Source organism: Bos grunniens, chromosome 12 (assembly GCF_055505025.1).
Source record: "Bos grunniens cultivar Pamir isolate PY7600 chromosome 12, Bosgru_T2T1.0, whole genome shotgun sequence".
NCBI classification, from domain to species: domain Eukaryota; kingdom Metazoa; phylum Chordata; class Mammalia; order Artiodactyla; family Bovidae; genus Bos; species Bos grunniens.
The window spans coordinates 54090071-54234249 of NC_141176.1; the positions used below are offsets into that span (position 1 = coordinate 54090071).

Genomic DNA, 144179 nt, shown 5'->3' on the forward strand with positions numbered 1-144179 from the left:
CTGATTAAATTTATTCTTTGACTGAAGTTTTCCACAGATAAAAGGCAGGCAAAGGATATGGTGGGGTGGAGGTGGGGGGTGGGGCAAGGACTATAGGGTCCTGCTCTGTTTCACTTGCACTGCAGGGGGCACGGATTCCATCCCTGGTCAGGGAACTAAGATCCCACACCGCCATATGGTATGGCCGAAAAATAAATACTTTTAAAAGAGAAATTTAAAAAAATACTTAAAAAAAAACTATTAAAAAAAGATGCCTGACAGATAACAATCCTGTTCTTCTTGCCCTTAGTTTAGATGTGAGCAGTCTTTCCAAGATGAGAGTCTCCCATAGGAACTCAAAGCTAGGACGCTGTTCATCCTGTTTACTGAAGCCCTACAATTAACTGCATTCCACCTCTGAGTACCTCTCTAACAAATGCACCCTGCACTTGGCCATAGAGCCCTCAGCAGCTGGCTGGTGTCTTGCTGAGTGGCTTTACCTCTTTTAGGTAAACCCTCTTTACACACTCAACATTCCCAGTCATTGGATTTAGCATTTGAATTTATTTAGCAGTTGAATCATTACAAATGTTATTTAAAATATAGCTTCATTTCCCCACATTGCCACCCTCAATTCTTTGATCTATGACTTCTCTTTCTTTTCCCCCTCACTCCATTCATGGAGCTGACCAACTCCATGACCAAGTCTTAAGTCTCACCTCTTTCATGATGCTTCTTCTGTCTGTTTCAGCCTCCTTATAATCCTCTTGCCTTTCACATGCTTGATCACTTGTGATCTATATCCACCAGTTTTTGTACTGCATGCATTTATTCTGCCAACTATTATTTCACACCTATAGTCGATCACTTGGAGGGGGACATGGCAACCCACTCCAGTATTATTGCCTGGAGAATCCCCATGAACAGAAGAGCCTGCCAGGCTACTGTCCATGGGGTTGCAAAGCGTTGGACATGACTGAGTGACTAAGCACACAGCACAGTGGATCAGGCACCACCGTGACAGATGCTAAAGCTAAAAAGCTGAAAGACAAGACCAGCCCCATCCTGGTGAAAGTTACTTTCTAAATGCAGGAAGTTGTCAATTATACACTGAGTTAATTCCTACAGGAGATGAGAGGGAGAGCACCCAGCTGAGCCCTGTGCAGAGGCAGATACACCTCTGTGGGGCTCTACATGTTTGGAAAAACCTCTTTATAACTAAACTGGAGGCCCCTAAGCAAGAGGAATCCTGCATTATCCATATGTGACACAACGCGCAGTGGGTCTCAGCAAATAATGGTTTAGTGACTGGCTGTCTATCCCCTTTTATGCTCTGTGTTTCTCTATATATTTATATATCACCATTTTTAAAATGTGTATTAATTTATTTGAGCTGTTGTTCTCAGGATTAGAAAGAACAATTGTATGTGTGTGTTTGTGTGTGTATGTATTCTTACTCAAGAAGGGTGTTTTCAAATCGTCATTCAAATTAAACAGCGAGATCTGTCTGGAAAGGCAAGTCTCTAGGCAGGATAGCTGTGCAGTAAAGTAGTCCAACAGCCTCTTCTGTTACCCAGCATGTAAATTCAATTTAGAGGAAAAGGTGCAGCCACATCACAGAATGGGCTTCCCAGGTGGCTCAGTGGGTGAAGAATCTGCCGACAATGCGGGAGATGCAAGTAGCTGTGAATTCGATCCCCTGGAGGAGGAAATGGCAACCCACTTCAGTGTTCTTGCCTGGAGAATCCCATGGACAGAAGGGCTACGATCCATAGTGTCAGAAAGAGTTGGACATGACTGAAGTGACTGAGCACGCGTGCACATCACAGAATAGGTGATACATGATATTTTCTCACGAACAGCTGGGGGGATCATGGCATAAAAGTGCCTTTCTTTCACTCCTACTTCAACAACTGCTTCCACGGTCTTCGTTACCCTCCCTTAGACAGTGCTGTCCTCTACTTTCAGAAGCTTGACATGGCCTCCAGAGGGACAGTAGACTCCTTCCTAGTAGCTAGTTTGATGACCATTCAAAGAAAGCATGAAATTTTATGATCCCTTTAGAACTATCACATACACAAAACAGTTTTGAAATTGTGGTCTTTTTTCGCGCATCTGTTCGGTCAGTACTTACCAGACTCACCTTAATCAAATTCATGGACACTGAAACAAGAAGAATGCAAAGTCATGAAAAATACAGAGGCAAAGCCCTTTCCGATGACTTGTCTCTTTCATGTAGTGATGGTTGTTTCAGGAGAATGAAGAGTCTGGGGGGACCTTGTTCCCAGCTATGGAATCCTGGAGAGAGAGTTACCAGAAAACTCTCCTTTAAAAAAAAAAAAAACTACTATTATCTGGTAGTTTTAAAGACTTCCTTTATAATCTTTATATTATTGAGATTTTACCCAAAATAACATAAAAATAAATTTCAATGTAACTACTGATTTTAAAATTATAAATTCTGAATTTATGACTTAAATAGTGACAATGTAGTAGTTAAATTTCAATCAGGACTTCCCTGGTCACACAGTGGATAAGAATCCACCTGCCAATTCAGGCGACAAAAAAAAAAAAAAAAGAGTTAGTCAGTCATAGTTTCTTACAGTAATAAAGATTTCCACTGCTCTGTTCACTTCAGCTGGATTACCAGCATGCAAAATCTTTACTTAAGCATGTGAGATCAATCTAAAAAAAAAAAAAAAAAAAGCTTTTTTAATTGGAGGAGAATTGCTTTACAATGTTGTATTGGTTTCTGCTGTATAACAACTTGAATCAGCCATAATTATACATTTATATATCCTCTCCTGAAAACTTTTCTCTGATCTTTGGAATCAGAGGCTCTCTTTACTGGACCGGGTTGGATACACAGATACCGCTGATAAGTCTCTGCGCCTTGGAGTCTTGGCACTGCTGTCCTCCTTTAGTGACTTCTTTGTCCTGTTGATGTGCCATTACTACTGATTAGCTGCAGCCAACCTCTGCTTCCATTCACCTCTGAGGCCCTCTGCCTACTGCAAGTGGATATGTCAGAGGCGAACATTTAACTTTCAGAGGGTGGCCTGGTCTTTGGGACAGATAACTTATCACCCACAGGTATAAGTACCTTTTAGAGGTCAAGCAGCTGGACCACTGAACTTTTTGTCTTTTATTTATTTTTAAGATTCTTCAGTATATTAAAAAATGAAAGAAAAAAAAAACTCCAAAGTAGTTATCATAAATACTGTCATGTATTTTGAATATTGACATTTAACAGATTAGTTTCTTTACTATTGTTGTTGTTCAATCGCTAAGTTGTGTCCAACTCTTTGTGACCCCATGGACTGCAGCATGCCAGGCTTCCCTGTCCTTCACCATCTCCTGGAGTTTGCTCAAACTCATGTCCAATGAGTCAGTGATGCCATCCAACCATCACATCCTCTGTCTACCCTTCTCTTGCCCTCAGTCTTTCCCAACACCAGGGTCTTTTCCAGTGAGTCAGCTCTTCATATCAGGTAGCCAAAATATTGGAGCTTCAGCTTTAGCACCACTCCTTCCAATGAATATTCAGGGTTTATTTCCTTTAGGATTGATCTTTTTGCAGTCCAAAGGACTCTCAAAAGTCTTCTCCAGCACCACAGTTTGAAAGCATTGTTTGTTCATCCTCTGGCATCAATTGTTCATCCTTTAGAATGAAATATACTTAAAACAAAAAATGAAATATACCAAATCCTTCATGGCAAAATAAAATACAGTATAATTACTTTCACATTGACCAAAATAACTAGAAGATTCATCCTATAATCTTAATTCTTGGCACTAAAGGCAGTGTTAACTTGTAAAAGTTTGATTTGTTTTTGTCTTCAATCCATGGGTTGCATCCCCATGAAATCAATCAGTGAGTGAAAAGCAGGGAAACCAAGGTATAAAAATCTCCTTTACCCTCTTTCCTTCAAACCAGGATGAATTGGCTAAAATTTTTTACCTGAAATTTGTGTTTGTCCCATTTCTAGACCACAAGCCTTTGGTAATTTATACTGATTTTCTTCCCTTTTCCCATTCCGTCACCTTCACCACCATCTGTCTTAGTTGCAGCCAGCACACTGAGAAACTTTTAATAGAAGAGAACAGAATATAAACATACAAAGCTTTGCCTGTGGTGATGGTATTATTTTGTGCTGGGTTGTGATGCAAAGTAGATAGTTCTAACTGTGGTTTATACTAAAAATGTTAAGAGAGAACTATTATCTTGGTATACAAATTTAGGCTGAATGATGGATGTTTCTTTTTAATATCATCAGTGTGTCTAGGATGAAGTTTTTAGATTCTGAGATAACACTGCAAGTCAAAATTTGAGTCATCTGATAAATGAATCTTCTCATCCTTGGCCTGCTAAGCAAGAAGGTTATTTGCAATCCAAAGGGGCTTTGATGGAAACTTTCTTTCCCTGTTCCCATTCCCTCCTCCTCTTGCTGCTGCTGCTGCTAAGTGGCTTTAGTCATGGCCAACTCTGTGAGACCCCATAGATGGCAGCCCACCAGGCTCCCCTGTACCTGGGATTCTCCAGGCAAGAACACTGGAGTGGGTTGCCATTTTCTTCTCCAATGCATGAAAGGGAAAAGTGAAAGTGAAAAAAATCACTCAGTCGTGTCCAACTCCTAGTGACCCCATGGACTGCAGCTTCCCAGGCTCCTCCGTCCATGGGATTTTCTAGGCAAGAGTACTCCTCTTACCCCTCCTCCAAATCTCTAAATAAATAAGAAATCATCTCAATTGCATTGCTTTAACTTTGCAGAAACTAAGGAGGAGCAAAAGGAAAAGGTCTGACTTTCACCATCATTTCCTTCACAAACATGTAACTCTGACAGAGCTGCAAAAGGTAACCCAGTGAGAATGGTGGTCCAGCCCAACAGACATTTCTGAAAAGTGTCCAATGTGTTCCTTACAACCATGATAGACAGCCCTCCATTCTTCCTGTTTTATAGCTAGAAAGTCAAGGTTCAGAGAGGTAGCAAAACTACACAGCTGTTAAATGCTGTAAGTAGTTTTTCTGTCTCATGTTTCAGTGGCTGTTCATTTAACGATCATTTGTCAAGGATGTCCAGTGTTCCAGATAACACGTCTTATACTTGGAGGATATTAAATTGAATGAGACATGGGATCTACCCTCTAGGAGCTTGAATCACCCTGGGGTTAAAGATACGTTTAAAACTTGATCAAATGTAGTTGGATAAGACAGCCGTAATAGCCAGAATAATGGCCCACTTATTCTGAGTCCAGTGGGAGGTCACACCCCTGTGGGGACCTTGAGGAGAAAGTCTTTTCAGCGTAGGGATCAGGGAAGTTTTTCCATCGCCAGGAAAGGACACTTAGAATATCTAGCAGTCATAGGGAACAGCAAGGCCCCTCAGAACAATGGGAACCATGAGTGCAGAGAAATTCTCAGTAAGAGAGAGCCTTCTTGTTAACAAGATGTGGGGAAGAGGGCAGCACGGTGCAACCTATCAGAACCCAAGGGGGCCTTCCCTGTCCACATCCTCTGCTGTAGCTCCTCTCTGAAGTACCCAGATAAAAGTATCTCTTGCATATTTCATGAGTTTTTCAGATGCTAAAGGACAACCGCCAAATGGAGGAAATCAACTACGTGACAATCAGGAGCACGTAGCCCTCAGACCTTCTGGCACTTCCCATTGTTACTATTACTATGACTTCTGTGACAGCACCCTGTGACCTCATGCATGTTTGCATGGTCAGTCGTATCCCATTCTTTGCAACCCCAGGACTGTAGTCTGCCAGGCTTCTCTGTGCATGGGACTTCCCAGGCAAGAACACTGGGATGGGTTGCCATTTTCTCCTCCAGGGGATCTTCCCAACCCAGGGATCGAACCGGTATCCCCTGCATTGGCTAGCTGATTCTTCACCCCTGAGCCACCTGGGAGCCTGTGGCCTTATAATCAACCAATCAGAGAATTGACCAGGAGCTGATTACATACCCCACACCACCCGCTCCTTATTTGGCCTTTGAAGATGATTTCCTGAAACCCCTGGAGGAGTCTCAGGGGGTTTTTTGAGCATAAGTCCTGCGTTCTTCTCAGATGGCCCTGTGATAAACTTTTCTCTGTTCCAAACTCCAACATCTCAGTTTGCTTGGCTTCACTGTTCAGTGGGCTCAGGAACTTGTCTTCAGCAACAAGGACTGTACCAGAATTTCTAGCTTGCACAACAAGGTAAGGAGTGGAATATGGGCTATGACTGAATTTTATAATTTACTCAATTTTCAGCATTGTGGTCCTCGGTACTCTCTGCCTGGAAGAATGAACACTTTCCAAACTACCAGGTTTGTGTGCGTGCTAAGTAAGTCACTTCAGTCCTGTCTGACTCTTTGTGACCCCATGGACTGTAGCCTGCCAAGCTCCTCTGTCCATGCTATTCTCCAGGCAAGAATACTGGAGTGGGTTGCTATTTCCTCCTCCAGAGGATCTTCCCAACCCAGGGATCCAACCTACGTCTCTTACATCTCCTGCTTTTGGCCACTAATGTTGTCATAAATAAATCAGTTGTGGGCAAAGGTGATGTAATGAAAATCAGGTTTTTAAAAAATTGTTGCAGGAATTTATTTTAGAAAAACAGAATATAACTTGGGACACTTCAATATGCAAACCTCCCCGTGAAGGAGTCTTATGTCTTGATTTCAAATCTATACATAAAGGATTAAAAACCAGATTAGTGAACTAGGACAGTTCAGTTTAGAAAGTTTATATAGATATGAGAAACTAATGCAGTCGGTGGATAGTGGACAGGTCTTCACCGGAAGATCCAGTTTTATTGAATGATAGCAGGATACTGTTAAAAATAAAATTTAAATGTATCCAAGTTTCAAGGGATATGTCATTATTTTGGCAGTTCTACCATTATTTGGATAGAGGTGCAAGAGGTGAAATACCATCGTACTCTTTAAAGTACAAAAGCACAAGTCTTTGGGAGTCAAAGCACGTGCTAAGTGGAAAAATTTTAAATTATTGCCTAAAGCCTTTTTTTAAGCTGGTGAAAATGTTTTATTAGAATATTCCATGCTTTTTAGGGGAACGTGGAGGCAGTGTTCTAGAAGAAGAAAGCAAAGCCGGAAGGAAATGTATACATTCTATATTCATACTGTGTGTGTGTGCTATATACACACCCTACCTCATACACACCTCCCTTCACATACCTATATAACTGACATCTCTCATAGTGAGTTCAAACAACCAGAAAGCTCAGATAATCAGTGTCAATACTACACAATTATAATTGAAATTCTTTATGATGATTCCGTGACTCTGAAGAATCCTGAGATGCCTCTGGGATCCTCAAGGGTATATTAAATTATGTCAAGGTCAATATTCTTGTTAATTATATTTTATTATATTATTTAAATATTGATTATCCTTCCATGTTATACATGTTGCTTTTATTTGACCTAAATAGTTAATTAACTATGTTTTAATTTGTGTGTGTGAATATTTGTGAAAAAAAGGTGCTAACATGCACATTTAATTTCATAACTGGTCTTCAATGGTAGCTGCAAATGTGATGCTTAGTAAAACACACCTTTAGTATAAAAAGACTATAACCTAGATACCATACTACTGCCTTATTTATATGCTTGCTTCTACATTAAATTTTTGAGACATTTGGTTGGAAAAAAGGGTTTCATTGGTTTATGAAAAAAATTGACAATGAGCTCTTTTTGTCCTCTACTTTAGGGCTTAGTTCCCAAGTTTTTGTTTGCTCACTCCGTTTGTCTGTATTTGTTCCAAGTTCTGATCTTCAGTGATAATGCTTGGTTTGAAAGAGGCATCTCTGGCAATCAACATTTGCCAGAATGTGCTCCCTAATTCTCTCTAGATTTGCTATTCAGAGTAAGCGAGATTGGGTATTCAGGTTAGGGCACCCATCCTTTTGAAGCCCTCTCCTCATCCTCAGCCCCAATCGGTAGGGATGATTTTTAGGATGGTAATGATGGTCAGCTTACAGGATTCCACTTACTGGATTCCAGTCACTGTTAAGAGCGTTAAGTGCTTCTGTTCATTTAATTCTGGGGACAACCCTATGAGATTGTTACTATTTCACTTTTGAAAAAACTGAAGTGCATTCATTTGTTTAAAAACTGAACATTGAAGTCAGACTGTGGACCAGGAGCTCATCCAGGTTTGGGTCCATAGCAATGAATACAATAGACACAAAATCTCTACCTTCTCAGAGATTACACTCTGGCAGAGGCTCAGAGAGATTTGGAAACCCTGCTTAAGGTAGGACAGTTACTATGGGACATAGAGCATGTGCTCTAACCCCTGCTTCAATATTGTTTTCTCAGCCTTGTAAGTTCCACAGGAAACCTCAATCTATGGTGACTTTGGACTTTAAGTCAACTTGTCACAGAATTGAGACTTCCCTGGGAGTCTAGTGGTTAAGAACCCACCTGGCAATTGCAAGAGATGCAGGTTTGATTCCTGACCAGGAAACTAGGATCCCACTTGCCACGGGGCAACTAAGCCCACATACTGCAGCTATTAAGCCCGTGCACCACAACTAGAGAGTCTGCAAGCCACAAGATCCTGTGTGATGCAACGAAGACCCAGAGTGTCACGACTAAGACTTGACACAGCCAAATAAATAAAGATGAAAAACAAAAACAGAAAACAAAAATGTTGCAGAATCTATTTGGTTCAGCAAGTATTGCTGAGTGCCTGCTATTCATGGGCTCCTCTGTCCATGGAATTCTCCAGGACAGAATATTGGAGTGGATAGTGTTCCTTTCTCCAGGGGGATCTGCTAAACCCAGGGATTGAACCCAGGTCTCCCACATTGAAGGCAAATTCTTTATCAGCTGAGCCACCAAGGAAGCCCTTAATGGGAATAACACAAGACTAAGAGTTGTGCCTCTGACACTATTTAGGGACAAAGTTCCAAACTTCTCTTGCCTTATAGGTAGGTAGTAGATGAGATACCACCGAGTTAACTTGATTTTTAATGATTCTATATATCTAAAACTTTAAGTACAATGTTTAAAAATGTACACTTTCCAAAAGCATATGCCTCATGCTGACTTTGGAGGCTGTAAGCCTCTTGGAGGGTTTTGTAGTTTTCAAATACTTAATCTGATTAGCTCAGCATAATGGCCCAGCAAACAGGTTAGAAAGATGCTATCATTTCAGCTTTACGTTTGTGGAAACTGAGGCTAAGTGGCTTACCCTTGGGCACAGAACTAGAAAATATGGGGACAAACACTCAAATTCCTGTCTTTGCACAGACTCTGGCCCAGCTGTCTTCATTGAGCTTGTCTTGGAAAGAATTGTTCTTTACCCTCTTACTATACTGAAGGCCCTATGAACAATGGTAAATGGAATATGGTCCCTACATATTCTTAAAGCACCTGTAGTTCAGCAGTTGGGAAGAATGCTTGTACATAAACAACTCCTAAAAAGGAATAAAATGGTAAGAGTCTTAAGAGAGATTCAAATATGCAGCAATAGAAATTGATTGGTGGGAAAGATTAGTTTAAGTTGACTAAAGAGAAGACTTCCTAGAAAGATACTGTTTGAGTTTGTTGTATACAGATATATGGAGTAGGGGAAAGATGGGAGTGACAGCATAAACTAAATTATGGGAATGTTGTTATCATTGTTGTTTAGTCATGAAGTTGTGTCCAACTCTTTTGCTGCCCCATGGACTATAGGCTCCTGCCAGGCTCCTCTGTCCATGGGATTTTCCAGGCAAGAATACTGGAGTGGATTGTCATTTCTTCCTCCAGGGGATCTTCCTGACCCAGGGATCAAACCTGTGTCTCTTGCATTGCAGACGGATTCTTTACCGCTGAGTCACCAGGGAAGCCCCATAGAAAAGCACTAAGGAGAAACCCACAGTTCAATTCAGCGAAAGCATAAGTAAGTCATGAAGGGCAGCTATAGAGAGACTGCTTGGATGGGCTGAGACCAGTGGTGAAGGTCCCAGGACCTAGGACTTTGTAAGCTCTTGGGAGCCAATGGAAATTTCTGATCAAGGGAGTATGTGATCAGAGTTATTCTTCAGAGAATCCAACCTATCAACCAATGTAAAAATGGATTGGATTGTGGAATAAAAAAGCAGAATATTATATGTACTGAATACAGCCCAGAATGAGAGAGATGAAGCTCCACAGGCTAGAATATTGAAAGAATTTCTGGAGCAGGAACAACTTGGTCTGGACTTAAGAGGAATGGCCGAATTTGCTATGGGAAGTCTTGGTAGATGACTTGTCGTGAGATTATAGCATTCACTCTCATCAGGGCACCTGCTAGTCCTTCAGGGAATAAAAAGACATATGTTCTTTGAGCAACAAAGTGAATACTAAACAGGAGAGTGCCCTCCAGAGTGAATCCAAGGGTTCAGGAAGCTCTGAAATTGATTCAGAAATGCAGAGTTAGGGGCCAGAAATGCCTCCTGGGCTGCATGACCTAATCTTATGACAAGCTTAGGCCAAGAGGAATCCCTAGCACCTCTCTGGGGGTCACAAAACTGTAAGTTTGACTGTTAGAGAGAATATCAACCTTTATGATAGACCCAATAGCATCAAAACTTAAGCAATCATCATTAGATTTATAGAGGGGAGATGGAAGAAATCAGACCAGGTGGCTGGACAAAGCACAGAAGCTCATCCTGAAGCGATGTAGCTCTGCTGTAAACAGCTGGGAAACAGCTGCCACTGACAACCCCTGCTGACATGCTGCTGCTAGCGACAGGCATGCTCAGCGCCAGGAAAGGTGACATGAAATCTGCAAGGCTAAGCACTGGGGCAAGAGGACTCGTAGGCCAGGCCTGAAACGTATATTTGAAGGCAGGCCTCTTCCTGTTGCTTAACTTACCCTATTTATCTTGCCCAGGAAAAATGCCAGCCAATTATCCTTGTTTCAAATGGAGATTGGGAGGCTCCATTTTGAGTATCTTAGGTCTTATACGCCATTACTATCTACATTGCAACCTTCCTGCAATCGTCAGACTTCAGACTGTGTGTGTTTCAGAAATTGGCAAAGTGTTATCCAAGGCCATTCATTATTGTACACTCCTCCCAGCAGTGCATGGGAAGTCCAGTTGCTCCACAACCTCTCAACAGTTAGGTTTTATAAATTTAGCCATTCTAATAGGTGTGCAGTGTTGTCTGTTATGGTATTAATTTTCATTTCCCTAAAGGATATTTTCATGTGCTTATTTGCCATCCCGTGTCTTCTTTGGTAAAAATGTCTGCTTAAATCTGGACGCTTTTTTTCTTTTCTGGTTGAAAGAGTCCCCTACATATTCTAGATATAAGTTTGTGGTCAGATAGATATATGCTTTGCAAATAATTTTTCTCAGTTGGTGGCTTATCTTTTTATTTTCTTAATTGTATCTTTTAATAGCAAAAGTTGTTAATTTTGATAAAGCCTTGCTTTATTTCCCCCATCTCTTTGATTCTTTCAAGTCTAGAAAAGAGGCAGACCTTGGCTGTTGTTTGAGCTAGGCTGTAGCAAATAGTTCCCAACTTTAGTCCAGAAATTCCTCTTTCTATTTGATTGTGATCCCATGGTTTTTATGGTAAATAGTAGAGACACAGAGTAAAGGATCAGGTGAGGTGGAGGTTTTCTGGGATCTATCAACAGATCTTAAGTCCATCCAAAACCAGCATTCAATATACTCAAGGATTTCAAGGGAGTTTCTCTTCTATTCAGTGAAAGCAGATTCCTTGACATGTTGCTTCTTAGAACTCCTTGCATCCCTTGATAAATATGACTGTGAGAAGGAAGGGTTTGATTCTGAGCCTGTGACTTATGCTGGTAGATTTCCTTGAAGGACATCTTAAGTGACTAAAGTATTGACTATTCTTGATACACTTTCATCATCACCCAGACACTTCAGAGGTGACAAGACTGGTTTTTTGTCTAATACATTTGTGGTTTTTTTGGAGAGGATAGAAAGTCAAGACTGAGAATAATGACCTTACTCCCAGAAAGACATCTGGAATATCCTGTAAAAAGCATATTTCGTGTTCCTCTAAAACTTTCTAAATATCAGAACCAGCTAAGTCATAGCAGATATTTGTTTCCATCCCTATGCTTACTAAATCAGAGTTTCTAAGCTGTTTGTCTCCATGTGATTTTCATTTACACCCCAATTTGAGAACATGGGCAGAAATGTCTTTTCTTTTATATTTGATCAGTCATGTCATATGAATTCCAGGCTTTGTGTTGGAGCAAAATGATCCCAGGAAGGCAGAATTTTTATCCGATCCATGTCTTTTACGATCAAAATTATGTGCTTCCAAAGAAAGTGTAAGGAAAACAGGAAGAGATTCCCATACCTGCCTCTGGGAGAAAAGGAGTTAACTTGCAGGATGCTAACTGATTATTACCTGCTCTAGGCAGGAATGTACCTAAGTCTATTGGCTGCAGGCAACAGAGTCCCTGAGGGGTGTGGGGCAGAGGCTTCTGTGGTTGGGAGGCATTATTTGCTGCCTGTTCTGTGGGGCTGAGAAAAGTGGATGTCATTTTATTGAAGTCAGGAGTGGAGAAGAATGGCAGAAGTCATTTCCTAGAGGTTTGGCATTTGTCTGCAGAGGTATGATACATATTAAAAAGCATGATTTAAAAAATTTTTTTTCCAACAAAACTCAAACTTTCTTGTAGTTGTTTACGGTAATCGGCAATGTTAACACAGTGCTGAAACAGAAATGGTATTCGTGAAATACAAAAACAACAACAACAACAACAAAAAAAACTGTGGGCAAATGAGACATCCCTTCATTACATAAGACCATCCAAAGCCAATGGAACTTTGCCCATGTTGGATAACACTGTTCCCCTCCCCTCACCTCCTCCTTGCTCCTGTCTATGTATTTCCCCCTAAGTATTATCATCATTCAATCCATCTTTTAATGATAGGCATAAATACCAAGCACTGCTAAACTCATGCCTATCCTTTACCCCCGTTGTTTAGCTTGAAATGTTCTCCACTTCTTGCTACTGTCTCCTTTCGGTTCTTCCTCTCTGCAGGAACTCATTGCTTTGCTCATCTAGGTATGTTTCCTCACTATCATCACAGTGCCAGACATGTATCAACATCTGTTTCATTGTACTTGCAATTTTTTCCCTTTGCCTAAAATGTTTTTCCCTTTCTACAATTTTAATACCACTGAAAATTTAAGATCAGAATAAATTCCATGTCTTTCTCAAGTTCTCACCTGCCCGTGGAAGTCTACCATTATTTCTGCCTCTTCTGCTACTCTAAGAGTCTGTACCTCTTTGGCATTTTTCACAATCAAATGAGCCACTATCTTTTCATGAGTTTTATTTTCTTAACCAAATTGTAAGTTTCCTCTAGGCTGTATGTCTGCCCTCACCTTCTTCACATTCTCCCATTCTCAGAAATCTGGCAATTTTAGTACTTCCTGGAGAAATTCAATATATGAAGAGGAGATTCTAGAGACTGGAGTAATACAAAATTGTAATTTAAACTGCAATTGAAAGCATATCTGAATTGTACCTGTACTCAAATGATTACCAAGTTCAAAATGTCAGTGGTGATGAAGCTGAGAAATCCTGTAGCAGAAGAGGCAGAAATAATGGCTTCAATTGTGATGTGGAAAGTGTTTGCTAAAAGCAATGCTAGACGCTATGCCCTCGTCTTTGTATTATTTCTTTTTTCTGGGAGACTTTTAGATTTTCGTGAACAGTTGGGAATGAATTTATAATCACAGCAACTTGTGATATGAGAGTGGAACGGCTTGGTTCCTAAGTATGATCCATGCTGGAAATTAGAAGTTAAAAGCTTTTGTTCATGCAGGGTTCTAGAGGTTTCCCAAAAACCTCTCTATGCAACTATTTGAATTAGTTTCAGGTGAATTTAAAGATGATCAAAGCTTCATGTGTGAAAAATCAATCCCATAGAGATTCAGAATAGCTTCTCCTGGTCATTTATGAACTGAACTGGGGAACTTTTTGAGTTTTATGTACTAACTGTAGCCATGCTCCCACATAAAACTGCAGGGGGAACTGTACTTACGCAGGAGAGACTGTGGTATGTAGCTGCATGCACGCACGGCTTTCAAATGACTTCCACTCACCTACTTAGACCAAAGAGGCTGTCAGTTAATTTAACAAACTATCCCTGTTCCCTGATCTTTGGGCCATAAAAATTGTTCATCTGCTCAGTCACAGGCCATTTAATTTTGGATGCATCGTTGCCAGTTGGTTACAGTAATTAGCATTCCCTATATTGTGGCAGCTTCCCCGAAGCTATGCTAAGTAGGGTTGCACTTTTGTGTAGAAACATAAGCTGGGTTGTGCAAATGAGCCTGGCCACCCATCTTCGAGACAGAAGCCCTAACTACCATCTTCTTGGCTCAGGGTGCCTTCCAGGCCCACCTGCAGACCTTATTTACTGATTATTAATGACAAGAACCGTAGGCAGCTGTGAAAGGCACAGCATGGCAACTCAAAGCTGCAACTCAGAACTATCCTCCGTGGGACTGTAATTTTCTTGAATGACACCTGACTTCATTTTAATTTCTTTCTTTGCCCCAAATGCACTTGTGCTGGAGAAATGCAATAGAAATTCAATGAGCTCCCCGTTTAATAGGCAGACTTGCACCATTTGTTGGTGCATCTGCTAGGTTCCTGGCAGAAGTGGGGCATTTGGAAAGGAAATATACATTTGTGTTTGTTCCAGAGTTGGCACACAACCCGGAAGGCGATGATTCAGCAGAGCCCCTGGTGAGATACCAAAGAACAAGGTTACCTAGTGGTTTACTAGCTGCCAGTCTATGGAGATCATATATTATATGGGTTTAAAAATCAAATTTGATTGAATACATGTTAATTTTCCAACATTATTGTGCATGTGCAGGAGATCAGATTTTTATTCCAATTTTGAGGGACATGGTATTTTGTGGAAAACTCAGAAAATGAATTGGCTTCTTTAGGAATACAAACTGGAATTCGTTCTTTGAAAGGCACACATCTGCATTTTAGTTTGTATATCTACCGAGTTTTGGTTTCCCAGGAAACCACCATGCAAGACTTTGTAAGAAGGGTTCACCACACATTGCTTTATATCCATGGTGATTTTATTTCTTTTTCTAATGTGCCAGAAAGTAGTATTTCACCAATGGAATTCATTGTTGCATGTTTAACTTTCAGATTAATAGGATGAAAACCTTGAATGTAATTAAAAATAGGTTATGTTTTCTTCTATTGATGGATGCTAATGCAAATATGGGGCTTTAGCTCACATTACTTGCTTTCTTGTCTCTTACTGACAGGCTGAATTGTTCAGAGGAATGAAAGCATCTTAAGTTGAAATTTTGGGGGGGGTGAGGAACTCATAAATTTTACGATGGATTAGTCATTTTGCTGTCCTATTTAATCACCATATTCTCTAAGTACAGTGAACTCTGCTAATTAAAAAATGATCTACATAGTCGGGGTACAATTAATCTTTATTTGCATACGTTTTGAGGTAAAATAAAGTAAATATTACAGGGAAAAAAAGAGAGCTACTAGAGTATTTGGTGATTGTGTGTGCAGTGGGAAACGGTGAGTGCCATTGATGAGCTAGAGACAAGAGAAGCACTGCTTAGTCTAGTTATTTTACTGAAGTTTTTAAAATGGAGTCTACAAAGGCTCATCTTCATAAATGCCAACATAAGCATAGGAATCCAATAAGAACGATGGATGTTTGGGGAAAAAATTGGGCCCAAGTACAATAGTTTCTCATTTCATTTGTTACCAAAAAAAGAAAGAAAGAAAGAAAAAAGGTATGGAAAGCCCAGCGGAGTAGCCACAGCAGGAGAAGCAAGGAGCAAAAGGATTTCAGGACCCAATTTTAGAAATTTCTTTAGCCCACATCACAAGAGCTACAGCGGGAGGAAAAAGTGGGGCATGTCTGCATTGTCCACAATGTATTTCTATGAGAGCAGGCATCTTTCAAACTCATACCAGGAGAGAAAAGCTAAGGTCTGCTTTCAATGGCCTTCTACTGCTATTCATTTCTTTCAGGTAACAAAAATGATCTAGCTTTCGATAGGGGTGGAGGAAAGAATGTAAATCCTTGCCTGAGAATGTTGTGGTGAAGGGCTTTGGAAAAGCTTTGTTGACAAGTGCAACCTCAGTTATAAATGACGGGAAAGGCAAAGTGTTTGTCAAGGCAGTTTTTTTAGGGGGTCTCCCAGCAGGTGATTCTGGTCAATGTCCAGAATGGATCAAGAATGCAGGTATTCAGAGCCACTAAAACCCTGAGCTCCATTTACCACCCTCAGTGACTGTGGAGGATAGGGGATTAGAAACTCAGGAAATGAGCAATTTATTGAGTGATCAGGAAGAGCGTTCATTTTGGCCAAGACTTTTTCTAGGAGAGTCTATGGTACAGGAAGAAATGAAGCCCTAAGTTTTTGAACCTTTCACTAGTTATTACTGCTGCTGCTGCTGCCAAGTCGCTTCAGTCGTGTCCGACTCTGTGCCACCCCATAGACGGCAGCCCGCCAGGCTAGTATGGGTCAAATATACATATTGTATTCAGTTTTATCTGTTAACAAAAACCGTTGATACCTCTTGGTGATCTCTCAGTGAACTGGATCCAAAATGGTGAGAAAATAAAATGACGGTGACAGTCATAAAATCATATAACTGAAGAACTGAAAGGGACCTTTAACATCATCAAAGTACAAAAAGCAATTAATTAGAAATGAGTTTCTTCCCAGGAAACAAGCAAAATACAATTTTTGCCCCATTTTAGCTTCTATTTAAAACAGTGGCTATGCTGCTTAGTTCTTTGTAGATTGGTTCTGCATTGCTATTGACACCAGGAAAATGAAGAACAGTTATTAGATAATTGAAACCCAGCATTCAAAAATGCTCTGAAGAGGGGAATTCCCTGGTTGTCAGGTAGTTAGGACTCTGTACTTCCATTGTAGGGGACATGGGTTTGATCCCTGGTCGGGGAATTAAGATTCCACAAGCCACACGGTGAAGCCAAAAAACAAACAAAAGATTCTCTGAAGTGGATAGCTACCCTGCCATTGCAATTGTCACTGCAATTCAGAGGTGGGTCTGCACCTGCCCCAGCTTTCCACTTGGATGATACTACATCTCGGAAGTTACCTTTAGGAAACCAAGTATTCTCTAGTCATCCTGGATATTCACATCTAGCACCATGTGGATTTGGAATGGGGGCGGGGGGAGGTGTTTATCATTAAGGAAGATATTTACACTTATGGTGACATTTTGGCATATTTAAGTTTATGGGGATATTCAGCCAAAAAAAAATCATCTGAGGCAGGTCAGATTTGCTGACTACAGTGAAATGTCCTTTGGATTTTTTTTTTTAATTTTATTTTATTTTTAAACTTTACAATATTGTACTCATTTTGCCAAATATCGAAACGAATCCACCACAGGTATGATTTAATCAGATGTGATGAGGCCAACAGACTGGGAGACAACTGTCATGAAGGAAGAAGCTCTGACTTCCAGTTCCCTAGAAGCAGGAGGCATGGCACACAGGGCCACATGGGGAAGCACCTGGGTCAGTCAAGAGGCAGAGAGGGGAAGGGACAGCATGGCCACAAGCCTGTAGTTTGGTTACTGTGGGAAAGGCGAGGCAGGGCAGCGTAAACACCTTAGGATTGGCTAGTTTGAATAATTTCAGTGGGCTATCCCTAGGCTATAGGGATGATCCCTAGTTGTCTGGCATGATTTATTTGGAACAGAGGAAACACTGACTTGGTGTTTGAAAATTAGTTAAAAGAAGTGTTTGAGGTTATGGGTTTTGGATCTGTCGGTTTGCATATCAGAGGCTCACTCCCAAGCAAATTGCTTCCTATCTCTAGGAATTAGCTAACCTTGAGAGGAGCAGGCCCTCCTCTAGTCTGCAGGGTCCCCAAGATGCCAAAACATCATAAACTGTACAAAAAAGCATAATTTATTAACTCTACTTCATTGACTCTACTTCAGTCCTAAAGCCCCATCCTGTAGGACTAACCCCCAATCAAACATAAGATCTTGAAGTTAACTGGATATTGGTCTTCCTCTCCAAAGGGAAAGTGGAGCCATGACAACAGATGGGAGCTTATTTTAAATGTTTGGCCAAATAACTCTCAAGGCAGCATAATAATAATCATAATTACTACCTATTGATCTGTTACTCTGTGCCAGGTACTATGTTATGCACTTAGCATATATTATTTATTTCTTTTTTGACAATGTAGGTACTGTTTTCTCCATTGTGATATGAATAAACCAAAAGTTTGGAGAGGCTTAGCAACTTGTCTACAGTTACTTCAGCAATAGAAAGCAGAACAGGGCTTCTTATCCAACTCAGACCACAGAGGTTAAGGTTTGGATCCTTAACCTGTACACTCAGACTCTGAGATTTCACAGGACAGTAAACAAGAAATGGCAACAGAGATAGAGAGTCTGACAGAGGTTTGGCAGCATTTTAGCTGTGCAAAACAAGACCATTTAAAAATGGGGGAATGGCCAGTGGGAATTTGCTGTATGCTGCAGGGAAGTCAAATCCAGCACTCTGTGACAACCTAGAGGGGTGAGATGGGGTCGGAGGCAGGAGAGAAGTTTAAGAGGGAGGGGACATATATACACCTATGGCTGACTCATGTTGTTGTATGAAAGAAAAGAAAGAAAGTGTTAGTCGTTCAGTCATGTCCGACTTGTTGCCATCCCATGGACTGTAGCCTGCCACGCTCCTGTGTCCATAGGACTCTCCAGGCAAGAATACTGGAGTGGGTTGCTATTCCCTTCCCCAGGGGATATTCCTGACCCAGGGATCAAACCCAGGTCTCCTGCATTGCCAGCAGATTCTTTACCATCTGAGCCACAGGGAAGCCCATACTGATGTATGGCAGAAACAACACAGTATTGTAAAGCAATTATTCTCTAATTCAAAGTAAATGGATTTAAAACAACAGAAATAAATAGATAGATACACATAAAAAAATGAGGCGTTATTATTAGACTATTCCAACAAAAGAAAAAAACAGAAGAGACATGTAATCTCAGAATACAAGGAACATGTTTCCATGGAAATAAGTGTAATTTTATGAAAACTCACTGTAGTGTCTTCATTTTTCTCCTGCTACCAAGAATGGCATCTGATGGGCCAGGTCTGGGATTGGCGTGGGGCAACACAGCTGTACAGAGTAGTGATGAGGGGCTGTGGTAGCCCCTGGCACTGCTCAGGATTTGCTGTCAAGCCCTGCAGGAGGGCACCCCCCAGTGTGGTGAAGGGGGCATGAGGCTGGGGAGGTAGATGACAGCATACAGCTCTTTCTAGAAACACCACTTTCAGAAGCTCAGACAAGGCATGCAGGAGATTTAAGGCAACTATAAAGAGAAAGGGATGGATCTGGTATCTTGTTTAAGTGAAAGACAACAGAAAAAATCGTGTTCAAGACAAAATTTAGCAAGGCTGATGGGGAAAAAAGTATGGATGATTGACTAAGAACATGGGAACTTTTTGCAAAGATGCCAGGGGACCAAATGTCCTACATCCTAATTAAGGACAAAAAGGGGACATTGGTTAAAATAGCAGCAGCAGGAAGGTAATAAATCAGATGGAAAAAGCACATGATGGCTGTAAGTTTCCTAAAATACTGGAATTACGTGTACGAAGCTCGGTTCCAACCCTTAGCCTCATTAATTCTTTGCTGTTGACCAATATGAACGATGGGATTCCTTTTCTTGTTCCTTTCATTTCTATTTAGAGCTGAAGTGAGTTCTAAGATGGGTCTTTTCCATTTGCCATTGTGCTTTTTTCACTCTGAGAAAATATTTTTGCATTTCTCTTTTAGAGCTATTGTTGGAGAAGGCTACTGAGACGGCACAGTTGCTAGTTGACCCTTGAGCTGAACCCAGGCAGTCAGACAATCCCACCCCTCCTGTGTCCTTGGAATGTACATGCTGCCTACCATTCCCATAGTGGAGACACAGCCTTGAGAGAGTAAGGTCTTGTTGAGATCGCCTGGGCTGTGCCCATGACTGAACCCTGTTAAGGCCTCTCTATGAACTTTTAAAGATGCTGGCAGGTGGGTGTGGTGAGCTAGTCATCTTGTAGCCCCCAAGATGAGCCTTATAAGTAAGTTTCCTTACCTATTTTAATGGCCACCCACCCATCTGGAGTGGGTTCTGTCTTTCTCCAATCTCTCTTTGCCTTCTATGTACAGGGGCCAATTTGCAAACCAACAGCTCTCCAGATTAAAATAAGGGACTTTCTTTTTTAAAGCTGGGAAAAACAAGGTAGATTGAATTGGGAGATGTCCTACTTAGGTATCAGTTTGGCCTTTAGAAATGATACCAATGCTATGTCTTTGTATACATAGACCGGTGCTACCTATGACTGTGCCCAGGAGTTTATAACTCAGTGATTCAGGACACAACTTGTGGGGGAGGGGGAGGATGAGCTTTGTGATAAGGGTCCATCAAAACCAAACACAGTGTGTGAAAGATAGTCTGGCATTCAGGGGACTTCAGTTCTTATTTTTTCTTTTTTCCTATCAGTTTTGGAAATGTTAGTTTTCTCTCTTTGCACTTATCTTATTATCCTAGCAAGCTATAGTTATTAGAAAAGAAATGGCAGATATGTCTCAGGCTTCTTGCACAATTTGAAGCATGACTTTATGAAGTCTCTTTATCTTTATGACAACGTGGCAAGGGAGATATCATTTTATGTATTTCATAAATGAGGAATCAGAGACCCAGAAAGCTTAGCTGACTTACCCAAAGCCACACTGTAGTGGAGTTGAGACTGAAAACCAAGGCCTTGTTCTGGTACCCTGCACAAGGGCTTCTCCAGCTGTAGTGTGTATATGGGCTACCTGGAGACCTTGCTAAACTGCAGATTCTAGTTCAGTAGGCCTAGACCTGGTCTGAAATTCTACTCTTCTAACATGCTCCCAGCTTTTGCACTTGCTCTTGGTTCCTGGATCACACTTTGAGTAGCAAGGTATTACATAGCCATTGTTGACAAATAGGCAGAAGGCTTAAGTTGTGTTCTCCTAGAGTTTAGGGGAAAGTATTCATTCCATCGTTCACCGTGAAGTACCACGTTGGCTATAGGTTTCTGTAAATGTATTTTTCAAGTTAAGGAAGTTCTTTTCTGCTCATAGTTTCCTGAGAGTTTTTATCATGAAGAGATGTTGAATTTTGTCAAATACTTTTTTCTGCATGAATTGATATAAACAGTAAATAAATAAAACAAAATGAAAACAAACTCCTAGATATACAGAACAAATAGATGGATGCCAGGAGAGGGACAGGGGATAAATAAGGAAAGGGAACAAGAGGTGCAAAACTCCAATTACAAAATCAATAAACCATAAGGATATAATTATAGTATAAAAGAATGTTCAATAATACTGTAATAACTAACATAATATTGAACATCTACTATATTTCGGTTTTAAAAAGTGACCAAAAGCAGAGTTTCCTCATATATCACTTGTCCCCACACATTTTCTCCTATAAACATCTTGCACCACAGTGGTACGTATGCTAAAATTTATGACAATATATTAATACATCATTATTACTCAAAGTCCATGGTTTCTACTAGGGCTCACTGTTAGTGCTGTACATTCCATGAATTTGGACAGATTATCTTTTAAAATGTTATCTTAAAAACATCTTTAAAAATATTTTTATCAAATTGGTATTGCTATCTCATATTATTAAATTTACATTTCAGTTTTTATGTCGGTGATTCTTATGTACTCTGTTGTGTTTGTTTATGATTATTTACTTTGCCCATGATATTAACATGCTTTCTTATGTCATTTATTTATAAAAGATTTTTGTATATTAAGGCTTATAAATAAATACAATTTTATTTTGTTAAATATATTAATTTACTGAAATCTCTTAATAGTTTCAATAGTCTTTCTGTTGATTTGTAAAGACTCCTTGTGGTCATCCTGTCGTCTTCAGACAAGGACAGTTTTCTCTTTCCTATTCCTTTCCTTTGCAATATGTGTATACATCTTATTTCTTAATTTAGTCTTTTTGCACTGGCCAAATTTTCCAGAACACTGTTAAAAATAGAAATGACAGTGAGCATCTCCTATTTCTGTCTTTAATTATCAAGGGTCCAGTGTTTGCCATTTAGAATGATCTTTATCATTAGCTCCTAAAATAAACTTTTAACGTGAGAATGTTTTTTTTCTATTTCTTGGTTACAGTGAGTTATTATTAGCAATAACTGATTCCTGATTTCAGTGGGAATAGCAACTTCACTTTCACTTTTCACTTTCATGCATTGGAGAAGGAAATGGCAACCCACTCCAGTATTCGTGCCTGGAGAATCCTAGGGAAGGAAGAGCCTGGTAGGCTGTCATCTATTGGGTCGGACTAAATTTGTGGCATAGTAGACCAAAACACATGCCTGATATCAAGACAAATATTTTTATATTAAATTGGATGTAGAATAGAATGATATTCAAGGTCAGATAATACCCCAGTGCTAGACTTAATGGTTGGCCATTATGATCCAGGACATTTTCAACTACATGCAAGTGTAAATATGTATCACTTGCACATGTCATGGTACATTCACCAGAATGTGTTACTAGTGTGATTAAAGGTAAGGATTCAGGTTGTTGATAAAGGGGATTTATTATCTCATTCCCTGCATTACCAGTTTGCTCTAAAGCCTTGCTACTTAAAGCTTGGTTTGCAAGTCAGAAGCTTTGGCAGTTATTGGGTACTGGCCAGAAAAGTGATTATCTCATACCCCAACCAAGACTTTCTGAATCAAATCGGATTAACAAGATCCCCTAGATGATTCACATGCACATTACCTTTAAGAACCACTGGTCTAGTGCAGTAGCTCTTGAACGTTTCTATGGAACTGAGTTGTCTAGCAAGTCTGCCCAGGTATCCATACCAAGTAAACCAGAATCTATGAAGGTCACATCCAAGGTCTCAGCATTTTTGAAAACTCCCCATATGGTTCCAAATATGCAGCCAAATTTGAGATCCAGTGGTCTAGAGCCAATGCAGAAATCTTCAGAGAGAACCCCCTCCGCACCCCTGTGGCTTTTTATAAGCTTCCAATTTCAAATTGGAGTTTGAGAGCAAGAGTAATGTCTTCATCTGAGCTAGAAGCCTCTGAGACTAGAGAAAGGAGGTTGGATTCTCTATGGGTTCCCCAGAGACTCAAGCCTTCAACTCTATATTCTCCATGACTTTCAAGAGCTCGTAGATGCTGTTAGTTAGTGGTAGTGTCTTCTCTAATGTGATTTGTGTTTGACAGTCTCTAATGAGTGTTACTTGGGGTAGAAGAGTGACTAGCAAGGTAATTACCATACTGTACAGGGTATCCTGTGTCTCTCACTGTAACTCTTGTTATTTTCATTTATAGTGATGGCAGCCCAGAGTCAGTGAAAGGCACCATGGGAGCCGTCTACCAGGGGGAACTTCACTGTCAGTAATCAATCTGGAGGCTTTGGCTCCACACTTCGGTGATGGGGCTACATCCTAAAGCACACCATTGGTGCTGCTTTGAGAAAGACCTATGCCCACAAAGTTCCCTAAGTTAATTTTTTTTCCTGCTGGGGAACTGCCTTCATTTGCATTGACTCTCAATGACCTACCTTCAGGCAAGCACCTGCCTGCAGTCAGAGGTGTGGCTTAAAATAGAACTGTGTATTTAATGAATAGCAATTTCCATGGAGGGCTCTTGGTGCTATCTCTTGCGAGCAGCATCTTGTAGCCCTGGCTCCACCAGGCAGTAGGTAGGAGACTGCCTTTGGTTAGGACTAAGTATTCATAGAAGCGGTTGCGCGAGTGATAACAGGGCACCACTCAAAACCTCGGAGACTTTCAACCTAAAACCTCTTGTTCATTTCATTAATGTGATTATAGCTTTTTAATTTTTTCTTTTATATACTTACTCGTGACTTGGATCATTAGCACATGCCCTTCCCAACAGAGGAGGCTGACTTTAGGTGAGAGGGAAACAGCAGGAGAATATGAACTTGTAAAGTTTCAACTTCCCTGGTAGTCTTGTAGCTGGAAAACAGACAGAAAAATAGGGACAATATCATGAATTAGCTAAGGTATTGTTGATTCAAGTTGTTGCAAGTAATTTCCTGGGATGTAGGCAATTTTTAATGTAGAAAAATGCCCTTAGGGACTTGGGGAATAAAAACAAACCACCTGAGATATTTAAGTTTAGGAAAAACAGCTATTTAGCCTGCATAGTGGCTACCTTTCCCGCTATATTTTAATGTATGCAAATATAGTTTGTATTATGACAATAATCTCATGGCAAGTCCGAATGAAGTCAATGTAGATGGATATTTGATGCAATTTCGATTTGAAATTACTGTTAGAATATTATGAGTGCATTGTAGGGGCAGCATACAGATAGGGCTAGGAGAGAATATTGATTTTTTAACACTCATTTTAAAATAAAGTGTTGCATGTCAAATGATGTGATTAGGCAAACTATTAACATTGTAAAGCTCTCCATTTAAACCACCTGATGTGAAGAACCAACTCATTGGAAAAGACCCTGGTGCTGGGCAAGATTGAGGGCAAGAGAAGGGGATGACAGAGGATGAGATGGTTGAATGGCATCACTGACTCAGTGGGCCTGAGTTTGAGCAAACTCAGGGAGATAGTGAAGGACAGGGAAGCCTGGCGTGTTCATGGGGTCTCAAAGAGTTAGACACAACTTAGCAACTGAACAACAAAGCTCTCTTTAAGGTTTACTTTTTATGTGTTTTAAACAAATAAATATTGAATTCTACTGTTAGTCTACTATATGTATGTATACTTGGCACTACTTAAGGTAAGGAGGGAGTTATCTTATATAGCCAATTCAAGGATTTTTTTCATAGAGCCATTAAAATTTATTTCAATATAAGCCATAGATATCTACTGCTTTTTCATTTGATCATTAATCCTTTTTAGGTATCTATAATTGTAATCACAGTGTAGAATTCTGGTTTACAGGGTGGTAGCCAAGGTTAAAACCTGCACATTCACAGTCTTGCTGAGAAATTCTGATGTCATCACTCAGTGATTATTGAGCATCCATTGGGAAGATCCCCTGGAGAAGGAAATGGAACCCACTCCAGTATTCTTGCCTGGAGAATCCCATGGACAGAGGACCCTGACAGGCTACAGTCCATGGTGTCGCAAAGAGTCGGACACAAACGAACGACTTCACTTTCACTTTCATTGTATGTAGAATTCTTTAAGTTGGAGGAATCATGAAAGTTATAGAAATCTTGATTCCTAGCATGAGAGGAAAACAGAGTGAACTACTGTTTAAATTTAGGTATCCACTCTTTGGGCTTTCCAGGTGGCTCAGTGGTAAAGAATTTGTCTGCCAAAGCAGGAGACACAGGAGATAATGGTTTTGATCCCTGGGTCAGGAGATCCCCTGGAGGAGGGTATGGCAACCCACTCCAGGATTCTTGCCTGGACAGAGGAGCCTCGTGGGCTACAGTCCATGGGATTGCAAAGAGTAGGACATGACTGAGCAACTGAGCACACACACACACCCATTCTCCACCAACCACAGGCTTATTCTCATGTTATTTAAAAAAAAAAAAGCGCACACAACAAGCTCCTGAAACAGTTATTATCACTGTTAACAAATGTAAAAAGTCAGTCATTCAATATCATACAGATTATTAATGTTAAACCAGGGTTCAAAGTCTGGTCTCTCTTATATCAAAACCTTGCCTTTTCTATTAGAAATAAGTAAGGCATACATGGAGACATTTTGCCATGATAACAGTTTTTCTAGACCAATATATCAATGTTGATGGGATGCTAGAAAAATCAAGACCTAGAGTTAATCCTGGAAGACTTACTGGAGAGGGTATTGGTCTTTTCAGAGAGCATATTATACATAAGTATTACCATGGCCCTCATCTACCTGGTAATGTTATTGATTTGTTGCTGTCTTCTGCCTTATAGAATCTTGGTGATAACTTCCTAGCATTAAGAAGTATGCTCATCTTCTTGAAATTGTTGATGTGAAATAGCTCTCCTATCTCTGGCCATTTCTGTGTAACCGTATTTTTCAATTTGTATTACAACTTTATAAGTGTGGACTTTAAAGCAAATTGTCTCCCAATAGTCAGTAAGAAATAGATCATTCACTCTTAAAGCAGACAGGAATAGTGCTGAATTGATTTGCATCTATACTATTCCTTGGTATTTTTATAGCTCCTTCCTTTCTTACAAAATTAGCCACATCAACAACTTTGATAGATTTATATAAGTTGTGTACCTTATGTGATTTCTTACAAATGCTAGTAAACCAACTTCTGGATGATAATCTTACTGCTTACTGTGTTTACAGATAAGAGAGAAAAATAAGAAAACTTAGGGAGAGGTTAAATTACTCCTGAGTGAGACCTCCTATGCAGTGATGTCTTCCAAGGAATCAGTTTCAAATTATGCCACTGTTGTTTCAGGCTGGCAGGATTGGACCGGAATTCTATTTAGTAAAATGAGTGGTAACACAGTCAGTATCACAGGTTGTGCTAGTTCCCTCTATTTTTGTAATGCTCATTTCCTGTTAAATTAAATAATCCCATCTTTGGCTTCTATGAAATACTGAATTTATTAAGGCAAGCTTTCTGTCCCTATTTAGGGCATGGTCTCCAGCTGAGCATGAACTAGAGGATTCTATAGAAACTGATTGTTAGCCTCCTATAGAATGATTTGGGGGTCTCAGAGCTCTTTGCATGACTATCCACAACTAATCCATAAATCAATACTGATATTATGATCTGAGGATAACTTTATTGTATTTTATGTACTAAAACATAAGCCCCTGATTTTTTTCTTTAAAAAATAATGTTGATCTATCTTTTTTGAATTCATGGTGTGGATCCTAATAGCATAAAATTATTTTTACAATTTGATATTAAATGACCTCCTTTGAGTCAAATGAGAAATGAGTAGCAAAGTTATTGCTTAGAAAAGCTGCTAGTTTGTAGTACAGCCACTATGGAGAACAGTGTGGAGATTCCTTAAAAAACTGGAAATAGAACTGCCTTATGATCCAGCAATCCCACTGCTGGGCATACACACTGAGGAAACCAGAAGGGAAAGAGACACGTGTACCCCAGTGTTCATCGCAGCACTGTTTATAATAGCCAGGACATGGAAGCAACCTAGATGTCCATCAGCAGATGAATGGATAAGAAAGTGGTGGTACATATACACAATGGAGTATTACGCAGCCATTAAAAAGAATACATTTGAATCAGTTCTAATGAGGTGGATGAAACTGGAGCCTATTATACAGAGTGAAGTAAGCCAGAAGGAAAAACACCAATACAGTATACTAACGCATATATATGGAATTTAGAAAGATGGTAACAATAACCCTGTGTACGAGACAGCAAAAGAGACACTGATGTATAGAACAGTCTTATGGACTCTGTGGGAGAGGGAGAGGGTGGGAAGATTTGGGAGAATGGCATTGAAACATGTAAAATATCATGTATGAAACGAGATGCCAGTCCAGGTTCAATGCACGATACTGGATGTTTGGGGCTGGTGCACTGGGACGACCCAGAGGGATGGTATGGGGAGGGAGGAGGGAGGAGGGTTCAGGATGGGGAACACATGTATACCTGTGATGGATTCATTTTGATATTTGGCAAAACTAATACAATTATGTAAAGTTTAAAAAATAAAATTAAAAAAAAAAGAAAAGACTGGTAGATATGAGCACACACAAAAAAGAAAAGCTGCTAGTTTGATACAGCGGGAAGTGCTGTTGAAGCTGCTGTTGGCTAGAGGTGATCGTGAAACCACTTAGAGAACTTTCAGACGCAAAGTTAACTCTTAAAAGGACAAGCTCTATTTCTCTGGCTTGAAGCCAAGCCATGACACCAAGAGCTGGAAAATCTAGGTTCTGTTCATGATTCATTACTGTCTAATTATCAAAGCAAGTCATTAAGACCCTGTGCCATGTCCTGTAGGAATGCTTACCTCTTGAATATGTGAATAAGCCAAGGATTAAGAAGCTACTGCTTATAATCATCTCTTGGCATGTTATGTTTCCTGAAACTTTAATTATATGTGATTTCAAATCTGCCCTTTGAAATTACTGATAGTAATAGGCTCATATTTTTCACTGGCAGTTTTTGTTGTTAAATATTACCTCTGCTTTTAAAATGCATAATTATTCTATACATGAGGAATGGATCACTCTTGCTACAGTTCCAACCTATGACTTATAGTTCACAATGATATTAAAAGTTTTACTTTTAATACTTTTACTTTTCTGCTTCACAATTTTAAGCTTTGATAGAAGCTCACCATTTCTCCTCATCGATATTTACCCTGATTTGTCTTCTCTTAAAAAATGTTTTTTGTCTTCTTTTAAAAAAAAATTGTATTTTATGCTTGCTTTATGGGCTTCCCTGTGACTCAGATGGTAAAGAATCTGCCGGCAATGTAGGAGACGAGGGTTTGATCCCTGGGTTGAGAAGATCCCCTGGAGAAGGGAATGGCAACCCACTCCAGTATTCTTGCCTGGAGAATCCAATGGACACAGGAGCCTGGCAGGCTACATACAGTCCATGGGATCACAAAGAGTTGGACATGACTGAGTGACTAATACACTTGCTTTTTGTTCATGTTGGGGGTCCTCCCAATGTGGTTTTATTTATTATGAAAATGTTCATCTATCAGTGCCTCATTTTAGAGGAGTAAAGGACATTTACAACTTTAAATATGACTTTATTTTATGGTGTTCAAATTATTTTGAATACAAGGCAGGAAATGAGAGGCTCAAGCAGAGTTGTTTTGGAAAGGATGAAAAAGCAAGAGAAAACAAAGGAAAACAGGAGGAGAGAGTGAGAAGACACAAAGAAGCTTTGGAAACTGCCTCTGTCTTTCTAGGGCAAGACCTGGTATCTTTGACACTCTTCTGCTCTGGAGTCCTGTGGGAGAATTTCCATTTTTCTTAAGCAGCCCACTGAGCTTATGAGTGTGCTCAGCCATTGCATACGCTACAGAAGGCGGTAGTATATTTAATGGCATGTGTCTAGTTAGTTACCAGTTACAATAAAAGGGAACAACCTCTTTCCAGATTCTACCAATTTTGAGATGTTGGAAGAGAGAAGAGTGTGCCTACAGAATGTGCCTGGCACATGGTAGGGATTTAAGAAATGTCCACTGAGTGAATGAATAACTCAAGGACTGTGAGATGAATAAGGAGTTGTCTGAATCTAGGTGGAAGCTGAGAAAGGCACAGTGCTAGACCATGGAGATGCCAGAGTGAAGTCCTACAGGGATTGGCTCTCGATCTAACCTCACCATCAGTTACACTTAAGCCAATGGATTTATGATTAATGTGATATAAATAGCATGATATAGATTGTAAATGTCTGGTTCAATAAGTTCTGACAATTGCATAGGATTTGGTAACCACTACTGAAAAAAATATATAATTGTAATCGTTCCAGAAGATTCCCACATGCCCCTTTCTGCTCCCATCTTTGCATCCACTTCTGTAGATTAATTTTTTATCTGGGTTTCGTATAAATGGAATCTGGTTTCCATTTCATAGAAATGTGTGACTTCAGGAACTTAACAATGTTTTTGAAGTCCTCCTATGTTGTTTTGTGATTAGTAGTCTTTTTTAAATTGTGAAGTAGTAGTCTATTGCAGGAGAAGGCAGTGGCAACCCACTCCAGTACTCTTGCCTGGAAAATCCCACGGACTGAGGAGCCTGGTAGGCTGCAGTCCATGGGGTTACTAGGAGTCGGACATGACTGAGCCACTTCACTTTCACTTTTCACTTTCATGCATTGGAGAAGGAAATGGCAACCCACTCCAGTGTTCTTGCCTGGAGAATCCCGGGGACGGGGGAGCCTGATGGGCTGCTGTCTATGGGGTCACACAGAGTCGGACACGACTGAAGCGACTTAGCAGCAGCAGCAGCAGCAGTCTATTGTATGGATATACATCAGTTTTTTCATTCATTCTCCTGTTAATAGACATTTGGATTGTTTTCAGATTTGGGCTATTGTGATTAGACTTGCCATAAACACTGAGAACACCATCCCTAAACCCTGACAACCACCAATCAGTTCTTCATTTTGATTCTTTTGTCATATTAAGAATGTTGTATGATAAAACCAGGCTTCCCAGGTGGTACTAGTGGTGAAAAATTCACCTGCAATACAGGAGATGCAGGTTCCATCCCTGGATCAGGAAGATCCCCTGGAGTAAGAAATGGCAACCCACTCCAGTATTCTTGCCTGGAAAATTCCATGTATAGAGGAGCCTGGTATGCTATAGTCCATGCGGTCACAAAGAGTCAGACATGACTGAGCAATTAAGCAGCAGCATGAGTAAAATCATTTGTAACCCTTTGGGGTCGACTTTATCCACTCAGCGTAATGCTCTGAAGTTTCAGTCAGGTCAGTGAATATATCAGTGATGTTCTTTTTTATTGGTGCGTAGTATTCCATGGTTTGGATGTGCCACAGTTTGTTTAACCATTCACCATTTGAAGGAGCTGGGCTGACTCCAGTTTTTGCCTCTTGTTAGTAAAGCTTCTATAAATATGTATGAGCTTAGGTTTTCATTTCTCTGGAATAAATACCCAGGAGTGCAATTGCTGGGTCATATGGTAGTTGTGTTGCAAGTGTTGTTTTGTAAAAAACCGCCAGACCATTTTTCAGAGCAGCCATATCATTTTATGTTCCCGCTAGCAATACGTGAATAGTCCAGTTTCTCCATCTCTTCTTCAGCATGTAGTGTTGTCATTATTTTTTATTTTAGGCATGTAGTACTGCCTAAAAAAACCCTCAGTAATCTAGAGAGTAAATAGGTTTTCCAGAGTTCTATGGCAGTTCTCCATCTCTTCTTCAGCATGTGGTGTTGTCATTATTTTTTATTTTAGGCATGTAGTACTGGAAAAGTGTTCCCAAACCCAATCTGAAAGTATGTGGAGGCTTCTCCACACCAATACCCTGCTGGTGTCCAAGAATTCAGCTCAATTCTGAAGCTGTCTACCAGAGATAGAATCAGATTCCACAGAAAAAGGCCTCCTTCCGAGTGGCTAAGTGATAATCTGCCTGCCAATGCAGGAGACACAGGTTTGATCCCTGGATCAGGATGATCCACTGGAGAAGGGGATGGCTGCCTATTCCAGTATCCTGGAAAATTCCATGGACAAAGGAGCCTGGCAAGCCACAGTCCATGGGATTGCAAAGAGTCAGACAAGACTGAGTACACATACACACCCACGTGCACACACACACATACACACAAACCCACAAGGTCACCCTCCTCTTCAGACATCAGTCACAGGTCCAGGTTGTTACCTCTGCTTCTTGCTGTAAATCAGAGGTTCCCACAACCTTCTTTTTGGGTTCAATTAATTTGCTAGAATGGCTCATAGAACTCTGGAAAACCTATTTACTCTCTAGATTACCGAGTTTTTTAAAAAAGATATTAAAGGATAGGAACCAGTAGCCAGATGAAATGATTCACAGGGCGAGGTCTCAAACTAAGGAGAGTCTGTCCTCATGGAGCTGGTGGTATTCAAAAGAGTTCTGTTCCCCAGTATGGAGGTTCTCCAAAAAGGGCCAAAAAACTGTCCTTTTGGGTTTTTATGGAGGCTTTGTTATGTAGTCATGATTGAACAAATCATGAGTCAATGCAATTTATTCATCCTCCCAGCCTTTCAGCGAATCATGGGTGGGACTGAAAGTGCCATCTTGTGATTTTTCTAATCACAAGGTTGATTCTCCTGCAACCAGGCCTCCACCTTTGGATGGGGAGCTAAGGACAAGAGACCAACGATTATCCCATTGTTCTGGTCACTGGGGAGATTTCAAAGGTTTCCCAAGTTGTGAGCCAGGAACTGTGAATGAAGATTAAATATGTATTTTTCCTACACATCACAATATCATAGTAATGAAACCTCATTGTGGTTTTAATTTGCACTTCCTTAATGGTTAATGATGTTGAACTTCTTTTCATGTATTTCCTTCCCATAAATATTTTCTCTTCTATGAACAGTTTGTTCTTGTCTTTTGCTTATTTTTTGATTGGATTGTCTGTTGTTTATTTGTTTACTGTTGAGTTTTGAGAGTTCCTTGTATATTCTAGATACCAGTTATTCATAGGGTTTGTGTTTTGCAAATATTTTTTCCCCAGTTTTCAGCTTGTCTTTTTATCCTGTTAACAGGGACTTCTCCAGAGAAAAGGTTTCAATATTGATGAAGTCTAACATAAATTTGCCTTGGTGTTAAGTTTAAGAATACTTTGCCTTAGACCTAGATCCTGAAGAGGTTAGCCTGTGGTTTTTTTTTTTTTCCTAAAGTTTTATAATTTTATATTATACATTTCATCTGGTGTCCCTTTTGAGTTAATTTTTGCATAATGTGTAAGATGTCCAGTTGTGCTAGCACCAATTGTTAAAAGGCTACCCTTCTTCCATTCAATTGCTTATGCATCTTTGTCAAAAATAAGTTGAGAATATCTGCATGGGTCTGTTTACAATTTCTCTATTATTTTATTTTTGTCTATGTGTCTATCTCTCCTCCAATACCAAACTGCCTTGACTGTATAGCTATATTATAAGCTTATAGTATAAGCTATGTGGATAGAGTGATTCCTCTTATTTTATTCTTATTTTTCAAGACTGTATTAGCTATTCTAGCACCTGTGCTTTCCATGTCTAATACAAATTGTAGAACAAGTAAGCTTGCTTACTTGTTGTCTACAAAAACATAGACAAAATTCTCATGCTGAGATTTTGATAGGCGCATTAAGCTTACAAATCAGTTTGGAGTGAATGGACATCTATTATGTTGAATCTTTTAATCAATTAATATAGTGCATCGGTCCATTTAAATGTCTCCTTTGATATTTGTCATGAGCATTTTAATTTTCAGCATACATGTTGTATACATGTTTTATTAAGTTTTATTTTATTTGGAGCAACTGTATGAATGGGAATTTTTAATGCAGTTGCCCTGTTTCTATCCAACCATCATATATAAATGTGTGTTAAGTGGAGGAGGAAGATAGCTTGTCTTTTATTTTGTGGAATCCCAACCTGATGGAGAATACTGAGTCTCCCAGTCTCCCAGAATTCATAGGCTTTATGCTGCATTTCACAACTAGATAAAATTTTGGGGTTGTTATTTTTGAGAAGTGTGTGAATGTGTTCTATGTATGTGAAAAAAAGAGCACATGGTCTTAAGGTGGCCAGAAAGTGGACTGTGGCAGAAATTGTCTCCTAATATCCTGTTATTCCTTTTTACACAGTAATAGACTTTTTGGTTAATCATAAAACCATCCAATTTATGGCTTCATTTTTCAGCCTCACTTATACCTGCATGTGGTCATGCCTTTAAGCTCTGAACAAGGGGATATTAGTGGATGTTATTATGGAGTTATTGAGCTGTACCCTTAAAGAGAAGTGTAGCTATTATGATTTGTCTTCCTTCCTTCCTGCTATCTGGTTTGTGACTGTATGGCTGAGCATTTTTTGATGTGAATGAAGGCAATACTCTTCATTCACATTAAGGAGATGTAAACAATTGTAGGGATATTAAACAAAGAAAATAGAAGGAGCTCACGTCCCTAAATTGTGAAGCTACTGTATCAGACAAAACTGTTTATCGTCAGTTTGGGATCTTTATACAGGAATGAAATTTGCATTCTAACCTATACTCTGTCACCCAAAAGATAAGCACGGTTAATATTTTAGGGTGGCACTGAGCAGTCAATTCTCTGTGTCAGTATCATTATATGGCTGAGATTATATACTCTATTTTTATTCCTATTTGCTTACTTTTTCTAAATAATATGTTGTGACTATCATTATTTGTCAAAAGATGCACATCTATGATTATAGTTTTAAATAATATATTCCAGTATGCATCTACTATAATTTAATTAGTCATTTTCTCAATTTTGGGCAACTTTTGCTCTGATAGCTAGTACTACAGTAAACAACATTTTGTGTAAGTATTTGACCACATTTTTGCCCATTTCTCTTGAATGGATCATTAGAACTAGCTCTTACTTGATCAAGAGAATAAGCCTCTTAAAATTGATAAATTGCTTCCAGAAAGTTGTACTAATTTATTTGCCCACAAACTTGTAGGAGAATGTATGTTTTCCTATCGCCTTACCAAGATAATTAAGATTAAAAAATGGTTTTGCTATTCAGATATGTGAAAATAAATCTTATTTTTATTTCAACTTGGACTTTTAAAATGACTAATGATGTGGAATCATTTTTCTCATTTCTTTTCCATAAATTGGCTATTTGTATTATTAAAAGATAAACTGAGGCACATTATACTTTTAGAGAGTTTATTTGAGCAAGCATCAACTTGAATAGGACAGTGCCAAACTGGATATGGTTTGAAGTGCTTCACCAGCAGGAGCTAAGGATGTGAAGACAAGCAAAGGGATTGTTTGATTGGCCATAGCTTAAGCAGTTACTTTTTTGGGAAAACCTCCTTGGCTGTTTGTGATTGGTTGTGCTTGATTTTCGGAGAAGGCACCCCACTCCAGTACTCTTGCCTGGAAAATCCCATGGATGGAGGGGCCTGGTAGGCTGCAGTCCATGGGGTCGTGAAGAGTCAGACATGGCTGAGCGACTTCACTTTCACTTTTCACTTTCATGCATTGGAGAAGGAAATGGCAACCCACTCCAGTGTTCTTGCCTGGAGAATCCCAGGGACGGCGGAGCCTGGTGGGCTGCTGTCTCTGGGGTCGCACAGAGTCGGACACGACTGAAGCGACTTAGCAGCAGCAGCAGCAGCAGTGCTTGATTTTCAACTGAATCAGCTCTGGCTTAGATTGGTTTCACTTTGTTTTACTAGGCTGCCACGGTATTAGAGCTACCTCAGTTAATGGCTTCCTTGTTTAATTACTTCAACAATATTTCTCATATTACTGTTGATTCTTAGATAATGTTTTCATTATTCAGTTTCCATGAATGCTTCACACATTGAGAATTCTCCTGTATAACTTTATGGCATATGTTTTCCTATTGCTCTTTGTCTTTTAACCTTACTTTTGAGAAATTAAAATTTCAAACAAAAAAGTAAAGATATACCTCAGAGATATTGTGGGTTTATTTCCAGACCACGGCAATGAAGCAAATACCACAATGAAGTGAGTCATGTGAATTTTTTGGCTTCCCAGTAGAAGTAAAAGTTATGTTTACACTATACTGTAGTTTATTAAATGTGCAGTAGCATTATGTCTAAAAATGCAATGTATATACCTTAAATAAAGTCCATAGGGTCCATGGGGTCGCAAAGAGTCGGACATTACTGAGCAACTGAACTGAACTGAACCTCAAATAAAAAGTACTTTATTACTAAAAATGCAAACTATCATCTGAAACTTCAGCAAGTTGTAACTTTTTTGCCGGTGGAGGGTCTGCCTTGATGTTGACAGCTGCTGACTGATCAGGGTGGTGGTTGCTGAAGGTTGGGATGGCTGTGGCAATTTCCTAAAATCAGATGACAGTGATGTTTGCCATGTTGATTGACCCTTCCTTTCATGAATGATTTCTCAAGCATGCAGTGCTGTTTGATAGTATTTACCCACAATAGGACTTCATTCAAAACTGGAGTCAGGGCTGTTGCTTTATTGACTAATTTTCTGTAATACTCTAAATTTTCTGCTGTCATTTTAACAGTCTTCACAGCATCTTTGCCAGTACTTTTCGTCTCAAGAAACCACTTTATTTGCTCCTTCCTAAGAAGCAACTTCTCATCTGTGAAAGTTTTATCATGGGAATTATCATCATGGGAACTGCAGAAGTTGAGTCACGTCTTCAGGCTCTACTTCTAGTTCTCTTGCTGTTTCTACCACATCTGCAATTACCTCCTCCAATGAAGTCCTGAATCCATTAAAGTTACCCATGAGGTTTGGAGTCAGTTTCTTCCAATCTCCTGTGGCTGGTGTGATCTTCTATCAAGACCACTAATACTTTCTCCATATCAGCAATAAGACTGTTTCATTCATGTGTTCACTGGAGTAGCACTTTTAATTTCCTTTGAGAACTTTTCCTTTGCATTTTCAACTTGGCTAACTCTTTGGCACGTGAGACCCAGCTTTGGCCTATTTCAGCTTTGGATATGCCTTCCTCATTAACTTTAAATGTTTTCTAGCTTTTGATTTGAAGTGAGAGATAAGTGAGTCTTCCTTTCACTTGAACACTTGGAAGTCATTGTAGGGCTATAATTATCCTAGTTTCAATATTGTTGAGTCTTAGAGAATAGGGAAGCCCAGGGAGAAGGAGAGTGATTGGGGAATGGCTGGTTGGTGGAACAGTCAGAACACGTACATTTATAGATTAAGTTTGCTGTCTTATGTGGGTACGGCATCCCCAAATCATCACAAATCATAACAAATATAATAATGATGACGAAGTTTGAAGTATTGGGAGAATCACCAAATTGTGACTCAGGAACTTGAAGTGAACAAGTGCTGTTTGAAAAATGACACTGAGAGACTTGCCTGATGCAGGGTTGCCTCAAACCTTCACTTTATGAAAGATGCAATATCTGTGAAATGCAATAAAAATGAAGGGCAATAAAACAAGGTTTGCCTGTATTTAAAATTTGTTGATGTTTTCTAAGCTCCCCTTAGTTTCCAAGTCCCATTAGTTTCATGGGAAGCATTTCTTCCTTCAGAAATAAGATATTCTTTTACATTTTCTTGTATTTTTAAATCCCTTTATGGTTTGTAGATTTCTGAAAGCAACTGAAAATGTATTTCGGTGTATGGTGTGAGGAATCTAAATAGCTGTTTCTATATACATAGTTTTCTCAGTGATGTAATTTGAATATTTCGTTCGCTTTCCATTATTCTTGCTTGCTCCATCACATATTAAATTTTTACATATACAAAGGTTTATATGAATTATTTATGTTAATTCATCCATTTCTTCTTTAAGTTGTAATAATATTTTTATTAGTTCCTTTGGCAGTCAATTGTCTTAACCACTCAGCCACCTCATCAATTGGCTCTTTTAAGTTTTAAGAAAAAAGTTTTAAGTGTAAAAAAGCAAAAGAATAATATGAAAGTCATTCAGATTCTCACTACCCAGCATTATTGCTTAACATGTTTGTATTGATACAGTATTATTTTAGTGATTTTAGCTTTTTAAAAAAAATTTTTGGCTTTTTAATATTTTATCAGAACTGGTAGGGTAAATTTCACTTCAACTCTTTTTTCCCAAAAGTTTCTTACCTATTTTTCTTGTTTATTCTTTAGATGAACTTTAAAGTCATTTTTTAAAATTCTCTTAAAAATTCATTGAGAGTTTTTTTAGAATTTTGCTGAATCATAAAATAATTTACAAAGAATTGATATTCCCAAACAGAAGAAAGAGGGCTTCCCTGGTGGCTCAGAGGGTAAAGAGCCTGCATGCAATGTGGGAGACCCAGGGTGGATCCCTGAGTTGGGAAGATGTCCTGGAGAAAGATGTGGCAACCCACTCCAGTGTTCTTGCCTGGAGAATTCCATGGATGGAGGAGCCTGGTGGGATATGGTTCATGGGATCACAAAGAGTCGGACACAACTGAGCCACTAACGCTTTCACTTTTTCATTTTCAACCAGAAGAAAAGCATATTCTCTTATTTTTTATTTCATCTTTCATATTTCTCAATAGATTTTTTGAATCTCACATATTTTGAACTGGATTATTTCTGATAATTAATGATTATTTAAAATTTTGATGTCTTTTTTCCCCTATTGTATCTTCAGATTGGTTATTTCTGGTATACTTTTGCCTGTATATCCTCACATTGAATTTGAGGAACTTAGTTTGGAATTGTTAGTTACCATACCCAAATTATACAGTGAGGTGGGAGAGCAAGATTCACACCCAGGTCTTTTTTATTTAAGGTACACTTCTCTTTCCATTCTATCATATTCTGACATTTGGCAAAGACGACCTAAAAAATACTGGTAAGAGCTAGAGTACAAAATGTTGTGTCGAGTACTGTGGTGGAGAAAGAAGATTGTGGGAACTGGCCTTCTCATTCAAGACACATTTTTTGAAAAACAAAAACCTACTGGAAGACACATGCAATTAATTAAAAAGCAATGAAAGAGAGCAGCACATTTGTTTTGCAACAGTGACGGCTCAGTGGACCTCTGTGAATTGAATGCCTGAAAAGCAACGTGAGCTTTTACTAGATTTCCTGTTTTGTTGTTGCCCACTTAGCCCCATTTTTGGCTGCTGTGCTTTTCACTGCTTACGCTTATTTTTGTTCTGGCTCCTAGCGCCTGTGGCTGTGTATTCACCAATGTTAAATGAACTGTCTGTATCCTCCAGCTGGTTGCCCTGCTTTTTGAGAAATGTCTGTGGTTTTATTGCAACAAGTCCTAGTGAAACGTGGTCCAATTACATAAACTTATTGAATATTATATGAATAACATTGTCACCGCACTGATGTATGTTGTGCTTCACTCCCAACTCGACTGACAGTAAATAGACATTCCCCCAGACAGAAAAGCTTTCGCAGATGGCTACCTCTGCTCCTCAGCTGCCTGCTGCTCCCTCAGAAAGCTGCCTTGGCTCTACAGCCACGGAAAACTACAGGATAACCAGGATGCTGATGAAGAGTCAGCCTGGAACAGGGTGGAAAGGGAATCATATACGACAGATTAAAATGTCTTTTCATCTATAGGTATAGGATGGAGGTGGGGGTTAACATCGGGAGCAAAGTTCATCTGACAGCTTTATTATTTAAAAAAATACAACACTCCAATTCTCCTGCCTGGAAAACTATATGGACAGAAGAGCCTGGCGGGATGTAGTCCATGGGGGTCACACGACTGAGCACGCACTCATGAAGGGCTAGAGGGGGATGGGTTGGTAGCAATAAACAGAGGTAGAAGTTAAAAAAAAATGCAAATACCCTAGAGCTTATATAAACAAGAGTTGTTCTCTCAAAGACATTCAATCATCTCGTTAGCATTGAATGAGTTTCTAACTTTTCTTAAGAGATTTCTTTCAGAATACTGTATTTCACATATTTCCAGTGAAATCTCATCTTATTCCTTTTTACAGTGACTTTGATTTCTCCAAAAAGCCAAAATTCACTGAAAATTACATCTACTGGGCAAAATTGATAAATAGAATACAGTTCGGTCACTCAGTCGTGTCCAACTCTTTGCGACCCCATGGACTGCAGCAGGCCAGGCTACCCTGCCCATCACCAACTCCTGGAGCTTACTCAAACTCATGTCCATTGACTCGGTGATGCCATCCAACCATCTCACCCTCTGTCATCCCCTTCTCCTGCCCTCAATCTTTTCCAGCATCAGGGTCTTTTCCAATGAGTCAATTCTTTGCATCAGGTAGCCAAAGTATTGGAATTTCAGCTTCAGAATCAGTCCCTCCAATGAATATTCAGGGATGATTTCCTTTAAAATCGACTGGTTGGATCTCCTTGAATAAACAGAATAAATACCTGGATTTTTGATGATGATTGAAATGTGACCCTGATGGGACAAAATAATTTTTTATTTGAATTTTGAACTGGTCTTAATGACCATGGAGTTAAACATAATGGCAGCTTCATTGGTTTACAAAAATTTATAGGTTATAATTCCTTAAGTTGCTTTCTTTTTTAAGGTCAAAACTCATCTGTAGGAATACATTCTAGGTTGCCTAGTTAAACGCCAGTCATATTATCTGTATACCTCTTTCATGTCTTGTCAGGAAATTGTGGGATTAACCAGAGCCTCCCTCTGCTGCCAAATTCAGACTGCTTCTCATTTAGTTTGTTTCCTGTCCAGGGGCCTGATAAAACCCATTCATATCATGGTCTAACTCAGTCCCTGATGAAAGAGACAATTTCTGAGTATTAGAATGATTGATTGATTACTTGTTGAGCCCCTTGGCCATTTTGGGCTCTCCTAGTGGCTCAGCTGGCAAAGAATTTGCCTACAGTGCCAATGCAGGAGACCTGGGTTAAGTCCTTTGGTTGGGAAGATCCCCTGGAGAAGGGAAGGACTACCCACTCCAGTATTCTGGCCTGGAGAATTCCATGAACTGTATAGTCCATGGGGTCGCAAAGAGTTGGACACGACTGAGTGACTTCAACTTTGGCCATTTGAGTGGTTTACTTTTTCTGGAAAATTGTAGCCATTTTATTTCTGGCTTTGTCATAGTTTGATAAAACCCAAATTTACATTTATTATCTTAGGTAATTTCTATAAAGAACTTAGAGAGACCTTTTAAAGTGATTTGAAGAAAACATTAAAGGGTTTACTCAGCTCAGCTGAAAGCAAAAAGCAATCTGAACTCTTAGATTATGAAATCCAGTTATCCACTGATAACTGTGGACCAAAGAGATGCACAAGGACAGAGTTGCGAGTTTTTAAGTTTTATTTGGGGCAAATTTTATTTGCACCTTTGGAGACAGCACCTCAGATGGCTCTGAGAGACTGCTCCAAAGAGACAGTTGGGGAAGGTCAATATATAAGATTTTGGTGAAGGGGGAATTCGGTGCAGTCAAGTGCTTCCTTTGCAAAAGATTTTCTACTAGTCACAAGGAGCTGATGTCACCATGAAGGGATTTAATGCTTTTCTAAAATTTGAAGAGATGCAAAGATTGGAATCATGAAATCAGTTCCTGAACATATTTAACTATCTAAAGACCTGTTCCACCAGTTTCCCTGGAGCACAGAGTGCCTCACTTTCCAACCTGAATTCCCCTCAGGCAGTGTTGAAAGTCAGTAGCTGCAGCAGCACGCATGTAGAGGCAGATGGCAAATGCCATTTTTTTCCGACTCCATGTTATGAATTAGGAAACCAAAGCTTTGTGGCTCAGGATCTCAAGTAATAAGTAGTAGAACTCGGCTTTAAAGTCATGTCTTTCTAACCACAAAGCCTGTTTTATTCTTCTATGCCTACTTGATTCATTGACCATTATGGTGGGCCTTTTTTTTGTTTGTTTTTTTACTCTTTGGCTATGCCCAGAGGCATGTGGGATCTTAGTTCTCCAACCAGCGCTGGAACCCGCGCCCCCTGCATTGAGCCCGGAGTATTAACCACTGGACTACTCGGGAAGTCCCTCCTAATGTAGAAGTGATATGAAACATAAAACACAAATATCATCTAGGTTTGGGGCCCCGAAAAGCAAAGTAATGAAAAGAGACAGCACTGGCCTGCTGCATACAACAGCCCATGAAGTGAGTTTATTAAAGAATAAACACATTTCACAGTCATCGTTTTGTGCAATTGAAAATATGTGAGGGAGGTTATCTTTACACAACATTACAGCCTTTGATGTTCCTGTTCACTGTGCCATTTTGACTTTCTGATACAACATTTACTGTAGAGTCTGTCTCCCTTTGAGGGTTTTCTTTCAGATCAAAAAAGATAAGTTGGAGTAGCATGGATGATTTTGGTGTGTGCATGGCTCCTTCTCTGAGGCAGATATGTTTGCTTTTCTACAGTAAGGTCACCAGGAGACTAGCTCTGCACGTAGAATTTCAAATATAGCCTTTGTACTCCATTTCTCTTGGTTAATTTACATATTGTTGCTGTATCACCTGTTAGTGTTGCAGAGAACAGATATTCAAGTACAGTAGGAAGTTTATGGTTGCCCGATGACAGGAGCTATTTATAGTAGACAGAAAACTAGATCAAAGTTAGAAGGCTTGCTTCTAAAATTCTTGTCCCCTCTCTCATTTAAACCGATTTTGAAAATATCAAGAGAAGTTCTTTCCTTTGCATCATCTTTCATGATAATATTGTTTGTCTCTTTCCTTTCCTTTCCACTTTTTTAAAGCTTATTTTGTAATATCTTGCCACACTTGATTGTTAAATTGCTTATTTGATCACCCATGCCCCCCTTAGATCAGAAACTCTCTCTGTCTTGTTCAAAACTGCATGCTCAGCACAGAGTCAAGCACTGTGCACTCATGAACTATTTGTCGAATAAGTGCATGTTTATTTAATTTTTAAAAATTATTTTTAATTGGGGGATAATTGCTTTACAATGTTGTGTTGATTTCTGCTGCACATCAACGTCTATCAGCTGAAAGTTAAAAGTGTTAGTTGCTCAATTGTGTCCAACTCTTTTGCCACTGCATGGAGGATAGCCCACTAGTTTCTACTGTCCATAGAATTCTCCAGGCAAGAATACTGGAGTGGGTAGCTGTTTCCTTCTCCAGGGGATCTTCCTGACCCAGGGATTGAACCTGAGTCTCCTGCATTGCAGGCAGATTCTTTACCACTGTGTTAATTGAGTGACTGACTTTTTTTTTTTTTAACTGGATCACTAATACTTTCCCCTCAGTATTCAACCAGATCATTTTGAATAGTGGTATTTTTTTCTTGTAATACAAAAATTTGATACATAAGTACATTTTGTGAAGGATATATAAAAAAACTAAGATAAGCTAAGAAATTGGACAGGAAAGGTGTTCTCACGAATGCAAACAGTTATCAGCACCCTTTTCCCCTCTGGTTTCAGAGAGATTGACTCTTCTACTTGTACTACCCTCTGCAGCTGCTTGCCCATGGGGACTCTGGAAGCATCCAGAATTGTGCAGTCGCTACGTTTGCTGAGAAGTTGTTGCTTACGGAAGACTGAGGGGCAGTGCTGACTTTGGCTGCAGTGCAGCTAGAATTTATATAGATTTTAGCATTGTAATCTAGATACTTCTCACAACTTCAGAAAGACACAAGTTTTAGAGAAGGGGCCAACCAATATAAAGGATAAACCTACTACTCTTTTTTAAATTAGAAAAATACAGGTCGTACTGAAGATAATGTAGATTCTTAGAAATCCATCTTTATCAGTTTTTATTTAACTTTCCTTTCACATATCCTCACCTTTATTTCAAGTCTCTCTCCTTTTTTTTTGATAGAAAAGGAAAAAAAAGAATGCAGAAACATAGAAAAATTTGTTATTTTAAAATTTTTTTCTCTGAAATAATACGAAGTATCTACTTATAGTAAAAGATTGACATAGATGAGTTAGTCTAAGATGCTTGCATGCTCAGTTGCTCAATAGTGTTGGCCTCTTTGCAACCCTGTGGACAGTAGCCAATTCCTCTGTCCACAGGATTTCCCAGTCAAGAGTACTGGACTGGGTTGCCATTTCCTCTTCCAGTAGCCTAAGATAAGTCAGGTGTATTCCTCAATAGGAATATTATAATATAAGCCCATTTAATTCAATTTGACAAATATTTGTTGGGTTTCTTTATGGGTAATGAAATGTGTTCCATATAAATATACTAAGCATTTAAGTAAAACTAAAAATGAGACCAATTGTTCCAACCATATGTAGGAAAAATGAACACAAAAAAATGTAGACAATGTTTTTTAAAAATTCTAGGTAGAAAACTGAGAGCTTTTTATGGGATCTTCCTTTATTTTCACTTAAAAAATTCTCTCATTTAGTGCCTGTAATTCTATTTTTCTTCCAAAGTTTGCCAGCAGAATACATGAGCTGCAAACCCTGTGGACCTCAGATACTTGGAAAGTACCTAGAATGTTAAAATTTCACATAGTTTGGATATTCCATTTCCTTAGGCAAATGATTTTTCTTGTGTTGCCAATTTCCACTGATGATTCTAGAAAAATTTGAAAAAGAAATCTTCAGAGTTTTTTTTTTAGTCAACTTACAAAACAAAAACACTTTTGCCCAGTGTATTAGAATAGTAGCTTCCTTACAATTTCTTGGAAAGTTAAGTGATCAGAAAGAAAAGTGATAGGAAATACTTACTTTTGTTCACTTTAAGGGCAAAAACAAAACAAGAATAACAAACATTCACTATTCTGAGAAAGTAAAAGGATGCTACCATTCTTGATATTAACAAGAGCAGCTTGTTAATACCATGCGGCATTCATAATCTCCAGTTATTTGATATATTTGAGAGATAAAAGAGCCAAAGACTGAAAAGTTGTAAAGTAGTAATTTTGTACACATGCATATAACCATCATGAAGTTTGGGGAACACACGGTTAGTCAGACTCATTGGTTGAGCTTTTTTTTTTTACTGTTTATTCACCTTAATGTTTTTATTTTATTTTAATTTTATTTTATTTTTAAACTTTACATAATTGTATTAGTTTTGCCAAATATCAAAATGAATCTGCCACAGGTATACATGTGTTCCCCATTCTGAACCCTCCTCCCTCCTCCCTCCCCATACCATCCCTCTGGGTCGTCCCAGTGCACTAGCCCCAAGCATCCAGTATCATGCATCGAACCTGGACTGGCAGCTCGTTTCTTACATGATACTTTACATGTTTCAATGTCATTCTTCCAAATCTTCCCACCCTCTCCCTCTCCCACAGAGTCCAGTCTCATTCTTTGCCTATCATTGCTGGGTTAGCCAGAATCTGATCAAACAGAAATAGTCTTGTGAGTACATGCTTAGCCCAAGCTCGGTAGAATGTCTAGGAACATAGGGGGCATAGAATGAATGTGTTCATACAGTAATGCCTGTATGGCTGAATTGAGAACAAGTTTGGTTAGACAAGAATGGCTGAAATTAAAAAATGAAAGAACAATGCTTGCTTAATCTAAGTTAAAAGGGTAGAGGAAGCTGCTACTTATATATTGTGATTTGAAGTCCGCTGGATTTTTGTTCAGGGCCGTTAGTTGGAACTTCTTTCAGATTACACTACTGAAACAGCTTAAGGCATTGGAATACAGAACTGGTAAGTTTTAATGTTGTGTCTGAGATCTGAATTAGAGGGTGCCATTGGACAAGGCAGCCTGAACAAAGTATTTCTGTGCCAAAGACAATTGGCAGCATATAAGCATAGGGGCCTATCAGATGGACTTCCAAACCAACAGGGGGCGCTGCAAGAGATTCTGGGGACAATAGGGGGGACTGCCTTATTTTAATAGTTCTAACTGGAACAAGAAATTTTAATTCTGCATTGTAGACTCTGCAAATGCTTTAGAACTCATACTGGTTTCAACACATATATGATACCCTCTTTTGACAAAACAGCAACATTTTAGTTTGTCTTCTATTTTCCTTTAAAAAATTGGTTGCCAGACAAATATCATGTGATGGCAGTTATATATGGACTCTAAAAACATAATACAAATGAACTTATTTACAAAACAGAATAGACTCATCGACATGAAAAACAAATTTGAGATTACCAAAGAAGAAAGGGAGTAGAGGATAAACTAGGAATTTGGGACTGTAGATACACATTGCTGCTGCTGCTGCTGCAAAGTTGCTTCAGTCGTGTCCGACTCTGTGCGACCCCATAGACGGCAGCCCACCAGGCTCTCCAGTCCCTAGGATTCTCCAGGCAAGAACACTGGAGTGGGGTGCCATTTCCTTCTCCAATGCATGAAAGTGAAAAGTGAAAGTGAAGTCGCTTAGTCGTATCTGACTCCTAGAGACCCCATGGACTGCAGCCTACCAGGCTTCTCTGTCTATGGGATTTTCCAGGCAAGAGTACTGGAGTGGGGTGCCATTGCCTTCTCCGATATACATACATATATACATATATATAACTGAATCACCTTGTTGTACATCTGAAACAGTGCAAGTCAATAATACTTTAAAAAAATTTGCTTGCCATTTACAATAACATGAATGGACCTTATGGGCATTATGCTAAGTGAAATAAGTCAGAGAAAGACAAATACCATCTGTATGATGTCTTATATGTGGAATGTGAAGTCTAAATACATAAATACATAATAAAATTGTAAATATATATTTTATATAAATATATATTATTATATTCCACATGTAAAAACTGTGTGTGTATAAAACCACCCTCACAGACACAGACAACAGATTGGTGTTTGCCTGAGGTGGGGGATGGTAGGTGGGAGATATGGGTGAATTACTTTTAGTTTTGTTTTTAGCTTGAATACATTACATTTATTTTAAAAATAAAACATAAAACAAAAGGTTGTCATGGCTTCATATTTTATCATCAGCTAAAACCAATTTTAAATAGCATCTTGAAAATATATCCAGATGGTTTTAGCAAATGTATATTGACCTTTATAAAATTGTTTTGGTACAGAGATTGATTTCTTTTTTAATCACATATTTCTTCTCCACTTTAAGACCTGCTGATTGTGCTCACTTTGGCAGCACATGTACTAAAATTGGAATGATACAGAGAAGATTAGCATGGCCCCCGTGCAAAGATGACATGCAAATCCATGAACCATTCCATATTAAAAAAAAAAATTTCCTGCTGGCTTTAGAGTTCTGAGCAGGACTGGTCCTGTGAAGCTCCTGTCTGCCAGCTCTGTTCCTAACCATCTTGTCTTGAACAGGAGACTTTTGGAACATGTAAACGAATGATGAAGTACAAACAGATTTCTCTGTCTCTCTTTTCTTTTTCAATCTCTCTTTCTCTCTCACCTTAGCTCCTAAATAATAGATCTAATGCTGGGTATAAGTAGTTACACAAGAAATATTCATTTCTTAATCTTTTCTAGTAAATCATTTCTAATGTAGAAGTAGACAGTGTATTTCCTTCCCACTAAACTAGTCTACTCCAGTACTCTTGCCTGGAACATCCAATGGACGGAGGAGCCTGGAAGGCTGCAGTCCATGGGGTCGTGAAGAGTCAGACACGACTGAGCAACTTCACTTTCCCTTTTCCCTTTCGTGCATTGGAGAAGGAAATGGCAACCCACTCCAGTGTTCTTGCCTGGAGAATCCCAGAGATGGGGGAGCCTGGTGGGCTGCCGTCTCTGGGGTCGCACAGAGTCTGACACGACTGAAGCGACTTAGCAGCAGCAAACTAGTCCTATCCCTGGAAACTCATTCTGTCATTTACATGCTAAACAATCATTGATGGAACATCTGCAGGGCAGTAAGCATTGTTCTAGAGCTAGGCGGTACAGACATGAATAATCCTCTGTACTTGTGGAACTCATAGTTAATGAGGGATATGGACAGGAAATTGGGAATCCTAATTCAGTATAGTAAATATATGCCTCTGCCTGCACAGGGTGCTTTATGAGCACAGGAAAGAGCCCTGTAATTTAGTGGAAGGAGGGAAGGGATTAGAAAAGAAGGAGGTCATGATTCAGCTGAATTTTTAAAGGATGAGGGAGATTTAGTTATGGTGGAGAAAACTGGACAAGGTGTTTTAGATCAATAGAAGAATGTCAGCAAATGAATGGTGGCAATGCGGGAGGGTCACTTTTAAGGCTGAAGCATTGGCAGAGCATGGGGATTGGGGAAGATCAGAAAGAAGCCATAGCTTGGCTTTTCATGTCAAATGTTCATTGCAGCACTGCTTACAACAGAAAGGACATGGAAGCAACTCAGATGGCCATCAACAGATGAATGGATAAGGAAGTTGTGGTACATATACACAATGGAATATTACTCAGCTATAGAAAGGAACACATCTGAGTCAGTTCTAAGGAGGTGGATGAACCTGGAGCCTATTACACAGTGAAGTAAGTCAGAAAGAGAGAGACAAATACCATATATTAATACATATATATGGAATCTAGAAACATGGTACTGATGATCCTATGTGTAAGGTGGCAAAGGAGACACAGACATAAAGAACAGACTTTTGGACTCAGTGGGAGGAGAGGGAGGGATGACTTGAGAGACTAGCACTGAAACATATGCATGACCATATGTAAAACAGATAGCCAGTGGGAGTTTGATGTATGAAGCAGGGCACCCAAAGCCAGTGATTCTGTGACAACCTGGAGGGAGAGGGTGGGGAGGGAGGTGGGAAAGGGGTTCAGGATGGATGGAACACATATATACCTATGGCCAATTCATCTGGATGTATTGGCAAAACCCATCACAGTGTTGTATTTATCCTCTAATTTAAATAAATAAAAGGATGCAATAAACATTGGTTGATTTTTTGAATGGAAAAAAAAAAGAGTAAAGACTTTAATCCAAAAGCTGGAGGGACTTTAACCCAAACTATTGGACAGTGAAGCATTTAAAAGTGAGTGAGTGGAGAGAGGTACTTGCATTTTGGAAAGTCACTCTGGTAAGGTGGAGGAGTGTGTTTGGTTTGGGGTGAGAGGAAGCTCTTCCTTTGAGAAGACTGGTCAGGAGACGTGTAGTAACTCAGCTGAGATAGGAACAGTTTTTGAGCCCAGACATTAACCATGCATTGTCAGTTATATTAGATGTAAGAGACAGATGTAAGAGTTACACAGGAGAAAGATTCTTTCATGCTTGGAAGCTGATGATACCGTGAGGAGAGAATCTGAGAGATGCTAAAGTCAAGCATCATCTCTAGATTTCTGATTTGGGTAAACGGTGGTGATCTTTACTAATATTAGCATATGGAAGAAGAGGACTTGGGTACAGTGATGAATATGTTGAATTTGAATGTCTGTGGAGTAAAACTGGAGATATCCAGGAGGCAATGTATGTGGAGCTCAGAAGAGTCATGTGAGATGGATAAAGATGGGAACCTCCTCGGAGAGGAGCTTACACACAGCCCTGAGTGTGGTTGAGACACTCAGAAAGAGTAGAGGAAACTCAAGGTTAGTAACAACATGGATATGGACATTATGTTACCTGTTATGTGATATTGTCCTGGTGGCTTCCCTGGTGGCTCAGATAGTAAAGAATCTGCCTGCACTGTGGGAGACCTGGGTTTGATCCCTGGGTTGGGAAATTCCCCTGGAGCAGAGCATGGCAAACCACTCCAGTATTCTTCCCTGGAGAATCCCATGGACAGAGGAGCCTGGCGGGCTGAAGTCCATGGGGTTGCAAAGAGTCAGATACAACTGAGCAACTAAGCATAGAATAACATATGTGATAACTGATTAGGAATGGAGCCCCGGTAGCTAGTGTGAATATTTTAGTCCCTGAGAATAATGAAGAAATTTCGAACTGATATTTAACTCTCTTCTTGTTTACCATGCTATGTTCCTTTACTCTGTTTTGTGTTATCCTTTGCAATGTTGTGACCAGCTGATCCGTACTTTCCTGGTTATATTATTATATTAATATATATGGTTATATTATACATAACATATTTAATATAATATATAAATTTAATATATAATATGTAATTATATATTTAATATATATAATATATACTTATATATATTTAATATATATATGGTTATATTATCCAGTACACATATTACTGGATTAACTAGGTAGTTTCCCTTCACTCTTAACCAACACTTACTTTGAAAATTTACTTTTTTATTATTATTTTTCTCATTTTATTTCCATCATCTGATGTGTATTTTTTTTCTACCCCTAATTAAAATGTGAGCGTTTCACTTGTAGGCTTGCATGACTTAGGTCGCTCCAGTCATGTCCAACTCTGTGCGACCCCATGGACTGCAGCCTGCCAGGCTCCTCTGTCTGTGGGATTCTCCAGGCAAGAATACTGGAGTAGGCTGTCATGCCCTCCTCCAGGGGATCTTCCTGACCTGGGGATCCAACTAGCATACCTTATCTATCTGTGTTAGCAGGCAGATGCTTTAACTAGCACCACCTCAGGGCTGAGCAGCTGAGTGCACAGAGTTTCAGGGAGCATCAAGATGATAGTGTATGCTCAGACTCACCCCTCTGGTTTTTGGCCCTCCAGATTATGCTGGGTGGCTCTCTTCCATCCTTGGCTACATTACCACTTCTTAATGTTGTCCTTTTATTCTAAAAGGACTCCAAGTCAACTCAGCATAATTGGAAGAGCATCTACTGTATATAAGACACTGTGCTAAGTGCCAGAGATAATATCCAGAAAGAGTTGCTGTCTCTGTTTTAGAGGGGCTTATAATTTCATGAAAGATATTTGCATAAATGATGAAAGAGCATTTTAAGTCTTTTCTTTCTTTGCCTTTTTCATGAAGTGAAGTGAAGTCGCTCAGTTGTGTCCAACTCTTTGTGACTCCATGGACTGAAACCTACCAGGCTCCTCCATCTGTCCACAGGATTTTTCAGGCAAGAGTACTAGAGTGGGTTGCCATTTCCTCCAGGGACATCTTCCTGACCCAGGGATCAAACCCAGGTCTCCCTCATTGTAGGCAGAGCTTTTACCATCTGAGCCACCAGGGAAGTCCTTACTAAGGACCAATTCAATTTCACCTACAGGAGAGAACTAGTTCATTTCACAGTTTTGTTGGGTGCGGTGGCGGTGGGTGAGGGGAGCGGGAAACCTTTCCTGGTAACCCTTTCTAAAATAGCAGCCTCCCAGTCATATATGGATGTGAGAGTTGGACTGTGAAGAAAGCTAAGCGCCAAAGAATTAATGCTTTTCAACTGTGGTGTTGGAGAATACTCTTGAGAGTCCCTTGGACTGCAAGGAGATCCAACCAGTCCATTCTAAAGGAGATCAGCCCTGGGTGTTCTTTGGAAGGAATGATGCTAAAGCTGAAACTCCAGTACTTTGGCCACCTCGTGTGAAGAGTTGACTCATTGGAAAAGACTCTGATGCTGGGAAAGATTGAGGGCAGGAGAAGAAGGGGATGACAGAGGATGAGACGGCTGGATGGAATCACTGACTCAATGGACATGAATTTGAGTGAACCACGGGAGTTGGTGATAGACAGGGAGGCCTGGCGTTTTGCAATTCATGGGGTCGCAAAGGGTCGGACACGACTGAGCGACTGAACTGAACTGAACTGAACTCAGACACACTCTGTCTCCTTTCCCTGCTAAAGGTCTTTTTTGTGTGTTTATCATTATTTAACATGGTATGTGTGTGTAGCTGCTCAGTCCTATCTGACTCTGTGTGACCACATGGACTATAGCCCACCAGGCTCCCCTGTCCAGGGAATTTCCCAGGCAAGAATACTGGAGTGGGTTGCCATTTCCTCCTCCAGGGGGTCTTCCCAACCCTGGGACTGAATGTATCTTCCTTGTCTCCTGCATTGGCAAGTGGATTGCATTCTTTACCACTGAGCCACCTGGAAAGTCCATTAACACTGTCTATATTTTACTTGTTTTTCTTATGTGTTACCTGTCTTCTATGCCATGAAGACAGGGATTTTCGCTAGCTTTATTCATTGCTGAATCCATAGTGCCTTGGCAAATATTTGTTGAATGACTGAATGAATAATTAAGTGCATGCACTTATTCTTTCAACAAATACCTACTGTGTGCCATGCACTTGGAAGGAAATGGTAAATGAAACTTCCATGATCCTACCCTCATGTAGTTTACATTTGGTGAGAGGATTGACATTAATTAAATAGTCACATAAATATGCAATTATAAAATTAATCCATATATCCTACCCTCATGTGATCAAGAAATACTAACATCAAATTTTACACTATAAATCCTCAATTTTTAAAATATTTTCTAAATATTTCTAAATAAATCTGCAAAGTAGATTTAACATAAACATATTCGTAAAGAGAGTAAAATGGAACATTTCCTGGCAAATAGACATGTTTAAGAGTTAATATAACACTATACTGCCCTCTTCCAGTCCATCTAGTATTTAGAAAATTAATTTGACAAAGGAAATTAATATCTTATACATATAATGACATTTTCTTACCTGTTTAGAATATTTATCCAGTGGGATACCACTCAGATGAAAGTGCTTTAAATGTGTGTGACTGCAGTTATATTCTGGATTAATTCATTTTCAGAAGAGCCTCTTGTTTCAACAAATGAAGTTTGGAAACTTTTAGTGCTATAGCCAAGATATCAGATTTTTCAACTCTAGTTGTGGAATATTCTTAACCCATTGAGTTTTATTGACTGTTAAAATAAAATACAACCCAATTTGAACTTTCAGTTTCAAAATATGCGTGTTTTGTTCATGCAATCTTTTGACGTTTTAGCTTGTTATTTTAAAGGTTAATATCACTTCTTTGACTTGAGATAGAAGTCTTAAGAGCAGATATAGTAACACTGGTTTTTGTGGATTATTTAAGAAGGATGTTAATCAGAAACTGCTCAAGTTCCTCTTAAGTTAACTTACTAAAACATATAAATTATATTTGTTTGAAATTTCATCCATGATTAACCTCAAGACTGTAATGATACTTCTTGTAGTTCAATTCTTGTAAGAAGCAGTCTTCTGCGAAATAGTTGCTAAATAAAGTTATCCTATTTATTGACAGTCATAACTAAAGTATCACTGTCTGTTGCCCCTCCTCCCCGCAAATTTTAGGATCACAGAATTAACATAGCACATTAAAAAAAAAAAATCCAAAAACCTACCAGCTGCAGTCTTTTAAAGTCTGGTATCATTTTGTTAGCACAATGCCTGCCTACGTGAGCAAAAACATGGGAACTGCAGCCCAACGCAGTTGACAAGATTTTTTATTTTCATGATTACTTCTCTGCTTTTTTTTTTTTTTTATTTTGCCTGCAGGCAAAGGTTGGCATACATGTCAAGAGAATGTTCTCCAGCTGGGGCCTGCAGTACAGAGAATTGTATATACCAGGGGGCTCCTGGGACTCTAGGCAGATTATTATGGTAATATTGGAGGCTGTTGTCCTCTCTTCCCACAGCTGGGCCGCCTCTCTCATTGTAAGTATTGAAGCAATATGTTTTGCAAATTATACGTTGGGAACAACAGGGACCCAGTAAAGTGAGGAAAAAGAGAAACATTGCAAAATGTTGCCTTTAATATTATATTTTTTCTTGTTCATCAAGCAAAATAAATGAAAGCTTTAATTTTTTTTAATTAAATGAGGATTGTATATGGAAAAAACAGAGCTCTGAGAGGAGAAACTTAATATGGATTTTATTGAGTGAGAGTTTTAAGAAAGTATCGTTGCAGAGAAATTAGACAGTAGCCTGATTCAAGAGAAACATGGTAAGATGACATAATAGCCTTTATTATGGATTTCAGAAATCCTTTTGAGTCCAATGAAGCTGGGCTAGCAAAAACTGCACAGAAAATATCATTTTAATTAGTGCTAATGTGATCTCGTCATGGTCCAGCTGTTTCACGCAGGAGGAAAATGCGTGTTACTTTATTAGTAATGCATCTTAGAAAAAAATGTCACTTCTGATTTTAAGCATTTGTTATTAAAGTACATTTTAATACAATAGTAGAGCAACATGATTGATTTGGCAAAATGAGGCATTAGTGAAATTCAGGCAAAAGGGCTTAAAAGCCTTCTTAATTGAGGAAGAAATGTTTTCCTTCTGTCTGGCCTTCCTTTCTGGAAACATTAATAACAAAACAAGAGTCATTTCTCTATGGCGGATTTTGAAGACATACCATGTAAGAGAGAGTTAAAATGTCAGTAATTCACAAATGAGCACTTTTTCCCTTCTGGAGCACAAAGTTACCCCTCAATTTAAAGTTGTAGGCTAATTTTAACAAATGCTCTGCTGATCCAGTTTTCAATAATGAATTTAAATTTATTCATCAGCAAACATTTTCACATCTCTTTCCATAGAGAATGCTCAACTTATTCTTTTGGGTTCAGTTTTCATTATTCCAGCAAGTCTTAACCCAACTCCTTCATCCAGACATCAAATTCTGCATCCTTTGAAATGAGAAAAATCCCCTGATTTAAAAACTTAGGAGTATGGTTCAAATCTTTCCCTTAAACTCTTATTTGGTTGAGCACGACTGAGCCTTCTCACAGAAGACAATAATATTAAGCACAGTATTTTTATTTGTAATATGTCTTCTATTTCTTTGCTATAGACCTGTAAAACAGCTCACTATGTGAAATCTTGTGCCACACTAATATATTTATCCAACCTCTTTATTTGATATCATGCCAACGTATTCTAGTTTGCTATTGATAGGGGTGTTCGGATATAATTTACTACACTCAGCTAGAAATTCATTTAAGAGGAATTGAGTAAATCAAAGGCTGGTAGGAAGTGATGATCAACATAAATGCCAGCCTCTATGATCTTTACTGAATTACAGCTATCATTTGGAAGTGGTAGTTGAGGGAGGGAAAAGCCAGCAATTCTCTATTGTTTTTTACTGCTGTTTCTCGTTTTTCTAATCACTGTCTCAGGGTTTAGTAAAAAAAGAACACAAATAGTAAACTTGATTGATGCTACCAGGGAACTTATTTGTCTGTGGCAAGCCTTCACTGCTTCATGCAGGAGACTGCAGTTTTACCATCCTTTTATTCTTCTTGTCATATGGACTTAAGCATATTGATTACTTTGAAAGTCCCAGATACCAAACCAGAAGTAACTTTTGATTTTATAAAATAGGCTCTTTTTTCAGTGACTTTTTTCTTGGTAGACGAGAGCCTTTGTAGGCAAAACAATTTTATATTAAGTCTGTTTAAGGGTTAAGCAACCAATTCTTTTCAATGGCAGCCCAACACATGTATACACACATATGTTTTTTTCCTACACATAATATCCTGCTGTCGTGAATGGTGGTAACAAGGCTCTCTTGTGTTCTTGCTGGAGAGAGAACGTGGGCACCATAAAACCCTGAAAAAGGAACAGAGGTGTGTGTCTCCACTTTTTTGGTCATGACAATTTTTATACTGTGTGCTTCATTCACAGTGAGTGGGTGAAATGTTATTTCACATCAGATATATTCTCATTTTTACTTTGAAGTTTTGGTTATATGGAAGCATGATTTTGGGGGTGATTTTTTGTGTGTATTGAAAATACAGGTGTCTGTCTGCTTGCCAGCATGACTAACCTTTACTTGTTGGGAGCCAAGCTGAAGAAAATATTAAAAACCCAACAATTGCTGTTTGGTCACTCAGTCATGTCGACTCTGATACCCCATGGACTGCAGCACATCAGGCTTCCCTGTCCTTCACTATCTCCCAGAGTTTGCTCAAACTCACGTCCACTGAGTCGGTGATGCCATCCAACCATCTCACCGTCTGTCATCCCCTTCTTCTCTTGCCCTCAATCTTTCCCAGCATCAGGATTTTTCCAGTGAGTCAGCTCCTCGCATCAGGTGGCCAAAGTATTGGAGCTTCAGCTTCAGTATCAGTCCTCATAAATATTGGTTGATTTCCTTTAGTATTGACTGGTTGATCTCCTTGTAGTCCAAGGGACTCTCAAGAGTCTTCTTCAGTACCACAGCTTGAAAGCAATAATGGATGCAGGAATATTTTTCTCTCTTTCAAACAATACCTAGAGAAATGTATGGAGAAGATTGGGTTCCAGACTCAGGCTTGGATTTCTACCATATAAAAGACAAGATTCTTATAATGTCAAGCCAATGTACAGAGTGGCTAGGAATGGAGGCACGTCATGATGCAGCAATGGAGGGTGTCACGGTGGCTCTCAGTCCTAACAATTGAGTAGTTAGCTTTCAGGAATAGTTGTAGTACCACTGAAGATTTTCATGATATTCAGTGTGTTCAACTCTCATCAATCAATCTTTTTTGAATGTCTACCATGTACAAAGGTGTGGGCTAGGCATTGTGGGGGATTCATAAGAAAGTGGACATAGAGTTCGACTTTAAAGGAGCTTTTGTTTTGCTAGAGAGACAAAGATAAAGGGTAAGATCAAAATGGCCAGGTTCTGAACGACAGACCTTAAGGGCTTCAGGACAGAGTGATCACCATGGATTATTGCAGAATATCAACACAGTCCAACTCTTTTGCAACCCCATGGACTGTAACCCACCAGACTCCTCTATCCATGGGATTTTCCAGCCAAGAATACTAGAGTGAGTTGCCATTTCCTCCTCCAGGGGATCTTCCCAACCCAGGGATCCAACCTGAGTCTCCCATGTTTCCTGCATTGGCAGGTGGATTCTTTACCACTGAGCCACCTGGGAAGTCCCTGAGTATGCACACATGCATGAAAAATGCCCAGGTTCTGAATGACACAGACCTCAAGGGCTATACGACACTAGAGTGGTCACCAAGGATTAGAATATCAACATGGATTTCAGATGGCAGGCTGGATAGGAATATCAACTTCTGGGAGAGAGTAAAGGAAGTGAGTCAAAGGACTGAATTGGGGATGTGATGAAATAAAGTGGAGAGTGTTTCAGTATCAAATGAAGAATCTCTGTTCACTTTATCATTTAGGGGACAACTTAGTGATGCATTTCAGTGGGGACATTCTACCAGAACATTAGTCTGTAGGAGTATTGACATAGGTATACATGGGTTGAAGGCTGACTTCCCAGGTCTGAAAATTAACATCTCACTTGTATTGATTCCATTAAATTATAAATTATTTCAAAGTCTTGGTACAATTCCTATCTGTGGTCAAATTCTTCTGGAAGTATTGCTCATACACCTGGCTTCATACAGGTAGATTCAGTTAGTAGAACTTGACATTTTCTCCATCATTTATTAAATATCAAATCTTTTGATCAAAGAAAAATTTTTTTCCTAATGAACACCAGTGGCTTCTACATAGATATATCCTTTCACAATCCAGGGAAAACTGGAGAATGCTAAAGCAATCCAGAAAAAACATGAAAGGCAACGCCAACAAAATTCTGCCGATATTTCTCACAAGTAAAGAGGTATATTTACATATTTGTAAAGACTTGCTAACATAATTAAGGTCTGAAAATTTCTTTCAGGTGACTGGTTTCTTGGCATTGCTTTTATACTTTTTCGATATCTTTAATGAGTAGAAACTTCCCTTTTGTTTAAGCTTCCTTCACAGTTAACTTTTCTCCTATATCCGTTTTTTTCCAAAGCACATTCAAAGGAAAAAAATAATGATAATCTGGGTAGCTTCAGTATGTAGGTAATTCAGTGTGTAGGACTGAGAGAGTCTCAAGTATACTGGACTCATTTCATCACATACCGTTTCAAAATTGTTTCAAGCATTCTTTGTCACTTAAGCATTCATGCACACTTAAAAATAAGTGTGCATTTTTAAGAGCCGCCTGACCTGCCTTCTCAACTGTCATCAAGATATTAAAGAATAGTCATTAATTAATTAGTTAATTTTTGGCTGTGCTGGCTCTTCATTGCTGCATGGGATTTTGCCTAGTTGTGGTGATAGGGGGCTGCTCTCCAGCTGCAGTGCATGGGCCTCTCACTGAAGAGGCTTCTCTTGTTTGCAGCACAGACTCAGGGGTGCATGGCCTTTAGTAGCTGTGGTACACAGGCACAGCAGTTGGATCTCCCAGACTCTAGGACAACTAGGCTCAATAGCTGTGATGCACAGGCTTAGTCACTCTGAGGCATGTGGGATCTTTCCAGACCAGGGATTGAACCCATGTCTCTTACACTGGCAGGCGGATCCTTATCCACTAGACCATGAGGGAAGCCCTACAGAGTAGTCTTAACATTAGCCATAGGAGGCTTTGGCAGCATTAGTTAATTTGGCCTAGTGTGCACTGAGTAAATTATACTCTCCGGAAGACATTATATAGTTGGCCTTTGTACAACTTGGGTTTGAGCTGTGTGGATCCACCATTCCAATTTTTTCAATAATAAATACTACAGTACTACACAATTCATGAGTTGGTTGAATCCAAGGATATGGAACCCCAGGTAGGCAGGAACTGAGTCTATATGGAGGATTGACTCTAAAATATAACTGAATTGTCACCTACATGGAGGATTGGTGGCCCAACCCTGTGTTGTGCAAGGGTCAAATATATATATATATATACACATACATATGCACACACATATGTATATTTATTATGTGTATATGTATTTATATACTATTTGTATATTTATTCATTTATTTATATATTTGTATAAGCGTTCAATGTGTGGTTTTCTGAGCAGACTTACTAAAAATGCAAATTTCTGGGCCCCATCATAGGCTTTCTGAATCGGAATCTCTATGAGTAGTTTAAATGATCTGCATTTTTCATAATATCCCTCCTTGATACTTATAATAAAATATGAGATCTACTAGTACAGAACTTTTGCAATGCAAACAGCACTTCAGGTCAGTTCAGTTCAGTCACTCAGTTGTGTCTGACTCTTCGTGAGCCCATGGACCACAGCATACCAGGCCTCCCTGTCCATCACCAACTCCCGGAGCCACTCAAATTCATGTCCATCAAGTCGGTAATGCCATCCAACCATCTCATCCTCTGTCGTCCCCTTCACCTCCTGACTTCAATCTTTCTCAGCATCAGGGTCTTTTCAAATGAGTCAGTTCTTCGAATCAGGTGGCCAAAGTATTGGAGGTTCAGCTTCAACGTCAGTCCTTCCAAAGAACACCCAGGACTGATCTCCTTTAGGATGGATTGGTTGGATCTCCCTGCAGTCCAAGGGACTCTCAAGAGTCTTCTCCAACACCATAGTTCAAAAGCATCAATTCTTCGGCCCTCAGCCTTCTTTATAGTCCAACTCTCACATCTATACATGACTACTGGAAAAACCATAGCCTTGACTAGATGGACCTTTGTTGGCAAAGTAATGTCTCTGCTTTTCAATATGCCATCTAGGTTGGTCATAACTTGCCTTCTAAGAAGTAAGCGTCTTTTAATTTCATGGCTGCAATCACCATCTGCAGTGATTTTGGAGTCCCCCCAAACAAAGTCAGCCACTGTTTCCACTGTTTCCCCATCTACTTGCCGTGAAGTGATGGGAATGGATGCCACGATCTTAGTTTTCTGAATGTTGAGCTTTAAGCTAACTTTTTCACTCTCCTCTTTTACTTTCATCAAGAGGCTCTTTAGTTCTTCTTCACTTTCTGCCATGAGGGTAGTGTCATCTATATATCTGAGATTATTGATATTTTTCCCAGAAATCTTGATTCCAGCTTGTGCTTCATCCCGCTCAGCATTTCTCATGATGTGCTCTGCATGTAAGTTAAATAAGCAAGGTAACATTATACAGTCTTGACGTACTCCTTTTCCTGTTTGGAACCAGTCTGTTGTTCCATGTCTAGTTCTAACTGTTGATTCCTGACCTGCATACAAATTTCTCAAGAGGCAGGTCAGGTGGTCTGATATTTCCATCTCTTTCAGAACTTTCCAAGTTTGTGATGATCCACACAGTCAAATGCTTTGGCATAGTCCATAAGGTACAAATAGATGTTTTTCTGGAACTCTCTTGCTTTTTTGATGATCCAGCAGATGTTGGCAATTTGATTTCTGGTTCCTCTGCCTTTTCTAAAACCAGCTTGAACATCATGGCTCACGTATTGCTGAAGCGTGGCTTGGAGAATTTTGAGCGTTACTTTACTAGCGTGTGAGATGAGTGCAATTGTGCGGTAGTTTGAGCATTCTTTGGCATTGCTTTTCTTTGGGATTGGAATGAAAACTGAACTTTTCCAGTCCTGTGGCCACTGCTGAGTTTTCCAAATTTGCTGGCATATTGAGTGTAACACTTTCACAGCATCATCTTTCAGAATTTGAAATAGATCAACTTGAATTCCATCACCTCCACTAGCTTTGTTTGTAGTGATGGTTCCTAAGGCCCACTTAGGAAGGCTCACTGTTTTTCACATTCCAGGATGTCTGGCTCTAGGTGAGTGATCACATCATTGTGATTATTTGGGTCATGAAGATCTTTTTTGTACAGTTCTTCTGTGTATTCTTGCCACCTCTTCTTAATATCTTCTGCTTCTGTTAGGTCCATACCATTTTTGTCCTTTATTGAACCCATCTTTGCATGAGATGTTTCCTTGGTATCTCTAGTTTTCTTGAAGAGACCTCTAGTTTTTCCCATTCTATTGTTTTCCTCTATTTCTTTGCATTGATTGCTGAGGAAGGCTTTCTTGTCTCTCCTTGCTATTCTTTGGAACTCAGCACTTAAATGGTATATCTTTCCTTTTCTCCTTTGCTTTTCACTTCTCTTCTTTTCACAGCTATTTGTAAGGCCTCCTAAGACAGCCATTTTGCTTTTTTGCATTTCTTTTTCTTGGGGATGGTCTTGATCCCTGTCTTCTGTACAATGTCACAAACCTCTGTCCACAGTTCATCAGGCACTCTGTCTATCAGATCTAGTCCCTTATATCTATTTCTCACTTCCACTGTATAATCGTTAGAGATTTGATTTAGGTAATACCTGAATGGTCTAGTGGTTTTCCCTGCTTTCATCAATTTAAGTCTGACTTTGGCAATAAGGAGTTCATGATCTGAGCCACAGTCAGTTGCCATCTATGGGGTCACACAGAGTCAGACACACGACTGAAGTGACTTAGCAGCACCAGCAACTTACCCTACATTTAGTGAATGAGACTGCAGAAACCAGAAGGGCAGAGTAAGGGTCACAGTAAGGAATATGAATGATAGATAATATGCTTGTCAAACTCTACTGCTGCTCCTAAGTCACTTCAGTCGTGTCCAACTCTGTGCAACCCCATAGATGGCAGCCCACTAGGCTCCCCCATCCCTGGGATTCTCCAGGCAGGAACACTGGAGTGGGTTGCCATTTCCTTCTCCAATGCATGAAAGTGAAAAGTGAAGGTGAAGTTGCTTAGTCATGTCCGACTCTTTGCGACCACATGGACTGCAGCCTACCAGGCTCCTCTGCCCATGGGATTTTCCAGGCAAGAGTACTGGAATAGGTTGCCATTGCCTTCTCCATCAAACTCTACAGGAAAGCCTTATTTTGCAGTATGGCAGAGTGAATGAAGATAGAGCTTTAGAGTCAGATTATCTGGGTATAAATCTGTCCTCTGTTCCTAATAGCCATGTAATATAAGGGAGATTGCTTCTATTTCCTGAGCCTTAGTTTCTCCACCTGTGAAATGGGAACATAGTCATCTTTATAGGGTTTTCTAAAGATTAGATGAGATGGTTCATGATGAACTTTTAAGATAGTATGTGATACATGCTAGCGTATTTCATAAATGTTAGTCGTGTTAAAAAAGCATTAAGCTCAGTTTTTGGACATAGTAGACCCTTGATGATGTTTGCTGAGTATTACGCTATATCATCATCCTTGTTCCCCTACAATCAGGGTCACAGGATCCCTTGATAGTTCCCCTTTCTTTCTCTCTGTTTAAAGACTGACTTGATATTTGTTGTTTATACTAAATAGAGATTCTTTTTCAGAACGTAGGTGAGTTTTGTCCTATTCTTAGGAAATACTGGGCTTTAAAGATGGGAGAGTAAGTTGGGGGGAAAAGGGAAGAAGGGGAGAATTCTTTTAGTTATGGTTCTCATACCTGAGCACGAACTGGTCCACACCACTTTCCCCTTCACTTTTGCCCTCAGTCTGTTATTCCCTTCCTGCTTCAAGATAGACAGATGCTGGGGATCACTATCATCTTTTTTTTTTTTTTAACTGAAGTATAGTTGATTTACAATGTTGTATTAGTTTTTGGTTTACAGCAAAGTGATTCAGTGATACTCTTTTTCATATTCTTTTCCATTATGGTTTATGAGAAGACATTGAATATAGTTCCTTGTGTTATACAATAGGACCTTGTTGTTTATCTACTTGATATATGGTAGTTTGTATATGCTAATCCCAAGCTCCTAATTTATCCATCCTCCACCACCTTTACCCTTAGGTAATTATGTCTGTTCTCTATATCTCTGAGTCTGTTTCTGTTTCATAGATAAGTTCTTTTATGTCATATTTTAGATTCCACATATAAGTGAGGTCATATGATATTTGTTTTTCTTTTTCTGACTTTCTTCACTTGGCATGTCATCTTCTCTTGAGTTGTGCTTGCCCAGGACTTCAACTCACCCCGATCCAACCACCCCTCTCCTACCTTGTTCCAGCTAATGCCTTCTGCTGTTTTTTGGGAAAGGAAATTGACCACACTTTACCTTGGAACCTTTCAAAGCCCGAGTGTAAATAATTAATTAGGCTAAAGCAATTAAGTTAGCAGTAACTTAGATACAGCCAAGAATTATACAGGTAGAAATTAGGACCTTTCCAATAAATTGTTTTATCATTTCCCTTTGAAAAAGTAGAAACTTAAGCAAAGTTGTTGAGTGTTTGTGTACTCTCAGAATCCACACAGGGAGTCTGTTCAAAACCCCAGTGACCTGACCACCCCGTTCACCCAACAATCTTGCCACTCCCTCCCCTCCACTCCCTGCAGAGCACCAACACTAAGAAGAATAAGCAGAACTAGGGAACTTCCCTGGTGGTCTAGTGGATAAGACTCCATACTTCAGATGCAGGGAGCCACACGTTCAATCCCTGGTCAAGAAACTAGATCCATATCCTACAACTAACCACGCAGTGCACTCAAATAAACAACAACAACAAAAAGCATAAAAAAATTAAAAACGAAAAGAAGTAGAACTGATGGTGTGTGTGGCCCTGTGTATTTTTAACATAAATCTCTTCAATTCTTTCTGTAAATTATTGGAAAATGATCAAATGATTTTTTTTCTCTACAATCTCTGAATGAATTTAGCTTTGTGTAACTAGGTTTTGTTGTGTCAGAGGGGATTTTTTTTTTTGCAAGAACTAGTAGCAGATTCTCTTAATAACTTAAAGTTATATTTCAAAATTCGTATTTGCAATATTTAGTATATTTGGACTATTTCGTGACTGTGATTGTAATAGAAAAAAAAGTGTTCTTTTGTATTCATGACGATTCTGAGTATAGTCGGCATGGGATTAAATAAAAGAAGATTTCTAACTGCTCCAGAATTCCTGTTTATATGTACTTTATGAAAAGGTTTCTTGAGGGACTTTTATTTTCTGATTCTTTATCAATTTTATTTCTCTATGTATTATGTGGTGCATTACTGCTATTATTCTTGTTTATCTCTACATCACTACTGAAGACAGTATTGCATTTTCCCTAGCCTAGATTTTTTTTTTTTTATCTAGCATAAACAGCATCAAAATTTAAATATTTATGGTAGGGATCATTTTAAGAGATATTTTTTTCTTTTCCTCCTAACCACTTCTATCACAAGACCATTGTGAGAGAACAATATGAGAAAGTTAAGATAATGTTTGCCTTATTGGTGTTTTCATGCTGTTTTCTAGTTGATTTATATCATTATTTAATGCCAAAATGTGAGACCTGATAAAATAATAATGCGGAATGTTGTATGCTTGCTTGGTTTTTATTGTATCAATTTGTATTGAAAATACATAAAATATTTAAAAAATAATAATGCAAAAATTAATTAGGTCTGATGAACACTGGGGTGTTTATCTTGACAGTCCCTGAATAACTGTGTTTTGATTCTGGGGAGAATGCACTGTTGACTTGGGAGAAATGAAGACTTGGTTGGAGGGAGATTAAAATAACAACTGTCACCTCTCACCCCCAAGTGTTTTAATTTCCTACAAGAATCCCATGGAGGGTTTATGGGTTGTCAAAGTGCTTGTTATAGATAACTCAACAATATTCATTACAGACCATTTCCTAAGTGCTTTTCCCCTGCATTATCCAACATCATCCTCACACCATCTCTGAGAAGCAGAAACTAAACCTCATGTTGGAATGACCAACCATTAGCCCCACAGCCAATTAACAGCAGTATCTGACTGCAAATTCTGGGATGTATGCTTTTACTGGGTGGCAATTGTTGCTGTCGCTCAGTCGTATCTGGTTCTCTGCGACCCCATGGACTGTAGCACGCCAGCCTTCCCTGTCCTTCACTATCTCCCATAGTTTGCTCAAACTCATGTCCATTGAGTTGGCGATGCCATCCAACCATCTCATCCTCTGTCACCCTCTTCTCCTCCTGCCTTCAATCTTTCCCAGCATCAGGGGCTTTTCCAATGAGCTGGCTCTTTGCATCAGGTGGCCAAAGTATTGGAGCTTCAGCTTCAGCATCAGTCCTTCCAATAAATATTCAGAGTTGATTTCCTTTAGTATTGACTTGTTTGACCTCCTTGCAGTCCAAGGGACTCTGGGTGGCAGGGCCTATGCTAAGTGCTTTATGAATTTTCTATACAATTCTCACACTGGTAATGACCAGGGTTCTCGACCTTCCCCAATCAATAGAAATTGACTAGAGACCAGACATGAAATTCAGGCTTTATCGGGTCTTGGATGGTTTAGGTGGTGCTGTGTGCAGGGGACACGTACAATACCCTGATTTTGCTCCAGACTCTTCAAATGTGGCAGTTGGGTTCTTTGGTGGTTTTTTCCCTTCTTCTTTTTTCGGTCTGTTTGTATCTTCAGTCCAGAATTTTCCCCGACTGCACAAGCATGCAGTTATTTTTCAGTCCTGTGTAGTTTATTTGTATTTTGCTGCTTTAGAGGTGAGTCCAGGTACAAGCATTGCGGCACTGCAGCAAGGGTCCCAGATCCCAGCCTGTCTCAACACCAGTTTTCCAAGATGGTGTTACTGTGTTCACTTCAAAATGATCAGATCAAAGATGAGTGAGGTCAAGAGCCATGCCCAACACGGCGCACTTCCTGATACTGGATCAGAACTGAGACACACCTAAGGCTGCATTAAAACTCCATACTGCCTCTGTGTCCTTTCCACTGGCTTCCAAGGGAAACCTCACCATGTATTATCCACGTGTAGTTCTTCTAATCCGCCATTCTATACCAACATTCCTCAGACCCACAGTTAGAATTATTAAAGGCATGTGAGTTAGCCCCTGTGCCTTCATGCGGGTTAAAAAGGAGCCAGACTTGGAATCTTTTATTACAGTTTCTTTTTGCCTATAAAAAATGCTAAAGAAGAAGTTCTTTTCAGATCTATGTAGTAAGACATATTAGTGATTATTTGTGATAGTGCGTTGCCTCAGTTAAAGCAAAAGAAACAGACTTCAGCTGTGAAAGGAGAATATAAACTAATAATGACGACCATTCATCCTGCTCCTGCGGGGCACAGATGAGGGACAATGGAAGCATACGCTAAGAACGAGAGATAAAACCTTTATTATTACAGCACTTGTAATACAGCAGAGCAGATTGAATCTCCACGTGGCTTCACTGTGTGTTGTATACCACAAGAGAAATCCTGCTCTTATTGGGGCATTTTGTATTTTCCATCGCCTTGATGCAATCCTCGTTCTGCTGCTGCCGCCAAGTCACTTCAGTCGTGTCCGACTCTGTGCAATCCCATAGACGGCAGCCCACCAGGCTCCCCGTCCCTGGGATTCTCCAGGAAAGAACACTGGAGTGGGTTGCCATTTCCTTCTCCAATGCATGAAAGTGAAAAGTGAAGGTGAAGTTGCTTAGTCGTGTCCGACTCTTTGCGACCACATGGACTGCAGCCTACCAGGCTCTTCCGTCCATGGGATTTTCCATCAAGAGTACTGGAGTGGGTTGCCATTGCCTTCTCTGATCCTAGTTCTATAAGTGTATTAAATATCTATAATTAGAGAATTTTAAATCATCAGGGAATATTTTTGCTTCCAGCCAAAATAGAATAATAAGGATCAGATGTATCTTCCCACCTCAAACTAACTAAACCAGACAAAATACTTAAAATAACAAAGGACAATAATCCATAAGCAAAGAAATGAAGTGGGTTCTATGATTGTTCCAGCTAACTGCATGGACAGAGTCTCTAGACTCTGAATCAGAAGAGAGGAGCTGTCACAGACTTAGAAAAGAAACTTCTGATTGCCTGGGGAGAAGGGATAGTTAGGGACTTTGGGCATGTCATGTGCACACTGCTGTCTATGAAACAGATAACCAGCAAGGAACTCTGCTGAATGAACAGAGTTCATTACATAGCTCAATGAACTCTGCTCAGTGTTATATATGTGCCAGCCTGGATGGGAGGGGTGTTTGGGGGGAATGGATACACGTATGTGTATGGTTTAGTCCTTTCCCTGTTCACCTGAAACAACCACAACATTTTTAATTGGCTATGCCCCAATACAAAATGAAAAGTTTAAAATTTGGAAAAAAAGGAATAAAAATTTAAGTGGTTAAAAAAAATGAGAGGAACCCAAGTTTTAACTGGCAGGCTCTCTGAATTGAGGAGACAGATCTGTAAGTCTGGGGAGACCAAGGAGGCTGGGATTCATAGGAGAGACAATTTGAGAAAGAATTTCAGAGATTTGCAGAGAGTCCTCTTTGAGGATTCATGCTTATGAAGAAACTTCCCACAACTGGGGAAAGGACCACCTGGAAGAACTGGAGAGAAAAACGCCTGGAGTACCCGCAGGGCTAGGAATATGCCTGTTTCCACAAGCTAGACCAGAAAACATACTAATTCATGGAGTATCAGTAGATTATTCAGATGAGATTTATCTCAGTGGTGTGGAAAAATTAGCCCTAGCCCTAAACTATATAGAACTCTGATCTCAACTAACAAATACCAAAAGCAAGACCTGAAAAGATCAGATTATTTTCATGTGACTTAACTTTGCCCCAGAACAAAGCTCAAGAATATTTACTATTTATATTAACACAAAATATCCAGCATCACACAAGGGAAAAGTCACAATGTCTGGCATCTTGAGGTTACCAGGCATACAAAGAATCAGAAAAATATGACCATTAATGAGGAGAAAAATCAATGACTCAAAACCTACCTAGAAATGTTAGAATAATAGACAGGAAAGTAAAATAAATTTTTACAGCTGCACCTCATGTTTAAAAGGTCAAGTTAATTAGCTGTATCAATTTTTGTCATATATGTTGAGGAACAAAATGTTTCATATACTGTTGGTGAGAATATAATGTGGTATAACCATTTTGGAAGAGTTTGGTAGTTTCTTAAAAAGTTAAACCTGCACTTTCCTTATAATCTAGCATATATATTTACCATATATTTACCCAAGAGAAAACAAGCTTATGTCTATGCAAAGATTTATATGCAAATGTTCAGTTCAGTTCAGTCGCTCAGTTATGTCTGACTCTTTGCCACCCCATGAATCGCAGTACGCCAGGCCTCCTTGTCCATCACCAACTCCCAGAGTTCACTCAGACTCACGTCCATCAGTCAGTGATGCCACCCAGCCATCTCATCCTCTGTCGCCCTCTTCTCCTCCTGCCCCCAATCCCTCCCAGCATCAGAGTCTTTTCCAATGAGTCAACTCTTCACATGAGGTGGCCAAAGTACTGGAGTTTCAGCTTTAGCATCATTCCTTCCAAAGAACACCCAGGGCTGATCTCCTTTAGAATGGACTGGTTGGATCGCCTTGCAGTCCAAGGGACTCTCAAGAACCTTCTCCAACACTACAGTTCAAAGCCTCAGTTCTTCGGTGCTCAGCCTTCTTCACAGTCCAACTCTCGCATCCATACATGACCACTGGAAAAACCATAGCCTTGACTAAACGGACCTTTGTTGGCAAAGTAATGTCTCTGCTTTGCAATATGCTATCTAGGTTGGTCATAACTTTCCTTCCAAGGAGTAAGCGTCTTTTAATTTCATGGCTGCAATCACCATCTGCAGTGATTCTGGAGCCTGAGAAAATAAAGTCTGACACTGTTTCCACTGTTTCCCCATCTATTTCCCATGAAGTAATGGGATCAGATGGCGTGATCTTAGTTTTCTGAATGTTGAGCTTTAAGCCAACTTTTTCACTCTCCACTTTCACTTTCATCAAGAGGCTTTTTATTTCCTCTTCACTTTCTGCCATAAGGGTGGTGTCATCTGCATATCTGAGATTATTGATATTTCTCCCGGCAATCTTGATTCCAGCTTGTGCTTCTTCCAGCCCAGCGTTTCTCATGATGTACTCTGCATATAAGTTAAATAAGCAGGGTGACAATATACAGCCTTGACATACTCCTTTTCCTATTTGGAACCAGTCTGTTCTTCCATGTCCAATTCTCACTGTTGCTTCCTGACCTGCATACAGGTTTCTCAAGAGGCAGGTCAGGTGGTCTGGTATTCCCATCTCTTTCAGAATTTTCCACAGTTTATTGTTTCCACACAGTCAAAGGCTTTGGCATAGTCAATAAAGCAGAAATAGATGTTTTTCTGAAACTCTCTTGCTTTTTCAATGATCCAGCGGATGTTGGCAATTTGATCTCTGGTTCCTCTGCCTTTTCTAAAACCAGCTTGAACATCTGGAAGTTCATGGTTCACGTATTGTTGAAGCCTGGCTTGGAGAATTTTGAGCATTACTTTACTAGTGTGTGAGATGAGTGCAGTAGCTTAATCTGTAGGAGCAAAACCCTGGGAAAAAATCTTAATGTCCATCAACAAATGAATGGATAAATAATTCTGGTATGTCCATATAATGGAGTACTACTCAGCAAAGAATAAGAATTAGCTATTGATATATGCAACAAAAATGGATGTCTCTCAAAATAATTGTGCAGGGTAAAAGACGCCAAAAAATGAGTATATATTGTATGACTTCATATAGTACCTCATACTGTATGATCCCATTTATTTAAAACTTAGAAATTGAAAACTGATCTATAATGACAGAAATCAGATAACTGGTTGCCTAGGAGTTGGGGAGCTTCCCAGGTAGCTCAGCTGGTAAAGAATCCGCCTGCAATGCAGGAGACCCCACTTTGATTCCTGGGTCAGGAAGTTCCTCTGGACAAGGGATAGGCTACCCACCCCAGTACTCTTGAGCTTCCTTGGTGGTTCAGATGGTAAAGAATCTGCCTGCAATGCCAGACAGTCCCAACCCATCGATCCCTGGGTTGGGAAGATCTCCTGGAGGAGGCCCTGGCAACCTACCCTAGTATTCTTGCCTGGAGAATCCCCTGGGCAGAGAATTGTCCATGGGGTCACAAAGAGTTGGATATGATTTGGCAACTAAGCACATAGGACAGCAGTGGGGAAGGATTATAGCAGGCATGAGGAAATTTGGGGGATATCTAACTGGATTATGGTCATGTTTTCATGGGTGTATAGATATATTAACACATCAGTTATAAATTTTAATTATGTACACTTTACTATATGTCAATTATACCTCAGTGAAGCCATTAAAAAACTCCAAGAACAAAAAGTATAAACAAAAATAAATAACAAACGAATCTTTTTAAAAAATCAGTATTTTCAGCTGTTTAGCATTTTATGAACTCGTGTCCACTTTTGTACATGAAGATCTTGTCCCTTCTTAGAATTACCTTTTGTTATGTTTTCCATTTATAAGATGACTTAATGACAATGTGAGACCCTCTAGATATGTGACATTTTTCTTTTTTTAAGTTTTCTGCTTTTGGAGTTCTCACTCCTCTCATTGCTAGAAATTATTTAGACTTGGCCTAGGTAGACTGGTTCCAAATAGGAAAAGGAGTACGTCAAGGCTATATATTGTCTGCTTATTTAACTTACATGCAGAGTACATCATGAGAAGCGCTGGACTGGAAGAAGCACAAGCTGGAATCAAGATTGCCGGGAGAAATATCAATAACCTCAGATATGCAGATGACACCACCCTTATGGAAGAAAGTGAAGAAGAACTAAAAAGCCTCTTGATGAAAGTGAAAGAGGAGAATGAAAAAGTTGGCTTAAAGCTCAACATTCAGAAAACTAAGATCATGGCATCTGGTCCCATCACTTCATGGGAAATAGATGGGGAAACAGTGGAAGCAGTGTCAGACTATTTTTTTGGGCTCCAAAGTCACTGCAGATGGTGATTGCAGCCATGAAATTAAAAGACGCTTACTCCTTGGAAGAAAAGTTATGACCAACCTAGATAGCATATTCAAAAGCAGAGATATTACTTTGCCAACAAAGGTCCATCTAGTCAAGGCTATGGTTTTTCCAGTGGCCATGTATGGATGTGACAGTTGGACTGTGAAGAAAGCTGAACGCTGAAGAATTGATGCCTTGAACTGTGGTGTTGGAGAAGGTTCTTGAGAGTCCCTTGGACTGCAAGGCGATCCAACCAGTCCATTCTAAAGGAGATCAGCCCTGGGTGTTCTTTGGAAGGAATGATGCTAAAGCTGAAATTCCAGTACTTTGGCCACCTCATGTGAAGAGTTGACTCATTGGAAAAGATTCTGACGCTGGGAGGGATTGGGGGCAGGAGGAGAAGAGGGCGACAGAGGATGAGATGGCTGGATGGCATCACTGACTCGATGGACATGGGTTTGGTTGAACTCTGGGAGTTGGTGGACAGGGAGGCCTGGCATGCTGCAATTCATGGGGTCGCAAAGAGTCCGACACGACTGAGCAACTGAACTGAACTGAACTGAAATGAGGACATTTCCTTCCTCTTTTTTTTTTTTTTAGATTTGTATATCATAAAAATCAACAAAATAAACACCAGTGAAATATTTAATTATAAGCCTCTGTTTTTTGAGGCACTGTCTGATGTTTGGGTATATGTGTTATGTTGAGTGCATTCAATATATACTCATTATTAAAGTATTTGATCATATTTATTAGCAGATGGAGGTCAGGAACTCTAAATACATTCCCTTAGGGGAAGAAAAGACCAATGACAGAGCATGAAGAAATATAAATTAGTTTGCAAAAGCCTTCAAGATATGCAGGAAAATAATTGTTAGAGTTTTGAAAAATTAAACCAGTAAGAATAATATTAAAAGTGACGATTTTCAAAACTGGTTACGTATTAAAACAGTGTATTAAAAATACCCATGGCAGAGCCCCAGTCTGTACCAATAGAAACTCAGAATCTTTGCAGGTGAGGTCTGTGCTAGTAATTTCACGAATCTCTCCAACAGATTCTAACTTTCCTTCCAGGGTTTCAAGAGCCTCCAGTGTAGCCATACAGACAGATCATGGGCTTTTGGAAAGACCTCCTCTGCCACTTTCAACCTGAACGGCCCTGGGTGAGTGAGTGAGTGATGAAAACAGTGGTGATCCACTTTGTGCTTTGGAGTCACCTGCAGAGTTTTTAAAAATATAGGAGGTAGATCTGTCCCCCAGAGCTTCTGATTTCAGTGGACTGAGGTGTAGCCAGAGATGGAATTGTTAGTGAGAAGCTCCGATGATTGTAATTTGCAGCCAGAATAGTGAACCACTGTTCTTAGAAGTGTTTCCTCATCTGTGATGTAGGGATAATACTTCATAGCGCGCTTGTGTGTGTGTGTGTGTGTGTGTGAGAGAGAGAGAGAGAGAGAGAGAGAGAGAGAAACTTTCATGAAACAGTATGTGTTAAGCACTTAATATAGGGCTTCCTAGGTGGCGCTAGTGGTAAAGAACCTGCCTGCCAGTGCAGGTGGACATAAGAGACACAGGTTGGATTCCTGGGTCAGGAAGATCCCTGGAGGAGCACATGATCATGGAGTCATGAAGAGATGGACATGAATGAACACTCACATGCAAAACTTTACTTAGTTACTCAGTTATGAGTTGGTCCTGATGGAGCTTGCTTTCCAGACTGTGTCAAGGAAGACTCCTAGGGTTTCTGTCTTGTGAGCCTGTGCTTTCCTTCAGGCTGATTTAGTTGGATTTCAGATATCTTTCTTGAAGCAATCTCTGGGTCTACTATCAGATGACAGTATTCACTGATTTCTGAAACTGCATGAACAGTTAACACGGGGATAAAAAAATGATCTTAAGTGATGGAAGAATTGAATTTGGAGGAATCACCTTACTGAAGAAAACATATATACAGTGCTTAATGGAGTCAGAGTGTCTCTTGTACTACATTGCTCATGTCATATTTTGAATTAGAATCTTGGAGGAACGATGATTCTGCCTTAGCATGTCTTCTTCAGCTTTGAAGTTGGTCCCTTGGCCCTTTCAATTGTGGAGTCCTTAATCCAAGCTTTATTTAGGCTTGGAAGATGATAAGGGGTTGAGTGTTTCTTGCAATAAAAATTGTGCTTTCTGGGAGTTTTGTTTTTAACTCTCAAATGATAGTGTAAAGACAAATATGAATTAAAAATAAGACGCTCAGTTCTCCCTGTTGATAATAAGGGAAAAGATTTTCCTCCCCTCTTTTTTTCTTTGAACCTTTACTTGAGAAAACTTGTAATTCTATAGACTTTCTCTTCTCTTTGAGAAAACTTGTAATTGTATGGACTTTGAAATGGATATAAATGCTTTTGAAGACTAGATTGGCATTTTGTCAGCTTTGTGACCTGGGAATGTCTTTGTCGAGGACTGGAGAGCCATCTCTTTGAAATGTAAACATCAAGAGAGCTTAGAGCCCCAGTCTCCCGGTTACTGTAGGAGGTAGAGCCTTGCTTACAGTGGGCGCTTTGCTTGAACTTGAACTTAAATCAGTACCTTCCATTCAAAAAAGATGAGAAGTTATTTTCCACTGGATAAAACTACTTAGTTAACACTGATTGTCATCCCAATTACCAGGTGAAGTCTGGATGGTAACTTGAGAAGATGTGTGCAATGGGTTATAACTGCCTGGCTACACAAAAGGGTAAAATTTCCTTCTGTCTTTTCGTATCTTAGTAGATATCCTCTGATGGACAGCACATTCTGGTTTAATGCTATCTCAATAAGAAAAGTGTTTGCTTGTGTTTTATTTTTTTTTCTCTACTATATTCATAGAGAGGATTAGAAATCAGAAGAATATTTTGTTTTTATTTTCACTCCTCCAACCTAATTTTCTAGTAAATAACCAAATTACTGACATATTTTGGTTTCTAAAATCTCCTTTCAAACATTCATGAGTGATCCACTTCTGTTGACTATTCTAAATGACTTTTTGCTCTTAAAAGTGGAGTTAATATTTGAAGACTAGATTGTCCCCACTCTTAGGGATAATTCTAAACACTGCACTTTTGTAATAATATTTTGTTATTTTAAAATGTTATACTAATGAACTAAGGATAATCACTGAAAGATTTAAGTGTTATTAAAATTCTGTTGGTATAGGTATTCATTTGCTAAGGTTACCATACAAAGAATACTCAAACTACCACACAATTGCACTCATCTCACACGCTAGTAAAGTAATGCTCAAAATCCTCCAAGCCAGGCTTCAGCAATATGTGAACCGTGAACTACCAGATGTTCAAGCTGGTTTTAGAAAAGGCACAGGAACCAGAGATCAAATTGCCAACATCCGCTGGATCATCAAAAAGGCAAGAGAGTTCCAGAAAAACATCTATTTCTGCTTTATTGACTATGCCAAAGCCTTTGACTGTGTGGATTACAATAAACTGTGGAAAATTCTGAAAGTGATGGCAATATGAGACCACCTGACCTGCCTCTTAAGAAACTTGTATGCAGGTCAGGAAACAACAGTTAGAACTGGACATGGAAGAACAGACTGGTTCCAAATAGGAAAAGGAGTATGTCAAGGCTGTATATTGTCACCCTGCTTATTTAACTTATATGTAGAGTACATCATGAGAAACGCTGGGCTGGAAGAAGCACAAGCTAGAATCAAGATTGCCGGGAGAAATATCAATAATCTCAGATATGCAGATGATACCACACTTACGGCAGAAAATGAAGAACTAAGGAGCCTCTTGATGAAAGTGAAAGTGGAGAGTGAAAAAGTTGGCTTAAAGCTCAACATTCAGAAAACTAAGATCATGGCATCTGGTCCCATCACTTCCTTCACTCAGACTTTATTTTGGGGGGCTCCAAAATCAGATGGTGACCGCAGCCATGAAATTAAAAGGCACTTACTCCTTGGAAGGAAAGTTATGACCAACCTAGACAGCATATTAAAAAGCAGAGACATTACTTTGCCAACAAAGGTCCATCTAGTCAAGGCTATGGTTTTCCCAGTGGTCATGTATGGATGTGAGAGTTGGACTATAAAGAAAGCTGAGCGCTGAAGAATTGATGCTTTTGAACTACGGTGTTGGAGAAGACTCTTGAGTGTCTCTTGGACTGCAAGGAGATCCAACCAGTCCATCCTAAAGGAGATCACTCCTGAATGTTCATGGGAAGGACTGATGCTGAAGCTGAAGCTCCAATAGTTTGGCCACTTGATGTGAAGAGCTGACACACTGGAAAAGACCCTGATGCTGGGAAAGATTGAAAGGCGGGAGAAGGAGATGACAGAGGATGTGATGGTTGGATGGCATCACCGACTCAATGGACATGAGTTTGAGTAAAAACTCCAGGAGTTGGTGATGGACAGCAAGGCCTGGCGTGCTGCAGTCCATGGGGACGCAAAGAGCCGGACACGACTGAGCGACTAAACTGAACTGAACTGTAGGTATGAGTTTGCTAAGGCTGCCATAACAAAGTACTGAGTGGTTTACAAAGCAGAAGTTTATTTTCTCACAGTTCTTCAGGCTAGAAGTCCAACATACAGATGTCTGCAGAGTTGGTTTCTTCTGAGGCCTCTCTTCTTGGCTTGCAGATGGCCGCGTTCCCTCTGTGTTCTCTCAGGACCTTCCTTCTGTGTCTGTGTCCTAATATCCTCTTCCACAAGGACACCAGTCAAATTGGATTAGGCCCCACATTAATGACTTCATTTTAACTTATTATTACCTCTTTGTTGTTGTTTGTTGTTCAGTCACTCAGTTGTATCCAACTCTTTCCAACCCCATGGACTGTAGCGTGCCAGGCTCCTTTGTTCACGGAACTCTCCAGGCAAGAATAGTAGAGTGGGTTGCCATGTCTTTCTCCTTGGGATCTCCTCCACCCCGGGATTGAACTCAGGCCTTCTGCATTGCAGACTCTTTACCATCTGAGCCACCAAGGAAGCTAATTACCTCTTTAAAGACTTGATTTCCAATGATGGCCATATTCTGAGGTATAGCAGGTTGGGACTTCAACCTAAGAAGTGGAGCAGACACAAGTCAGTTCAAAACAGTGTATACATTCAAGTTGCTATTCAAATATGTGCAAAGGTAGTTTGATCAAAGCACCTGGGAGACCAGAATGCGACTGTCATTTGAAATAACGTTTATGAGATTAGCATTCAGCATTCTACTTGTCTTAGTCACCAAAACCAACATTTCCAAATTTAGACCCCATATTTCATTGTTTATGTAAGAAACCAGGATTGGTTTTGAATAACTCTTAGTTCCTTCAAAGGAGGGAAAATGCATTTTATGAAAAAGTATACCTCAAATTTTCTGAAAACATACCCCAAGTTTTTTTTTTTTTTTTTTTGCAGCCTCAAGTTGGCACAGTCAGTTACCTCTGAAAAGGGACAGACTCAAAGGTCTTTGTTGTCAGCTCTACCCTAAATCACATGCCTGGGAAGGTAGCCCCCTGGATAGTACTTATGGCCCCTAATTGGAACTCAGTTCTCTAGAAGTTCACTACTGAGTGGATGTGGGAAGAGATAACAGGTGGACACATTTTTGACCTTGGCATATACTGGCATTCATGAAGAAATCAGCGCCTCCTCCCAGGCACATCTTGGTGACTTGCAGAGTGACTTGGCACCATGTCTGACCCTTGGAGGGAGGAGGAGAAGGATGAAGAAAGGCTAAAAGGTGGACGTACTTTCTCCTCAGACGTTCTATTTGTCTCCTTCCATGAGATTTATTTTTGGCACACAGAAGAGCTTTTCCATAGGGGGACCATTTTAAAATTGCTTGTGAAGAGCCGGCTTCCTTCCAAGAGGAAATGTAACCTTGTCTTCATCTGGCACATCAGATCAATGTGCTGTAAAAGATCATGTTCAGTTACCTCATTTTTTTGAATTAGAATTAATGGCTCATTAGTCTTGATCATATCAATATTATAACACCACTTCCACTTGATAGAAGAAGGAGGAATGCTGGCAGAGTGCACTTAGTCCCCTGACTCTTGGTGAACAGACCACATGCCTGCCTCAGGGAAAGCCAGAGAGATCATGGAGGTGGCCCTTTTCAAACCCACCCCATTTAGGGCAAGCGTGGACCCTTGTGTCAGAGCCTCTTGGAATAAGAGTTAAAAGGTTCTAAAGGTTTGGGCCACTGGGGACATAGATCAGCATTTCCCCCACTTTTTAGCAGCAGACCCCAGTCGGGCAACCAGACACCCACAGCTTTTCTTTGGCCACATGTCAGACCATATGTTGGAAACTGGAAAAATAGACATTAAGACTCTTCTCTTGAACCTTTCTCCCATGAGGAATGTCATATGACATTCCTCAAGGAGCATATATTTCTGCAGGACTCAGAGAAACAGGCAGGTTGACTCTTGAAATAAACATAAGAAACATTGGCAAGCACAAGATGATATTAAGAATTAACCCTTTCCCAATCCCTAAAATTTGCCAGAAGAAACACCAATCAAATGGGCTCTAAAAATATGCTGTTCTGGGCTTAGTCACTCAGTCTTGTCTGACTCTTTGTGACCCCATGGACTGTAGCCCCCCAGGCTCCTCTGTCCATAGGGATTCTTCAGGCGGGAATACTGGAGTGGGTTGCCATGCTTTCTTCTAGGGGATCTTTCCAACCCAGGGATCGAACCCAGGTCTTCTGCATTGCAGGTGAATTCTTCATCATCTCAGCCTCCAGGGAAGCCCTCTAAAACTATAGCAAAGAAAAATCAAAACTACCTTTAAGAAAGGAAGCACTGGACCAGGAGTCGGGAACTCTGGCTGTGTTCTTGGCGTGGTCATTAGCTAACAGTGTATCATGAGTGGCACATGTTTGTTATTTCTTGCCTGCCTGGCATGGTTTTCCTTTAGACATTGTCCTCATTCTCACCCCACAACTGTTGGGCTGTAAACCTATGGTACTCAAGTCTGTATCTTACCTCCCTGGCCACAGTCATGGACTTGAGGATGAGTACACAACCAAGCCAGGCCACTTAGGGGCTTCCCCTGGGAATTTGCTAGATGCATCAGGAATTATGAATCGCCAGGATAATCCAAGCCAATAGCTACTCGTCTCTGTCTTTGTCATAGAAAGGCAACCCAGAGAAAGCAGACTTAAGAAACTCCAGGGTGATGCAGAGCTGGCTGGTACATATTTGAACCCCTGCAGTTGGTCACTCCGGAATCCCCTTTTAAACTGGGTAAAAGCATCCCTTTAGTTTCAGATGAGATTTGGCCACTTGGAACCTGATTATTACATTTGTATATTTGGATTCACCTCTCTGAGCCTCCCTTTCTCATTAGTGAAGGAAAATCGACAGTTTAGTAGATTTCTAAGTTTCTTTCCACCTCTGAGCATTTTTAAATTTTAAGTCTAAATCTCTCTCTCTTCTTTTTTTGAATAATTGAAGTATAGTTGATTGAGAAAGAAATGGCTACCCACTCCAGTATTCTTGCCTGGAGAATTCCATGGACCGAGGAACCTGGCGGGCTACAGTCCATGGGGTCACAAAGAGGTGGACACGGCTGAGCGACCAACGCTGTCACTACTGTCATAGTTGATTTACAGTGTGTGTTAGTTTCAGGTGTACAGCAAAGGGATTCAGTTATGTATATGTTCTTTTTCGTATTCTTTTCCATTATGGTTTATTACAAGATATTGAATATAGGTCCCCGTGTTATACAGCAGGACCTTATTGTGTGTCTATTCCCAAACTCCCAATTTATCCCTCCCCCTCCCTTATTTTCCCCTCTGGTAACAATACATTTGTTTCTGATACCTGTGAGTCCGTTTGTATTTTATCTGTGAGTTCATTTATATCATTTATTTAGATCTCTTGTAAAAGTGATATCATAGATTTGTCTTTCTCTGTCTGACTTTTGTTGTTGTTGTTCAGTCACTAAGTCACATCTGACACTTTTGTGACCTCATGGACTATAGCCTGCCAGGCTCTTCTCTTCGTGGACTTTTCCAGGCAAGAATACTGTAGTGGGTTGCCATTCCTTTCTCCAGGGGATCTTCCTGACCCTGGGATCAAACTTGTGTCTCCTGCATTGGCAGGCAGATTTTTTACTGCTGAGCCATCTTGGAAGCCAGCCTTTCCTCTAAGTCTAAATCTTTTGACACATATTCCTTAATACTTTGTTGTGACAATATAAATTTTCTAGATAGGTGAGAGATTCTTAGAAATCTCCAAAAATTTCCCTCCAATTATTTGGAACATATGGTAGTTATACCTGAAATCAATTTACCTGTACATCAACAATGAGTGAGGTATTTGATGAGAAACTTGATAGCATAAACAGGATGGGAGACTCAGGAGGGAGGGGATTTATGTATAACTATGGATGATTCGTGTTGTTGTATGGCAGAAACCAACACAATATTGTAAAGCACTTTTCCTCCAATTAAAAAAAAAAAGAAAGAAAACAGGATCAGAGAGGACCACTTAAAACCATTTAAGAATACAAACAGTTTTGTAGAAGAGAGGAAGTCATGATGAAAATCTAACATCTATTCATTCAAAGACATCAAAGTGTTAAATATAGCTATTGTATCTATTTGAAAGCAATAAATGGAGAAGGCAATGGCACCCCACTCCAGTACTCTTGCCTGGAAAATCCCATGGACAGAGGAGCCTGGTGGGCTGCAGTCCATGGGGTCACAAAGAGTTGGACACGACTGAGCAACTTTACTTTCACTTTTCACTTTCATGCATTGGATAAGGAAATGGCAACCCACTCCAGTGTTCTTGCCTGGAGAATCCCAGGGATGGGGGAGCCTGGTGGGCTGCCATCTATGGGGTTGCACAGAGTTGGACAAGACTGAAGTGACTTAGCAATAGCACTAGCAGGAAGCAATAAAACAAAATATTTTTCTAAAACCATAATTAATAATTAAGACCAGGCAATTCCACCAAGTAGTCCAACTCTCTACACCAATCAAAAAATTGAGTCAAAGTTTCATTAGGCAAATATTTTAACAAAATCTCTCTCTCTCTTTTTTTAAATCCTTTGGCAGCATGACTGCTAGCCAGCAAAGAAATAGAATTTGAATAGGCAAGAACACAATTTGCCTTGAGAAAAGAAGCTCAAGAACTTGAGGGGGTTGGTATAGATTAAGCAGTAGGATTTTTCTTTTTAATGAAAGGACAGTATCCTGAGTTTAGGCTTCTTTCATTGCTCCCTGCTCAGATTTATTAACCTTAGGCAGGGAGAAGACTGAATTAAGAAGGAATTAATAATAAATATTCTTTCTGCTCTTACCTCTTGGAGAAGCTCACAAAACTTTTGCTAATTTTTTAAATGGAATCCAGTGTGAATGGAAATGCCCCTTTTGATAGCCCTGAAAATATGACATCTTTCTGCAGAACTGGCTCAAAAGTACAGTAGCACTTAGCATTTGTAGCACTTGAAAGCAATTAATTAGCATGCTTAGCTTCTTTTTGTGGTGTTCCAGTGTTGACTTTAAAAGGAGGATACAGATGATCAAAGCATGGGAACCGTGGGCTTGTATAACAGTATGAGTTTTAGAACTCACAGCTTTCTGTTGAGTTCTGTTGGCGGGTCACCTCTGCTTCTCCACCTGGACCAGCTTTCTTTGGGAGGAATCTCATCCCTGACTCCCTTCATTATTCTCTGGATGCTTGCTTTTCTATACAGCATGTTGGCAACTCACTCACAAGGTGCCCTGAGAGTGCTTTGGCTGAGGTTTTGAAAGAATGGCCTTGCTTTAGTTGTGGGGTCTCTAATGGATTATCAGGAGCCAGAGGGTAAAAGAGGATCTATTTTCTAAAGCAAGAATGACTTAGGAAATCCCTGATGGGGAGGTTCATCTCTTGACTGTTTTGGAAAGTGTTTTCCAGTGCTGCTTTCTAAGAGGAGTTTCTGCGGTTTGAGTGCCTCTGCTGAAGATATCACAGATGCAGCATCTGATGGAGAGAGTGGATACTCGTGGGTTATCCACTTTGTGCAGCTCTGAGCAAGCAGACACAAGAAAAGTAACTGAGTTCAATTCCCAGGAACATATCTGGCAGGCTTCTTCTTCACAGGCAAAGAATGAATTCATCCAGTTAGCATTTGGAAATTCCCTGTGTAGTATGTAGTCTGGTCTAAGTTAGTAATACTCAAAACGTGAGCACGTAAGAATTACTGGGGAGCTTATTAAATTCTCAATTTTGGGTCCCATGATTCAGCAAATCTGGAGCAGGGTTTAAGAATCTGACTCCCATCTGAGGGGCTCATAAATGCCGCTTATTCCCTAACATCATTGTTGTAAGTGCTGTGGGACAGTATAAATTCCTTGCTGAAAATCACTCAGTCACAATGTCCAGATGAGGCCCAGTGGCCCACAAAAGTGACATGGATGGTGGCAAAACCCCACAGAAAACCAGGCAGGATGGTGTTGCCCAAGGATATGCAGCCACAGGAATTTCTGAGTAGTGTGGGCTACTGCTGCTGCTGCTGCTAAGTCGTGTCAGTCGTGTCCGACTCTGTGCGACCCCATAGACGGAAGCCCACCAGGCTCCTCTGTCCCTGGGATTCTCCAGGCAAGAACACTGGAGTGGGTTGCCATTTCCTTCTCCAATGCATGAAAGTGCAAAGTGAAAGTGAAGTCGCTCAGTTGTGTCCGACTCTTAGCGGCCCCATGGACTGTAGCCTAGCAGGCTCCTCTGTCCATGGGATTTTCCAGGCAAGAGTACTGGAGTGGGGTGCTATCGCCTTCTCCGAGTGTGGGCTAGACTTGGGCTTAAAGAAGTCTCTTCTAAGATTTTTAAACGTAACCTGGACTTACAGGAAATTAAATCTGATCCAACAAGTCAATTTTTTTTTTTTTTTTTAATGAGGCAAATGAGATACAGAACGGTTAAAGGACTGGCCTATAGATACTCAGCTAAGAGTTGAAGGGGGAGGATTGGAAGCAGACTTCTAACTGTGTCTATAAGCAGTCTTGGGAGGGTCTGTGCTGGATGCAAAGGAAGTGAATACATAGACTAGCATCCCATTAAAAATGCCATGGGGCACATCAACAGATGAATGGATAAAGAAGATATCCTTGGTGGTTTCCTTGGTGGTTGAGTGGTAAAGAATTTGCCTGCAATTCAGGAGCCACAGGAGACTTGGGTTCTGTCCCTGTACTGGGAAGATCCTCTGGAGGAGGGCATGGCAACCCACTCCAGTATTCTTGCCTGGAGAATCCCATGGACAGAGGAGACTTTGTGGGCTACAAGTCTATAAGGTTGCAAAGGATCAGACACAACTGAAATGACTTAGCATACATGAATATGCAGTGGAATATTACTCACCATACTGCTGCTGCTGCTAAGTCGCTCAGTTGTGTCTGACTCTGTGCGACCCCAGACGGCAGCCCACCAGGCTCCGCCGTCCCTGGGATTCTCCAGGCAAGAACACTGGAGTGGGTTGCCATTTCCTTCTCCAATGCATGAAAGTGAAAAGTGAAAGGGAAGTCTCTCAGTCGTGTCCGACTCTTATCGACCCCATGGACTGCAGCCCACCAGGGTCCTCCGTCCATGGGATTTTCCAGGCAAGAGTACTGGAGTGGGGTGCCATTGCCTTCTCCATTACTCACCATAAAAAGAATGAAATAAAATCATTTGTAGCAGCATGGATGGACTTAGAGGTTATCATACTAGGTGAAGCAAATCATCAGATCAGATCAGATCAGTCGCTCAGTCGTGTCCGACTCTTTGCAACCCCATGAATCGCAGTACGCCAGGCCTCCCTGTCCATCACCAACTCCCGGAGTTCACCCAGACTCACATCCATTGAGTCAGTGATGCCATCCAGCCATCTCATCCTCTGTCGTCCCCTTCTCCTCCTGCCCCCAATCCCTCCCAGCATCAGAGTCTTTTCCAATGAGTCAACTCTTCGCATGAGGTGGCCAAAATACTGGAGTTTCAGCTTTAGCATCATTCCTTCAGAAGCAAATCATAAAGAAAGACAAATATCATATGATACAAAGTGATACAAATGAAGTTATTTACAAAATGGAAACAGATTTACAGACATAGAAAACAAATTTAAGGTTACCAAAGGGGAAACTGGAGGCGGGATACATTAGGAGATTGGGATTAATATATATCTCTAAAATAAACAACAAGGTCCTATGTATGACACAGGTAACTATATTCAAAATCTTATAATAACCTATAATGGAAAAGAATCTGAAAAAATAATAACAAGAAAAAGAGTAAAATTATAAGAAGAATGTTACCGAACTGAATTTGGGTCCACTCACTCAACCTGCAGCAAAGCCAATCTACTGACAGCAGGTTATGATGAAGGAAGGTACAGCATTTTTCACAGGCTGTTGAGCAAGGAGAACAGGTGGCTCGTGCTCAAAAGACCAGAAGTCCCCAGTGGCTTTTAGGGAATGTTTTTTAAAGACAGTGTGAGAGAGAGGGTTGGGAGTATGTGATCACCTTGTGCACAATTCTCTGATTGGTTGATAATGAGGTAACTGGGTGCTGTTTTGGGAATCTCAATCATCAAACTTCTGGTTCCAACCTTTCTGGAGTCTACGTGTGTGCATAGCATGAAGTTAACTTCCTCCACCTGGTGGAGGTTTCAGTATCTGCAAAACAACTGAAGGATAAGGCTCAGGATAATATCCATAACCCTTGAAGAGGAATTAAAGCTCCTTTAATGGCTAAACGTATTATTTTGTCTGCTTTACTACTTTCCTTTGTTTTTGCATTTTCTCACTTCTCTGATAAAATTTCTCTTTGGAACTTGGGGGAAGGCTTAGGAAACTAAAGCTTTTCTGTGGGCAAGAGATGAAGATATCTGCCCCAGGAAAGATCCCACAGTATTCTACTTAGTTTCAAGAAGAAAGAAAAGGGCTGATGGTAATGATCATTTAATGTGTTTTTTAATTTACTGAACATTTTGTAAGATTTTCCTTCTTGCTCCTTGTGAATTCTTTAAGTCAGGTAAGAGTAGAATCTCAGTTATACCACTGCCATGATATGAATTGACTGTTGAAGTTATGACTTAGTTAATTGTTTATTTATGACTTAGTATTTTGGTGAATATCATTACCATTTATTTCCTTACTAATACCACTACCAACTAAAATACCCGAATAGCACTAGTATTTGAGATCAGGACCCCTGGTTTCTAGGTGATCACCCAGGAATCTGGAAAATGTGATTTGTTTAAAGTCCCAGAGATAAATCCTCTAATCCTCCCCCATCACTTCCTCCCAACCTCCTTCCCCATCTTTCTCTTCTCCATCAGTTCCTCTGGCTATGAACATCTTTTAAAATAAAATTCTTTTTGAAAAACTCCTAGTTTCCTTTCTCTTCTTTGAGCATATTCTGTGCCTTCCATTTTGTTTAGAACCAATTGCAAAACTCATCTTTGACTCATGTTGGAGACAAAAGCCCTAAACTAGATTATATGAACATACTCTCTTTCACTCTTGCTTTCTGATCAGTGTCTTGTGGGCCTGATTTGTTATTTGAGTAGATTTACTGGGTGTTTTTAAAATCCTGTAGCTTTCATAAACTGCACCCCTTGTCAGGTGCTAAAAGCCCTCTTAGCCAACCAAAATGCAGGTGGCTGTGTTCTGGCCAGGTCTGGTTAGTGGGATATAAAATCAAAATATGTGAAGGCTGGAAGAAAGGAAAGATTCCTTAGTATTAGTCACAGCTTTTTCTGAAAGCAAAAGGCCCAAGAAAAGAAACTAACTGTGTTCCGAGTGGAGTTTAAGTACCTGATTCCCGCTGTGAACAGTGATATATGGTTGTTTTATAAATTAGCCACATTTGAATTCTAAATCACTATAGGTGCAGCACAACCTTTGATATAAGACTAAGCTTATTTTTCAACAAACAAAATAATTGCTTAACATTGGTGAGTTGGTGGGAGGGGGAGGGGAGAGTCTATTTTTGAGGCACAATACCTGCTACCTAGATAATATTCCTAATACCTGACAGTACAAAATAATGGTATTGATAAGATGAATAAATCTGATCTTGGCTATTATATGTCAAATTGGTAGAAGACAAATTTTCATGCAAGGATGCAGAAAAGTAATAAACCTGCTTACAGAACAAATTTAATGGTTTCTAAGCCTATATATATTTCTAATAATTGTTTATACTTTTAATTTAATACTATTATTCTTAGCAGGAAGCTTGTTTCAAGTTGTGGAGAGACTGGAATAAAACCAAAGAATCAGAAGTCTCTAAAAAGGCAGTTTCCAAGCGAATTTACCATGGTTAGATACAATTCTAGCGTGTTCACTTCTTTGTCTCAAAGATTTTCTTGTAAATAAATTCTGGATAGACTTTGATAGCTCTTCCCCACGCTCCCTGGATGTGGGAGGTGAAAAGAGAAGAGGACTAAGTCTTGGAGAATTTATATATATATATATATATATATATTTTGGTTTATTGCTAGAGACATCTCCGCAATTTATACTCATACATTTTAGCTGTAGTTTAAGTTAAAATATCAAACCTCAACCTGATGGTGTGTTCAAAAATCAAATAAGTCCTTGAGAGCAGTCAGTAGAGTGTTTCTAGAAGAGTCAAAGGAGGCATTAAGCAGTCAAGATAATTATTGCTGGCTGCTCTTTGGGGCTGAGAAATTAACGTGGCCTTGCCTAGCTGGCCCATCACACCCTCCGCTTCAATATCACTTCTCCAGGCTCTCAGACGGAAAGCCCAGAGTTAGGCTTTACAAAGCAAGTCTGCAATCTGTTGGCAATCCAGCGTGGAATGCTCCTGCTCCCGGCTGAGGCTCTGCCTCTTCTGGGGGTATATAAAACCCTCTTGTCTCCAGGATTGCCAAGTCAGCACTTCCCAGGAGCACTTAGAACTGCATCCCTCACCTCTCCGTCAACAACAGAAAGACCTAAATACTGGTAATGGCATCATAGGGGTAACGGGGGACATGAGAAAGGGTTTCAGGATACACTTTACCAGAGCGAGTCAATGTGAATGGGATGCTGCCTTCCAAAGCAAGGTAAAGCCGAGTCACGGGGACTCTGCTCACTTGTGCTATTAATATCCCAGCGGCTCTCGCGCTCTGCAAGGGTATGGGGCACGGCTGGTGCATTAGCTCCTCGTGGAGCCGACTAAGACAGAGTGTCTGTGAGACGCTGCCCTCCAAAATGTTCTGCAGGAAACAGCCCCGCACTGTCAGGGAGAGAGGAATGGATGGTCTCCTTCTCAAGTCTCTGTTTCTATTATAAATTAGATGCCTACTTTAAAAAAGACCAAAGTATAAATAATTCAAAACAAATCAAAGGCCCTTATTACCACCCTCGCACCCAAGATTTTGCAGATAACTCAGTCTACCCGATGCATTTACGGATGCTCGCTCTGCCTTGCGGTCCACTATTTCTTCCACTGTAAAGTAATACTACGAAAAATGAAACGGGGTTGGGACGGGGGGAGAAACTCAGTATAGTATCCAGTCTAAGGTCAAGTGCACGTCCCCCGCCGCAGGGGAACCAGAGTTCTTTCCCCAAACAATCCATTCCTGAGGTCTAACGTGAGTCTGTCTTCCTCTTCACCAGAGGAACCGATCACTCTAAAACCAGAGAGGAACGCACAGAAAACAGGCACCAGGGATGTTCTTCATGCGTGCTGTGCTCAGTAGCATCTGAATCATTGCGAGTCAAGGACTGTAGCCTGCCAGGCTCCTCTGTCCACAGAATTCTCCAGGGAAGAATATTGAAATGGGTAGCCATTCCCTTCTTCAGGGGATCTTCCTGACCCAGGGATCGAACTGGGGTCTCATGCATTGCAGGCAGACTCTTTACCGTCTGAGCCACTGGGGAGGTTCATTGGGATGTTCTGGGAAGCATATAAAAGCACATTATTCATTGACCCAGCTCTTCCCATCCTGCTGGTTACTGCTTCCAGCTAAAGCTGCAACCTCATCTACTTCCTTTCCTTTCCTCTTTTTTAAAAAATAATGATCAAGGCCTGATGACTATAACCTTGTCTATCCTATCCTTGATCATCAGTCAGTTCAGTTGCTGAGTCGTGTCCAACTCTTTGCAACCCCACAGACTGCAGCACGCCAGGCTTCCCTGTTTCTGTTACTTACACACCTAAACATGCTTAACTTACATTTATTTTTGTGGCACAATGATCTGACATCTTTATAAATAAAACAGTCTTTTATTTTAAGACTAGTCTTACACTGGAAGAGATGGAGTCTAGTAGAAAAACCAAGGGCAAAACAACTACCTCTAATATGGTAAAGTATTTCAGAAGCTTAAGTGGGAAGGTGAGAATGGAAAACTGCAAGAGTGTATCTGAGTCATGAAATCTTTGTGAAGACTACTGCCCTGCAAGAAAGAAAAAAAGAATTAGGGTAGGTAATGTGAGAGCTTTGGTAATGGCAGGATACTCTAAATTAGTTCCCAAACCCGGCTACACAGCACATCACTTGGGGCCATGTGACTTCTCGGTCCAGTGGTTAAGACTCTGCTTTGCAATGCAGGGGGTGCAGGTTTGATGCCTGGTCAGGGAACTAAGATCCCACATGCCACATAGTGTGGGAAAATAAAAAGGTTTGCTGGATTCACACTGGGAGATTCTATATCAGAAAATCTAAGGTGGGGTTCAAGAATAGAGCCTTGGGAATCATTGCTCAGGAAGCAATAAAATGTTTAGTAATTAATATGTGTATTTTAGCTACTCATCCTGAAATAAGCTAGACTGAACAGGACTAGAGTCTGTAGTTACCAGATGTCTGAAAGTAATTCCAGTAGTGGCTAAGCTTTATGGCAGTTTTGGTGAATTGTTAAATCTTTATTTCTTTATTAAAAGTTCTAGAGTGTATAAAGAATGGCATTGTATTTATTTACCAAAAGACAGTTGATATGATAGTTCTGTTATCAGAATGAGGGTCTCCCCACAACTCTCTGATGGCCATTTCCTACAATATATGTGTCTCAAGAATCTTATCTTCTTAGCCAAGATAAAATCACAGCCAACAGGGAAAGCAAAACAGACAACCTCCTTATAGAAAAGCATTTTTCAAAGTTTTAAAGGATCCCTTTACAGTCTCAAAAATTATTGAGGACCCTCAAGGACTATTTTTCTGGATGGGTTATGTCGATTGATATTAAACATATTAGCAATTAAAGCTGAGAACTATATAATACATTAGTTTATTTAAAAATAATAAAAACTAGCATTGTAAACCCATATGTTAGCTTAAATAATATTTTTTAAAAAATAATTATATTTTTCTAAATGAAAAAATATCTGAAAATTAGTGTTATTTTATGTTTTTGCAATGTTTTAAAAAAATGTGTGGCTCTATAAATGATAGCTGAATTTTTATATCTGCTTCTGCATTGCATGGGTGGCATTATGTCCTTTTGCTTGAAGCCTATAAAGAAAAAAACAGCTTTACACAGATATGTAACCGGAAAAGGGAGGTCCTTGTGAGTTCCAGGAAGTGTGTTGGCAACCTGGGCTCCTCAGACCATACTTTGAGAACTACTCCTCTTGAATGGTCGCAACACTCTTTCCGTGATGGTGAGCTGGTGATGTCAGCTGAAGGCACTCAGCCTCAAGGTCTATGGGGCTGGACCAGATCACAGAGGTTTCAGAACTAGGGACAAATTATGTCTAGGGAGTCCAGGTTGGCTGGGAGGAAAATATCAGGAATGAAGTGGTGTAAGCCCCAGAGTGAGGTGTGATGGGAGACTTTGGAAGGACATCTCTGGGGTAGAGATGAAGTGAGGAGTCTTTAGGCATTGAAAAAAAAAAAATTTAGTCTTTCTGGGGCATTCAAATAACTCAGTAAGCCTTGCTTATTGCTTCTGAGGTGTTTCTGGGGTCTTTCTGGGGTGTTCTGAGGTTGGAGCCTTTTGTTAAGTAGAAGATTGCCCATAAGCTTTATTGATCTTTCTCTCTGAGGGAATTTCTCCCCTCTTTTGCCTTTTTCAGAAAGTTCACAATCTTGTCTTGAGCAATGATTTCCCTGGTTCCCTCTTCTCCATAGATGAGCCCACTCAGCAGTCCAAGGAATAGGATGTAGGTTCGATTCTTTCACAGGTTGTCTCCTCACCGTGGGAATCTGACTGGAGAATTGATCTGGTCTCATCAATGCTGTGGCCCTTCTCCCTGGTTCCTGTGTCAACCCCCTGAATCCAGGAATTAAAGCGGCCAACTGGTTCAGGTGCAAAGTCTATTAAGGAAAGACTCCCTTCGGCAGCAGGCGCCAAAGTTTCCCTCAGATGGGTTTAAAATCCATTGGCCTTTTGGCGATTTTAGGTTCATATTCCAGATTGGTGACAAGGTCACTATTGTGGTGTGAGGCCGAAGACATCCTCCAGGGGGCTGGCTGGTGGTAAAGGAAGCTTGCACACAGGCGTTACCCTTTCGTTCAACCAATGTACCTTTGCCTTGAGCCTTGCTATCATCCTGTCAGCCCGAGGTGGAAAACATGGAAGCTTCCACTCTCTCCGCCATTTCCTCTCTCCCCATGCAGATGGAGATCCAGGATTGCCTGGGCCAACTCCCACCTCAGTGTCTGCCTCTTCCTGTTGCCTTGCCCTGAGAATCCCCTGTCAGATCTCAAAAGACAGAGCCTCCCAGGCTATAGGCAGTGGGTTCAGCCTCTGGGGTAGCGGAACTATCTTACTTTTCCGTCCTGTGTCCTGTTCTCTTCCAGGATCATGGTTCTTTTCAGCAGGAAAGAAAATGAATGTTTATTGAATGCCTCCTATGTTCCAGGCTCTTCTATAAACATTATGTATCCCATTTGATCCTGAACAGCCATACACATCTTTACTTTGGTAGATAAAATGAATGTTACACAAGGTCACCCAAGGGTCTGTCAGACTCTGACATTCATGCTTTTGCATACCCTACGCAGTGCTGCCTCAGCCCAGGAATGCCCTAGCTGTCTTCTTTTTAGAAGCAAAATTGGCGGCCTTTGAATCCTCTTTCTCATTTTCTCATCATATGAACTGAAGTGAAAGTGTCAGTTTCTCAATCATGTCTGACCCTTTGTGACCTCGTGGACTGTAGCCCACCAGGCTCCTCTGTCCACGGAATTCTCCAGGCAAGAATACTGGAGTGGGTTGCCATTCCCTTATCCAGGGGATCTTCCCGGCTCAGGGATCAAACCTGGGTCTCCCACATTGCAGGCAGATTCTTTACCATCTGAGTCACCAGGGAAGCCCTGCATGAAATGAAAGTCGTTCCTAAATTATATCGACTCTACTCTTGTCATAATCCTCACTGTCCTCTCCCAGCACTGTGACCCTACTTCTCAGTCTCTTCTATCTCAGCTCCGCTGCTGTCCCTGGCTTCCTCCCTGGCCCTCCTCATGGCATGCTCACCTTCTTCTGGAGCAGCAGACTGTGAGGTTAGTGGTCAAGGGTGTGGGGGCCACAGCCCGAGTCCCTGGATTCAAACCTGCCTCCGTCCATTCCTGACTATGCAATCTTGGGCAGTCGATTTAGTTTCTCTGTGTCTTGGATTTCTTCAGTGTGAAATGGTGATAATACTAGTACTTACCTAACTGGATTGTTTGGAGACTAAAGGAATTGATGCACATAAAGCATCTCAGAAGGTTCCAGGCATGCGCTGAATAGGTGCGAGCTGTTAGCTTATTTTCCCTACTGCAGTGTTCAGACCAGCTTGTTTCTCAGTAGAACAAACTTCAAAGACACTCCCCTCACACCAAGTGAAAAAAAGTGAAAATGTTTTAGTCCCTGTGACCCCATGGTCTATAACCCACCAGGCTCCTCTGCCCATGGGCTCCTCCAGGCAGAGGATTGGGTAGCTATTCCCTTCTCCAGGGGATCTTTGTGACCCAGGGATTGAACTTGGGTCTTCTGCATTGCAGGCAGCTTCTTTACCACTGAGCCACCTGGGAAGCCGCCTTCATACCAGATAAAGACCCAACTCTTGAACTTGGCCTTTGGCGCTCTGTTGTTTTCTTCCAACCTATTTTACAAACTTCTTTTCCATTAGATTGCAACATACACCCCCAGCTGGCAGGAGCTGATAGACAGCCTCTGTGTCTCATATGCTCACTTGCATGTCTTTATTCCTCTGCATATTCACCTTCCCACACATTCATATTCTATTTATTCTTCAAGACTCCAAACCCAGTGGCATCCTTTTCAAGAGGGCTTCCCTGACCCTCCCCGTGGGAAGTAATCTATTTACCTTGTAGACTCCCATAGCAATTTATTATACCTCTCTTTCAGCACTTAACCATGTTTTCCCATCAATTATAGTTATTTATGTATTCATCTACCCAACCAGGATGTAATCCCTTCCAAAGTAGAGACTGTGTTGTGTTAATCTCTGCATTTGCTGAAGTGTCTATACAGTGTCTTCCTCATAATGAGAATTCAATAAAAATTGTGTTTGAATGACTGGGATGTGAGTTTTATCTAATAATAATACTTACCATCTATTGAGCTCTTCCTCCATGCCAAGTACTGGGAGGAGGGTTTAATGTGTTTTGTCTCATTAAATCTTCATGACTCTATGAGGGACTTATTCTTTTTCTTCTTCCCATTTTTTTAGAGGAGACATTGAGTCACAAATAGGTTCAATAATTTGTCCTAAGTCACCAGGCTGGTAATTGATGTAATCTGGACTTGACCCCAGTGTTGGTCAACTCCATGCCCATACTCATTTCCACCACATTAGAGTGCCTCTCATATTGGCAAAGGAAGCCTTTATGGAGCTAAATCAATGCGTGTGCGTACACACACACACACACACACACACACACACACACACACACTCTTACTGGTACTTAATTGGCCATTGGGCTTGCTGCCATCTCAGCAGCTGTATCTTGTACAACCATAGCTCTATCTTAGCTGATATGCACTTCCTCTTTTTCGGGCCGTGAGGATTCCAAGAGCAGTCATGGGGAGACCTCTCCTGCCAGCTCTGCTTTCTTGAGAAAGAAACTGAGCTTCACTTGGTGGCCCGACTACAGGGAACTCATTAATAGATGTGTCAGCATTTATGCCAGGCTGATTAAAATGCAGCAAACGAATCATTCATGGTCTAATGTGCATTGCATTGTAGCTTATTTGATAGCATGTTTGTGCACACATCTTCAGAAACAATATTCTTGTAAATCTTGTATCAAACCCTTAGGGTATTGGTAGTAAGCAGGAAATCAGCAAACACATTGATCCCTCACGCTCTGTGATGTTCGTAGTAGTCATGAAATTGAATTTCATCTTAACATATTAAAATCAATATACAGTGCTCAGTTTAATTTAGAATGTAAATACCATCAAGGGTTTTCAAGACAGAGGAAATAATAGTTTCTAATTCGGATATGTATGTATCATTACACAGGACACTTTCCATTATTTAGAACAAGTGTAACCCTGGAATAGAAAAATATCTCGCTCAGTCTGTTAGAGTAAATGGGAGTTCAAGCTCTCTATGGATCAGAATCAGTAGCTAAGAAAGGCTTCTCACTTTAAACACAGGAAGTTTAACTGTTCTCTATTTTATATAAAGAATTTTACCAAAAGTTGCACTTACTGTCTTTAATTCTCTAAACTGTATGTCAAAGAACATTACCTTGTATTAAACGCCAATGAGAGGACTGAGAAGATTTTTGCCATGTGTATTAACAGTGAAACAAAGCAAAGCAGGCAAAACAAAATGAACTTCACTTTGACATTGTGACAGATGAAGGCCCCAAAGATACTTCTTATTTTGGGATATGGGGATATGGAATTCCAAGTGCAGAGTTTCTCAGGTTCTCTCACAATCTTGTTTTGCTTTCTTCTTCCAATCTTTTCTAATTTCATGAATAAAATGGGAAATAGCAATTATTGTGATTACTCTTGCTTATAATTATTGTAGTTTATCAAAGAATGAAGACATGCCAGGAATGATGTTAAGTTCTTTACACGTGGTTTTAGTTAATATTCTTACCAGCCCTCCAGTGTAGACATGATCTTTACCTGTAGATGAGAAACAGTGACATAGGACTAAAACTACTTGTCTGAAGTCACACGGCTGGTGAATGACAATGCAGTTGTGAACAGGGTCTGTGGCACTTGGGGACCGGTGCTTTTTTTCTGAGACTGAGCTAAGGCGGTGGTGCTGGTCTCTTGGAGAGACTTATTACTCTGTCTTCAAACAACCTTAAAGCTTCACCTCTAAAAAGAGTTGAAAAGAAAGCAGGAGGAGAAAGGTCACCGTCCTCGGACCTGAATGGGAAAGTGTATATTTCCTGGAGCCCAGGGGTAAGGAAAAATGTAGACACAAAGGCTACTCAACAGCAGTGATTCCGTTTGTAGCTAGCGTGTCCTTCCATTTTCACCATTGGTACTGGCTTTTGTGCGTGTGTGATTTCTGTGTGATCTCTTTCAGAATACCTGAAAGGCTAAATAGGAAGAGCGGAGTCACTCAGCTCGCTTTCCGAAGTCCACAGTTCTATGGTCACTCTTGTAGAGACTGTTTATCCTCCCTGTCCCGCAGGCGGGCACAGGTGATGCTCAGAGAACATTATAATCCTTCAATCTGCAATGCTTATTGCCTGCGCTACCAAAGCACTGTGGAAAAAAGAGGAAAAAAAACCCTCATGGTATTGAAGCAGTCCCACTTTTATCTTTCAAAGAATGTATATTACCTGCTGGTTATTAGATTTTTTTGTGCTGATTGAACAGGGTCATGTACTTGTAGAAGCCACTTCTTGGGTTAGGACTCAAGGGCCTTGGGTTAGGGATGTTGTGAGGTAATGTCTGGGAGCACTTCGAGCTCCATTGAGAAAGGTGCTACATCAATATCATGTATGATTCTGCATTATCAGCCTGAGAGGAAAGGCAGGCAGGAAATGCTTCTGTCTCCTCCCCTGGGCACAGTAGTGCGATGGCTTTAGGTAGATTTCAGCTGGAGGAATGTTCTGGCACCTGCAGGCCGGCTGCTCCAGGAACATTCCAGGAACAGAGAATCAGTGTAGGGTCACAGATGAGGGACAGAGTCTGTGGTTGTGCATGCCCAGCGTACTCTCTCTTAACAATGACCGGAAGCTATGCTCTCCATACCAGTGGAATTGAAGTTTGCATGGGAGAGGGGATGGATTTTGTGTATCTGGCAGTAATGAAGCACTCTTAAAAAAAAAAAAAAATCAGAGATGCAGTAGCATCTGACCTGGAGTCCGTCACATCCTGTTCAATTCTGTTTGTAAAACGCATGCACATCCCAAGTTGACCAGATTGAGCTCAAGTTGTCCCCTCAGTGTCCCCAGATGAACCTCATCCTTCTTGGCTGCTATAAAATTCAAGTTATCTTTTAAGTCCCAGCTTACATGTCATGATTTACTCCTTGTGGGTGTTAGTCAGTCAGTCCTGTCTAACACTGCGAACCCCATGGACTCTGGCCCACCAGGCTCCTCTGTCCATGGAATTCTCCAGGCAAGAATAGTGGAGTGGATTGCTCTTCCCTTCTCCAGCGGATCTTCCCTACCCAGGGACAGAACCAGGGTTTCCTACATTGCTGGCAGATTCTTTACCATCTGAGCCACCAGGGAAGCCCCGATTTCTCCTTCAGCTTTTCTAAATAACTGTTATGGGGGGAATGGTGTCCCTCACAGTATTCACATACTGAAGTTGAGATTTCCCGTTCTCTGAATGTGACTGTATCAGGACATAGGCTCTTTAAAGAGGTAATTAAAGTTAAATGAGGTCTTTGGGGGTAGGCCCTAGTCCAGTATTATTGGGGTCCTTATAGGAAGAGAAGATTAGGACACAGACAGGCACAGAGGGAGGGCCATGTGAAGACACAGGAGGGAGAGAGCTGTCTGCAAGCTGAGGAGAAAGACATTAGAAGAAAGCAACCCTGCTGACCCCTTGATCTTGGACTTCTAGTCTCCAGAATTATAAGTAAATTTTTGTTTTCTAAGACACCCAGCCTGTGGTACTTTGTTATGGCAGCTCTAGCAGACTAATAGCCAAAAAGTAATTAAAGAAAAAGATTACACTCTTACCAAAAGTTTCTACTTAAACTGCAGGTCATAGGCCAACAGCATTCATATCACCTTTGCCTGGTGAACGCTGCAGACTCTCAAGACTCACTCAGACCTTTGGAATGCAAATCTGTCCTTTGACAAGATCTCTTAGTGATAGGTATGCCTGTTAAGGTGAGAAGAGCTGCCAATGCATCGTTCAGCTTGCCCTCGAAACCAACCCCAAACTTAGTGTTTAAATGAGCAATGATTTATTATTTCTCATGCTTCCCTGGAGAAGGGGATGGCAATCCACTGCAGTAGTTTTGCCTGGAGAATTCCATGGACAGAGGAGTCTGGTGGGCTACAGTCCATAGGGTCGCAAAGAGTCAGACACGACTGAAGCAGCTGAGCCTTTGGTCAACTGTGCCTTTGGTCTTCTGGGCACTGCTGAGTGAAGCAGAGTCAACAGTAACCGCATGATTTCCAGGAAAGGGCAAAGCCAGTGGGTGGAACCTGTGGTGGAGACTCACTGGCCCCAGATTCAGGACCGCTGTTTGTTGCATCAGTGTCCTTTGGCAGGCCCGCCTTCTGGTCTTGGTAGAGGCCTATAATACTTGACAATATCATGTGCCCTCCACAGCCCTCCCTGTCCTTCTAGCCCTAATTTGAATCAGAATGTCTTTCTCAGGTCCCTTGCGGTGGGATTTCTCTCCCCCTCTCCAAGTGTGTGTTGTGTGTTCAGTCTCTCAGTAGTGTCCGACTCTTTGCGAACCCATGGACTGTGGCCAGCCAGGCTCCTCTGTCCAAGGGATTTTCCAGGTAAGAATATTGGAACGGGCTGCCATTTCCTACTCCAGGGGAATTTTCCTAACCTAGCGATTGAACCCGCGCCTCTTGTGCCTCCTGCACTGGCAGGCAGATTCTTTATGACCAGCACCACCTGGGAAGCCTCTCTCTTGGAGAGTTTCCTAGAAATGTTAAGGTTCCCTATTATACCATTGATTTTAAATGACTTTGTTTTGGCATTGGTTGTTTTTTTTGTCTATTTCTAGTCCGTAAGAGCTCACATGAAATTCTACCTGTGTTTATATTGGTCTCAGCCCCTGGATGGGGGCTTTGTGCCCCTGACAATAGAACATGAGGCAAGGTATTGGATTGGCCATAAAGTTCATTGGGTTTTTCCATGAGACATTACTAGAAAATCTGAACGAACTTTTTGGTCAACCCAATATTACCAAAAAAAGAAAAATTCTAACATACTGTTTTTCATCAATATCCTTTTGAAACTTTTATATTTTGTGAACTGTAGTCCAGGTGTAAACTTCCGTGGTATAATTCACTTTTACATTTTCTATCATCCCTTGTAGATGTGGAAGTTCAGGGCCATCGAGGAGCCAAGGTTGAATCAAATGCTGCAATCCTGTAGGTCTCTGAGCAGACTTTTTTAATTTTTAAATTTGTAAAAATTTTCACTCCTTAACTAAGTTTTAAAAATTATAGGCATACATTTTATGAAACATTGCTGCTTTTCTTAGGGAGTTATGTAGTTCTTTAGACACGCTTCGGAGAAGGCAATGGCACCCCACTCCAGTACTCTTGCCTGGAAAGTCCCATGGACGGAGGAGCCTGGTAGGCTGCAGTCCATGGGGTCGCTAAGAGTCAGACACGACTGAGCGACTTCACTTTCACTTTTCACTTTCATGCATTGGAGAAGGAAATGGCAACCCACTCCAGTGTTCTTGCCTGGAGAATCCCAGGGACGGGGGAGCCTGGTGGGCTGCTGTCTATGGGGTCGCACAGAGGTGGACATGACTGAAGCGACTTAGCAGCAGCAGCAGACACGCTTATGTGTTCAGAATATTCCAGATAATATCACTTAAGGAAGATCTTAACTGGTGGAAATAATACTATAGATGACAATTTAATAACTTACACTAGAGTTATGATCGATTTAACACAAAATAAAGGCTTTAAATAAGCAGACATAGCATTTTGCAGTTACCTTTTAAGTGTCTGTGTAGCCTGTAATGAAATGCTAGAAATCTTCCAGTCATTCTATGGAACAAGAACTTGAATTTCCTTCAACACCTGGTTTCCATCTGAGGATGGCACTGGACCTTTTTATTACCAAGTTCCCTGGTGGCTCAGGTGGTAAAGAATGTCAGCAATGCAGGAAACCCAGGTTCAATCCTTGGGTTGGGAAGATTCCCTAGAGATGGGAATGGCTACCCACTCCAGTATTCTTACCTGAAGAATCCCATGGACAGAGGAGCCTGATGGGCTGCAGTCCACAGGATTGCAAAGATTCGGACACAACTGAGCGACTAACACTTTTTTTCTTCCTGAATTTTACTAAAGGAAAGTGTCAAGCATTATTTCAAGGCTGAAGAGTGTTTCTCATGATAAGCCCTGGACATATTTTGTTTATTTGTGTGATTACTCCTCTTAGCTGTGAGAATTTGAAAGTGCAAAAGTGCAGATTTAAGAACAAAATCTGCTCACCTTATTGTATTTGTTCCATATGTGGATTAAAAAAACCCACATGTTCTGTAGTAAGATGATGACAAGCTAAAAATGGTCCCTATGTCCTTTCCCAACTTCCCATGGAAAAAAAAACCACAATGAGCTTATGTCTTTTAGAGAACACAGGTTCTTTTAAACTTCCAAAATGTGTTGTGGGGAAGTGAAATGTACAGAAACAGAAAGAACTATAGAAGAAAATAACTATTGATTGATACTTCAAAAAACAAGGGAAAGATGGGTTAAGATGCATGCATTTTAATCAAAATTAAAAGTATATTAAAGGAAATTTAAATGGAAAATTTGAAAGACTTGAATACTCTTGAAAATTAAAGCCAACACTCAACCATATGGCAGAGTCCAGGAGGGGTGTTTGCCATCTGTGGTGCTGGAGACTCTAGTTTGAAGAACCTAGTTATAGCCCATACATGCACTCTGAATGTGAACAGCTCGGCTGGCTGGTAAGTAGGATGGGGGTCATGCGACTCTTTGCTTCAGCCTGCCTCTTGGGTAAAGGAGTAGGGTGAATGACTGAGCAGCTGTCGTCTGCTAGTTGGAAACGTCTCCTTGTTTGGCCAAAACAGAAGCAGCTTCTCTTTCTGTACCTGCTATTACTTCTAGCATCAGTGCACCCGGAGTGGAAGAGTGGACTGAAGCATTCTACAGTTGTGGAACAAATGTTGTTATAGACAAATTTAAGTACACATACAGGCTTCCTGGATGGCTTCACGGTAGAGAATCTAATGCAGGTAAAGTGGATTAGATTCTTAAGTCAGAAAGATTTCCCGGAGAAGGAAATGGTTCTTGCCTGGAAAATCCCATGGATGGAGGAGTCTGGTGGCCTACAGTCCATGGGGTCACAAGAGTCAGACACGACTTAGCGACGAAATAACAAGTACACACACTCACACATGAGTGTACATGTGCATATGCGCCCTTAGTGAAATTTTAGAGAATTTGGCAGTTGTCATTTGTCAGATTATTGGGCCACATCTTCTCAATAAGAAATTTTAAACAATTTAAATAGAAATTTCCAGGCCCTTAAAAATTAAAAAAATTGCTTTCCTAATAACTTAGTCATTGTAGAAGACAGTGAAGTTGTAGGTCACTTCAAACACACATATATGAGAATATTATGTATCAAAACATGAATGAATTTAAAGGTATGTTCAGAAACATTAGTTATTAAAAGAGAGAAAGTGAATCATTGGATGATTGAGTTTAACAGTTAGAAGAAAGCAAAGAAAATCCCACAAGGAAAGTAAAAAGATGAAAATAAGAAAACTAATGGTAGAAATTAGTGAATTAGAGAACACCATGCATGATCAGAAAATGAATATAACTGTTTTTTTTAAAGAAATTCAGAAAACTAGATAAACACTTAACAAAGTTAATGAATAATTAAGAAGAAAATACAAGTATATGAAATTAGAAATAAGAAAAAAGTTATTATAATGTCTTGCATGAGCATACTATGGACAATTTTGTATTAATAATTTGTCTAAATGAAATATATGATTCTTTGAGGAAAAAGATACGTGCACAAAGGTGACTTAATAGAAAGCATGCAAAATAATTTTAAAATCATAAAAAGTTAGGAAATAAATCACCAAGTGAAATGAAGTGAAGTCGCTCAGTCGTGTCCAACTCTTTGCAATCCCATGGACTGTAGCCTACCAGGCTCCTCTGTCCATGGGATTTTCCAGGCAATAGTCCTGGAGTGCATTGGCATTTCCTTCTCCAGGGGATCTTCCCAAACCAGGGGTTGAACCTGGGTCTCCCGCATTGTAGACAGACGCTTTACTGTCTGAGCCATAATTGTTCAACTCAGAATAAGAAAGACTGCAAAATTCACTGAGGACAAACACACAGAGAAAAAGTGATAAGACAGCAACATGACTTCAGGGATTCCAGAAGCAGGTGTGAAGATGGGTTTTTGATCAGCCTGGATTCCTGTTGACTATGATAAACAGAGCCCCCTACTGACCCCAGAGTACATGTAACCTGAGTGAGAAACAAACTTTCTTTAAACCATTGATAGCTGAGGTTCTTTGTAACTATCTATTCTAACTTGATTGACAACACACTAATATAAAAATATAATCAACAGCATAGAAAAAAACTTAGACTCATCATCCAAAAAGAATACTGTATGTGGTATAGAGGCATCGCAGATAAGTGGGGAAAGGACAAAGATTAGTTATTTAGACAAAGAGAAATTTTAATTCGCACTTTACACTATAGAACAAAATTCATGTGGATTAAAGAGTTAAACGTAAAAATTCAAGACTTAAATGTAAAAAGAATAATGAAAGTGATTACTAAAAGTCTGAATAGGGCTGTGTGTTTTTGAGGGGCTTAAAAAGACTGGAACTGACAAAAGTTATGCCCAAAGAAAGCCCCATAAAATTCAAATTAATAAATGCTGAATTAAATATTAAGAAACCAAAATCTATTCAATTGCCACTCAAATGTAATTATATATGAGTTTAAATCAGAAGAATAAAGTCAAATAAATAATTTATGCTCAGCTAAACTCATATTTTAGCTTATAAGAACTTATAATCAACACTGAATTCACATTGAATTCATCTCCTAGAATTCCAGGGCATCACTGGTCAGAGTTAAGAGTATAGTTTCTTGACTTGACTTTTCTATATACTAATTAGCACCGTGAACTCCTACAGTCATTTAACCTCTAGGAGATAGTTTCTTTTACTGTAAGTAAATGTACTGGACTAGATGATCTTTAAGGTCTTTTCCAATTGTTAAATACTGTGACAAAGTAGTTGTCACTGTGACTAGGGAAGCTATCTGTAGCAATCAAAGTATTAAGAAAATATTGTAATAAGGGGATATTAAATAGTAAGCAAAACAAGCTGGTTAAAGGGAAAACATTTATAAAAGTACAGTTGTATTTTTCTTTTGGGATTTGAATATATAATGTGTGTATATACTTAGAAAAGGTACAAAGAAAATACGTTATTTCTTTACTGAAGCAAAACTCCAGAATTTTAGTCATAAATTCACCCCAGTAACCTGATGACCTATTTTTGATGGGTGAATTTTTTGCAGATTATCAAGTAAGCGAGCCAACCCATGAAGTAAAAGGATAATATATCATAGAAAGTAGTTAGGCCATTTTTTTGGATATGTGAGGTTCGATTTTAATTATTTATACAATTTCATAGTGCAGTAGTAAGTGTCATGTGGTATTTTTCTAAAAAAATAATGAAGATGTCTAAACATGAGCTCTCACTAGTTTTTGTGTTAAATTTTCACAAAAACATTTATTTAGTGAAACTTACTGAATCTGAAAATAAATTATATTTAAATCAGTTAGGTTCTGATAAACAAGATGTGTTTTTCACGCACAGAATGAGAAATGCTAAAGAGGAGGAAATGAAGTAACCCAATAATAATTCGTACCTTTACTCATTTGAGCCCTGCTTCTTCTCAAGACCTTTTGTGAGACTTTGGACTTGGGAATGAAATCCTAGCTTTTCCTACCACATTTAAGGATAATAAGTCTATCACTGATGAAAGAATGATTGTCAGCAAGCAGTTGTGTGTGTATTCACTCAGTTGCTAAGTTTTGTTTGACTCTTTGCAACCCCATGGGCTATAGCCCACCTGGCTCCTCTGTCCATGGGATTTCCCAGCCAAGAATACTGGAGTGGGTTACCATTCCCTTCTCCAGAGGATCTTCTCGATCCAGGGATCGAACTCACATCTCCTGCACTGGTAGGCAGGTTCTTCACCACTTGAGCCACCTGGGAAGCAGTTATGAGGCAGCTTCTCTGTGTCAGGTACCATCTGGGCTCCAGGAGTATAAAGGTGAACACAGCAGAGTTCTTACTCTCAGTGACCCCAGAGTCTACTGTGGAGATGAGCATATATATATATATATATAAAAGGGTAAATAACATTATGTTCTGTAATACAGACACCCAAAGTTTAGTGGCTTGACACAATATAAATTTAGTTCTTATTGGCAAGTGGTCTTCAGGACAGTCACTCAGAGTCTCAGGCTTCCTCTATTGTGAGTTTGCTTTCTCCTAGGACAGTGGGGTCCTCTGCTGAATCCTGGTATCCAGACAGAAAGGAGAGTGTGGAAGATCACACAGGCAGATAGGGATTGACATCCATCAATTCTGCCTATATTCTATGGCCCGGAACTTGGTCACAATGTTGTGCTTAACTACCAGGAAAGCTCAGAACTTGTACCAGCCTGTACCTAGGAGGTAACAGAAACGCATTCTCAAAAACAGTGTCTGCCATAACACAGGAAGAAAAGGGCCCCAATCAGTGTATAGCTACTATTACAGTGCATTGTGGGGGCCAAAGGAAGGAGAGGATGATCCCAGCTGGGTCAGCTGACACATGATAGGAATTCCATAAATGGCAAATATCAAACCGCTATTGAAATTACAGACTCAATAAATCCTTATAGAATAAAGAGAACAAAAAATACTCCTGTTGTTTAGTCGCTAAGTCATGTCTTACTCTTTGTATTATGTTCAATGAAACCTCAGTTACTTTATAAAACAGAACCATAGCGTTTTAAACGTTGAAATCTTTACTGAGATACTTGTTGATTCATATGCTGTTTCAAAAAAACAAAAGAGTGATCTCTTGTGAAACTTTAACTGGCTTCATCTAATGGTCATATTTTGAAATAACTCTAGTAGAGTATCACGGAGAAGGCAATGGCACCCTACTCCAGTACTCTTGTCTGGAAAATCCCATGGACAGAGGAGCCTGGTAGGCTGCAGTCCATGGGGTGGCTAAGAGTTGGGCACAACTGAGTGACTTCACTTTCACTTTTCACTTTCATGCACTGGAGGAGGAAATGGCAACCCACTCCAGTGTTCTTGCCTGGAGAATCCCAGGGACAGGGGAGCCTGATGGGCTGCCGTCTATGGGGTCGCACAGAGTCGGACACGACTGAATCGACTTAGCAGCAGACTTAGCAGCATAGCATCAAGACCAGGATATCGACATTGATGTAATCCACACAACCTACCAAATATATTCAGGTTTCCCCAATTTTATTGGTCTATTTATTTCTGTCAGTGTTTATCACATGTATAGCTTCATGTATCCACCACCACAGTCAAGATACAGGACAGATCCATCAGCACAAAGACCCCTTCCACCTCCCTCCTCTATTTCTGACCTCTGGTAGCATTCTGCTTTTTTTTCAATTTTATTAAAGTATAGTTGATTTACAATGCTGTGTTAATTTCTGCTGGTACAGCAAAGTGGTTCAGTTGTACATATATATTCTTTTTCACATGGTTTATCATAGGATATTGAATATAGTTCCCTGTGCTATACAGTGGGACCTTGTTGTTAACTCCATCTATATAGAATGGTTTGCATCTGCTAATCCCAAACTCCCAATCCTTCCCTTCCCCACCGCCTCCCCTTTGTCAACTGCAAGTCTGTCCTCTGTATCCATGAGTCTGTTTCTGTTTCAAGGATATGTTGATTTGTGCTGCATTTTAGATTCCACAGGTAAGTGATATATGGTATTTGTCTTTCTCTTTCTGACTTACTTCGCTTTGTATGATAATCTCTAGGTCCCTCCATGTGGCTATAAATGGCATTATTTCATTCTTTATTATGTCTGAGTAATATTCCATTGTGTATACATGTATACCACAATTTTTTAAATCCATTCATCTGTCAATGGACATTTAGGTCACTTCCATGTTTGGGTTATTGTAAACAATGCTGCTATGAATATTGGGGTGCCTGTATCTTTTCAAATTATAGTTTTATCTGGACATGTAGCAATCATTCTTTAACTTCATTTCTAAAATTTTGTTACTTAAAAATATGTTATACAAACAGAAGCAAACAGGTACAACCTTTGGTTACTAGCTTCTTTTCCCATTTAGCATAACTCTCTACAATCATCAAAACTGTGTTTATCAATAATTCCTTCTTTTTATTGCTGAGTACTATTCCATGGTTTGGAGAAGGCAATGGCACCCCACTCCAGTACTCTTGCCTGGAAAATACCATGGACGGAGGAGCCGTCCATGGGGTCGCTAGAGTCGGACACGACTGAACGACTGAACGACTTCACTTTCACTTTTCACTTTCATGCATTGGAGAAGGAAATGGCAACCCACTCCAGTGTTCTTGCCTGGAGAATCCCAGGGACGGGGGAGCCTGGTGGGCTGCTGTCTGTGGGGTTGCACAGAGTCGGACATGACTGAAGTGACTTAGCAGCAGCAGCAGCATTCCATGGTTTGGATGTACCACAGTTTGTTTAACCAGTGGCTAGCTAAAAAACATCTAGACTAATTCCAGTGTTATGACTATTACAAGTAAAGCTGCTATGAGCTTCTGTATAGTTTTTCTTTTTTTTTATTTGAGGGGAGGCAAGAAGGAAAGTCTCCATTTCTCTGGAGATAAATCCTCAAGAGTGCCATTTGTTAGGTGACACAGAAATTGCATATTATGTTTTATAATAAATTGTTAAAATGTTTCCCAGAATGTCTTACAATTTTACATTTTCATCAGAAGTATATGAGAGATCCAATTTCTCCATACCTTAGCCAGAATTTAGTGTTGTCCTTATTTTTAATTTTAGTTATTCTGATGGCTGTGGTTTCAATTTGTATTTTTCTACCTGTGCTCATTTGCCATCTGATTATCAGAACCATAGTGTTTTTTATTTGAAACAGATTTTAGAAAATTTCTCATTCTTACAAATAACTTCCTCTTTTTAACTTAAAGATTTCTGGAAAAGTCCCATTGATTCTCTTACTCTCCATCTGAAAGCCCCATTTTCTCTGAAGCACTCTTCAACTCCTAAGCCCAAGTTAATTATACCTTTCTTTGCAGCTAAAGTTACAATGTATGTCTGTCTTCTCTGGATTCCAGTTTGTTCTCTTTAGATTGTAGCAGTTATCAAAGTGTGTTTTCATGAAGGTATTTACCTGTCTGTGCTTCCCAGTAAACTGTGCTCTGAGAGAAAGGACTGTCTTACATATTTTTGCCTCTCCAGCCCCTTTTACGGTGTCTGGTACATTTAAATGCTTAATAAACATTTTCAGTCAGCTTGGTTACTTCCTTATGTTCTTCCTCTTTCTCAAAAGGATTTGAAAATCTACTACACTGGGCACCTGCACAAATGCTAACTCATTTAGAACTCATAACCAGCCTGAGGAATCGGGATCTAACTCAGAGAATTAAGTAATTTGAAATTTTCCATCCCAGAAAGCAGTGGAGCTGAAGCTTGGCTGTGGATCTTCTCGTTGCTATGTCACAGTTGTCCAGAGGGGGAGCAATTGAGTTGCATTCTTTTCCTTGTACCATGAAGATGGTGCATCCTTTTCTCATTCATTGGCTGCTATAGAGTTTGCTCAGGCATCCTATTGAGGGCTGTGCCTCCTTGGCCCATGACCAACTCAGAATGGGCAAAAATCATTTCTACACTTCCCTTCCCCGCAAGGCTTTGCTCTGAACACCTCCTTTCTCACCAGCCTTCAGGCTTAAAGGTTCTATTAACCATTTAATTGCCAGTTGCCCATGACCTTCCGGGAGAAATATCAATAACCTCAGATATGCAGATGACACCACCCTTATGGCAGAAAGTGAAGAGGAACTAAAAAGCCTCTTGATGAAAGTGAAAGAGGAGACTGAAAAAGTTGGCTTAAAGCTCAACATTCAGAAAACGAAGATCATGGCATCTGGTCCCATCACTTCATGGGAAATAGATGGGGAAAGAGTGGAAACAGTGTCAGACTTTATTTTGGGGGGCTCCAAAATGGTGATTGCAGCCATGAAATTAAAAGATGCTTACTGCTTGGAAGAAAAGTTATGACCAACCTAGATAGCATATTGCAAAGCAGAGACATTACTTTGCCAACAAAGGTCCATCTAGTCAAGGCTATGGTTTTTCCAGTGGTCATTTATGGATGTGAGAATTGGACTGTGAAGAAAGCTGAGGGCTGAAGAATTGATGCTTTTGAACTGTGGTGTTGGAGAAGACTCTTGAGAGTCCCTTGGACTGCAAGGAGATCCAACCAGTCCATTCTAAAGGAGATCAGCCCTGGGATTTCTTTGGAGGGAATGATGCTGAAGCTGAAACTCCAGTACTTTGGCCACCTCATGCAAAGACTCAACTCATTGGAAAAGACTCTGATGCAGAGAGGGACTGGGGGCAAGAGAAGGGGACGACAGAGGATGAGATGGCTGGATGGTATCACTGACTTGATGGGACGTGAGTCTGAGTGAACTCCGGGAGTTGGTGAGGGACAGGGAGGCCTGGCGTGCTGTGATTCATGGGGTCACAAAGAGTCGGACACGACTGAGCGACTGAACTGAACTGAGCTGAACATGACCTTCCATTCTCTCTAGTAACTCCTGTGCCTTTGGATTTTCCCCTTCACATGTCACCTCTTTTCCCCTTCATTCTTCTAGTTTTACTCAGAGGCCATGATTTTACAGGGCAATAGTGCTGAGTTACCACAAATCTGACTTTGCATCATCAAGTGAAAGTGAAAGTCACTCAGTCGTGTCTGACTCCTTGCGACCCCATGGACTGTAGCCTTCCAGGCTCCTCTGTCCATGGAATTCTCCAAGCCAGAATACTGGAGTGGGTAGCCATTCTCTTCTCCAGGGGATTTTCCCAACCCAGGGACTGAATCCAAGTCTCCTGCACTGCAAGTGGATTCTCTACAGTCTGAGCCACCAGGGAAGCCCAAAAATACTGGAATGGGGCTTCTATCCCTTCTCCAGGGGATCATCCCAACCCTGGTGATTTCACCATTTTCTTGTATCATCGAGAAAAAACTAAGTACTTAATATATATCATTTCAGATTAAGGGAGAGTTTAGAACTATCTGAAAAGCAGCTTCTAAAAATATCCACCAAAATAAGAGAAAAAGATTAAAACATTTCAATATGCTTCAGAAAAAAATGCTTTTCTGTAAAATATTTACTGACTTAATGTAGGTTATATTTAGTTAACTGAACTTTTCAAATTCTAAAAGATGCTAAAGTTGTAAGCATGGGTATTATATAAGGAAATTTATTGTATAAAAAGTATTATTTTGGTTTGTATTTTGAGAACTTTGTTTTAGTTCTTATTTGGACCTCTGAATCTCAAACTATAAAAAGGAAAGGGCTCTCATACTTAAATGTGAACAAAAGAAAGTGACTTCCTAAAATAGAAAAAAGAGAAAGGGTACAAATATATGTCCTTTTCTCCTTATGTCTAATTAGTAAGATAAATATTATCAGCTTTTCTAAATCATTTTTTGTGCTAATGCCCTGATCAAACAAAGTTTAAACTTTGAAATTGCTTCCAATATCTAGTAATAAACTAGATACTAGAGTGAAATTCGCTAACCTGTTTTGTCAAAGAGCAAGCAGTTCTTCCCGATGTCCACCACGTGGCTCCAGCTCTTTAGCGCCCCCTGGCTATTGCTCACTCATGCCTGGCATAACTTCTGTTGCTGCTGCTGCTAAGTCGCTTCAGTCGTGTCCGACTCTGTGCGACCCCATAGACGGCAGCCCACGAGGCTCCCCTGTCCTTGGGATTCTCCAGGCAAGAACACTGGAGTAGGGTGCCATTTCCTTCTCCAATGCATGAAAGTGAAAAGTGAAAGTGAAGATGCTCAGTCGTGTCCGACTCTTAGCGACCCCATGGACTGCAGCCCACCAGGCTCCTCCGTCCATGGGATTTTCCAGGCAAGAGTACTGGAGTGGGGTGCCATTGCCTTCTCCATAACTTCTGTTGGTTAGTCGCTAAAGTTGTGCCCGCCCCTTTGCCACCCCAAGGACTGTAGTCCACTTCTGCTGCTAAGTCGCTTCAGTGGTGTCCGACTCTGTGCGACCCTATAGACGGCAGCCCACCAGGCTCCGCCATCCCTGGGATTCTCCAGGCAAGAACACTGGAGTGGTTTGCCATTTCCTTCTCCAGTGCATCAAAGTGAAGACTAAAAGTGAAGTCGCTCAGTCGTGTCCAACTCTTCCCAACCCCATGGACTGCAGCCTACCATGCTACTCTGTCTATGGGATTTTCCAGGCAAGAGTACTGGAGTGGGGTGCCATTGCCTTCTCCATAACTTCAGTTGGTTGGTCGCTAAAGTTGTGCCCGCCCCTTTGCCACCCCTAGGACTGTAGTCCACTAGGCTCCTGTTCATCTAAAGCCCGTCAAACTCCTTATAAATGGCTAAGCCTTTGCCCTCTCCCCTTTCTCTTTTTATTCTGGTGAGACACTGTGTTTTGCAATTATACTATATTTATTTTATATCACCAGGGAGTAAGTTCTTACTGACTAGGGATTTTCAAGAACATTAAAGTGTCAAGACTTTTAAAAAATGTGCTATTGATGAAAGTTTTTGCACAATATATCATACATTTCCATGCCTATGAAACTGACCAAAGTTTGAATTTTTCTTAGAAAACAGGTGAAAATGTAAAACAATGTCCTAGAAGCTGAGTTTTATAGGCTCAGTTTACTTTTATTATTTCAACTAAGATTTATTAAGCACACATTATATTCTACATACCCATTTGTGTCTTCATATTTAATTTCTCTTGATTGCCACAATATGGAGGCTAGTGAAGCAACCAGGACTACATAATTCCCCCTATATTAGGGTTTTTGTTTGTGTGTTTTAAGGAAGCAAGAGAGAAAATAAGAAAAAAAATCAGTCAAAACATACTAAAATTTGACATATTTACATGATATCTATTCAAGCTATTTTATCTGCTTTCCTCAATCTCAGCCACCCTCACCTTCCTGTGCAGACTCAAACACAGATACAAAACAGAAGAAAGTGAAAATGTATCTGAATCTGATAAAATAATTATAGTAGAGACCAAGGATATCACTCTAATGAGATGAAAAGAGCAATACCCTGCTTTTTCAAGAGACTATATTTGATCAAATGTAAACACAGATGAGATTCCCTGCTTATAGTTGACAACCTTCAGTCCTGCGGGGAAGCAAACAGCAGAGACTACAGACGATGATGATTTTAAAAGTGGCTAGTGTGATGGCTGGGAGGGTAAGTGGCACTAAAGCCTACTGGTACATGGTAGCAAGAACCAACCAAAGTATAGCCACCAATTCTGCTGATAAAAACTGGATTTTAGCATGAACTTGAAAAATTGCAAAGAGCAACTGAAAAAAAAAAGTCTTCAAGCGACTTATACAAGCCAATCAGAAAATATTTGGAAATAATCATTGGTAACATTTTTGATATAATGGTTTTCTGTGAGTACATGCACACTTTTTTATTTTTTATAAAAATGGGATTATGCTTTGTCTTCCTTTTGTTTATTGTGCACTGTTCTGTGACCTCATGTTACATGGCTGCATCGTAGAGGCTGGGTGGTTTTGGAGGCAGGATATCTGTGGGATCATCTCTCTTCTTATCCTGCCCAGGTCTTGCCTGGCTCCAAGGCTCAACTTCCGTGTTACCCTGTTGTGAGCCACTTTGTCCAGGAATCCCTTCCTTCTTTGAACCCCTGTAGCAGGGTCTGTTCTCATTCAACTGTTTATTTCCTGACCTGTTTCAGAGGAGGACTTAAAATATTCTTTTTAAAAAAATTAATTTATTTTTAATTGAAGTATAATTGCTTTACAGTGTTGGTTTCTGCAATGCATCAACATGAATCAGCCATAGGTTTACATAGGTCCCCTCCTTCTTGAGCATCCCTCCCACCTACCACCTCATCCCACCCCTCTAGGTGGTCACAGAGCACTGCGTCTGAGCTCCCTGCATCATACAGCAAATTTCCACTGGCTGTCTGTTTTACATATGGAAATGTATATGTGTCAGTGCTTCTCTCTCAATTCATCCTACCCTCTCTGTCCCCCACTGTGTCCACAAGTCTGTTCTGTATTAATGGAATATATAAATGGAATCTAGAAAGATAGTACTGATGAACCCACTTGCAGGATAATATATTCTTTATAAATATGTTCTGTCTCCCCAAGCAGAGGGTATTTTTCCTCTACTTATAGTTTTTTCCATTCCTAGTCCCTCACGTATCCCCGTGCCTTACACAGTGGCGATTAATAGATGACAGTTGATGGTAGCTGCTCAGTGTAGACAGAATACTTCTGAAAATCAATCTGAGTTTCTAGGAATTATCTTTATTTGTAGGGTAATTTTATATTGTGACTGGTAACTGACTACACCCAAAGCCATAGAGGCAGGAACCTATTTCTGTCTCAACATTTAAGGGTTCTTTGAGTGAGTATTCTTTTCAAGATCACAGGTTAAACTGTAGCCTCCATGAAAGGGAAGGCCCTTGTATGTGCGCCCTATAGAAGTCAACAGCATAGCACACAAGTATCCCTTCTTGTTCATTCCTTTTCCACCACCTGCTCAGCATCCCTCATATCATCTCCCTCTGATTGGCTGCTTGCTGATCACCCTGTCTCTTTCCCTCAGCTGCTATGGTTTGGGTGCCTTTCTTTTTGCCTCCATGAAGTCAGGTCTTCGTTCCTCAGTGGGGCTCCATTATCTGGCCACAGATGACCATTTCCAGCCTGATGAATCCCTGCATTTCTTCTGACCATTTCCAGCCTGACGAATCCCTGCATTTCTTCATACATCTACAGCGAATGAACCGCATGTCAGCCCAAGAGTGAAAGTGAAAGTTTAGTCGCTCAGTCGTGTCCAACTCTTTGCAACCCCATGGACTGTAGCCTACCAGGCTCCTCCTTCTGTGGGATTTTCCAGGCAATAGTACTGGAGTGAGTTGCCATTTCCTTCTCCAGAGGATCTTCCCGACCCAGGAATCGAACCCAGGTCTCCCATATTGTAGGCAGACGCTTTATCATCTGAGCCACCAGGGAGTACCAAGCCATTTAATGCTTCTTTGGTTTTGATCTTGCTGAAATACCATGTTCTTAGGAATTCCCTGGTGTTCCAGTGGTTAGGGGGGCTTCTTGGGTGGAGCTAATGGTAAAGAACGCATCTGCCAATGCAGGAGAAGAAAGAGACTCAGGTTCCATCCCTTGGTCAGGAAGATCCCCTGGAGGAGGGCATGGCAACCCACTCCAGTATTCTTGCCTGGAGAATCCGACAGACAGAGGATCCTGGTGGGCTACAGTTCATAGGGTTGCAAAGAGTCAGACATTACTGAAGCGACTTAGCACACATGCACACACCAGTGGTTAGAACTCTGCACTTCCACCCTGTTCTTTTCTTCCTTTGCTCCTCTTCTGTTCCATGTATGGAAATCATGCTCACTCTTTGAGTAAGATTTCAGCTCAAATGTTATCTTCTAAGTGAAGTCAGAATTCTCCCTTCTTCTGTGTGTGTGCATGCAGCACTTTTACTGTGCATTTATTCCACTGTTATATTTTATTAAGGGTTGTATATTTCTCCTAGCTTCCCCAGTGGCTCAGTGGTAAAGAATCTACCTGCCAATGCAGGAGACAAAGAAGATGCAGGTTCGATCTCTGGATTGGGAAGATGCCCTGGGGTAGGAAATGGCAACCCACTCCAATATTCTTGCCTGGGAAATTCCATGGACAGAGGAGCCTGGCAGGCTACAGTCCATGGGGTTGCAAAGAGCTGGACACAACTGAGCATGAACCACAACACTAGGTATGGCAAAGGTGCTACATGTACCAAAAGTTGAGTGAAAAGAGCAAGCTGGGTAACAGGAAATAATTCCCACGATTCGGGGGACAATGTGGTTAAAAGCTGAGGCTAAGATGGACTTTCCTGGTGCTCCAGTGGTTAGGAATCCACCTACCAATTCAGGGGACCTAGGTTCAATCCCTGGTCTGGAAAGATCCCACATGCTGCAACTACTGGAGCCTACATACCCTAGAGCCCTTACTCTGCAACAATGCAGAGTAACTGCCACAATGCAGAGCCCTTACTCCGCAACCACTGCAATGCATAGCCTGTACACTGCAATTAGAGAAAGCCTGTGTGCAGCAATGAAGACTCAGTGCTGCCAAAAACAATAATTAAATTTAAAAGATGAGGCTAAGAATGATAAAGAGGAGTCAGATAAAAAGGGTATAGTAAGCAATCTTGCAGGAGGGAGGTAGGAAACCATTGAAGGTTGAAGCACAGGAATGGCATGATCAGATTTGTGTTTTGAAAAGATGATTGGCAATAGGGTGAAAGGAAAAAGAAAAAGGTGAGCCTAGAGGCAGCCAAGACACTGAAAAATGACAAAACTCAGGCACCAGGGGCTGATGGCTTGAATGATGTGCTGGTTTTGGAAGTAGAGAGAAATGGACAGTTTGCAAAAACATTGGGGAAATTGAAGCATTAAAACTTGGTAATTGATTGGAAGTAGGGTGAGAATTTGAAAAACATGTTAAGGAAAGTGTTTTGTTGTTTCTCTTTAGGATGGCAATATACGGGCAAAAGCTATAAGATTTGAAACATTTTACTGCAAGCTAGGAGCCACTGTATATACTTATCTGTCTTTCTAATTTTACTGCTTTTCTGAAGCTGCACAGAAAGTACTTACAATCCAAACTTCTGTTCCTGAGATGCAGTTGGATCTGCATTAACTTGGAATATTGATAGGCATGTTTGGTCTGCAACATCGAACTCCTATCTGGAACTTTAAAAGCAGAGCTGAAATATGTTTAAATACGTGGAACATATGGAAATTGACATCTAAGCTTACATTTAACTGTCATCTCATAGCCTTTTATGTAGCAATTGGTCTATGCAGTGCTGAAAATTTGCATGTTATTGAGAAGTCATTTTTAGAGACTTAGGATATCTCAAATGTGTTGCCTTTAGTTGAGAAATAGATTGCTGGTGGCGAGAACCTATATAATTGAGTTCACAGAGAAATAATTCGATGAAATTAATAAAGTTAATGTTCTCCAGGCAGTTGTAGGCTGCCAACATGCTAAATCTTTGTCCGTTAACTTATTAAATTATTGTTTTATGAATCTTCTGTAGGACTCTATCCAAATTGAATGTTTTGCCAATATTAATCCCCTACCGGTGGTTCTAACAAAGAGTTCTCTTTCAGGGACAGGTCTTTTTCCTTGGGGAAGTAAATAGAGTCAGTGATTTACTGATAAAGCCACCCAGTATATACATCATCTCTGTCCCATATATCAATGTCACAGGCAACAGCTTGCTTTACTAAGTGATTCTGCAGTGTCTTCTCAAAGACTGTTTTGTTTAGCAATCAGATTGAAGTGCCAACATGCATATATTTTAGCATCCTTTGAATTGTTTTTATCTTTAATAGCACAGTCAGTTCAGAGACATTTTTATGGAATGGTTTCCACTGCTGAAATTTTATCCAGCCATATTGGTCTACTTAAAAATAATGTTAGCCAGTACATCACTTTTGTGCACATTGGGCATGGTTTATTTGCAGCAGCACACTATATATTGAAAGCTGAGATGTTATTCTTATTAACAATCGGAGAATGCTCCTATTTGCAGCTCTCCCTAACTGACCAGTTTTTAATTTGGGGTTAATTATCTAAAACTGTTTGGGAGACAAAACCGCCTTTCTGTTTTGTGCGATTAAGTGGCATTAAACATTCCCTCCCAAGCCTTGAACACGGACTGTGAAGCTAATGAGTGATGGCTTTGTGAAAATTTACATGGGGGTGAATAGAAAACTGGAGAGGAAAAAAGGGTCCCTTTGATGATGACTGACAGTTAATGACAGAGTCTTTCTGTCTTGGTTTGAAAAAGGTTTTTCTGAGTGGGTAGTTCAGTTTAACATCTTTGTAGGTCGATCCTGGAAAGGACTTCAGGAAGATGACTGAAGGACACAGATTTTTTTTTTTTAAATAAAACATTAAGACAAAGAAAAGTTTGTTAAAAATCATATTTTAAAACCAAGTTATTGATTTTCTTCTGGTATTTGTGAGGCAGGCTTTTTAACGAGTACCATTTCAAACTGTTTCTCGGGAGAGGCGTGTTGTGCTATGTACATAATCTTCGGTAAGGAATTCTACTTGCAGCATATTTTTCTTCAAAGGCTTTGCATTTCTGCATAAAAAGCTTATTAATTATTTGTGGCTGCTTGTCATCGTGTTCTGATAATAGAAGGCTGGTCAAGGATAATAATTACCACTTCACCTTTTTGGATCATATATATCCACTATTCCTCCTGCAGTATCACCCAAAGCATCTCTCCTCTCCCTGTACACAGGACCAAAAGTGCAGGCACATCATTTATTGATAAGACAAAAAGAATGTAATGAAATTATCAATGTTCTTGAATTAATTATGAACATGATTAAGAAAGCTAAAATCTCAGGAGCCAGGATCTCATTACCCATTCAGTCTTAGGGATTGCTTTCATTCAGCTAGGCAAAAAGGCTTCAAGCAGCCCCACAATTGCCTTTCTCTCATTTATTTGTGCTAGAATTAAGCTTTATTTGTTTTCTGTTTTCTTCTCCTTCAGACTGTTTCCTCTGTCTTTATCCATTTAACAAACTGTTTCCTCCTGTATCTCAGAAGGCTACAGCGACAGGGGCCTACATCTGTCTGCAGCTGCTCACCTTCTTTTGAGTGCATTTCTCTCAACTCATTTTGTTGGAGCTCCTAAATATCTCTCAAGGTAAGTCTGAGAATGTAGCCAAAAAGTTCTTTCAGATTTATGTCTGCAGCTATACAACAGTTCTGTCTGAATCCCATTCAGCCAGGAGTCTTAATGACATCATTATTACGCTGTCTGTACTGAGCTAGATTTTACTTGGCGCCTGCACTGTATTATTACTTATCTTCCTTTCTGTGCGAATGTACGAATAATACTTGTTTAGGGTGGGGGAAATGGTTCAGACCTAAGAGGGGAGTACATTCTTTATTCAAATCAAATTTCCACAAGTAGTATAAACAGGAAGCAAAAGTAAATCTATTTAAAATTTATATTTGCTGTACAGATATCCTCATTGCGCTGGAATGCCTGCCCTCTCCTCTGTGCTATTATAACTGAATTGAGAAAGACAACCAAAATGTGTATTCTATTTAGATTTATTTAAAGGCCCTCTGAATTCCTGGGATTGTAATGTAAAATGCTGAGGAATATTGAATTGGTGTCTGATAAAAACGTCTTGAAATTGTCCTCATGACCCCCGACTGAATTTTTTTTCTCGGTAAAATTGGCCAAAGGTAGTTTGACAGCAAACTTTTCTGAAATGTGACCATAGGTCATTTCCTAACAAGATCACGTCAGCATGTGCTTACATTCACATTCAGAGTGATGGGAAAAATCATACAGTTGGATGTGATTTTGGCTTAAGAATATTAGTACGGGACTCCTCTTCTTGTATGAGAGAATTAAGTCTTGCAAAGCTAAGACAGGAGAGAAGAATGATAGCTTTAGGCCACTGAATAAATATAGTGTATGTGATACTAAATCCATTGATCCTGGTTTCCTTTAAAGTCGAGGTCTGATAAGATGGCTAAAACATCCAGGAATCTGAATGCATAAAATCATTGAAAAACCCAAGCATGTCGAAGCGATAAGTGACAAAGTGATTTGATTATGGCACACAAAATATAAAAATGCCTATCTCTTAAATCGTAGGAACAACCTTGATGTTTGAAGATTTGCTAGAAAATGGGGTGAAGGAACACAAAGGAAAAAGGCTATTTGACTGTTTCTACAAACCTGCAGTCTCTGCATACAATATTTAGATAATTACATATGTTACATGAAGAAATGTTTGCTTCATATTAGCTAAATATCTAAGATATTAAAATGTTATTGTGGGGTATTATATGATTCATGAGCATCATATCTTTTAATTTGGGGGCACATAAAAGATTTTAGTCTTTGTGTGCTTCCTGCTGCATTTTTGAGTTTTATTTATTTGGTAAGCAAATAGTTATTGGTGTTAACTGAAATTGCAATTGCTAGTCTGCTGTTATTAGTTCTCATGTTAATTAGATCTACCAAGATAGCTGATTAAATTTGAAAGGGTAAAAATGCAGAAGATACCGTATCTTGTTTTCAGACATCAAACAAAAATAGCAGTAAAAATAATTTTCTTTTTTTGTGGACCCAGAATGCCAGGGGAAAAATAAAAGCATGTTTCTTAAATAGAAGCTCCTTGTACTTCATCTCATTCGGAGAAAATGGAAATATCTCTGAATTTCTTTTGATATTTCTTTCATATCTTATCAAAAAGAGAAAAATGAATCATAAAATATCCTGCATGCCGTTTTGACATGAAAGGAAGGAACAAAAATCCCATGTGGCTCTCTCGAGGGACAGCCCATTATTGTGGTTTTCTAGGTGGTCGTCTGCACTTCAGCAATTGGACACCATCAGGTGAAGGAGTCTGGAAGCTGAAAGAGACACAAATAGCAGAAGCTGAGGTGGAAGAGAAGGTGGAGGAGAAGGAACTAGCAGAAAAGTTGGTAAAGAGCATTTTTCTTTTCAGTTCATTGGCATCTAACTATCAGCACATTTCTAAACAATAAAATACAAAAAAATCAGTTATTAGTGCTGTAGTGGGCCAGATGCAATGAATTAGTGGAACCTTTAATAAACTTTTAAAAAGTTGCGTTAATGAGATGTGTTTCAATGCTGTTCTCAGAAAATCGAAAAGCAGGGTTCTGTTTGACAAGGAAATTGTGAGAAGCATTGTGGCTTACACGTTTCATTAATTTCTATTGCTGTAAAATGAAATGACAACCTAGTGTGTCATCGCTAACTTTGAGTTCACAGAGTCTGAAAACGAACAATTGAATAACAGTTGAATAACAATCGGAGAAGTTTGAATATTTACTCCATTTTTTGACGGCAACTTTATATGGTGCAGGGGGGTAGGGATGCTGTTCAAAACTGGGCCAAGTTGTTGCTGGATTTTATTTTTCTATATGTATCTGACATTGACACTTTACAGTCCTGGTACTGAGTGAAAAGGTGAATGTATTCAAATCTAATTGATATGGAAATAAAACATCAACCAAAAGTCAACATAACTAATCTTAAATATTTAATACATGACTACTGTTTTTGTTCATAGCTTGAATTAGTTGTGAACCCCAGAAAGTGCTAAAATCTCATATGTATGTGGAGTTATGTATATTCACAAAGACTTCTGTTTAAAAGCAGCAAGGATACAAGAAAAAGCATTAGCACGTGTTAGGAGATTTCAATTCTGTCAATATCTACTTGTGACCTTGGATAAGTTATTGAATGTCTCAGAGCCTCCTTTTTCTCTCTGTAAAACTAGCGAGGTAAATTGGTAATATTTAAGGGCACTTCACACACTGAGATCTATTATTTTATAACTACAGTTATAGGGAAAAATATTTGACCAAACAAGTAAGACTGAAATCCATCTTTAGCACTTATTTATCCAGCTGTTAAGCTATTCAAGAGCATTTTTCATTTAGAACCTCTAAACCATATGCCCATCTGATAACCTCGATAACTTAATTCCTGAAATGCAGGGCTTAATTTGCTCTTAAACATTCCTCACATTTATGCTGAATTGTGCCTACCAACAGTGGGGGCTTGTTTCCTAGCAAATATGTCTTTAACAAAATCCCCTATGTGTAGAAAGAGGAAGTATTGCATCTTCAAGTTCCTCACAGCAATTTGTTGGGTCTTAGCAAATTGCTAATAGGCTCATTAAGCTCCTGCTATGAATATCTACAGAGCAAACACAGAATTGATCATGATAACTAAAACTGGGTTTCCGATTTTGGTCAGGAGCCTCCATTCTGCAGTCTTTCAGAGCGGTGAGGTGTTTTAAAAGATGCTTGGTTTAGAGGACGCAATGTTTTGCTGTTCGTGTCTTGCTGGCGAGTTTCCGTATCTGGGGAGTGTTTGAAGTTCTCTGTGGTGGGGTCAGGTCTGCTCTGAATGGGTTAAGGAGGACTACCTGCTGGAGATTGACTGAAATCGGTAATGGATCATCTCATAAAACTGCTGTTACTAGATACTACCCCGCTATCTCAGTCCTTTGATAGCACAGATAAGAAGTGCTTACCACAGAGGAGGTTCCGAGAGGACAGATACAGTTTCTGTACCTTAGGGAGTAAAAAGCCATAGTGCTGGATCAGTGACTTTTCCTAACAGCAAGTAAATTCAGGCCTTATCAAGTTACAGCACAAACTGCACTCATGTTTTATTATTCTCATTAGAGATTTAAGGACTAATTCCAGTTGTTAGTGCTTAGCAGTTTAATGTTTTCCATAGATAAGAATTAAGATTCTTCTGGGGGATTTTTTTTTTTTTTTTTTTTTTGCTAAAGCTTGCAAAATAGAATGCGGTGATGCACTTACTGTCATGTCAGGCAGTAGATTTTCTAAATGTCCTAAGCGTTTTGAAGGCACACATTTTAAAAATTTAAATCTGATGACTGTATTTTTCCAAGTTGGATGTTCACCCATTCCATGGAAACATGCCTTTCTTTGTCTGAAAACCCAAATCTGCTGTCCCTCAGGAAATAGGACACCAGAGACGGGACGTGAGATTGTGGGGTAACTCGTCTTTAATTGTCTTGTATTTTCTCAAAGTAAATGCACTTAATCGAGAGTCTGATTCAAAAGAAAAGACCCATTTTGTAGTAAACTTGGCTTTAAATTCATTCCTTATAGTGAAGCTGGCTTACCTTCCCAAACAGGTGGAAGAAAGCTGTGACTGTCATGTTCATTCTGTTTTCAAAGAGATGACAAAGTTTGGGTTGAAAAGTAAAAATTTAGGCTTACCGTCTGCTTGGATATTAACATTAAATCAATATTTCAGTGATTTTCAGTAATGTGAGTCTGCAGTTTCCCCAGATTAGTCTTCCTAACATTCTTGAAGGGAAAAAAAAGGAAAAGATTTTTGAAAAAGAACGTTTAATGTAAGTTACAAGTGTGATAACATTATTATTGGAGTTAAAGCTCAATGATTAATGTCTTATCTGGAGGTTATATTTATTGAAATTAGTCTTTTTGTATGACAACTCTATTGTGAAAAACCTTATTTTAGCCCTTTGTTTTCCCTGGATTTAGCTTCCGATTTTTCATCACATGTGGTTTGAGGCTGTGTGGTGCTTTCAGAAGTGGCTGAATTTTTCAGTAGTGTCAGTCACAAAGCCTATTGTCAAGTTTTGGAGTCCTTTAGAAGAAAATGTGCTACACGCAAATGAAAGTTGTGGTCTCTGGGAGGCATTCATCGGCTGACATCCTGATGGCGGTTCTTGGAAAAACCTTTTCCTAAGGTAAAATAGTTCTAGCAGCGATGCTAGAAGAATGGTCTACTTTATGGCAGCTTGGGAATCCTGAATGCACCTGCTAGGTAAGGATTAATGGCATAATAATAGTATAAATAGCAGCTATCCTTTATTGTGTGCCAGACACTGTGATAGAGGTTTTAAAGGCATTACCTTAGGTACCAATTGTTTTTTCAGGAAAATCTCAATGTGTTCGATGGACCTTTTTTTTTCATTTTGAAGACAGGAGGACCTAGTCTCGTTAATGTTTTTGCTTCTTCCCAGCTTTTCAGGCTTCATGCCTGTTTGTGCCCTAGTTTGTTTCCCCGTTTTATCCAGTGATATTCTATCCGCCAGGAAAAATGTAACATGCTTGTTCCAGTTATCTTACTGGGTGCAATTCTTCTTATACAGGAAATAAATTTATTATGAAGAACTCCCAGTAGAAGCCTTGGAAAACTTACACAGAGCTGTGCTGTGTCCAAAATGCTGTTCAGTAGGTTTTCGAAAGCACCCAGGTAACAGCTGGTGCAGGCCATGTGCCAGCTTTGACAGCCCATATGCTCTCTTTAGTGCAGTAATTATCTCAACACAAAACTCTGATAGCCTAGTCTGCTGGGTCCAGTTTCTCTGGGTTAAACTGACTCAGTGGCTTTGTTAGTAAGTTCCTTTGGCACAGTAAGAACTTCATCAAGAGTTTAAGTATTGGGGTAGGCTTCAAAGACCAATATGACTGCTACTTTCAAGACAGGTGGCTTATTAACCCTGAGAGATTCTAGGTGGCGGTTCATTAGGTTGTCACCCCCAGCAATACTCTAGTTAAAGGTCTGTCATTGTTTCTACCAGATCCTCAGCTAAGGGAGGATGACTCACTCATCTATTTTGGTCAGAGGCTAAGAGTTTAATTTTTGCATTTCAGTTCTAAGATAGGCACAAGGAACTGAAATATACCACTGAATTTCAGTAGTGGTGCTGGGAGTGGAAGTGTTGGGATGAGGCATGGTAGGACAGAAGAGGTGAAAAATAGAGAGCTGGATTCAAACGGGTATAGGCGTTGTTAGTTGGAACGTCGCAAGCAAGACTTCCCTCTCTTTATATGTTCCTCTTTTCTCTAGCATGTTAATAATTTCTCTCTGTGTGTAAAATTCACATGTTGGAAGTTTGGAGTCTGTATTTGTGAGTGGTTTCTTCTCTCCCTCCCTCCCTCCTTCCTTCTTTTCTCTCTTTTTTTCTTCTTATTCCTTTACCCCCTTTCATCCTTTCTTTTCTTCTGAGAAACTCACAGAGCCAAAGAGCCAGCTGCAATAAAGCAATTAATACAAACCCGCAGTTGTAGTACAGAGAAAACTTCCCATACACTGAGCAGCCATGACCTTGAAAACTGTTGCCTGGTATGGAATCAGAATTCAGCCACAGATGTTTGAAGTTAAGCACATGTGATATGATATTAGCATTTCAGCTCTTTTCTGTCTTCTGATCTTAGCATAGACTTTGAGTGATGACTGTGCTTGTCTTGACATGCTATTATATCAGGAATGAGTTTCAACCTTACTTCTGATCTTTTCATAAGATGACACTAGGCTCATAATCTTAGCAAGAACATTGAGCCACTAGGTCTTTTGGCCAAGATCAGCTTTCCCTGTGCTAAGACTGAGGGGGTAAAATGAATGGTTGAGTCTCTAATAGAGCTTTGGTACAGAATGGCTTCAGACAGCTCCCAAAGAGAGGACAGCGTTCTACCCATCGGAATCACTAGGTGGCATAAAATAATTAGACTATCTCACAATTCTTCCTGCACCTAAAGAAGGCTCGAAGCAAGGGCTGTCTGCTTTGTCAGTATACTTTTAATTTCTTGTGCTGAAGAAGAGGTAGAGAGGAATGCACAAAAATAAGTGCAATATAAGGTCCAAAAGAGATGGGGTCCTACCTTATAATTCTATGTAACCCCATAGCACCTGTAATACTCTGATCATCATGTTTCTTTCCTTCCTTACTCCATATACGCTAATCTGGTTCTGGCCAGACCTTGTCTTTCATGTTCATTATTTTAACGTCCCAAGATAGAAGGCTGTCTGGCAAGTAAATATTGGCTAAGTGAATGAATAAATGGAGTGAAGTAGGTGCTTTTCTTTATGGAAATAACTCCAACTGTAAGTGGCAGTGTATAACTTTCCAGGTGGTGCTAGTGCTAAAGAACCCACCTGCCAATGCAGGAGACACATGAGACGCAGGTTCGACTCTTGGGTCAGAAAGATCCCCTGCAGTAGGAAATGGCAACCTGGTCTAGTATTCTTGCCTGGAAAACTCTATGGACAGAGGAGACTGGTGAGCTACAGTTTATGGGGTTGCACAGAGTCAGACACAACTGAGCAACTGAGCACACACCCACACCCACACATACACACACACACACACACACAATGGATGAGTCATGGTAATGGAGTCAATGTGGTCTTGAGTGCTGGGCCATCCAGTTGGATGAGAAGATTGGATCTTTTGGAGGCAATTCTTGGCTTTAAGGATTCTAAGGAAAGTCTGGATGCCCCAAATCCTTAGTGACCAAGGTCCAGGGTAGGGACATGCCCAGGGTTGATTTATTTCAAGCTGGATTCTAAGTTGAAATTGGTTCACTACTAATGTAATGTCATTGCACTATTGTGTTTTCAATTTAACACTGCACATTAAAACCCTAAAGAGCTTTTGTAGAAAGCTAGATCAGCTAGTTTATAAAAACTCAAACACAGACCTTCGTTATTTAGTTTTCAAATACAGGTAGTTATACTTCTAAAGTCATTATTTATATGTTGTCAGGAGTACTCACCAAATTTATTGACTTGTACATTATTCTTTGCAAATAAGTTCTGGCTGCTCTCTGCATATTATAATTAAAACGACAGGGACTTTAATCATTTATGAAATTTTAAACTACGTACTGAATATAAATGTATCATTCAATGTGATAGAATGAATTAAATTCATCACTGTCAAATAACTGTATAAAAGATGAAATATCTCTCATCCCACATCATTAACTTATAAAAAAAAAAGAACCAGATTTGCAAGCATTGTAATAATACTTTTATGGTCTTCTAAGGACACTTTGAAAACTAAGACATTTGGCATATACAAGAAAAACATTATTGACCAAAAAGTTGATTTCTAATTTTATCTGTACAATTTCTATTTTAATTGGTGATGAAGAGTAGCTTTCAGATAGAATCAAATATATGGAAACTCTTTTATGAGAACGTGAACCATTTTTGTCACCATGGTATACACAGGTAAAACAGAGTTTTGGCCATCCACGTCACTTAGGTGAAAATTCTTCCTTTGAATTGAAAGGCTAATTTGGGGCAGGAAGGAATCGAAATATTTATCTGGTGTAGTTAAGTACCAGGTGATATTTGACCACTTTTCAAGCAACATTCTGGGCATGTTTAGACACAATCACACCAAGATCTCTAAGAAAAACCAAACAGAATTGGCAAGCCATGATTCTGATAATTATTTTTATTTTCTAGTTTGCTGTAATCGTTACCATTTTCAGCTAATATCTGTACTTATGAAACCCTATGAGATTCTATTCAAAATAAATTTTGTGAGATAATTTTATATCAGAATGTTTTCTAAAATGTGAAACCTCCATGTCATTTATTTCAGGAAAATATAGACTATAAAGTTTTAAATACTTCTCCCCCAATCTAACTGAGTCTTTGGAAGTTTCAATTATTTTATCTGTGTTTCTTGGTTTCCATCTCTTCTTGGGCAGGGCATTTGTTAATCTTCTGATTGATTCATTCATTTAAGAAATTTTTATTGAGCCCAGCAAGACATCAGGGGCAGGAAAAAAGGGGACATGGTCGGGGATGAGATGAGAATCTGAGCTCTTCCTTTCGAGAAATATCTGTTTAATGGAAGTGACACAGGTCTTGATAAAACCTGAAATGGGCAATTCTTTCACAAACTTATAAAATTAATCAATTAACTTTTAATTTAGGGGGAAGAGAAGTATAAATTAAGTAAAATTATTTTCCCACATCTCAGTTTGTTTAATCCCGCTCCTAGTCGTGAACTTCATGCAGTGTTTCCAGTCTGTGTTTCCAATGTGACATAACTAGAAGGAAATAAGCCTTTGGTGGTATTCTAGGCTCCTCAATATAATTTTTATGAAAGTGAAAATAGGAAGAAAATCTTAAGTCCAGACAAGATGACAAGATACGTCACAGTGGAAATCAAATCTCTGAGTTTTCGGTGTTATATTCAGTGATATTTTATCTTGTCAATAATTTTAGATTGGGTGTTTTCAGAGTGTAGTTAAGTGATACTGAATTCCTTCTATTCTCTGGCCAATTAAGTTATTATCAGATAGCACCAGAACCCACAAAAATCAATGTCATCTGGAATTTTATATCATATTACCTGTAAGATACCTCACTGACTTGTAGTTCCTTGTAACTATTTTTGAAAAGTAAGAATTGTTTCCAGCAGGGAAACAATTCCAGAATTAGGAAGTGTGTATAGGATTTGGGAATATATATAGCAAAAACACTTATTGTTGTTGATTAATATACTCTGCCCTGACAGAGTCTGTTAAAAGCTGACTAGAAACCAATCTAGTCTGACTTTTAATTATAAGTTAACTTTAGCTTTATTTATCAGCAAGTTTGAATAACAGTGAAACTACAAAATGACTGTAATAATTCAAAAGACAAACCACACACACACACACACACGCAAGCCAGAGAGTGGAATAATGATTTAAAGAAATATTTTTGGTGAAAACATTTGTTCTCAGAAGTACTTTTGTTGCAGGACACACAGTTTTTTGCCCCCAAACATGGGTCCTGATCTGTGAAATGTATTCCATATACATTTTGCCTTTCTTTAAAAACAGCATTACAACTTACTTTGTATTCTTTCTTGCTCATGCTTTTTTGTGTGTGTTTTCATAGAGCAGTGTTTTCTTATTAGCCTGCTTTAGGAGTTTATGATAAACAAATTTTAGTACTTATCCTCATCATTAAGAACCTGATATGAAAATGATCATCTGTTTGAAAGCAAGAAGCCTTGCTTAAATGCCTTCCCAAGATGTCTAGCAGCTTACAGCTACGTTTTAGACCTGTAACTGTATACAGTGGTAGTTGGCATGAAGTAACAAAGCCTGGCTAAGACAGAAAGACACCAGCAACTGAAGCGTTGTTTTCTAAGGCTCTATGATCAGACCCCTTTTACTGAGAGATTTTCATTAGGTTTGAAATATAATTTTCACAAAGTAGCCACGGATTCAGAGTAAAGTGCATTGGCTAAACACTTTATCTCCTTTCCCACCTGCTTCTCAGTATTATTTCGGAATAGAAGGTGAAACTGTATTCCTTGGTGTGCAGTTTAAAGTCAAGAGCAGCAATATTGAGCACATGCTTGGGCAACCTTGTTTGAAATCCACGCTGCCCCTCTCTGGTGTTCTGATGTGCCTTTAGGGGATGCTTGCCTGTTTGTAGTTTGTTTTCTTTTGTTTAAGATTTCAGCTACTGCATTGACTAATGATTATATAGCAGTAAACTCTCGTCCCTGCTAAATTCAGTAGTGATGCCTCAAAAGCATTTTTCCCTTGTGTGATATAAAACAATAAAAGAACTAGACAAACCCCTTTTGAGGAAGAATAATCCTTTGTTTAAAGAAAAGAAAAGGCATCTCCTTGACGCCAGAGACTGGAGAATTCAAATCAAAGGCTGAGCTAATTGATTAAAAATAAAAAAGTGTTAATTTAGAAAAATATTTTTGGGGAGTTGTTATCGATTAGAAGTTATTACTAATATCACATTTGTATCTGTGCATAACCTCTTTATTCTACTAATTCTCTAATATTTATTTAACACATTATTAAATACTTGATTGACACCCTCTGCTCTTAAATCTAAACTCTAAATAATGAATCTGTTTCTTCAGATTCATTTCATGTTGCCAGCATAATTCATTGATGGGATTTTGGTCAGACAGCTGTATGTTATTTCTCTGAAGATAGCTAAATGTATCATTACCTTCTGCATTTGTTCTTTAATAAAAATTGAAACAATATATTTAAAAATACAATTTATATATCATAAATTTGACTAAAAAATTAAACAAACCATAGATTTACAAAATCCTCACCTTCAGGTTTACCAATGCCAAATGCAAAGAATTTGAACACGCCATTTGATTGTCCTCCCTGCAATGTTTTTAATGAGACTTGTGGCCATGATTCTAAGTGATAAATTCTTCTTGATTTGCCTCCAGTTGTCCGTGGCCAAACCTTAGGGAATGAGAGATTAGTTACGGTTGCAAAAGACTTATCATTTTAAACTGGAGAATTTTTAATGTTCTTAACCCAATTAAGCAGAGAGTGAAGAATCTATCAATATTGTTGTCAGTTTATGAGAGAAGAAAATCTTCCAAATTTTAATTTAGTTAGAGATGCTGTTCAATTTCTGCCTTTAACTTAGAATAGAATAAGAATGTATTAAATTAGTAGTTGACCCTGGTACCTAAATGTCACATCACTAACATTAAAAAAAAAAAAATGCCTTGTGATTTAAACAAAGATTTCCATCAATGGGCGGGATTTCGGCTCTCACCCAGTTTTTAATAGCATTTGTGTTTCATCACCCAAGTCCTTGAGGAATGTAAACAAGCTGTACCATTCCCATGCGCTTGGTCCTACAGTGACATTAATGTGGGCTTTCACAATTTTAATCCCCACTTACAAAACCCCAAGAAAAAGAAGTTTCGTGTTATATTTAAGTGAAGAATCTCAGAGACCACTTTCAGGCCACAACATAGTCCAAGTTGGCCCCAAACACAGGTGCTCCCAGTTTGAACATCACGTCTGGCTTTTCTGCAGAGAAACAAAATGAAAGAGCAACTTCAAACACAGGTGCGAATCCCCACATCTGTGAGGGACAGCCCGAAACCATGGCTTTCTCCTGACCGTTTTCGGCTTGTAAACCTCATCCTCCACGGAGCACCTGTGTCAGAACCAATCAGAGACGTGTATAAATGTTATCAACACCTACACATCATTACTTATTTATCAACATCAGCACCAAATATTGATGCAAACATGCAAGAGTGTTGGGTTGTTTGTTTGTTTTCCTCCGGAGCTGCTCTTTTCTGAAGCTCATGTCCGTTTGCCCGACAGCCAATAAGAACAAGTGCAATACACAGAAAAGAAAAAAAATGGGAATGAATGTTTCAGGCTTTAAATCCTCCAATCATCTGTATCAGTGTCACTTTTTAATCTTTAAATCGAATTCCTTTGATGGGAAAAATAGGGTGCACACTAAAGATTTAAACATATTGATTGCCTAAAGGCCTAATTGCAGTAATTCCATCCTTGGTGGAAGACTTTTGTGCAGGCGCTTCCTCCTTGGTGGTCAGGTTCGTTCTCACTGTTTGATGAGCCCTCAAAGAACCTACATTAGAAGCTGTGTAAGATTGTGTTTTTTCCACAGCAGTAGCAAGCAGCAGAAGCAGCAGGGGCTGGCTCCCTGGCAAACTCCACAGGCATTTGGTTTAGTGGCTTTGTATTTGCCTCTGGGTCTTTCCTGCACAGGCAGGGCTGGGGAGGGGTGGCTGGGCTGTCAGAGGCTTTGGAAACCATTTCTTCTTTGACAATTGAAATTTATGTGGTTTTTAATTGTCTGTAAACAAAGCCTTTTAAATCTAGCACTAAATCTCCATCGAGGTCAGCTGGCATACAGAGGGATGGTTGCCGAATTAGTTTGGAGTCTGCTTTTCTTTTCCTAAAAAAACCCCCTCTCAATCAGTTTATTGTCCTCCAATAGAGAGACACAAAACACACAAATCACTTGGCCCCTCCTTCCCACTTTGAATGAATAGATAAAAATCCATCTGTTTTTTATCTGCCTGTTTTGAGGGGCCAAATCCTTGTCCTTTGTAAAAAATGGCCTCAGCGATACAATTTCTAGTTAGTCAGCAGCTAAGAAGACTGACCAAACACCACCTAGGTGGTTGGTCAGTGATGATCATAGTTGAGAAAGTTTCAGTCTGGCTTTGGTACTAAACGGTCATTAGATGAAGATCATTTATACTGTGAATAATTAAGAGCTGAAGATGTAATACAGTAAATGTGTATTGGTTATCAGGGTTCACAGTTAGACTATGGATTACATGACTTTATTGTAAAGTAAAAAATATAAAAAATTGAGGGAACAGGCCAAAGAGTGTGAATGTTTGGTTTTCTATAGATTGTCATACCATTGACAATAGTCTTTGACAACCAGAGTTTAAGACACGAATGCCTGGCTGCCGGCCCCAGGCTCCCTGGGCTCCAGAAAGCTTGGGACACACTTCCTGTTTGTAGCATCTTCTGTACTGGTCCTCACTGCTCTCTTGTCAGACCTGCAGTCTCCGTGTTGCAGTTCTCCCATTTCTCTGACAGCTACTTCTCTGTCTCTGTTGCAAATGAGAAAAAATGAGCCATTGTGAATCAGGAGAGACAGAGAGCTCTCAGGGTGAAAAAAAAAAAAGGATGCTAAAATACACACAGCAACCAGGTTCAAATAAAAGCTGTCACTGCTAAGCGAACTGAAGATTCAAATTCTGGCATGGGATTCCTAATTTCAAGCAGCTCTGGCTTGGGGCTTTTGAATATTCCTTTCTTTGTCTCTTCTGAGCCCCCAGTTCCTGCTTTGAAGAATCATAAAACTGAAAAAAAAAATTTTGGTTTCTTTTTCTAAATGTCTCTCTATATGCGAGATGTTATCTCATATGAAGGATGGATTTTTTTTCTTCCAAGCCTATTTCTAGTTTGCAGTGATGTCAGATATTTCAAAGGAACCTGCCTGTGTTTTTAGCAGAATTTGGACTAAAATTCCTGACTCTGCTAGTCATATATTTTTGGACAAACCACTTAGTTTTCCTATTTTTGTCATCTGTAGAATGGGAATAATAATATCTGTGACATGGGTGTTGAATTATGGACTAAAATCAGATCATTTAAAATGTAATTTCTTATAGTACCTGGCACATATCTATACCAAAACCTTTATAGACCAAGGAATAATTTGAGAGCAAAAAAATAAATGATAACCACCCCCCCACCTCCAACCAAAACAAGAGAAGGAAAGAAAATTTAGAAAGCCCTAGCAAATAAAAAGAAAATTCAGTGAATCTCTAAAATATAAAATTATGAGAATTAAGTTAGGACTGTAAAAAGTCAGGAATTAAAATAAAAATTATTATGTCACTGGTAAAAGTAAGCGGAATTTGTTGCTTAAAAAATAGTTCATTACAGAGAGTAGGTACTAAAATGGAATAGAAAAACTATCCCCCATGTATAGATATGAGAGTTGAACCAGAAAGAAGGGCTTAGTGCTGAAGAATTGATGCTTTTGAATTGTCGTGCTGGAGAAGACTCTTGAGAGTCCCTTGGACTGCAAGGAAATCCAACCCAGTCAATCCTAAAGGAAATCAAGGCTGAATATTCATTAAGGACTGATGCTGAAGCTTAACCTCCAATACTTTGGCCACCTGATGTGAAGACCTGACTCCTTGGAAAAGACTCTGATGCTGGGAGAGATTGAAGGCGGGAGGAGGGCGGTGGCAAAGTGGGTGGCAGAGGATGAGATGGTTAGATATCATCAGTGACTCAATGGACCTGACTTTGAGCAAACTCTGGGAGATAGAGAACAGGGAAGCCTGGCATGCTGCAGTTCATGGGGTCACGAAGAATTGGACCTGACTTAGCAACTGAACAAGAACAACCTCCTGATGCAGGGGTGAGGAAGTCTGAGGCACAAAAGTCGGGGAGAACAGAAGCTGAAATGTTGATCAAACCCTGGCCACACTACTTGGCCAGCCAGAAGCAGTGACAGCAGCCCTCCAGGATCTCCAGAGGGGGCCTTTCAGGTAAGGCCCACCCTCCTCCACACCTTCCTCCCACCTGTGCAGCCACTAGTCCACCGATGCATTTTCATTGAACTCTCCTGCAATTAAATCACACTTGGAATTTCAAATCCATTCAGGATGAAAATGTTGGGGAAGCCAGATTCCTACTCCTTTACTGTGGAGCCTCAGTGCAAATTCATTCATTCATTCATTTAGTCACTTGTTCAACTAACTTGTTAAACATCTACTGAATGTAGACACTGTGCTAAGCTCTGGGAATGAAGCTGAATCACAGAGACCTGGTGTCTGGCTTCTAAGAGCTATAATTATTTGAGATGGTCTCACCCAACCTTATCAGCATCTCTACTGATACTGTGAGATGTGATACATCTCTACGATCTACTGTGGCTTTGGGGTTCTAGGGATTCCCTGTTGATCAAAATGCACCCAGCTGCCTTTTAACAAGGTGGAGGTAAAGTCACCAGGGCTTGTCATTAAGCCATTAGCTAAATTTAGCTAGATCCTGAGAGGAAGTAGCTGGATTAGACCTATTGGGGTTAATCTGAGATCTAAGGTCAGATGGGAGTAAAAGATATCAAAGTTGTGTCCAAATAGTAAATAACAAAGATGAAGTAAGTTAATAGTAGATTGATGGACAGATGAAACATGATACGGACATACATTCTTGATCACACTCTCCTCTATAGTCTTCCTTTCTGGTTTCACCTTATTTCAGTCTGTTGGACTAGAATATTAATTCAGTATAATTAGTAAATATTATTACTTTAATTATACTATGTGATTATTATAAATTAAACTATTTGTTAGCTATTACTAGTAAATAATATTATGTAATACAATAACAGCTCTTTCATAATGTTTTATTATATACCAGATACTGTGCTAAATTCACCTCATTTAATTCTCACTTCAGAGAGATGGAAATTATTATTACCATTTTGCAGATAAGAAAACTGAGGTGCAGAGAGGTCAAGTAAACCTTCCGAGATCATGTGCAGCTAGTGTTCAAACCCAGGAGCTTGTCTCCAGAACTGACATTCTTACCTCTCGATTCTGCCTCCATCAATCATTTTGCCTCTCTTTCGTTGGCCAGATTGATTAGGTAAGTTGATCTTCATCTCTTGTGTTTTTGATCTGGATTTCTCTCTATCTTTAACATTTTCTTTAAGAAAATTCTAAGCAAACAAAAGTGGAAAGAACAGTATACCAAACCCTATGTATGCATCAATCTTGGATTCTCTTTGCTTTGACCTCAGATCTTGATCTGGTTTATTCAATCTTGCAGATAAACTTTAAATTTCTATTTCTCCCACTGATTTTTAAAAATTAATTAATTTATTTTAATTGGAGGCTAATTACTTTACAATATTGTAGTGGTTTTTGCCATACATTGACATGAATCAGCCATGGGTATACATGTGTCCCCCATCCTGAGTCCCCCTCCCACCTCCCTCCCCATCCCATCCCTCAGGGTCATCCCAGTGCACCAGCCCTGAACACCCTGTCTCATGCATCGAACCTGCACTGGGTGATCTGTTTCACATATGGTAATATACATGTTTCAATGCTATTCTCTCAAATCATCCCACCCTCACTTTCTCCCACAGAGTCCAAAAGTCTGTTCTTTACATCTGTGTCTCTTTTGCTGTCTCACATACAGGGTCATCATTGCCATCTTTCTAAATTGCATATATATGCATTAATATACTGTATTGGTATTTTTCTTTCTGAGTTACTTCACTCTGTATGATAGGCTCCAGTTTCATCCACCTCATTAGAACTGTTTCAAATGCATTCTTTTTAATAGCTGAGTAATATTCCATTGTGTATATGTACCACAGCTTTCTTATCTATTTGTCCGCCAATGGACATCTTGGTTGCTTCCATGTCCTAGCTATTGTAAATGGTGCTGTGATGAACACTGGGGTACATGTGTCTCTTTCAATCCTCGTTTCCTCCATGTGTATACCCAGCAGTGAGATTGCTGGGTCGTATGGCAGTTCTATTTCCAGTTTTTTAAGGAATCTCCACACCATTCTCCATAGTGGCTGTACTAGTTTGCATTCCCACCAATAGTGTAAGAGGGTTCCGTTTTTCCCCACTGATTTGATGATTTGATTGTGGCATTCTTTATGTTTTCCTGTATTCCAATGGCCATGGTATTTCAGAAGGAATGATCCAAGGAATCTCCTTCCCCCCTCCCAGATTTATTGAGATATACTTGACATTGTTTAAGTGTCAGATATACAATGCAATGACTTGATGCACATATATATCATGAAATGACTATCCCAATGATGTTAGTTAACACATCTCTCACATTTTTTTGTAATGAGAATATTTGATCTATTCTCTTAGCAACTTGCAAGTGTGTAATAAAGAGTTGTTAACTGTAGTCACATGCTGTACATTAGATCCCTAGAACTTGTCTTAGCTAATTATGGCTTCCCTGGTAGCTCAGAGGGTAAAACGTCTGCCTGCAATGCGGGAGACCTGGGTTCAATCCTAGGATAAGGAAGATCCCATGGAGAAGGAAATGGCAACCCACTCCGGTACTCTTGCCTGGGAAAATCCCATGGACGGAGAAGCCTGGTAAGCTACAGTCCATGGGGTCGCAAACAGTCGGACACAACTGAACGACTTCACTTTCACTTTCATAGTATATTATTATATCTTATATTATTATAAAATAAGCTACTTAGTAGCTGTTATTGGTAAATAATGGTTAATATTTAATAGTGTTTTATTATGTGGCAGATATTGTGCTAAATTTATCTGATTTAGTTCTTACTTCAGTGATCTTTGACCATTGCCTCTGTTTTTCCTCTGCCCACCAGCCCTGGCAACCATCATTACACTCTCTGTTTCTATGAATTGCCCTTTTAAGATTCCTATAAGAGTGAAAATATAGAGTTATTGGTCTTTGTCTGACTTATTTCATTTAGCATAATGCCCTTTAGGCCCATCCGTGTTGTTACCAATCTGTTGACATTTGGGTGGTTTCCATGTCTTGGCAATTGTGAGTAACGCTTGCAATGAACATGGTGTACTCATATTCCTTCAGGATAGTGATTTCATTTCTTTCAGATATATGTTCAGAAGTGGGATTGCTGGATGATATGGTAATTCAATTTTGAAATTTTTGAAGTTCCTTCATATTGTTTTTCATAGCGGCTGTATTAATTTACATTCCCACCAATGGTGTACAAGGGTTCCTTTTTTCTCTACATCCTTGCCAATAATTGCTATCTTTTATCTTTTTGATGATAGCCATTCCAACAGATGGAAGATGATATCTCATGGTGACTTTTATTTGTATTTCCATGATTAGTGATGGTAAGCATCTTTCCATGTACCTGTTGACCATTTGTATGTCTTTGAAAGAAAAGTCTATTCAGGCCCTCTGTCCAGTTTTAACTAGATTATTTGTTTTTTGCTATTGAGCTATATGAATTCCTTGTGTATTTTGGATATTAATAGCTTATCAGATATGTTGTTTGCAAGTATTTTTTACCATTTTATAGGTTGCATTTCATTTTGTTGGTGGTTTCCTTTGCTGTGAAGAAGCTTTTTAGTTCAATGTAGTCCTTCTTGGTTATTTTTTGTTTTATTGCTTGTGATTTTCATGTTATATCCAAAAATTATTGCCCAGAACAATGTCAAGGAAATTTTTCCATATATTTTCTTCTACAGGTTCAGGCCATAAATTTGATTTTTTAATCCACTTTGAGTTCATTTTTCTAAGTGGTTTAAGATAGAGGTCCAGTTTAACTCTCTTGCATGTAAATGTCATTTTTCCAACATCACTTGTTGAAGAGATTATTCTTTTCCCATTGGATATTCTTGTCAAATATTGACAAATATTGAATCCATTGTCAAATATTAATTGACTATATATATCTGAGTATATGCATGATTATGTTCCAATGGTCTATGTCTGTTTTTATGTCAATTTTATGTTTGATTACTATAGCTTTGTAGTATAGTTTGAAATTAGGATGTGTGATGCCTTCAACTCTGTTATTTTTTCTTAGGACTGCTTTGGGTGTTTGGGGTCTTTGGTAGTTTCATATGAATTTTAGTGTTATTTTTACTTTTTCTATAAAAAATGCCATTGAAATTTTGATATGAATTTCATGAAATCTATAGATGGCTTTGAATAGTATGGACATTATAGCAATAACAATTCTTCTAATCTAGCAACATGGATATCTTTCCACTTATTTTGCTTTATTCAGTTTCTTTTATCAATGTCATAATTTTCAGTGTTCAGATCTTTCACCTACTTGGTTAAATTCATTCCTAAGTTTTTTTTTTATTGTTTTTGATGCTACTGTAAATGGGATTATTATTTTTTTTAGGAAGTTTGTTGTTGGATATATAAATGAAACTGATTTTTGTATGTTAATTTTGTATCCTTCAACTTTACTAAATTCATCTATTAGTTCTAGGAGTTTTTGGTGGAATCTTTAGGGTTTTCTGCATGTAAGATAATATTATCTACAGAGACAATTTTCCTTCATTCTTTCTGAAATGGGTGCTTGTTATTTCTTTTTCTTGCCTAATTACTCTGGCTAGATCTTTCAGTACTATGTTGAATAGGAGTGATGGGCTGGGTATTTTCCGTACTTTGCTACTGCTACTGCTAAGTCACATCAGTCACGTCCGACTCTGTGCGACCCCATAGATGGCAGCCCACCAGGCTCCCCCGTCCCTGGGATTCTCCAGGCAAGAACACCGGAGTGGGTTGCCATTTCCTTTTCCAATGAATGAAAGTGAAAAGTTAAAGTGATCCATCTCCAAACTCTTAATTATCAATAATGTGATTCTAGGGCTTAAATGGGATGGATTATCAGTTTCTAGGGTTTCTTATTTGCTTAACTCTGTAGTGGCACATACCCATATATCAGTATGTTAATTGAAAAAAGTAGACTCTTCATTAATGTTGTTTAATAATTTAGCTAAATTAAGCAGCGTGCAATATTTTAAGAATTGTGACTGGGAGAGGGGAAGGCATGAGTATTCTTTTAGTTTTTCTGATGGAAGTAGAAGAGTTTGCACTTTTTTTTCCTCTTGTGCCAGGGCATTTTTCAAAGAATTTTTCTTATTTTAAGGAGAAATAAAGCTTTTATAAAAGCTCCTAAAGACTCCCAGGAAGAGAATTTTTCATGGCAGCTCTTGTTAAAATGTTGATAAAGAAGGGTTAGGAAGTGTTCTATTTGACTTAGATTGCTACTGCTGCTAAGTCACTTTAATCGTGTCCAACTCTGTGTGACCCCATAGACGGCAGCCCACCAGGCTCCCCCGTCCCTGGGATTCTCCAGGCAAGAGCTCTGGAGTGGGTTGCCATTTCCTTCTCCAATGCATGAAAGTGAAAAGTGAAAGTGAAGTTGCTCAGTCGTATCCGACTCTCAGCAACCCCATGGATCATAGCCCACCAGGCTCCTCCATCCATGGGATTTTCCAGGCAAGAGTACTGGAGTGGGGTGCCATTGCCTTCTCCGTGACTTAGATTAGTGACGGGTAAAATTCTGGCAGAGGCCAAGGTGAGTAAAATATCACAGCAGGCATAGCCTTGCAAAAGCCTTTCCTTTGAAGTAGTAGTCTCTTCCCCTTCGTGGCTGGATGCTGTCTGAGGCTTAGTGTTTCATGAAGTTCCTTCCAAATCTTAGTTCTCTTCAGACTCTATACACTGGCCTTAACAATCTCACCCTCTACCATGGACAAAATGAACAAAGGAATTGAGTCTTAAATATCTAATTCGAGCCCTAAGTCTCTCTCGTCTCCAGACACATTAATCCAACTGCCTACTGGAAATTGACATTTAGATGTCTTGCATTTTCTTTGAACCCAAGATGTCTGAAATAAAATTCATCATCTTCCCATTAACTACTGCTTCTTCCATTTTTCCTACAACACAAAATGACCTGCCCCAGTTGCATAACCCAAACCCTCACTCCTCATTGCCTCTTCTCCACTTCCCATTAATCAGTGTCCTGTTGGATCAGCTTCCTAAGTATATCTCTCATTTCTCACCTCTCTTCACCCTCACTATACATGCCATGCCTCCTTCATCTCTAGACTAGAGAACTGTAAGACTCCTAATTATATCCCTTCTTCTAGTCCTGTTTCCCTTTAATTCATCTTCCTCCTTCTCATGAAAGTGCTTCCTCTGAAATGCAAATATAACTGTGTTATGGCTAGTTTAAAACTCTTCAAAGGGTCCATTGCACAAAGTACAAACAATTTAATTTCGCAAAACTCTCCAGCTACCTTCTTTCTGCATTTCCCTTTGTACCCTGAATTCAGATATTGGTAGTTACCAGGATATACTGAAGGTTCCCCATTTTTGTGCTTTTGCTCTGAAATTTTTCTAGAAGAAAGCCTTTACCTTTTTCTGTTTCTCATACACTTACCATGGCAACCTACTTCACCTTCAACATTTTCCAGACTCAACTCAAGAGTTCCCTCCTCTATAAGTATGATCTGAACCGTTCTCTAACTGCAAGGGTAGAATTGACCACAGGAACTCATTTGTATTTCTACTGTACCCACTAGAATGTAAAATATACCTAAGTTTTAATTCACTCGCATTTTAATATAGCTGTCTTTTTTTATGAATAGGTTTTGTTTTTGTGTTTTTTTTTTTGCTTCCTCAACCTCTAGCATCAGTTTCTGGCATATAGTACACTAAATATATTTTATTTGCTTGCTTGCTTAAGAGACTGATTGAATAAGTAAATGCATACCCCTGAAGAATCTTTCTTATTACAATAAGTAAGGTTTTATATTTTGTTTCCTTTCTGTTATTATAAAACTTTCTATTTGTACTGCTAAGTGCTGCTAAAGAAATTAACACTACATGGAATAATTATATTGTTTTATATTGTTTTCTATCCTCTATACTTCTAAGCCCCCCATTTATTTATTTTGTTACATAGTTAAAACCTTCTTAATGTTAGAATTTAAACAGATTTATATAATAACTTTAAAAGAGATACTTATGGTTTTTGCTGTTATTATGTTTAAAATCTCATCTTTTACTTTATTTGGGCCCTATTGTTGTTGTTGTTTAGTCACTAAGTCGTGTCTGGCTCTTTTGCAACCCCATGAAATATTGCCCGCCAGGCTTCTCTGTCCACGGGATTTTCCAGGCAGACATACTGGAGTAGGTTGCCATTCCCTTCCCCAGGGGATCTTCCCAACCCAGAGATCAAACCTGTGTCTCCTGCATTGTAGGCAGATTCTTTACCACTGAGCCACCAGGGAAGCCTTTAGGCACCATTGCCTCTTGCTAATTATAATAAATATGTAGAGAAAGTTAACCTTTTAACACTTCTAATTTGGTAATTTGATATATTTGGATACCGTTATTAGAAACTGACTCATATGGGGTGAGGATTTGGCATATTTCATTAGTTATTTCCAAGCGAAATCTTTACTCCTTACTTTGGAAATTTCATTCAGACTGTGTTGAGAGTTTAGCCTTTTCCAGGCATACATATCCTAGGTAGGAATATAAAGAGAGCAAGCACAGCTGCTTACCTGAAGGAAATTACAATGTTGAAGGAAGAAAGGATTGTTGTACAGAGAGCTGTAACATAAAAGATAGGGGAAATACACAAAGTGCTGTGGGAATATAGAAAAGAAACTTATTTCCAAAAAGAGGACCTAAAGAAAGCTTCCTGGTAGAAGGGAGCTTTTAAACTTGACTTTGAAAATGAAGTATGATTTCAGTAGGTAAGGGTTGGGGAAGGACAGTGGTGACGAGCTGAGGTGTGAAAGTACAGGATGCATGGAGAAAACAAAAGTGAAGTAGGTGGTTTCCGGGGCGCATGGAGGGTGGGTTGATACTTCTAGAGGATGTTGAAAACTGGAAAGATAAGTTATAGTCCTAGTTAGGAAGCCCTTGAATGCGTCACCAACAGTCAAGGCTCACATGAGACGGAACAAATTGATGACCTTCTTTCCGTCTGCCATTATCTACCCACAGCAGCGTATTAGGTTCCCCTTATCTTTTATACTCTACATTTGCAAAGAAATTGCCATGATATCACTTCTGTTTGCCGACCTTCTCTAGCCACTTTGAAATCATGCTTTTTTTCCCCCCTTTACTCAGTCTTTTGGCTCAATGTTCTGCTATTTGAACTTCAGCCACTCTTTTTTTGTTGTTATTGTTTCTCTGGGGGGCACTGCTATTAGAAATTAACTAATATGGAGAATAAATTGTTCTGTAATTATATTTACTGTAATAAAGGATGCTTATCAAAACCTTCTAGCTTTCTACCTGTCATGAGATTTAGATACTATAAACCCACCTAATATCTGTTGGTCATATTAATTATACACACAGAGGGATGTTCTCTTGGTAACGTCATGCTACTTCTTTTACTCATTATTCTTTTAAAATTCAAAGATTCAGATTTTACCCACTTTTGAGGGTATGGGGTGCACACCGTGTGAGACATATGTTGCAATTCTTTTCTTCCAGTTGTGACTTGCTGCTTCCTTCATCGTAAATTTTTTAAACAGTTTTATTCAGACATAATTTGTATACCATAAACTCACCATTTCAAGGGTCCAGTTCAGTGAATTTTTGTTTGCAGAGTTGTACCACAAGCACCACAACATAATTTAAGAGTATTTCTATTAACCTAAAAAGAAATCTTTTTTTTCTTTCTTTCTTTTTCTGGCTGCACCACCCAGCATGTGGAATCTTAGTTCCCAGACTCATTCTCCCTGCATTGGAAAGGTGGAGCCTTAACCACTGGACCTCCTGAAAAGTCCAGAGAAATCTTCTAATTACAGCCATTCCCCATTTCCAGTCTCAGTTCTAGACAATGACTAATCTACTGTTTTTGTATTTCCGAATTTGGACATTTTATATAGATGGGTTTTTCTTATCTGGCCCTTTGCTTAGCACGGTTTTGAAGTTCATCCACATTGTAACATGTGTCAGTACTTCTTTTTTATTGTCAGAAGTTTTCCATTGTACGTATGACCTTCATTCTGTTTATCCGTTCACCAGCTGATGGACATTTGAATTACTTCCACTTTTTGGCTCATGTGAATAATACTGCTGTGAACATTAGTGTACAAGTTTTTGCGTGGATATGTTTTCATATATTTTTGGTAGATTCCTAGGAGTAGGATTGCTGGGTGGCCTGATATATTTGTGTTTAGCCTTATAAGAAAGTACCAACATGTTTTCCAAAATGGCTGCTCCAGTTACATCGTCATAGTTGTTCAGTCACTCAGTCATGTCCATCTCTTTGCGACCCTACAGACGGCAGCACACCAGGCTTCTCTGTTCTTCACCATCTCCTGGAGCTTGCTCAAACTTGTGTCCATTGAGTCAGTGATGTCATCCCGTCTCCATCATCTCGTCATCCCCTTCTCCTTCTGCCTTCCATCTTTCCCAGCATCAGGGTCTTTTCTAACGAGTCGGCTTTTCGTATCATGTAGCCAAAAGTATTGGAGCTTCAGCTTCAGCTTCCATAGCCTCCAGGAATGTATGAGGCCCAAGCTTCTCTGCATCCTAATCAACACTTGTTATTGTCTCTCTTTTTTGATTTAGTCACTTTAGTGGGTGAGATGGCATTATTATGGTTTTGAGTTGCATTTCCCTAATGAATAATGATGTTGAAAATCTTTTTATGGTATTATTAACCATTTGTACATTTTCTATGGATAAATGTCTATTCAAATCCATTGCTTATTTTTAAATTATTTATCTTTTTCTTATTGAATTCTCAGTGTTTTATGAGGCTTCCCAGGTGACTCAGTGGTAAAGAATCCACCTGTCAATGTAGGAGATGCCAGAGACACAAGTTTGATCCCTGGGTTGGAAAGATTCTCTGGAGGAGGAAATGACAACCCACTTCAGTATATTTGCCTGAAGAATTCAATGGACAGAGGAGCCTGGCAGGCTCCAGTCCATGGGGTTGTAAAGAGTTGGAAACAAGTGATCGACTGGGCACATAGAAGTGTTTTATACATAACCTGATACAAGTCTTTTATTAGGTGTATGATTTGCAACATCTTTTTCAATTCTGTGGGTTATTTTTTCCTTCTTTTTTCTTTTTTTGTCTTTTTACTTTCTGAATGGTATCTTATGAAGCACAAATCTCTTAAAAATTTTTACAGAATTCAGTTTATCAATTTTTACTTTCATCGCTGGGCTTTCAGTGATCACTCAACCTTTTTGGAGACTTGGGTCAGATTAATGTATGAAAACTCTATTTGTTATGTTTATGATGACATAACAAGCTGAGGCTTTTATTACCTTATTTGTGAGGTGATCGTGCCTGCTTCTCCCTGCAGCATTCATTGATCTACTGTGGATTTCCTGAAATTACAGCAGTGAATTCAATTTACCTTCCACTTTGGGGATTCACTGCCTACACAAACTTCCTATTTCCCTTTCCACCATCCTATCCTTACCCTTTAAGCAGTAAGGAATCTCTGTCCAAAGAGCTTCAGAACATCCATTTCCAGCTCCTGAAGGGTTCTGGGGACACAGCAAGTACCCACATGATATTTGGAGATGACCCATGTGTAGTTGGAAATGGACTATCCAAGCGTGCTCTCCTGGAGTCTGTCCAGGTCTCCAGAACTCACGCATGCATGCTCAGTCATGTTGGATGCTTTGTGACCCCATGGACTACAGCCCACCACCTCCTTTATCCATGGGATTTCCCAGGCAAGAATACTGGGTTGGGTTGCCATGCCCTCCTCCAGGACATTTTCCTGACCCAGGGATTGAACTAACATCTGCTGCATTGGCAGGCAGATTCTTTACTACTGAGCCGCCAGGGAAGCCCAGAATTCTGAGTGGCAGAATGAAGTTATGAAAGAGCTTGGACTAGGAGCCAAAAGATCCAGGTTCTAGTCCTGAATCTACCCGACCAAGTTGAACTTGCTGTAGTTTTACTTCTTCATTTAGAAAGTGAGCTTTTGGATATCTAATGCTTCTTTTTTTTTAATAGCAGTGGTTCTCAGTAGGGGGAACAAATTGCCCAGAAGCATTCGCAAGACATTTTTGGTTGCAAAAACTGAGGGAAGCATTACTGCATTTCTTGAGCAGAAGCGCTGAAGCTGTTAAACATTCTATGATGCACATCCCAGCTACTACGACAAAGAATCACCCAGTCCTAAGAGCAAGAGTGCCGAGCTTGAGAAGTCCTGTTTTGCGTATCTGTTTTGTTAGTTTTTTTTTTTTAATAGAAAATTCCCCTCTCTTGTTGTATATGAATACATCCTTTCTTCTAAAGCTCAGGTCCAGAGTGGAGCCTTCTTTGGTCATTTTATTTTTTTTTTATTTTTATTTTTTTGATCATTTTAATTCATAATGATTATTTTTTCTTATTTTCAGAATTCCTATGCTACTTATGATGTCACTAATAAGTATAGTAAAACAAAAAATAAAATTATAAATTGTAGACAATTTATATTTTTAAGCAATAAGTATATATTTATGAAGCTAATTAATGTATTATAATCTATAAGATGTTTGCTTTTTATCATCAAAAAATTCTGAAAGTGATGAAAATTTTTATCCCAGCTGATCTGCTTGAAATACTTGCAGCCTCCCATACTGACTTCCCTGTGCTGGCTTCCTCAGTGGCTCAGACGGTAAGGAATCTGCCTGCAATGCAGGAGACCTGGGTTTAACCTCTGGGTGGGGAAGATTCCCTGGAGAAGGGATAGGCTATCCACGCCAGTATCCTTGCCTGGAGAATCCCACAGACAGAGGAGTTTCATGGGCTACAGTCCATGGGGTTGCACAGAGTCAGACGTGACTGAGCAAGTAACACTCCAGTACTGACAGCTAACAGTAATATGGAAGCTAAGAATTTTGCCAATTTACATGTCAAGATCTTTTGCAGGCCCAGACCATTCCAGCCTCTTCACTGGGGCCCAATTCAGGGAGGAGTGTCTCAGGTGGTTTCACTGAAGGAAGTCAAAACCCTGCTCAGGCTCTCTTAGGCACCGTCTGGCAGCTGGAGTAATGAAGGCAAGACCTGAATGGAAATTTTAATGCAGGGCTATTCTAAGGTACATACAGGGTATTTGTTTTCTAAAATAAATTCCCTTGCACTTCCACAGTTTTCACATCTACCTATTTCTCCATGATCTGTCAGATAGATCATGAATTATCGTTGCTAAAATTTGGACCTGCTTAAGCAACACAATCTAAGCAACTGGCTTAAGCAACACATCATTAGAGTCACGTTAAACAGCACCAGGTGCAGGACTGACCCCTTGAGGACCACCATTCAATATGCCCCCAAGGCTGACATTTAACCATTGATGACTGCTGAGTAGGGCCCTCTGACCAATAGCACATCAATCAATAGTGTTCTTCCAGTCCCACATTCCCAGAACCTCTGCTTCTCTTTAGAGCTGGCCCCATTTGTTTTCGTTAGTTTTTGGATTGAACAGTATAGCTAAAATTTAAAGGCAACTGCAAATGATTTATAAAGAGTGTAGGCTCGGTTGCATTAGGGACATCAATTGTCTAGTAAACATATTAATAAAAACACAATGACTTTTCATTTTCCATTTTACTAGATTACTAAAAGAATCTCTAATCTCCTTTTGTGGAAGCTGCTTTTCCAAACTGACTTCCCTGAGCCTTAGTTTGACCATATGGACTCTGTGTGTGTGTGTGTGTGTGTGTGTGTGTGTGTGTGAGGGAGCAGGCAGAGGGGTTAATCTGCCCAATTAGCGTTGGATTTTGCTTGATGTTCTCTCTGTGGAATATCTACCAATTTTATAATTTTGTAAAATAAATTCAATCAGTAGACTTTCTGCTTTATTCATTTAATTGAAATGTGATAAAAGATTTTTAGAAGTTAAATAGATGTTTTTGTTAGTAAACTTTATTTTTCTAGAAGATTTAGATTTATAGAAAAATCAAACAGAAAGTACAGAGAGTTGCTATACATGCTCTGCATCCTCCCCTCCCTCCCCTCACTTTTTCTCCTATTAACATCTTGCTTTGGTTTGGTTGGGCTTCCCAGGTGGCTCAGCAGTAAAGTATCTGCCTGCTAATTCAGGAGACGCAGGTTCGATTGCTGAGTTGGGAAGTTCCCCTGAAAGAGGAAATGCCAACCCACTCCAGTATTCTTGCCTGGGAAATCCCATGGACATAGGAGCCTGGCGGGCTATGGTCCATGGGGTCACAAAGAGTGGGACATGACTGAGTGACTGAGCACACACGCATTGGTATGGTACATTTGTTACAATTGATGAGCTGATATAGGTACAACAATATTAACTAAAGTTCATAGTTTACATTAGAGTTACACTTAGTTTAGTATCGTTCTATGAGTTTTGCCAAATGCATAATATTATGTAACCACCATTACAGTATCAGATAGCATCACTTCAGGGCCCTAAAAATCCCCTGAGCTCCACCTATGCATCCCTTTCTCTTCCTTGCCTCCCCTCCCCTCCTAGCACCAGTGTCTTTTTCCTCTCTTCATAGTTTTGCCCTTGTCATATAATAGGAATCATACAGTATGCAGCCTTTTCTGATTGGTTTCTTTCACTTAGAAATATGCATTGTTTCCTTCTTTTTTTGGCTTGATACCGTATTTCTTTTTTCTTTTTCAGAATACTATTCCATTGTAGAGATGTACTGCAAATATTTATCCATTTATCTCTTGAAGAACATATTGTTTGCTTCCAATTTTTACAGCTGTAAATAAAGATGCTATTAAACCTTCTTGTGCAGATTTTGTGTGGACAAAGGTTTCATCTCATTTCAGTTAATAACTAGATGTGCAATTGCTGAATCATACGTAAGAATATGTTTAGCTTTGCAAAAAAAAAAAAAAATCCCAAACTGTTTTTCAAAGTGGCTGTACTATTTTATATTCCCACCAGCAGTGAATAAGAGTTCCTCATGCTCCAGGTTTTCTCCAGCATTTGGTTTTGTTCCTGTTTTGGATTTTACTCATTCTAATAAGTACGTAGAGGTATCTTGTTTTAATTTGCAGCTTTGTAATGATGGAATGATGCTAATCATCTTTTCATATACTTACCTGTTATCTATGTATTTTCTTTGAGGAAATGTCGATTCAGATCTTGTACCCACTTTTACATTGGGGTGCTTTCTTTAGAACTCTGTGTGTTTTGGATACAAGCCTTTTATCAGATAGGCTTTTTGCAAGCATTGCTTCCCAGTCTGTGGCTTTTTCTTTCATTCTTTTAACAGTGTCTTTTGCACAGCGGGAGTTTTTAATTTTAATGAAGTCTAACAGTAATACTTCTCTTTCATGGATTATTTTGGCATTGTATCTAAAAACTTCTTACCAAATTCAAGGTCAACTAGATTTTCTCCTATACTATCTTCTAGCTGCTGCTGCTAAGTCGCTTCAGTCGTGTCCGACTCTGTGCGACCCCATGGACTGCAGCATACCAGGCTTCTCCGTCCATGGGATTCTCCAGGCAAGAACACTGGAGTGGGTTGCCATTTCCTTCTCCAATTATCTTCTAGAACTTTCATTATTTTGTATCTTACATTTAGGTCTGTGATCAATTTTGAGTTAATTTTTGTGAAAGGTATAAGGTCAGTTTTTTTCTTTTTTTTTTTTTGCATTTAGATGTTCAGTTATTACAGCTTCATTTGTTGAAAATACCACCATTTCTCCTTTGATTTGCTTTTCTCTTTTTATTAAAGATCAGTTGTCTGAATGAATCTGTGTGAATCTATTTCTTAGTTCTATCTTCTGTTTCATTGACTTGTCTATCCTTTCACCAATATTGTGTGTGCTCAGTTACTCAGGGATGTCTGACTCTTCGTAACTCTCATTGACTATAGCCTGCCAGACTCTTCTGGCCATGGGATTTTCCAGGCAAGAATCCTGGAGTGGGTTGCCATTTCCTGCTCCAGAGGACCTTCCCCACTCAGGGATCAGAGCCATGTCTCTTGTGTCTCCTGCACTGGCAGGCGATTCTTTACCACTGAGCCACCTTGTGAAGCCCCTCTCACCAATATCACCCTTTGTTAATTACTATAGTATTATGGTGGGGCAGTGTCAGTCCTTGCCTTTGTTCTTCTGTTTTAATGCTCTGTTGTCTCTCTGGATCTTTCACCTCTTTGTATACACTTTAGAATCAGTTTGTGAATATCCACAATGTAACTTTCTGGAATTTTGATTTTGATTGCATTGAATATATAGGTTAAGTTGAGACGAACTGACATCTTAACAATATTATTTTCCCATCTATGAACATAGACTATATTTCCATTTATCTTGAACTTCTTTGATTTTTTTAATCAGAATTTGTAGTTTTCTTTATATAACTTTGTTAGATTTATAACCAGTTGTTTCATTTGTTTTGTGCTGATGTAAATAGTGTTGTGTTTTTAATTTCAAAATTCCATTGTTCACTGCTGCTAGGGAAGCAATTGAATTTGTATGTTAGCCTTATATCTTGCAATCTCACTATAAGAGTTAGTTTCAGGAGTTTGCTGTTCTTTTAAAGTTTTGGGGATTTTCTATGTAGATAATCAGGCTGTCTGTGAACAAAAGTGGTTTTATTTCTTCCTTCCCAACCTATACATCTAATATGTTTTCTTATTTTTCTAAGGAAAAAGTTTGTTCTATTAACAGCATTTGCAAGAACTTCCAGTATGATGTTAAAAAGCAGTGATAAGTGGGGATATCTTTGCTTGTTCCTGATATTAGAAGGAAAGCATCTCATTTCCTACCATTTAATGAGACATTACCTGTAAGTTTTCTGTAAATATTCTTTGTCAAGTTGAGGAAGTTGTCCTTTATTTACAGTTTGCTGAGGTTTTATTTTCCTGCATCCCTTTGCTTTTTCTTCATCCCTTGATATGATTATATGTTTTTTTCTTATTTAACCTGTTGATGGGGGTGGATTAAATTAATTGATTTTTGAGGATTAAACTAGCTTTATATGACTGGAATAAATTCCAATTGATCATGGTAAATACTTTTTTTCATACATTTTTGAATTTGATTTGACTGCATTTTCTTGAGGACTTTTGTGTCTATATTTATGATAGATACTGTAAGGTCTCTGAAAATAGTTTTCTATTTTAGTTCTGCCTAACATGGCATTCGAATGGATCACCAATTACCAATATAGTAAATTTATAGAATTCTTTCCATTTTACAGTTTTTAAGTTATCCAAACCAAACTAGATGAAGAAAACCAGTTCTCAAAACTTTGACAAATACTGAAGATTTCCCCCCAACATTATTGGGAGTTTGCTTTTATTTTAGATAGAGTCAGCTAATTATATAGAAGTCATTTTTGAAGTTCAGACTTCCCAGGTGGCGCTAGTGGTAAAGAACCTGCCTGCCAATGCAGGAGACGTAAGAGATCCGGGTTCGACCACTGGGTCAGAAATATCCCCTGGAGGAGGGCATGGCAAGCCACTCCAGCATTCTTGCCTGGAGAATCCCTATGGACAAAAGGAGCCTCGCTGGTTACAGTCCATAGGGTCACAAAGAGTCAGACACAACTGAAGCGACTTAGCATGGACACACGAATTTGTGAAGTTTAAGGTCATGGTTCTGATACAGATTTTTTTTTCAGATTTATCAAAAGCTTAAGTAAATGTGGCTGAGGAAAAAACTGCAAAGACAAACCAAATTATAGCACAATATTAAGATTAGAAGATTAGAATGATTGATATTTTCACTTATTTATTAGTATTTTGAAAAATGGTTCACACAGTGGAGAGGATAAGTGACCCATAAAGTTTAAAGGTATAGCTCTATTAAGAAGGATCATGAATGTTTGATAGGACATGATGAAGTCTTAAATTACTATATTTATATTTGACTTGTCTTGAGCAATGAGTATGTACATTGTCATATTTGCAAATGGCATACCAAGGTAATTGGAAACTGAGTATAACTCAAATGACTTAGTTTTATATTATTCATCCTGTTGTTTATGTAAATGGCCTACCCAGTGCTTCTGGAGACGAATGTTAGTATCATTTAACAATTACATGATTAAGAGCCTGGCATAGTGATCACTGACTTCCCAGGAATCCGCCTGCCAATATAGGTGATGCAAGTTTGATCCCTGGGTCAGGAAAATCCACTGGAGGAGGAAATGGCAATCCAATCCAGTATTCTTGCTTGGAAAATCCCATGGACAGAGGAGCCGGAGGCCACAGTCCATGGAGTTGCAAAAGTCTGATACAATTTAGCACGTAGGCACGATGATCACCACTCCCAGACTTACTTGAAATACTCATATGCAGAATAAAAATTCCACAGTCTGATTGTACTCTACCTTGTTAGTCCTTAATAATAATGGTAAGTAAGATTAATACAGTGCTTTAGTGTGCCAGCTGCTAATGTGTCACAGGCATAAAATCTTTAAATTACTACAATAACCTCATGTGGC

General features: G+C 39.6%; 1 long non-coding RNA gene and 1 other non-coding gene across 6 annotated transcripts; both read left to right on the forward strand.

Moving 5' to 3' along the window:
* Window positions 1-5707: 5707 nt before the first annotated feature.
* On the forward strand, window positions 5708-114224 carry LOC147361782 (uncharacterized). Of its 5 annotated transcripts, none has more exons than XR_015137631.1 (4): window positions 5708-6182; window positions 52295-52453; window positions 70294-70382; window positions 74603-75158. It is a non-coding gene; the product is annotated as an uncharacterized LOC147361782 (long non-coding RNA). The 5 variants fall into 5 exon arrangements; XR_015137634.1 differs by lacking the exon at window positions 74603-75158 and adding an exon at window positions 71869-71935 and having other exon boundaries at window positions 5719-6182; XR_015137633.1 differs by lacking the exons at window positions 52295-52453; window positions 74603-75158 and adding exons at window positions 112165-112267; window positions 113948-114224 and having other exon boundaries at window positions 5742-6182.
* On the forward strand, window positions 46080-46186 carry LOC147361783 (U6 spliceosomal RNA). Its single transcript, XR_015138514.1, has one exon. It is a non-coding gene; the product is annotated as a U6 spliceosomal RNA (small nuclear RNA).
* Window positions 114225-144179: the final 29955 nt, after the last annotated feature.